The sequence below is a fragment of the Quercus suber genome, unplaced genomic scaffold (assembly GCF_002906115.3).
Source record: "Quercus suber isolate HL8 unplaced genomic scaffold, Cork oak 2.0 scaffold_340, whole genome shotgun sequence".
NCBI lineage: Eukaryota > Viridiplantae > Streptophyta > Magnoliopsida > Fagales > Fagaceae > Quercus > Quercus suber.
The window spans coordinates 668,812-810,281 of record NW_027069792.1 but is presented as its reverse complement, the minus strand read 5'-3'; the positions used below and the strand labels follow the sequence as shown (position 1 = coordinate 810,281).

The following is a 141,470-nucleotide window of genomic DNA, read 5'->3' as shown; positions in this document are numbered from 1 at the left end:
CACGCGAGTTGAGCGCGTATACGGCACGATAAGAACGACGACGTTTTCGTGATCTAGTTTTGGCTTTTGCAGCTTGTTAGTCAGTGCCAATGACAATGTACGTTTTTTTTGTTGTGTGTGTGTGTGTGTGTGTGTATGTGTGTGTGTGTGTTTGACTGTTTGTGTACTTTCATGGGATCGTAGGATGCACATTCAGGGATTTGTCCCCTGCTTTGTTTTGTCCCCCCCACCTCTGATTATTTTTCTGTTTAGTCTTTTTAGAAATTTTTTTAATTTTAATATATCAACATGGAAAAGAAACAATTTTTTTCTTCAAATCTTATTTTTTTTTTCAAATAATAAATTAATGATAGCTTTTTTTGCTAATAATTAATACTATGACAGATAGTTTTTGTCAGTGCCAATGACAATATGTCGATTTTGTTTTATTGTTAAACTTGTTATTCAGAAGTATAGTGGAACCAAAATCAACTGCAAACACAGATTGGACGGAAAATCAAGAGAGGTGTTTGGCTGTGTTATTTAAACAACAGTTTTCGTTGTTTAAACAATACAACATATATTTCTACAACACTTTTTCACCTATACGTATTTTCACAACATAAACAATGTTATTAGAACAACATTACCAAACATACCCTAAAGTGTGACAACTCAATACAATTAATTTATAAAGATGGGTTATCAAGGTCAACCTTTTCAAGCCTTATTGGTTTCGTTTAGCCTAGCTGGATTACGAGAGGTTAAAAGAAAGAAATTTCTAAATTTGTTCTTCCTCAAGTTAGTCTGAGGATCATTGGTTCATATAATTTCCAAGTCTTTGTTACAAAGTTTGTGGTTACACCAAGTATGTTTTTCTCTAAATTTCTTTGCCCCCCCAATTTGGAGTAGTCACATTTTCTTATATAGATACTTGAAGTGCATCTCAACCCTCCACTTGTACATCACTAATCTTCATTTGGATGTTTGTCCCATCAGGACTTTGTTGGAGGTGATTAGACGTGTTGCAAGCTGTGAGAGTACTGTTCATGAGTCATTTTGCCTTTAATGTAGCCAGCTGAATTGTTGCAGTGCATTGAATGTGGAGATGATAGACACCTTACTTGGAAACTCCCCATCTTCTTGTACATCTCTACTTCTTTCCTCGGTCTTCAATCATCTGGCCCAAGTGGCTTATATACAATCTTCCAAAGAGTGCTCACTTCTAGGGCTTCTCGGATGGGCCACTTCTTCGGTTTCAATATCTGGGCTTTTGTTGACGTGATGGGCCGAAGTTGATGAGAAGTCAAGCCCACCTTCTCCTCGAGTCTGCTTGCCTAGTGATGTTTTTTCCTCAGACCTTATCCTCCTATAAGAAGTATTTTACTTTGTGGTTTGTTAATATTTAAAAGGTTTTAATTTTTTTTTTCCCCAATTCAATCTTCGTTTTCCATTATAGCAGTTTAACTTCTTTTGGCACTTTGACTTCTTTTGATTTAAATCGTTCCCCCACTTGCTTTCGATGAATTTAACTTTTACACATCTGATAGAATAATTAGGTACTTAAAAAGCTCTAGAGATGCTCATTTTTATCACAAATTCATGAAAAAACAATCTTTCAATGAGCCAAAGTTCATGCTTCTATTAATGTGCAAAAGAATGAGTTTTAATTTGGTTGGCACTCAAGATTTGACAATTTTTAATTATTGAATTTGTTTTATTACCACGTGCTGAGCTTTGATTAGTGTGTTATTGGATCTAGGTTTGGTTTTGGGGTCAAGTCTACTACTCATACCAATAAGGGAATCAATGATGATTATGGTGCATTCGTTGTCATGCCAAATCAATATGATAGCACACACATGCGCGTGATCACACATAAAGTAATAATTTGCATTAAATTATTATAAACATGAGAAGGCAAAAGTTTGGTGAAGAGAAAGAAAAAGGGAATTTGGGTTGTGCTACTCTTCCTGGCCTTCTATAAATGCGTTGGGTAGTGCAATTCATGGAATATTGGACCAATTTCTGTCAAAAATGGAAGTTTGTCTAATCTATTTTGGTTTGGTCTGTTTTTGTATGACAAATGACTTCTTCTGGAGTTGCTAAATTTGTGGGTTCATGCCAATCAACATTTGGAATTAAGGTTATAACTATAGGTTTTCATTTTAGCATGTATATGAGCCTTCCATATGTGTTAAGCTTTTCTACACAATAAACCCATCATGAACTCACGACTCGTAAGCATTCCAAGCACATTTGCATGGTCACATATAGAGCTCAAAACAAGTGTGGAAAAATATACGATTTTATGCCTTGAGGCCGTGACTCCAACACTTTTCCCTATGGGTTTTTATGTGAGCTTGAACAAGATGATGAAATTAATTTTGGACTTAAGCCAAATAATAGCTTCATGAAGAACAAGCTTTGATTTTGGGATTTTGTATTCATATTGCCTCGTTTTTCATCTAGCATGTGGCATTGCTTTGTTAGAATTATAGTTAAGTGATTAAATTTACAATTTTCTAACAGCTTAAGTTTTGGAGAGGATCGGTAATTTAATATAGTATCAAAGCAAGAAATTCTGAGTTTGATCCCTATTTATACTTTACTTCTCATTTAAAATGTTAAAAATCACATGTGTTGGGCCCCACCTATTAAGGGGAAGTTTAGGCCCACATGTGAGGGGGAATGTTAGAATTATGGTTAAGTGATTAAATTCATCATTTCCTAACAGTTAAAGCTTTTAGGAGAATCGATAATTTAACATGCTCTGGTATTGGTTATCTATGTATTCATATATTTTCGTGCTTGATCAATTTTTTTTCCCAATATTCCACTTGTTCATGGTATTGGGAGACAAAACTCATTTGGTCTAGTCTTAATTGTTTGGCCTTTGGTAATTTTCGAGCATGAATATGTGAAGTGTATTTTCGTTGTGCTTGAAGAATTGGACATAAAAAACAAAAAGTAGTGATAGTTATAGTTGGGTTTGAACATGATTTCAATTAAAATTGTAAATTGTGTTTTCTTGTTTTATAATTTTAATTGAAATCATGTTTTGAAAACATGATTTCACAAGAAGTGTATACGGGAATGTGCAATAAGGAGTGTGTAATAAGATTTAGTCAAAAAATAAATTTGAATAATATGTTATCACATTTTTTATATATAAATAGAATTGATAGTTTTTATCAAGTTATTAGAAATTACATCCAAAACAATGAACAATTCAATCTACAAGGGGGTTTCCTCTCTCTCTCTCTCTCTCTCTCTCTCTCTCTCTCTCTCTCTCTCTCTCTCTCTCTCTCTTGTATAATCTATTGCTAATGCATCAGCAATTTAATAACAGTCATTCCTAATAAACAACAAATAGGTTCTATCTGTTTGCATTTAACATCATCTAATATTTGACCAACCTCAACTAGGCTAAGTAACAAATACTACATAGTTGACATTAGCAAATAAGAATATCCTTTAACCAAGTAATCCTAATTCTTGTGTAAGCACGGGAACTTTTTGTGCAACCAAGGTTTTTATACCATCATGATCTCCACCCTTCTAATTTTGTTCACTCAAAGTTGCTCCAACACTGCCTAAAGAATCATGCACTAGGGCTCCAAGTATGACTTCACAAATCCCCCAAAGATTACACCATCAAAATTTCACTTTGTAACATTTTATTGGAAATCATCTTCCACTTAATTGTCTCACTAAACAGAGTAGATTCAACATGGTCTTGAATTTCAATGAACCCATAGCATAAATTTTTGCTTTATACATTAAACATGATGGCTCCAACCTTGCTTTGCCCAAATGTGTGATTTCAACCAGGGACAGACCCAGGATTTCAAGCTAGACGGGGCCAGAGTATAAGGGGGAAAAAAAAAACTTGAAATAGGCATCCATATAGAATTAACAAATTATAAATACAGAAAATCATTGTTTCTTAATACATTAAGATGCAATCATCTACTAATAAAGATGAAAACAACAACAACAATAATAATTGTAAGGATTAGGGCCCAAAATTATATATTGGGCCTTGGGCCTTATCCGAGAACTAGGAAACGTCCAAGGAGGGGGAAGTAATTGTAAGGGATTCCAATTTTTAAAGTCTCATAAGTAAGAAACGAATGGGTGGTGGTCCTCCGTCCGAGGAGGAACTCCTCCTCGGACATGATGAATATAGTTCAAATATGTATTCCAAATGATCAAGGTAACTTTCTAGAAGGCTCCAGCGACAAGGATATGCATCATACATATATAGGAGCGATGGGAACTTAGAAATATTTAAGGAAAAGTTGTTGCCTCCGCATTAAATGTATTGTAGCTACTTTTCTGGCCGCATTTATGTGGAGAAGATCCCTAAACAGTGCGGTCTTGGCCACCATGACTCACAGAAAGCCAAAGAGGGTGACTGATGGGACAGACACTCAAGTAAAGGTTCAGATGATCAACAAGTGTATGATTAGGATGGTTCAAAGGGAGCTATATAATGTAAGAGACTCTCCACAAAAATGGGGGAGAAGAAGAGAAAAAGAATACTGTAACAATCATAGTTGTGCTTGTAATCAGTTCTATTGATTTATGCCAAGATTCACCTCCTCTAATAGGGAATTTATTCAGTTCTTTGTGCCTTGTTCTTGCTTGATCATTTTTTAAACTCATATTAGCCGTTGTTAAATTCATTAGGACCTAGTTCTTTAACTCACTCTCTACAAACTTATTGTATTGGGCTTACTAGGCCAACATCTTACACGTCTTGGGCTTTGGTCTCAAATCATGTCCCTATAATTAGTGTCGTCTGTGGGAAGAACTTGTGTAATAATGAGTGCAACGCTTAACTATGGTAAGATCAGGTCCACACCAGGCAGAGTCGTTGGGATCCTAGCATGACGATCCTCTTGTCAACCTTGAGTAGAGAGGTGACCGTGAGAGAAGTGTGCATACTACACATACTGATAGGAGTTAACCTTTATTGCATGGGGAGGATTGCTAAATAGGACATACTTCTAGGGGTTTTTGACATTAAGTACAAGCCTCACACCTCTGTTAAGGGCCATGTCCTTGCTGATCTAGTGGCCGAATTCATCGAGCCTTCATTAGAAGAAGTGGCAGCAATACAGCACATGGGTGGAAAATCGATTGGCACAATCACCCTGCAGGGACATTTAACCTAAAAAGATATTATTTTTAATGAATGATTCCTTTGTCGATATGTTCATTTGTTATATAAAGGCATTGCACTTCCCTTTATTCATTCTTTATAAGTGTTTATAACGAACCATAAGTCATACCTGAAGTCTTCGGGCCAGATGCTATGGGGAAATTAACACACTATGACATCTTTATAAGTGGTTAAACAGAACCATAGTCATGCTTGAAGTCCTCGGACTAGATGCTATAGGGAAATTAACATTCTATGACATCTTTATAAGTGGTTAAACAGAACCATAGTCATGCCTGAAGTTCTCGGACCAGATGCTATGGGAAAATTAACAAACTATGAGATCTTTATAAGTGGTTAAACAGAATCATAGTCATGCCTGAAGTTCTCGGACCAGATGCTATGGGAAAATTAACAAATTATGACATCTTTATAAGTGATTAAACAGAACTATAGTCATGCCTAAAGTCCTCATACCAGATGCTATGGGGAAATTAACATTCTATGATATCTTTATAAGTGGTTAAACAGAACCATAGTCATGCCTGAAGTTCTCGGACCAGATGCTATGGGAAAATTAACAAACTATGGCATCTTTACAAGTGGTTAAACAGAACCATAGTCATGCTTGAAGTTCTCGGACCAGATGCTATGGAAAAATTGACATTCTATGACATCTTTATAAGTGGTTAAACAGAACCATAGTCATGCCTGAAGTTCTCGGATCAGATGCTATGGGAAAATTAACAAACTATGACATCTTTATAAGTAGTTAAACAGAACCATAGTCATGCCTGAAGTTCTCGGACCAGATGCTATGGGGAAATTAACAAACTATGACATCTTTATAAGTGGTTAAACAGAACCATAGTCATGCCTGAAGTTCTCGGACCAGATGCTATGGGGAAATTAACAAACTATGACATCTTTATAAGTGGTTAAACAGAACCATAGTCATGCCTGAAATCCTCGGACCAGATGTTATGGGAAAATTAACACACTATGACATTTTTATAAGTGATTAACAGAACCATAGTCATGCTTGAAATCCTTGGACCAGATGCTATGGGAAAATTAATACACTTTGACATCTTTTATAAGTGTTCAAATTGAATCATAGTCATGCCTGAAGTCCTCAGACCAGATACTGTGGGAAAATTAACACACTGGCATTTTTAGAGATGTTTAAATAGAACCTTAAACTGTGTATGCCTCTTCGGACCACATAACTGGGTAGAATCAACACTCCATGACATCTTTTACAAGTGTTTAAATTGAGTCATAGTCATGCCTGAAGTCTTCGGACCAGATGCTGTGGGGAAGTTAACGCATAATGATATCTTGTACAAGTGTTTAAATCAAGCCATAGTCATGCCTAAAGTCCTTGGACTAGATGTTGTGGGGAAGTTAACACACAATGACATCTTTTATAAGTGTTTGAAACGAACCATAGTCATGCTTGAAGTCCTTGGACCAGATGCTGTGTTGCTGTGGTGAAATTAACATTCTATGATTTCATTTGTTTTTCATTAAGTGTCAAAACAGATTCTAGGTTATAACCAGCTTCTTGGATTTCTAACTCTGTGTAAGTTATAGTCTTTGATTGTTCATTCCAATTCATAGTACAAATGTGTGTTAGACCTCTTTTTTCTTTTACTGATACTTAACCAAATTGTTAAGAAGTATTAGCAGTTCAAAGCAATAGTGATAAACTTCAAAGCATACTAAATGAAAATACCGGGGATAAAAGGAAGAAAAACATCTTCATTAAACAGAAAGGGGAATACATTATGTTTGATGGCAGATCGCCGTTACAAAAAGTATATATACAAAGGAAAAATTTCAAGAAAACACCCTACATCTAAGCTTCGTCTAGGGGAGGGTCTTTCTTAGGATCAGTAGCCTCGGAATGGACACCATCAACTTTGGACTTAGCTGCCGCATCCTTGGCCTGGGCAACCACATCCTTGATTGTAAGGGAGTCCTCGAAGGGCTTGTCCTTCATTGGGGACTGAGCCTCCTTACCTATCTCAGCCCCTTCAGGAATGAAAGCTTGGGTGGGAGGGAGTTGCTCGAGAGGAGGGTCCGCATCTGGAATTTCTCGGATGTCTGCTGGGAAGAAAATGTTCTAGACCCTCCTTAGCTCGGAGTTTGCAGGAACTCCCGCCCGGTCCATTGCTACTCCCCAGGATTCGATGCAGTAGTCCCTGCACACTACGGCCATGTCCTCTGCTAGCCGGGTCTCCGTATCCTTCACCCTACGCTCATAGGATGCCGTCACCGTGGCCTCAGCGGCTTCCCTAGCCACCCGGGCTGCGTCTTTAACTTTTTGCAGCTCGGCCTTAAGATCCAAAACAACTTGCTTTTCTGTGGCTAGGTTTATCTCGGTTATGTGCAGTTGCTGGCGCTGATCCTTGGCTTGCCTCTCCGCGATTTTTTAAACCCGCCAAGGCACTCAAGTGAGCCTTGTCCGCTTCTTTCAGCTTCTCAAACAACTCAACTTACTCCTGCCTTAGAGCTCCTAGCTGCTTCTTAACCTCTAGCTAGGAGTGGGCCTCAGCCTTAACTTTGTCCTAAGCTTTCCTAACCCACTCCTCAGCTACATAAATTTGCTGAGTGATCTATATGAAAATAGCAAAGGGGTCATAAATGATGCACACATACACAAATAGACGAATACCGACTGACTTAACATGGCAAGGTCTCTCTTCAATGACATGAAAAGGTTAAGCTGCCTGATACGCCTGAGACCTTCCATGTCTTTAGGAAGGAGGAGGGGCTGCTTTAGGGCATCGATGAGGATGCCAGTGTGCCCTCTTTGAGACTCCCAGATTGTAGCGTCCCAAGAAATGGGAGCACCCTTCACCTCTAGCCGTGGGGCCTAGGAGCACTACCCTCGACGCACTTCATTCTCCCCCCAGCTTTCTATGGATTGAGCCCTCTTGTCCTGGGGATCCTTGGCTTTCTTCTGTTGCTTGGCACCTTTTGGACGTGCCACTCGTCCTCTTCCAGATCCTCTATTGGCCTTTTCTTCTTTAAGTTCGGATTGGCCTTCAGTCCGAGGTTAGTAGGGAGTTGAGGGGCAGGAGGATGAAGGTTGGGAGTAACCTGGGTCTTAGGAACTTCTTTTGAAGTTAACCCCCCTTTGTAATTATTAGCAAAATAATGGTAAAGAAAAAACCAAATCCCATAATTTTTTTTTTTTTTTTTTCATTTAGTTTCTTAATTGTAAATTTCTTACATCAATCCTCACATTCGAGAATATTTTCAAATATATTTACAAAAATACTATCATCCATATATAAAGTAACCATGTCTGGAATCCGTCCAGGAATAACAATATCCGCCAAGCAACCGTTAGAACACTCGAATAATGAAGCAGGGCTCAACTCCTTGTCTTTACTGCATTCATCAGTATCATCCTCTTTTTTCCCTTGATGGAAAAGCTTTAAAATTTGAGAACCCCAAGTACGAACTTTTCTTTTAATAACTTTTCCAGCCTTGGATTTGGTTCTTGGGTTTCGGATTATTTTGCTAGCAAAAGCATCAGTTAGAGATTGGAGGCTGTTGTTTCTTTTGTACATTCTTTTTGGTTGTCTTACTCGACCAAGAGTATTTTTCATGACCATAAATTACTTTTATGTGTATTAATTTCAACCGATATTGAGGTTTTAGAATGAAGATAACAAATTATGAGTGATCATATTATATACAAGGTGAGTAATCCTTTACCAACTAGAACTAGGAACTATCTTCTAAAAAAAGACTAGGAACTATTTTTTTTTTTTTTGAATTTATTTGATACGTGTAAATAAAGATGGCAAAAATATCATTTTGGTCCTTACATTTTGAGGTCACAGTCAATTTGGTCCATACATTTTAGTAGCAGTCAATTTAGTCCCTATTATTTTTAAGTTTGAGTCAATTTAGTCCTTACCGTTAACTTACTAACGAAAAATACCTACGTGGCAAATGGTTTGTTCTATTGGCGCACACGTGACTAATATAATAATATATTTAAATATTTAAAAAGCCACCTAAGCATTTTAATTTCTTAAAAAATCCATGTAAAAAATAAACGAAAAGATTAATTGAAAGAAAAAAAATATTATTTTTTATAACAATCCTCAATTTCTTTTATTTTCTTTTCTATTCTTAAAAACTTTTCTTAGCTTCCAAACACTATTCCCAGCAACTCAACAATCTAAAACTAAACAAAGTGCAAAGTAAAGTAAGGTAATGCAAATGCGAAGTGCAGGCAAAGCGTTTATCAAGACGCAGGCTTGTTAAGGAAAGGTGCTGAAAACAAAAGAGATGGTTTGGTTCAGCCTTTATTTTGTGTCCTATATATATGGGTAACTCACAAAACAAAAAAAGGATCCGAAAAAATCTATATATCAGTTGGCCATGTTTGATTGGACAGTGTTTTTTTACATTTTTGAATTACTCAAATGTTGCTGCCGATGGTAAGGGCCAATGAAGGGTTACCTGCTTTTTCACGGTAAGCCTGCCTTTTGGTTTTTGCCGTTTTACTTTACTTTTTACCTCACCGTCTGTTCTGTGGTGCGATTTTTTTATGGGTTAAATAATTTGTTTAGTTTTAGATTGTTGAGTTGCTAGGAATAGTGTTTGGAAGCTCAGAAAAGTTTTTAAGAATAGAAAAGAAAATAAAAGAAATTGAGGATTGTTATAAAAAATAATATATTTTTTTCTTTCAATTAATCTTTTCGTTTTTTTTTTGTTTGACATGGATTTTTTTAAAATTAAAATGCTTAGGTGGCTTTTTAAATATTTAAATATATAATTATATATTATTATATTGTCCATGTGTGCGCCAACAAGACAAACCATTTGCCACGTAGGCAATTTCTGTTAGTAAGTTAACAGTAGGAACCAAATTGACTCCAACTTAAAAATAACAGGGGTCAAATTGACTGTTACTAAAATATAAGGATCAAATTAATCGTGACCTCAAAATATATGGACTAAAATGGTGTTTTCACCGATAAAGATTGGCTATCCTATTTCTAAATAAAATCGGATATAAAAAATTGCTTAATAAAAAGAAGAATGGGCTTTAAACAAGCCCATCGAATGGGCTCTTCCGGCCCATGATCAGCTCTAGCCCAGTTGACCTCAACAGCCAGAGTCTTCTCCTAGAATTTGCTAACAAAATCCATTCCCTTCTCTTTCAGTTTCAGATAATCCAGTACCTTCTAGGAAAGCAGTTAATAAAGCCGTTAATCGTTGAAAATCAGAGAACTCCTAATAAGGTACAAAACCCACTTGTTTTTTTGTTTATGGTGTTGCTTCAGAAACACGAAAATTAGTTTTCAATTTCAAAAGCATATATACATGGTTCGTTTTGTTTTGTTGGTTGTGCAGGTGAGGCAGTGAGCTAGAGTGAATTTTTCAACAGGGATACAATAATGGGTTCCTCTGTGATATCACCAGAGGATGTGTTGGAGTCTTTGATGAACGATGGTACTATTGACGCTATCAGGCTCAAGATAATCAATCAGCTCAAAGCTAATGTGAGTGGATTAGTACCCAATTTTCAATTTTTTCTAATGGGGCTGAATTATTATATGTAAATAAAAAGTATTGTGTTTTCTGTTTTGATTATGGTGTTATAGTTCATGGGTTTTTCAAATTTACAATTTTTATTTTATTTTAATTTTAATGTTTTTCAATTATTTTGGGTGAAGGAAGTATGATTTTTGTGGTATGACTGAATGAGTTTTATTTTGATTACTGATTTTGTTCGTGGGGTTGAACTGCATTGCTGTATTTTATGTGTATTGTTGGTGATGTAGTGGTTTGTTAACTGTTGTGGGTGATAGTGTCAAGGAGTGCTTGTACACAAGGGTGATAGTGTCAAGCGTGTTATTTTGATTATTGATTTTTTTGTGTCCTAATATTTCAAGAATTGTTGTGTCGTTGTGTCCCATGTCATATTTTGTCCATGCTTCTTGGACTAAAAGTTGATTGATTGGATAGGTGTAGCCAATGAGAATTGGTTGGGATTTAAGGGTTTGTCGAGTTGAGTTTGAGATTGGTTTATTTGATTTGCTGGAAAAGTGTGTTTTCTTGTGAATTATGCGGTGGGTTAAATTTAGGACATTGGTAAAAGGATATAATGAGTTTAATAAAGTAAGAGGGTGTTCTGACTTCTGAGTTACGTTTTTTGGCTGCTTTGTGTTAGTGATGTTTTAAAATGCTGGAGGGCAAAATGTTAAGGTTTTGGTTTGGAGATTTGGCTATAAAGGGTAGCAGGTTTCAAGGTGAAAAGTGTCTAATGGGGTTCTTAATCTTTTGTTTCTTGTTCTTTGTTTAATAGTGGCATGATTGGGAGTTTGTAATGGACTATGGTTTTTTCATATTCGGTTTCTGTTTTTGGGTATTGAATGTACTTTAAGGAGAATGAATAGGTTAGCTTGGACAGTTAGAAAAGCTAAAAGGAATTAGGACTTTGGTTTGGTTTGTTTGGCCTTGCTTTGGACCACTCCTAAGTGGCATTTTATTTTTGAACAGAAACTGGGCACACGCAATTGGTTGTATGGAATTGATCAAATCCAACTTTGACCTCATAGAGTGCTCTCTATTAATAAAGAGAATTGGATCTCTTTTCCACTCTTGTTTATGAAGTTGTGGTGATATTATTCCCAAGGTTAAAAATAAAAATACTTTTCAGTGATTTGTGGGATAAGGGTAAAGAAATTAGATGATGGTTAGTTTGCAGATATGCTTATCTCTGTGATTTGCATTGAAGGAGAGGAATAGGCAGACATTTAACTAGTTGGGGTCTTGTTCCTATATTGATGGATATCATTCTTAGATCTCTATTTTTATGCATGGATTTTGTGAAGGGCGTTATTGGTATTTCCTTCCCAGGTGATTCGGATCAACTTCTTTCTGGTTATTTAGAGGTGATGATATTTTATGACAAATAAAGTAGTGATGTACTGCTCATAATTTATGTAAGCACTAGTGTGAGAGAATCCTTCAACAAACTAAACCAGTATGTGACGGACCTTCTCATAGTTTCTTATGTCTCCATCAGCTTGCAGTCTACTCTCTGATTTTGACATTATCTGTCTATAAAGTCAGCAAGAAATTTATCCCCATAGAAATTGATTTCTCATATGTCAATCTTTAAGAAATTGATTTGTCACTTGTCATTATTGGCGTAGTAAGCTTGGCAGAAGAATTGCAGCGAAGTAACTTTAACACTGCATGTGTGGCAATGGCACTTTTTATTTTTATTTTAGGGGTCTTATCTAAAAGAGGAATATTTTCTCCTCAGCCGAACAAAATTTTACCTTCTGAAAGTGGCCACAATACCCTTGAATCCTTCTCCTTCTTCACGGTGGATGCTTTCTTCTATTGCATATTTTCAGCTGATTTTCATTCTCTTTGGAATAGGATAAAGAATCATTCTAGGATCAAGTGACTTAAATGAGTATCTATTTGAACTCTTAATTCCATGACATGTTTAATAGTCACGTTGCTTGTTTAGATAACTTAAAACTCATGTGATTAAAATACACGAAGATGGTCATCTGAACTGTCACGTAATGACCTCAGCCTGGTTTGGAGGAAAGATTTATCATAGATCAAATTTGATTTGTTTGTTAACTTTTATGCAGAACCCCTGTGCTTGAGAGGGCCTCTAAATCAGTTTGGGAGTTAATGTTGGACAATAATGGGCTGGGGAAGGAAATCAGTGAAACTGTTGAAAAAGTCTTTTGTCGATTAAGTGGTAGTGAGCCTCCTTTATTTCCTTCTTTGAGCATTGAAGGCCAAGCAGAGAAAGAGCAGGAAGATTTGAACTCTTCATCAAAGAAAAGAAGTTTCAGCAAGATGAGTGTGGATGGAGGAGCAGATGAAGTTGTAGATTTGTCGAGCAATTACCCAGCCATGCCTGAGGATCGTAATTCAGTGCCATCTTCCAGTGGACAAACGTGAAGACATGATTCCCTGTGTTAGATGAGTTCTTTCCTGACTGTTATCAATAATTTCTTCACGGGGTTTGAGCAGATAATATTAGGAGCTTTGTAAGAATGTTATTTTTTCGTAGTTAATCTCGTGTAACCTTCTTGTATGTACAATTCTAGATTATTCTGTATACTAGTAACAAAAAATTTAATTTTTTTGAGGACAAAAATGATGCTCTTTTCCTGTTTTTTTCTCTTGTATACACCTGTTTTGACTTGACCAGAACCTCATACAAAATTTTTGAACCTTTGTTCATGGATAGAAGTTCTTTTTAAGTATTATTATGGTATAGTAGATTGTTATTGCGGATCAAAGCTTAGTTGAATAGATTTCTTTCTTCTCCTACTCTTTATTTTATTATTTTTATTTTTTAATTTTTTGAGAATTCAGTTGAATAGGTTGATTTTACAGATAAAAGTGATCTGAACTGTAGTCCAGCAGAAGCTTTTAGCCTTTTACATCATCAAAAAAAGTATCTATGACCTGAAGAATTTAAAGTAAGGATAACAGAAGTAGGAATTTTGATTTAGAAGTTATTATGTATTCTAACACTGATGTATAACTTAGAAGTTACAGTGGAATACAGTCACCAATGTGGAAAGGGACAACAAAAAACTGTAGGATGCAAGGAAAAGAGAAAAAGAGAGAGATCAAACTAGAATTTTGAACTTCTGTTTTAAATATAAGATTGATGTTAAATTGAATCTGCTCATCATTTTTATCAAACAAGGGTTGTTTGAAGTTGGTAAAATTATGATCCTAGGGTGTTGTATTACTTCTGTGCGGTGTCATTCTAAAGGTAAAATAAATGAAGATTTCCGGGACTAGTAGAATTAGAGAGGAATTCTTTTACTATAGTTCAATTCTTAGAATACATATTAGGTACTCTTTTAACAAACTTCGAAGTTATTGTCATCCACGAAACAATGATTTCTACCTATGTGCACATGCTGCTGTTATAGATAACAAAGTTTGTCATCCACGAAACAATGATTTCTACTTATGTGCAGATGCTGCTGTTATAGATAATAAAGTTTGTCATCCACGAAACAATGATTTCTACCTATGTGCAGATGCTGCTGTTGTAGATAACAAAGTTTGTCATCCATGAAACAATGATTTCTACCTATGTGCATATGCTGCTGTGATAGATAACAAAGTTTGTCATCCACGAAACAATGATTTCTACCTATGTGCATATGCTGCTGTTATAGATAGAAGTTATTGTGGTCTTTATCCCCTCCTCTCACTCTCTCTCTCTCTCTCTCTCTTTCCCACCCTTTATGTGATGATGCGCTTCAACTTATTAGAGAAGAAGCCTTGAGGGAAAAAATGGTGTTTTGGCATGTGATTCGTTAATTGGTAGCAGAGATAGGCAGAGGACACACATGTGCATAGCTTGACAATGCCTGAAAAGTGCAAGGTTTTAATTGACAAAATCAGAAATCTGAGATTAAGGGTGTGTTTGGATACCGCTTATTTTGTTGAAAACCGAAAACATTATAGAAAAATAAATTTTAAATGTGTAAATAATGTCGTGGGATCCATTTTTAATGAAAGTTTTGTTGAAAAAAGAGGTTTGTGTCTCCCGTGAACAGTGTATGGGACCCATTGGAAAGCACTTTGCTTGTTGAAATGCGCTTCTCAAAAAAAAAAAAAAAAGGAACGCAAAACACAGACATTAGGGATTAAAAGCTGTATCCAAACGGGTACTAAATTTGACAAAGAGGTAAAAACCCTTTTTATTTATTTATTTATTTATTTATTTTAAAATCCCCCTCCCCAAAATAAGCCTACTTTTTCTTTAGCATGAATTGTTAGGGATGGTGGTTCATATTTCGAATGAGAATGTAAACCGACACCGTTAGGCATTGGCTTATAAGCCATATTTTTTGTTTTTAGCTTTTATGTATAGTTTTTTAAAACCTCACTTTTTTTCACTTGCTTTCACATTTTCAAAGTACAAGTATACTTTAATACACTTTTAGCTCAACAAAACGTTAAGTGTCCATTTGACAAAAATTATTTTTCTTACTTGTTTTCACTTTTTCAAAGGGCAAATATACTTTAGTACACTTTTAGCAAAAAAAATTCAGCAAAACACTAGGATGTAAGTATATATATTGGGGATTTTAACCGGGTTAGTGTTTTTACTAAGGAAGTATATGCATGTTATAGAGGCAAAGTATGGGAACATTTGGGGTGGTTGGTGTACGAAAAAGGTGACAAGTCCTTATGGGGTCAACCTGTGGAGATACATTAGAAGTGGCTGGTTGAACTTCTCTAATTTCCTTGTTTATGATGTGGGGGATGGTACTAGAGTAAAATTTTGGAAGCATGTATGGTGCGGGGATTGTACTCTCCAAGAGGCTTTTCCAGAGCTTTATTGTCTTAATAGGTCAAAGGATTCCTCGGTGGCAGAAGTTATGGGTTGGTCTGCTGAGAGATTTCACTGGAATGTGCAATTTCGTCGTCCACCACAAGATTGGGAAGAAGAAGCCTTTGATCGGTTTATGGGGTTGGTCTATTCTTAGACAGTACGGGGTTCTGGCCCAGTTAAGGTTTGTTGGAAGCCTGCAAGGAACAGAGGTTTTGAGGTTAGAGGATATTATAGCTCCTTCTATCCTCCTACTCCTGTTTCATTCCCATGGAAAATGATATGGCAATCGAAGGTTCCTCCTAGGGTGGCTTTCTTTTCTTGGTCTGCTGCCTTAGGTAACATCTTAACAATAGACAATCTTTGTAAAAGACGTGTGATAGTACTTGATTGGTGCTATATGTGTAAGAGATGTGGGGAGTCGGTAGATCATCTTCTACTTCATTGCCCCATAGCTTGGGAGTTGTGGTCTTTGGTTTTCTGCTTGTTTGGTATCCAATGGGTTATGCCTCATCATGTTCTTGAGTTGTTTGAGGCTTGGCAAGGAAAGTTTGCGCGCATCGTCACATGGATGTTTGGAAATTAGTGCCTCATTGCTTGATTTGGTGCATTTGGCGTGAAAGAAATGCTAGAAGCTTTGAGGGTGTGAACGTTCTTTGCTAGAGATTAAGTCTTTTTCTTCACACTCTTTTGATGGAGTGTGGTCTTTTCCCATTTTTCTTGTTCTTCCTTTTCTATCTTTCTTGACCGTTGTTCTTTTGTTTCTTGATTTGTGCCCCCATAGTACATCCCCAATGTACTCGGTTTGATAATTTTTCTATTATTAATAATATTCTTACGTTATTTATCAAAAAAAAAAAAATCAAGGTATTGAAACAAGAAGAAACACCATATATTGTCAGTGTTTATAACAGATGCTTCCACCAAAAGCAAAGAAACAATAATCTGTCATAAACTCTTCTTTTCAGATGTTAGAGGATTACAGTACATCTGATAAACTCATTGTGGTATATTCTAATGGACCATAAAAGTACACTACATTTCAAGTATGCACAATAATACATACCATTGATAAAAAGGACCATTGTTATCTTCTTTGCAACATAATTTGAATCAGAGATGAAACCATTCATCTTGAAAACTGAACTTGATGGATTATTGTCTGAAGTTTCTATTTTGATAAGAGTTCGAGCAACTGACACCCCATAAACCGATCGAATAGCATCAAGCCTTGATGATGTACCAACTGTGTGAAGGTCTGCTCCAGAAGCTCCATGCTGATTTAGTAGAGGTTAAAAAGCTTTACTACGGTGCAAAAGGATTTCCAATCATGTAACATTAAAACCTAAAAGAGTGATACATATGATGTTAAAAACTCAATATTTATATATTAAAATCTTACCATTCTTTTCATGTGTAAGGCTAGTGGAGAATCAGTGGAACACCTTCTAAATCACTGGACGGTAGCAAGAACTATTAGGTCAATTGTGTGGGTGTTATTTGGAGTGACATGGGTTATGCCAAAGACTCGTGCAAATGCTAAGCTGTTGGAGAGAAATTTTTAGAGTGAATGAAATTATAAAACTTGGAATGTGGTTCCTTTTTGCATCTTGTGGATAATTGGGGGTCTTTTAATGGAATTGAACGGTCAATCCACATGATCAAACAGTCATTTGGATGATTTTTTTTTTTTTTTTATAAGTAAAAATTTTATTGATATCAAAAAAGGGGAACACCCTAGTACACAAGGAGCGTACAAGAGGCCAAACAATCAAGAACAAAAATTACAAGCATCTAAGAAATCAAGAAAAGATAAAAATGATTGGTTCCGCAAAGCAGCCAACCAATCCATTAAAGTTCTAAAGAAAAATAGTTTCAAGTCTGATATGGCTCTCTCCTTATCTTCAAAGCACTGACTATTTCTCTCCCTCCAAAGGCACCACAATAAGCAATGAGGAACCGTCAACCATATATACCCATTTTCATGACGGCCAAATCTGCCTTGCCAACATGTTAGAAGCCCCACTACAGATTGCAGCATAACCCAACTCACTCCAAACAAACCGAACACCATAACCCACATATCCATTGCAACCAGACAATGAAGAAAAAGATGATCAACTATTCACCATTACACTTGCACATATAGCACCAATCCAGTATCCAAACCTTCCTTTTTCGTAAATTGTCAATCGTTAAGCATTTCCCTAAAGCAACAGTCCAAACAAAGAAAGCTACTCGAGAAGGAATCTTCTGCTTCCAAATGCTTTTCCAAGGAAAGCAATAGTCATTAAAGCCCACTAAAAGATTGTAATAATCCTTAACCATGAAGCCCTTCTCTCTATCAAATTTCCAGCACATCTTATCCTCACCAAACCCTCTCACCGAAGCACCATATATGATATCCATGAAACCAGCTAGTGCCTCTAGTTCCCGAGCACGCACACCCGTAAAGAAACTTACATCCCAAAACAAGGTTCCATTATCAAACTTCATAATCTCAGCCACACTATCATCCTGATCTCGGCAAAATCTAAACAATTCAAGATAGCTGACTACAAGAGATGTTTTACCACACCAACGGTCTTGCCAAAATTTCACCCTAAACCCATCCCCAATATCATGTAGAATGTGGCAAAAAAAAAGAAGGCTATCCCCGACTAATATTTTTCCACAAGCCAACTCCATATGAACCATTAGTAGGCCTAGTACACCAACTACCCCATCCATAGCCATATTTCACCGCTATCACTTGCCTCTAAAGAGCAGCCCTCTCCGTCCCAAATCTCCATAATCACTTCCCAAGCAAAGATTCATTAAAAAGTCTAACCTTCCTTGTCCCCAAACCACTCAAAGCAATGGGAGTACAAACAGTAGCCCATTTAACCAAATGGAATTTTGGTTCATCACCAATGCCACCCCATAAGAAATTCTTTTGAAGTTTCTCAATTCAGTTAGCCACAGAAGCAGGAATAGGAAATAAAGATAAAAAAATAAGTTGGTAAATTAGATAAAGTGCTTTTAATTAAGTGACTCTACCTCCCTTGGATAAGTACAAACATTTCCATCCTGCTAATCTCCGTTCTATCTTCTCCAGAATTGGATTCCACATTGTCTTATCCTTGAATTTAGCTCCCAAAGGAAGGCCTAAATATTTCATTGGAAGAGTACCTTGTTTACAACTAAGGACATTCAACAATAAGTCAAGATTATGCACCATACCAAAAGGAACCAACTCTGACTTGCCCGAATTTATCTTTAGACCAGAAACCGTGTCAAACCAAATGAGAATCATATGGAGAAACAAAACTTGATCCAAATCAGCATCACAAAAAATTAAAGTGTCGTCCACAAAGAGAAGTGACACCGCCAAAGATCTTCCCTCTAAATGACCTACACCAAAGCCTGACATGCGACCATCATGGACAGCTTCATCCAGCATTCTCCCAAAGGCTTCCATAACCAAGATAAACAGCAAAGGGGACAATGTGTCACCTTGTTTCAACCCCTTGGAGCTCTCAAAAAACCCACAAGGAGAGCCATTTATCAGAATAGAGAAGCGAACTGTAGATATACAAAAGAAAATCCATAGCCTCCATTTAGCAGAGAACCCACTCCGTTCTAGTAACTACATAAGAAATCCCCAATTGACTTGATCAAAAGCCATCTCAACATCTAGTTTGCAAAGTATCCCTAGCAAGCCAGTTTTCACTCTACTATCAAGGCATTCATTAGCAATAAGCACAAGGTCAAGAATCTACCTGTTCCTGACAAAAGCATTTTGTGAAGAAGAAATTATATCTTCCTTGACCGTGCCAAGTCTAGTAGCTAAGACCTTAGCAATGATTTTATAAACCACCCCCCCCCCCCCCAACAAGACTAATGGGGTGAAAATCCTTGACTTCAATTGCTAAAATTTTTTTAGTGATGAGAGTGATGAACATTGCATTCAAACTTTTCTCAAACTGACCTTTAGCAAAAAAATGATAAAAAACAGCCATAAGATCAGTTTTGAGAATACTCCAACACACTTGGAAGAAAGCCATTGGAAACCCATCCGGTCCAAGCGATTTATCACTATTAAAATTCTGTATGACATCAAAAACTTCTACCTCCTCAAAAAGTCAATCTAGCCAATTAGCATTATCATCGGATATCCTTGGAAATACCAAGACTTCTGGAAATATTTGAACAACCTGCTACTCAAAGTATAAATTCATAAAGAAATGAGTAATATAATCAGCAATCATACCTTGATCGAAATACAAGATTCCATCAACCATAAGGCTCTCAATACCATTATTTCTTCTATTGGAATAAGCCATTCTATGAAAAAATTTGGTATTTGCGTCCCCCTCCCTCAAGTGTAGCACCCTAGACTTTGCCTCCAACTAATCTCTTCTAAAAGAGTGAGCTTTTCAATCTCAGTACGGAGATTAACTTGTTCTAACTTTTCCTTAGCTATTAAAGGCTGAGTCTCCTCTCTAACATCCAAATCATTCAATTTGTTCCAGAGTTGCTGTTACTTAAAAGTGACATTGCCAAACTCCGCTTCGTTCCATTTTTTTAGATCCAACTTCAAAGCTACCAACTTCTTAGCTAGTATAAAACTAGGATTTCCTTGGAACAAATAGGATGCCCACTAGGCTTTCACTTTATCAACGAAATTCTTCACCTTCGACCACATATTTTCAAAACGAAAAGGAGTTCTACCTCTCTGATGACTCCCCCACTCCAACAGAATTGGGTAGTGGTCTGAAAGTACCCTAGACAGCCTTCTTTGTGCAAATAGAGTGAAGTGATCCACCAAGAGCAGAGAGAAAAGAAACCTATCTAATCTAGAGGCAGAGGAAGTATTGGACCAAGTATAAAGGCCTCCTTCCATAGGTATATCCATCAGCCCATGAAAAGAGATAAAATTTGAAAATCCATACATAGCCCGAGTACAAGTTGTAGCCCCTAATCTTTTCGATGGGAAGCGGATTATAATAAAGTCACCTCCTAGACACCATGGCACATCCCACCAACTAATCAGTCTTGTCAGCTCCTCCCACATTTTACTACGCCTCTTGTTCAAATTTGGCCCATATAAACTTGTAAAAGCCCACTCAAATTGATCGCCTACATTTTTAAATTTGCATGAAACAGAAAAACGCCCTACTGCTTCCTCCACCTTTTCCGTTGCCCTTCAATCCCACGTCAAGACAATACCTCTAGAAGCACCTTCTGAACCCCAGTACAACCAATCTACATATGGACAACTCCATATACTTCTTACAATTCCTCTAGTAATCCATTCAAGTTTAGTCTCCTGCAACATACAATATCAGGCCTCCATGCACGCAACAAATTACGAATCTGAAGCCTTTTCTCGACCTCATTCAATCCTCTTAACATTTCAGGAAAGCATCTTCAGGTTCATTTAGGAACAAAAAGAGCCCGCTCCCTATTAATACCACTGTGCTTAGTTGAAGTAGAACCATAATTAATCTCATTTGGATGATTATCCCACATCATTTGGATGATTATCCCACATCATTTGGATGATTATCCCACTTTGTTTGATGTGGTGCATTTGGAGGGAAAGGAATAGCATAAGTTTTGAAGATACCGAGCATTCTATGCCTAATCTCAAATTATTCTTTTTTCCGTACCTTATTGGACTAGCTGACTGCCTTGAGGAATTTGTCTTTCCTTTCTATTGTTGATTTATTAGATTAATGCAATTTTTGTAATTGATTGTTTCACCCTAGTGTATTTCTTGTATACTTGGGTGACTCCTTTTTCTGATATATATATATATATATATTTTTTGTTACTCATAAAAAAAATAAAAAATAAAATAAAATAAAATAAAATTGATCAAACAATCATTACTATGATGGTTGGCAAGGAAATGTTCCCTCATGGTCAGTGGTAAAATTTGTAAGATCTAGAATGTATTATGTTAGTTAACATCATTTTATTTATAAATAAATAAATTATCTAATTTATTGTCTGATATTTTTTATGCTGCTTATGCTTTGTGGGTAGAGGTGTTTTAGACATATGAGATTCATTAGGTCATGCCAGGGTCTGTTGCACCTTTATCATTTGGATGGAGAAATTGGTTTGGGAAGCACAGCTCATATGTTTGGAATCTGGTGTCAGCTTGTTTGATGAGGATTGTTTGGAATCGGAGAGCTCTTTGGATCAATCAATACCATTACTTGTTTGCACTCTTTTTCATTGGCCCCAAGTTTGGGGTTTAACATATTGTTCTTCTATTTTAGAGTACCAAGTTTCTCTTAGATTTTCCATTTGATATTTTTGTAATTTTTATGACTCTTTGTATTCAACATCAAGAACACAAAGCATTTTTCATTAACAATAAAATTACACTACTTATCAAAAAAATAACAATAATAATTATCTAAGTGCAAAGCTAAAATATTTTAAAAGATGCATTAGGATCCTAAACAAGATCAAGAGATCAACTACAGTCTCAATCCTACTACAATTTTATGATCCATAATACAAAATCAAATTGGAACCATATGGACACTGGTTCAAAAAATTGGACGATAGAATTTTAGGTTTATGACAAAATAAAATTGGATCCATAACAAATTAAAGATTAATCAACTCTTGGGATAATAGACAGCCCTCTCCCTAGTCCCTTCTCTCCATTTCCTTTCATCTTTCTTTTCTTTGCTCCATCTTTATATTTAAATAGCCAAATAGAATATTCTTTAATATACATTTTTTTGAAAAACATTCAGCAACATTTTTGTTTTCATAACTCTTTTTGATTGATTTTTGTATTGTTGTATTGTTTGTGGATAATTGATGCAGCCAGCAACTATGATTTAAATTTCATGCTTAAAATGGCTCTTCAATATTTCTGGGTAGTTTACTATTTACTTTTGATTTAGGGGTCTGTTATGTTATTAAGTCTTTTATTTTAGGCTAAAATGCAAAATGCACCCTCTAAGTTGACTAAAATTCATTTCAATCTTCTAACTTTACTTTTTGTTCAATTGAGTTCTCTAAATTTTTAACAAAATTGGACAAAAGGACTAAATTGACTAAATTTGAAACTTGAAGGACTCAATTGAACAAAAGTAAAGTTAGAGGACTAAAATGATTTTTTTTTTTTGGATAAGTAGACTAAAAACTTAGAGAGTGCAATTTGCATTTTAGCCTTTATTTTAAGTTTGTGCTGAATTTAAGTCAGTTGACAAGTCTGATCTGACTTTTGACTAGTAAGTATTTATTGAGTTAGTTGTCTCTAGAGAATCTTGAAACTAGTAGGTATTTATTAGGAGAATATAGAACTATAAAAACCAGGTCTACAGCTAATGTAAGGCAGTCTATTGCTGATTAAGAATACTATGTCCCATTTAGGGCTCGTGTCATTTCAACCTCTTTTATCTTCTCATAATCTGCTTTAGATTGATTCCAGCAACCCTTGGCTGCATCCATGGTTATGTAGAAGCTCAAGAATTTGAGCCTAGGAAAATTGGAGTTGAGTTACTATATTTCCTAGTTTCGGTAGGAAGAGTAAGAGCCTCCATTTTTTAGCTACATACCCAAAATCTACAGGTGGAATGCAATCTTGTGTGTTTAAATTGTTAGTTTTAGACTTGTTATGTACATATATACATATACATGCGTGTGGGTGTGGGTGTGCGTGTGCGTGTGCGTGTGCATACTTGAACTTTAACAGCCTTTTTAAGAAATTAAATAATTATGTATTTTAACAATTTCATAAAACGACAAATTTCATTAGTCAATCAACTGACCTTTCGTAATGAGAAATTCACACTGATGTGATGAATGGAAAACCGCTTTAGCAAGTCTTCAATGTTTGAAAAATCATTAGAAGAATTTTGTAGTGTCTTCCTCCGAGCAGTCATGTTGTAAAATAGATTCTCAACCTGACAACACAGATAGGAATCAAAACTTGTGGAGGAGGAAAAAAAAAAAAGGAATTGCTAGTTTATTGCATGAGGACATTGAAAAAATTACAAATAACTAATGAACTTTTCAATCGGTCCTAGTTAGCAAATGAAGTTGAATTTCATCTGATGTAATTATATAATCACAAAGTAATATAATAAGTATCTAATATATTCAGGATAGTTCAATAAATACCAAACTCATGAATAATAGTATGTGTAACACAAAGTTTCTGCAAATAATTCCAAGAATGACTACTTATTTTCTGGAGCTTTATTCCCATTTCATATTAACTTTTCAACTTTAAATTACCGAGGCTCAGGGAAACCTCCATTCAAATGTATGCTTCATACCATTATCTGAGTTCCTTTTACGGCAGCACACGGCTTTGGCTCATGCTCCATGACACCATCCCTATAAGATACCCTGAACAATATAATCAAAAATTGAAATTAATTCATACTCCAGCCAGTTGCTAACAAGCTCAGAAGAAAAGAAAAAAACATAGTCTATGAATGATATTTTTTTTGGGAGGAATATTACACTTTTTCCACCCAACCGAAAAGTCTGTTTTGGTGTTAATTCTGACATAATTTAGCATTGAAAGTGAAAGACCAATTTTTCCATCTCTCCAATCTCAAAAGCAAAAGCAATAGATGGAGAGAGGTAAATTGATATTTCAATACTAAATTACTAGTCAAACTTAACATCAAAACAAACTCCAAATCCAAGCGACATTGAAACAAAGTTATAACTTTCGGGGTTTTTGCATAATTTGGCATTGATAATTATTTTCATTATTAATCACAACCCAAAAATAAAGCAAACTTGTATTGGGTAAAATTCTCATTCTCATTTAGTAGTAATACCTGTAACCATGGAGCTGACCTTTGGTAATGGTGGAGACAGTAACATGAGCGACGTAAGTCATACTAGCCAAAGCCTCTCCTCTGAAACCCATTGATTTTATCGATTGTAAATCCTCGAATGTAGAAAGCTTTGACGTCGTGTGCCTTTCGCATAGGATCGCCAAGTCATCGTATCGGATTCCGTGGCCGTCGTCGGAGACTTGGATAAGTTTGAGGCCACCGTCCTTGACGACGACGTTTATGGAGGAGGAGTGGGCGTCGAGGCTGTTCTCCACCAGTTCCTTCACGGCCGATACTGGCCGCTGAATCACCTCTCCCGCCGCGATTCGGTTCACCACCGACTCCTCCAGGCGGTGGATTTTCGGAGGCTCTTTTGGCACTTCAGCCTCAGCCTCAGTGTCGCAATGGGTTTCGAATTCCATCGATGATGCGATGCTACTTCAGACTGAGAGACTACACCAGACCAGAGTGATTCCTCGATAGCCGATGCTTTCTTAACCATTATTTATTGTTTCATCATGGCCGTTCCTTTTTTTTTTTTTTTTAGTTTGGATTTGAGTTTGATTTTTTTTTTCTTTTTTTTCCCGCAAAAATGAGGGAAGATTGAACCAAAATATTAAAATTTTCTTTTTTTGTTTTTGGTAGAATAAAAATTTTCTTTATGTCGTGTGCCCTGTGTTTGGTGATGTAACATACAAATGTAATTCACTATCTAACTTCGCCACTTTTCATTTCAATACTGTTTGACTCTTGTCGTTTCTTTTTTTTCTTTTTTCTTTTTTTTTCTTTTTTTTTTTTATGGTAGAGAACTTGAAATTTTTCATTAAACAGAAAAAAAAATTACATCATGATAAAGAGCTTGTTCTAAGAAACAATGATTCGCTTCCATCCACACCATAAAGTCAACAATACTAATAGCATGTTTTGCCAATAAATGGGCAAGTTTACTTCATTTTCTACATACATGAGAAAACAACACTTTCCTAACATTATAAGTAGAGCTTTGAATCCTATAAATTATAGGCATCACCGAAACTGATGGAAGCAATAAACCTTGAAGGGCACGAACCACATTGAGAGAATCACCTTCCAAAATGAATTCTTGTAATCCCACCTCTTTGGCAAACTGCAAACCGGATTCAAATGCTTTGGCTTCCACCTCTAAAGGACCTAAAGCAGCATGGATTTTTTTGCTCAAAGCTACCACTACCAAACCATTAGCATCACAAATTATCGCACCCACCCCAAATTCTTTCCTTGCTTTGAAAACAGCCCAATACACATTCACTTTATACAACTGATTAGAGGGAGGCACCCAACACTGTTGGACCACGAGTTCAATCAGCCATGGTATTGTAGCAGCAGTTGCTTCCTGAAATTCCAGCAGCCATACAGAAGCATCACGACACAACTCAAGTTCACCAAGTCATTTTCCACCATTATGAATTTCATTTCGGTTGCCCCACATCTTCAAAGCAATCATTCCCATCAAAGCAGCTGCACTTTCATCACAACGATCAAGCATTATTGTTAGGAACCTAGAGGTTCCTAATGGGGATGGGTATGAATTATAGGGAACTTTATGGAAGTTGTAGGGAAATTGACTTAATTCGAGGTAGTCACCCTTTATAGAGAAATAGAGAGATTAAAAGAGAGAGAGAGAGAGAGATGCACTAATACACTAACAAATTGGTTTATTCTTCATTGATTTCTCATATTAGATTACAATCATGTATTTATAAGAGACTAGCTCTAATCTCATTGACCCACATGGCCTTATCCTATTGGTTCTATTATTCTCTATATGCATTAACAATTCCAACATGTGCTAAATGTGATTAACATGCTTGGAATTGTACCTAACTAACTAACTACTTAACTAACTAAATCTCAATACAACAATTATTATCCATATGCTTATAGCATTCCTAACATTTCCCTCCCCTTGAAAACACCTTGCCTACAAAGTGTTGCTTGAAATGACACATTCATGAGAGATGACCTACAATAGAACCAATACTCTAATGACATTTTGTAGGCATAGGACATCGTAAATTGACAGTTACAAAGATATTGGCCATACATTACCTTCATAGCCACATTAGGTTCCCCAAAAGCATCATGGTTAATATGGATGACACCAAATGCACTAAAAATATGGTATAGAAGCTTCTCATCCACGTTAAGGTCAAGGACTCCACTGTAATGTTTGCACCAACGTGTAAGCTCCCTTTGTTTTTCTTGATTGTTAATCACCAATGTTGGCAAGATGGTAACCTTGCCATGAGATCCCTGCCCAATATCACCTACGCCTTCAATGGGTAAATTAAGTGATTTCATGTGATCCCACCAAGTGGTCCAAACCCATGACCAATTGATCTCATTGGCAGCCACACCATATAATAGTTTCTTTGGTTCCTTATTAGAACATTCCAACTTTTTCGAAACCAACCAAAAGCACTTACAATCTCTAAAGCAAGCTAGGTAATCTGCTTGTACATGAGCATTTGTCCCCACTTTGACAAGAATGTTCAAGTTCAATTGTGTCTTATCCTCTATAAGGTAAATGTCGTGGTGCAAAGAATTGAATGAAGGGCACGATTGCAATGCTCATATCTGCCTCTTCCGTAGAACTCAAAGATTGCTGCACATTCTTTTTCTCTCCAACTGGCACGGCTAAAAGTTCATCTACGCCTTTGAAGTCGCTAGGAACTATTGGAGTTTGAGGTGTGCTGTGAACTTGAACCTGAACCGCAATAGGACCCTTGCATGGACCATTAAAACTTACTAATTCCTTTAAATCAAGAAACTCTTCAAGATCAGCCACATCTTCACTGTCATTTGCATCTTCACTGTCAAGGGTAGTTTTTGTTGATTCAACAACCTGAAACTTTTCACTTGTTCCTTTAAGAAACTGTAACTCTTCTTCAGACATATTCTCAAGATCCTTCTACACTCTTGAAAGTTCTTCCTTCATGGCCATGTTAGATTCAGCCAAGGCCTTCATCTTCTTTGAAATATCATTGGCTTCTTCTAAGGCTTTGTTCAACATTTCCTGTAATTCTTTCAAAAGTTTTCTTTGATCACAATTGCCCGTCTCCGGATCAACGGCTCTGATACCATTTGTTAGGAACCTAGAGGTTCCTAATGGGGATGGGTATGAATTGTAGGGAACTTGATGGAAGTTGTAGGAAAATTGATTTAATTCGAGGTAGTCACCCTCCACAGAGAAATAAAGAGATTAATAGAGAGAGAGAGAGAGAGAGAGAGAGAGAGAGAGAGAGAGAGAGAGAGAGAGAGAGAGTGATGCACTAATGCTCTAACAAATTGGTTTATTCTTCATTCCTTTCTCATATTGGATTACAATCATGTATTTATAGGAGACTAGCTCTAATCTCATTGGCCCATATGGCCTTATCCTATTGGTTCTATTATTCCCCATGTGCATTAATAATTCCAACATGTTCTAAATGTGATTAACATACTTGGAATTGTACCTAACTAACTAACTACCTAACTAACTAAATCTCAATACAACAATTATTATCCATATGCTTATAGCATTCCTAACAATTATCATCTTCCACACTAACTCCATAAAGCTGCCAAAGTGAACTGTAGAATCCGGATTAAAAATCCCTGAACAACTCCACACCCTTTTAGCTCTCAAACATGACCAAAATAAATGGCCTGAAGTTTCGGGCTCTAGCAAACATTCCTCACAAAGATCTTCAAATAAAACCTTTCATCACTTGAGATTCACTTTGGTTAGAAGAATATCCCTGCAAACACGCCCTAAAAAATGTCTTACTTTATGAGGAGTTGGTAACCGCCACAATTTCTTCCAAAAACAGTGCAAGTTACTGTCATCCGAAGAAGATGCACCAACAGAATCACCAGAGCAATCCAAAGCAAGTTTATAGGCACTCTGAACAGTAAACAAGCCATTAGAGGTCCCTGTCCAAATTAGCTTATCAGGGGGAAGAGAAGTACTAAGTGGAATGCTTCTAATTTCCTCCACCTCAAACGGCAGGAAAAATTGCTGCAATAAACGGATGTTCTAGCACTTATTATCTGAATCAATGAGCTCAGAAACTCGAAGATCCGCTGGGGAATTCAGCCTTAGGGAAACAACTCTATAGGTTGAGGAGCTTGGTAACCATTTATCCTTCCATGCCTTCATATTGAAACCATTACCTATCTGCCATCTCAGACCATGTTGCACAAGCTTTTGGACTACCATAAGACTTCGCCAAACAGATGACGGATTATTACCAAGTGAAGCTTCAACAAAATCACAATTAGGAAAATATCTTACTTTGAAAACATGATAAACAAGAGAATTATGTCCCATTTGCAATCTCCAACCTTGCTTAGCTAGTAAAGCCAAATTGAAAGGTTTCAGCTGTTTAAAACCCATTCCCCCATTTACCTTAGGCTTGCAAAGTTTATCCCAACTCATCCAATTCAGTTTTCTTTCATCTTGTTTTTGACCCTACCAAATTTACGAATCATACTCGTCAATTCCTCACAAAGAGTATCAGGAAGTTTGAAACAACTCATAGTATAAGTTGGAATTGCTTGTGCCACCACCTTAATCAAAATTTCCTTGCCTACTTTAGAAAGCAATTTTTTCTTCCACCCAGCTAGCTTCTTTACAAGTTTTTCTTTTATGTCATTTAAAGTATTTCGCTTTTTTCTTCCAACCAGCGAAGGGAGACCAAGATATTTCTCATGTTGCCTAATGACTTGAGCTCCGAATCTTCGTTTAATTTCCTATTGAACTGATTGATCAGTATTAGAGCTAAGGAAAAGAGAAGTCTTCGCTCTATTTAATTGTTGGCCAGAAGCTCTCTCATAAACCTGAAGAATCCTTTGTAGTGAGTCACATTCTTCCAAGGATGCTCTACAAAAAATGAGGCTGTCGTTTGTGAAAAATAAATGAGATAATTTGGGCCCACCCCTACAAACAGAAATACCCTCTAACCGACCATCACCGACCCCTTTCTTGATCAAAGCAAAAAGGCCCTCAGCACATAATAGAAAAAGATAAAAGGATAATGATCTCCCTGCTTTAATCCCCTTGAAGGAATTATATGCCCATGTGGTCTCCCATTAATCCGAATAGAGTAAGTAACTGTAAAGATGCATGTCAACAATAACTTTCTCCACCTACTCTCAAATCCCAATTTCTCCATAATTTTATCAAGGCAACCCTACTCCACCCTATCATAGGCTTTACTCATATCCAATTTAAGTGTCATCTCCCCTTTTTTGCCTCCCTTTTTCATATTGATATGGTGCATAGTTTCAAAAGCCACCAAAACATTGTCAGTAATTAATCTTCCATGCACAAAGGCGCTTTGAGTGTCACTGATAATAAATGGTAAAATTTTTTTCAATCTGTTTGCAATCACCTTTGCAGCTAGCTTATAAACAACATTATACAAGCTAATTGGGCAATAATCAATAACTCTTTCAGGCTCTTTAATTTTAGGGACTAAAACAATATGAGTTTCATTAAAGTTTGGAGGTACAATTTCAAAATTAAGAAAATCAAGTACTGTTTTAGTAACAACATTACCAATTAAAGGCCAAAAATGTTGAAAGAAAAGAGGAGGCATACCATCTAGACCAGGCGCTTTCAGTAGATACATCTGCTTCAAGGCTGTCTTCACTTCAACTTCTTTGAAAATCCCTAAGAAGCATTTAGTTCATAACACTGGTGACTTTAGGCTCCACGGCATCAAGTAACTCCATAAAGTCCATTGGGTTTGAAGATGAAAATAATGCTAAATAATAATCAACAATTATACCCTCTACAATGCCAATATCCTCCTACCAAGTACCACCCGAATCCTCCATACCATCTATCATATTATTTTGAAATCAGGCAGAAGCTTTAGAGTCTAAGTACCTGGTATTTTTATCTCCCTCTTGAAACCAGTTAATTCTAGATCTTTGAAACCACATGGCATTGTCCTTTTCCAACCAACAATTCAATTCAACTCTTGTTTTCTGAATATTAGCAATGATAGAAGGAGAAGTGGGTTGTTACTCCAACCATTCAAGAGCTTTTTGCAATCGTGCAATTCTACTGCCCCACATGCCCAAAGTCATTCTTATTCCAATCATCTAAACTCACACGGCATGACTCCAAACATGAGTTTAAAGGAAAAATCAAACCCCTCATTAATCCCTCCTCCCAAGCTCTTTGAACAACCTTTTCACATTTTTCATTTTTTAACCACATTATTGATTCAAATTTAAATGGTCTATGATACTTGTGCTTCTTTTGTCTTCTAACAAAATGCAAAGCTAGCGGACAATGATAAAAAACTAAAGAGGAAAGGTGATAAAGTTTTGCTGCAAGAAACTTAACCATCCAATCACATGTAGCCAATCCAACCTCTCACGAATTTGTGAACCATCAAATTTCTGATATAACCAAGTAAACCGAGGACCAATGAAGCCAAGATCCTTAAGTCCACACACATCAATAACTTCCTTAAAACGTGCCATTTGACTTGCAGGTCTAGAAGCATCTCCTTCCTTTTCAGAAAAACCCACCAATTCGTTAAAATCACTAATAACATCATCTAGATGTTTCCGGGTTACCATAAAAACAGGTAAGATGCCACCACCATCAACACCCCCATCAACAAACGCATCAATGTGGGAAGATGAGTAATTTTGAATGTGTACTATTACCTCATTTCTCCAAAATAAAGCTAAGCCACCACTAGCTCCATCACTAGGCATAAACAATCCATTTTTAAATTCACATTGATTACGAACATATTCCATCTAGCCTCTATTAGATTTAGTTTCTATAAGGAAAACTAATTTGGGAACTTGTGCCTTAATAATCTTTTTTAAGGCATTAACTGTCTGTTGGTTCTCAAGCCCCCGGCAGTTCTGGCTTAAAAGACTCATTGGACCCGGCGGGGCTGTTCAACAGCCTCCACCAATTCCAATTGTGAAGTCAAGATATCACCTTGCTCATTTGATTCTTTCTGTAATTTACGTTTCTTCTCTTTCTTAGTATCCACAACCATAGCCTTATATGTACCAAAGAAATTTCGTTTTGTACCTTAGCTGTTGAAACTACTGGTCTGCAAATTGTCCACCCCAACCCTACTGCTTAATCTAGTCCACCTTCCTTTTTTAACTCCACTCATTTTTACACGTTCCAGTTTGACTCCAGTAGCATGAATTCCCATCTGCTCTGTTCCTTTATGTTTACTTTTATCTCCTATTGCCTTATCACTGTCAACCCAACCTAGTTTAAAGGTTGCCTCAAAAGCCTGTATCGCATCATTATTTAATTTTTGCTCCCTTTGCTCCATCACAACCACAATCTGATTAGGATATGTATGACAATCCTTTTCATCATAAGAATGTTGAATGGATAGAGTTTTAGAAGAAGATGGACTCTGAGGATTAATCTTAATCTCAATGTGTTGTGAACCCATTATAACATTGGAAGCCTCAGTCCCACGCGACCCCAAACTTTGCAATGCAGTCAAATTCTCTTTGCTCTCGTGACACAGTCCTTGCCATTTAATGAAGTGGAAGACACGCAAGCCACATTAATGACGTTGGCAACAATTGGCAGTTTATTCTCATTCAATGTAACAAGCTATTCCTTATTTGTAGGTCCCTTCAAAATCGGATTAATTGGCTTCAAGAGTTCAAATCTTCTGTCCCACTTTTCCTGCTCCACTTTATACTTCACCAATAAATACTTGCCACGTGTTCACCTAATTAATTAGGTGAACACGTGGCAAGTATTTATTAGTGGAGCATAGAGTGGAGCAGAAAAAGTGGAACAGAAGATTTGGATTCATTCCTCAAAACACTCCAACTTTTAAGCCCTCTGTTAACATTTCGTCCATAATCCATATATGTTGTAAAGTGTTAACCATATTTAATTTTTATTTAATTACTTATTTCTTCAATTTAAAAAAAAAAAAAAAAAAACCACCCACGTCATCACTCCCTCACGTTTGAAGAACACGAGATAAAAAAGTGGGGTTCAATATGTTTTGACAATTGAAAAAAGTGGGGTTCTATTTCCATTGATCATGGAAACATTCCATTCATAAACAATTTTCAGTTGCACCAATCATTTCAAAACAACTTCTGGAAAATATTTTATGCTGAAACAAATAGTGTCAAGGATATAAATGAGTTTGGAAAAATCACACTAAGCTTAACAGCAAACATATAAGAAAACAAGTTAAGGATACAAAGGAGGATAAAAATGTAGATAGAATTGCTGAAGCCGGATGACTTTGTATTCAAAAGATGAAGTTGCTCAGAATTCTCTCTATGCAACATACATTTTAAACTGCAGATGAGTGCTTCAAAAATCTTAGAAACAAAAATCCAACTTAGTCTAAAACAAGATCAGAGACAAACCAAACACAAAAATAACCTTAAAAACATGAAATCCACTTTTCTAAAATAACTGAAACAAATAACCCAAAAAAAGAAAAAGAAAAAAAGATCCTCTTATTTTGAACAAGATCTGTAGATGAGTGTAGATCTGTACAAGTTTTTAGTTCTTCCTCTCCTTCTAATTATCAGATCCCTTTCTCTCCTAAAACCCTTTGATAGGGATAAAATTAAAGTCCATTTGTCCAAGGTAGTCGTCCATGACCTGACCACATCCAAAAAGCTTTGAGAGGAGAGAAACCCAACAACGACATCGTGTGCATGAATAGTATCCGTCCATGGATAACAAGACCATCCAATCTCAGAATAGTCGTCCATGACATAAGGGCATGGACGACCAGACGACACATAGAAAATTTTAAGAGAAACTTTCCAAAAGGTTCCACATAATCGGACCATGTTGAACTACTCCTAAAATGTGGAGAGGATATCTCATAATTCACTCCACGTACCCCATTTTCTCCATTAACCACACACACTACCCATGATGGTGGTGGATCCGAACAAGTAGACCCACTCCTAACTCTCTATAAAAAGAGCAAGTCTCATTCACCCAAGGTAAGTTCAACTATTCACAGTTTTCCATCCTTGTGCTCTAAAGAGAAACTGAATTAATCGTCAAAGGGTCCTTGGCTGGATTACATTGGTCACCCTTGATAGTCTTTTCTTTCCTTTCAAGTCTTAAAGCCATCACTGTAGTCTGAAGTATTCCAGCCTTCAATCTAATTTTTTAGGATCATCACCCTTCAATCTTAAGCCCCTCTACTTCTCTCTATGGGTTTCTTCTTTTTTCTTTTTCTTTTTTTGGGTTTATTTCGTGTTCTTCAAAAGTGGGGAAGAACAACGTGGGTGGGGTAATTTTAATTTCTAGGTTTTTTATTTTTTATTTTTTATTATTAACGTATTTATTTATTTATTTAAGAAATAAGTAATTAAATATGATTAACAGTAAATATGGACAGAATGTTAACAGATGATTGAATTGAAAAAGATTGAAACTTAGAGGATTGAAATGATAAAATGCAAACTTACAGGACTGAAATGAAAAATTGTGGAACTTAGAGGATGAGTTTTGCATTTTGGCCTAAATGAAATAAAATGAGGTCATTGGATTTACCCTCCCTTTTGAGAGAGGGGGGGGGGGGTGTTGATATTTCCTCTGTTCTTGCTTTGGAAGCTTAAATAATTCATTCATTAAATGGAAAGACACCTAAATTAGGCCATGATTAAAAGGTTTATGAAAATCATAGGTGGTGAGTTGTTATTGGTTCTAATTTGAATCCATAACTTACATTATTTTTTTGCCCACTTATAACAACCAATAACAACTTACCACGAAAGATTTGTTGTGAAAATGTTGTGAATATAGTATTTCTCTATAATCTTTCCTTAAACCCTAAAACTCCTAAACCTTAAACCCTAAAAGAAAAGAAACCCTTAAACCTTTAAACCCTCAACCCTAACCCAAAAATCCTAAAGCCAAACCACCCCCCCCCCAAAAAAAACCCTAAACCCTAAACCCTTAACTCTAAACCTTAAACCCTTAACCCAAAACCCTAAAACCATAAAACCGTAAAACTCTAAACCCTAACCATCCTAACCTCGAGTAGGTAAAGTGTCAAATCTTAAATTATAGGCAAGAAACTTAAATTTCGGCCAAATAATAGATGGGTAAATTGTAACTAGCCCTTCTGTTAATGTTTATCCAAAATAAATATATTTTTAGTGCTTAACAATTAGCATGTTTGGAATTCCTCGAAATAATCCTATCTTATCATTCGAGTATTTGAGGTTTGCCCGGTACATAGCCACCGTAGGTAAGGATTCTATTCTTTACGTACCATTGCATCTTCCTCTTGTTTTGTTACTTTGATTCTTGCTTTGTTATGATGATTTGCTATGGGTATGCCGAAATTCTCATGTTGGTTGAATGGGTTGGTTTTTATTTATTTAATTATTTATGTGATTTTGACAAATTTCTTGCCATTCTTCTTAAGATTAACAGCGGGACTATGGGTTTGATGAGTTTTGGAATCATGTCCATGATGCCGAAATTTGCATATAGGTCTCTAAATTTTGATTTTGTTTACGAGATCATGATTTTGATAGCGTGAACGAGAAAACAAATTTTAAATTGATTCTTTTTAGTTAAATTTTTTTTATTTTTTTAAAATTGATGAATTAAGATAATTTTTTTTTTTATTTAGATCAAAATGTTGGTGGGACATTTTTAATGTCAATTAATTTTTATTATTATTATTTTAGTCACATAAACTTTAAGTGTACCTTCTATGCAATCCATTAATAACATAAGCAAGGGCGTAGCTACGTGTAAGTGGCCCCCCCAAAATTTTGAAATTTTTTAAATATATATATATATATATAATTATTTTATATTTGATTTAGTCCAATGATGCTCTTAAAAAAAAAAAAATTTTGGTCTAATAATTATAGAGACATAACATTATTTTTCACAATTCTATTTTTTTATTGTAAAATATGCTCTTATATCTGTTAAATATTTGATAAAGTTTGGCACTAAACATATTTGAATCTATATCTTTTTCAACTAGTTATGTGGCAATTAACAAGTCATTGACTCATTAAAAAAATAATGTCACTAAAACTATACATGAAATGTCTTTTTAGTTACTACATAATAGGTTAGAGTAAGATAGCATCAAATATGTTTGAAGTTTAACTTATTCCTTCAAGTTTTGGATCATTTATGTTTTTAAAAATTTCATTAGTTCAATTGAAAGATTTTTTACTTTAGTATAAAATTTGATAATTTGTATCGAAAATGAAATTTTTTAAGAATTTCACTATATAAAAATAGTAAAAATGAATTTTATTTTATGAAAGATCGTCACCAAACATAATTTTAATTAAAATTACTAAGCTCTTTTTGTTTTTGTTTGGTGTGTGTATATATAACTTATCAAATAAAAAAGTGTATTTATATAATAAAAAAACGTGTGTATAAGTGTATGTGGGGATTGTCTTAATAAATACATTAGAGTTGCAACTTGGCCCTCCAAACGAAAATTCCTGACTCCACCCCTGAACATAAGCATTACTGTGATGACTGTAAGGGTTAATTGACTACATAATGTAGTTTCACAAAAGCCACTAAGTGGTAATCTATGTATTTTGGGTTGTAATATACCTATAGATCTAATCAATGCAAGTTTAGTTGCTTTATGAGATTGATAAGATTTTAAGATTAGCCAAGTCTATAGATTCAAATGGTTGAGTTTTAGGTCTTGACACGCGCACACACACGAGCACGAAGACAGACTATTGATATAATAGTGATAAGAAGTTTCGTGCCGCTGTGTTGCTTGTGCTATTGTGTTGCTTAATTGTGTCAATTGTTATTCACTTATAGTTAGTGAATAGGGTAATATTACGATAATGCCTTTATGACGGATCTCAAGCAGTAACAGCATGATGACACTTTGTTAAACCTTCCAATTCTCCCTAAATCCCCCAAGATTCTTGAATTCAGCTAATCCCTTCCAAGATTCTGAATAACAGAAATCTTTTATCAACTACGATGCCAATTTATAGTCTGTATTGGCATCATATTTATTGTTGTTAAGGCAAAATTTAACAACAATAAATTGGCATGTGGAGCTTAAATTGGAATGTTAAAATTAAAAAATTTACTTTGTCATAGGTATACAAAACCATAAGGTTTTTATTTTATTGGATTTTCCGACTTTCAATATTTCTTTCCCCAAGAGACAACGCAACTAAATTGGTTGCTTCATATCCAAACCTAAGCAAAAAACATCAGAGAGAGATCCCCCCTCCCCCCCCACCCCCCCCCCCCCCCCCCCCCCCCCCCAAAAAAAAAAAAAAGATCATTCAATAATTGGTGACAACAGCATGATGATACTCTCAGGTTTTTTTTCCTTGTACTTCAAAGTTGGTAAGCGTAGCTACTGATGTCATTCCATGACAGGCAGCACTTGATCTTCTTATGTTGAGGTATGTGGAATTTTGGTTCTTTAGGTACAGTTGGATGCTTCATTGACCTTAAACAAATGAAACAACAATGTGAGTAATTTATAATTGCCAGGAAGAAGGAATTTCATGACCTGAAAACTTTTAGCACATTCAACCAGAAAGTTTGTTATTAGCGGTCTGACCTAATCAATGAATAAAATACAAATTAACTCCAATATAATGGCTATAATATGATAGATAAATTATGTTGCACGATGGTCCTGGGTGAGCAGAATTCAATAGACTTGGAAGGGCTAGTCTGTTCAGAAACAGTGTTCTTTCATTCTGGACTTCAGACCAACTACCATTACAAGCTATAATTGACTCCAGTTGCATACAAAAACTGAAATGGGTCATAACCTATCATAACAAACATATTGTTGGTTAAGCTTCTATATTGTATGAACCTGCAACTCATGTTATAATAGGGTACTACATGTATTAATAAGGATATGACTTTTCAAAGTGTATAACTACTGTATATTACCAAACATAAAAACAAGCTAGAATGAAATCCTGTTTTTAAACCAGATACAACTTTTACCTTCTGGGAATGAAAGGCCTGTCAAAATAGGGCATAGGTTGTGCTTTTGGAACGAGTTCCTTTCTCAACCTTCTTATTTTTCCTCTTCTGCCAACTGCAAGAGTAATATACCAACATACACAACTTAGATGAAACAGATACTACTTTGTGACATTAGCTACAAAATCATCCTCTTCATCTAGCATACCTTCTGCTGTCTCTCTCTTTCCATCTTGTATTGATCAATCAGGCTCATCTTCTCTGCTACCTAGATATGCACACACACGCACACATACAAATGGAAAGTTAATTCGATTTTGAAGTCTCTTGATAAATCTGTAAGATTTTAAAAAGACTTTATGTTTGCCCACATTTAAGTAATAAATGAAAACTCATGTCTTAAGAATTTTATTTGTGAAAAACATTATGGTGAATAACAATTTTTAGGTAACTCTCAATTGGTATAACCCCTTTGGGTCAATAAACACCTTAAAGTTACAAGTTTTAAACTCCTTGATAGAAGGAGGGTTATGGAACAAATCTTAATTTAAAAGGGTCCCTAGTCTAGCCTATATATATATATAGCATATCTCCATCAACAGGAAATATGTGAGGTAAAAGGACATAAACTAAAAGACACCTTTTATAGATACACAATCATAAAGTAAGTCTTATTTTTCTCTAAACGCTTAAACAACTATGGCTGAAAATATGTTCGTTATTTATTTTCTTCCGCTGCTCTCTAAATTTTATCTTACAAAATCAAGTTCAGTATATTCAGGACAACAAGAACACTCACAAATACAAGTTAACCACCATAAGAAATGGCATTTTTTTATGACAATTNAGGGGGGGGGGGGGGGGGGGGGGGGGGGGGGGGGTGAAGGTTCATTGCAGTGCATTCTAATGAATTAAAGGAAGGCATAGTCCATTGGAATAATTAGAAAAGCACCTGATGGTCAAACTCAGCACGTTCTACTGCTCGTACATCACTGTGAAGCTTTAGGTCTATAGGCCTTGTAATCTCCTTCACTGGAGGTTTGATCAAGCACTGAGAAAACAAGCACCAAAGATGCAAATAAAGTCACTAAGCACAAACAACCAATACTTAATTTCTGAAACTCCCTGGACTGAAAATATGCTAAAAAGGGCATTAACCTATAAAGTAATTTTCCAATTAACATAGCAATAAAGTACATGAACTATAATGAGAGCACTTAAAGTTAAAAGCAAACTCAAAAATCAAAATGTTTCATTTTTGTTTTTTCATGTGATTTAAAACGTTGGTTTGAAAGCTACTTTCAGTCTTTATAATGCAAAATTTAAAATTAAGAAGTCCAAGATAACCTATTAACTTGTTCCGAAAATGGCCTCACCTCTGGTTCATCTGTTGTCCATGGGAGACCTTGTGCTAATGGAATCCGCTGCCTCTCCTCCTCTACCACTATTTCTTGTAATTTTTTCATAAATTCTTCCTCCTTATGTCTTCCCCTTTGCTACAACGAGATTCAATAACGAAAGTTAAAAGGTAGATCTAATGCAAGTTAAGGTGCAGTGTTCATAATCAATTGACTTTCATTATACTCACCTCTGTCCGTAGCTTGAACGGTTTTTGGCTGGTAACTTTGAGCTGCTTCTTCTTCCATCTCCTTCCACCCATTGTAGTATAAGATTCAGAGCTCTGAAACACAAAAACGAACATAAGAATAAGAGTCGACTAGTTAATGAAACATTTACCTTCATCTCCAATAGTACTTAACATAGTTACTAAATCTTACATTTCTTCGGCTCCTTCGACCCCCGTTAGAAGTCCTGCTTGAAATACTTAAACAAAAAAGATACAAAAGCAAACCGAATCAAATAATTTGAAAAGTATCAAAACTAATGCTAACTAGAATAAATCAAGCTATTGCTACCCACCTTCCCTGGCTACTATCCCATGAAGATGAGACCGAAATCCTTGAATCCAGACCAAGATTCTCCGATGTCAAGAACAACTCTGATGGACTGAAAGAAGAAGAAGAAACCTGTGTCTCCGGAACCTTAGGAACCTGCAATCCCGGTAAAGCCCATTTCATTGCCTTCTTTTCGTTCTCTTCTGCTTCCTTCTCATCATTGGAATCCTTTGAACTGGGTATTGAAAGAAGCTTCTCAAAGGCCTTCACCAAATGCTGCACTCTCCCAGACCCAGATTCAGGCACACTACTCCTTGCCTCTTCCAACAACTTGTCCCTCCTTCTCTTAATCGTTGAACTACCTATTTGACTATCTCTATCTGAGGACTCATTTACCGCAGATCTATCACTTTCCTCCGCCTTCCCTTCATACTTGATATCATCATTAATTTTCTGGTCTTGTAGCATCAAACCCTTCTCTATTTCCTCTTCAAGTTCACATTCAGCTCTATCGTAACCCTTCAACTGATCGGATTTCCTGGCCTCTTCGCTTCGATTCTTGAAAAACTCTTCCTGGGACGCCCTCAAATTCTCATAGGCCACACACAAACACTTCTTGACATTACCATTACCACCGCCAACCATTTCTTTGCACTTGCACTCAACCCTCGACCCCAAATTCTCTTTCTTTAGATTCTTCTTCGCCACCACAAACTTTCGATCACGGATCTTATTCCGGGGTGAGTACGCTGGCATCGGATTAGGGTTCTTTGAAACCGATTTCTGCGCCTTTGCGGATTTGATTACTGGGGAACTCGTGGGTTTTAGAACAGGGCTTGAATGAGAGATATTGGGGTTCAAATTCTCAGAAGGCTTATGATTTTCTTGAATCTTGGACCGAGACCCACGTGGGTCTTTCACTGGGGTCACGGCTCCGGCGTTCTTGCCGATCAAATCCATCGGAAAATGCCGTAAAAGAACTGGGTTTTGGGTATTCTAATCCTTTAATGTGAAAAAGCGTAAGAGAGATAGAGAGAGGAGGAGGGGCTTTGTGTGCGTGATCTTTTGAAATTGATGAAAACAATGAATGATGGTATAGAGGATTTGAATTACATTTAGATGACAGGGACGCTCTCGTAACGGCTAGTTTTTATTTTGGTAGGGTTTGGGTGTGGATTAGGATTTGAATTTTGGTATGGGTTTTGACCGTTGGATACGGTGATTAGGATGGTCCGATTGCTGTGGTTATTGGATCCGATTAACAACGGTTTTTGCTAGGCTTGTTGCCGAATTTCTTTCTTCTTTTATTTTTTATTTTTTATTTTTTATTATTTTTATTTTTATACAATTTCACAACATATCCCGAGGTTTGGGTTAATACCAACCAGTTTCAAGACATTTCAAAATTAGCTAATATGGTTCTTAAAGACAACTTAATCCCAAATTCTTTAGCCTCAGTTACTTATTTTTCTTTTTCTCTCTCAAACGCCTCTCTCTCTCTCTCTCTCTCTCTCAAATCTTTCTTCTCTCTCTCTCTCTCCAACCTAACCCACTTTCTTCTCTCTGACTCGCCCTTTTTATGTCACTTTCTTCTCTTAAGCAACTAGTTTGGATTTGCGATGGTGGGTTCCGATCGGAGTGGATTTGTAGTGGGGTGGTTGAGGGTTCCAATGTGGTGGTGGGTTTGTTATGGGTTTTTTGGATTTTGTTGTTGTGGGTTTGGCTAGGTTTTGTGGTCGATGATGGTGGTGGGTTCTAATATGGGGTGGGTTTGTAGTGAAGTGGTGGTGGTGGGTTTGCTATGGGTTTTTTAGATTTGGGTGGTAAAATTGGGTTTTAAGTTGGATGTGGCTGTAGTTGTGGCTGATTTGAGAGAGAGAGAGAGAGAGAGAGAGAGAGAGAGAGAGAGAGAGAGAGAGGAATGGGTGAAGAGAGAAGAGAGAAGAGGAACGTAAAAGGAAAGAATCACAAAAAGAAGAGAGAAAAACTATCATATAAATTGGTCAATTTTAAAATGTTTTAGACCTTGTTGACATTAACTCAAGCTTCAGGGTATGTAAGTGGAATTTACCTCTTTTCTCCTTTTAATTAAGCCTGCAATTATTTCACTAGAAAGTAGTATCTAATATCATATACATTATTTATTATAAGTGATTATCTCTCTTTGAGTGGTCTACCTTCCTATTAATTATTTTATTTTTTTTAGAAAAAAGATCTTGAAATTTCATTAAAAAATTCAGCGATAGTTAGCTAGAAGAACATGATCAAGGTGTGGAGGAACATCCTCCATCCACACAAAAAAAACTACTAACGTGTCTTACATGTTTAGCTAGGTTATGAGTTACAAAATTCTCTGATCTACGAGTGTGAGAAAAAGTAACACTATGAAAGGCATCTAAAGATTGTTTTGCCGAGGTGATCAAATGACCAAAAGAGGAGAGGGATTCATCTTTGCTTCATAAAATTGTGATAACCACCTTTGAATCTCGCTCTATAATAGAGGGTAGATTAAGATCAATAGCAAAGGAAATTGCTTTGGCAATAGCCATTTCTTCAACGTCATCTAAAGAAGAAGGCAGCCTGACTTTTTCCATTAGAGATGCTATCACCACCCCCAGATGGTTGCGGACTACAACACCCAATCTAACTTCACCTAAATACAAAAACACCGCACCATCAAAATTTATTTTGAGAGACAAAGGAGGTGGGGGAATCCAATGAACCCGAATGACCATCAGTAAAATGTTTTTCTAACGAAGAACCAAATGACCATTCATCTCAGATGTACTTCACCAATTGACCATTCAAATCCAGTGAACTTGACGTCATCTAACCATCTCTCTCTAACCTCAGATCAGCCACAACCACTCAAATCAGCTACACAACAGCCACAACCCAATTTTACTACTGATACCAAAACTTAGCCAAATCCACAACAGCAAAATCCAAATCCTTCAACACATAGAAAACTCACTATCACATCAGAACCCAAAACCACCCCCACTGTAAATCCACCCTATTTTGGAACCCACCACCACCGGCCAAACCCACATCAATAAAACCCAAATCCAAAAGATCCACAACAAACCAATCACCACATTGGAACCCACAACCATTGTATATCCACCTCAAATTGGAACCCACAACCACCTCCATTGTAAATCCATCCTCAATCGAACCCATCACCACCTCCGGCCACAAAGCCCAAATAAAAAATAAATAAATAAATAAAAACTCAAAAACCCACAACAAACCATCACACATTGAAATCCACCACCACAAAAAAAAAAAAAAAAAAAAAAAAAAAAAAAAAAAAAAAGAAGAAGAAGAAGAAGAAAGAAATCCACCACTGGCAACCTACAACCACCACAAACAACCACCTACAACCATGACCCACAGCCAACCCAGACCACTGGCACCTTGGGTCCCACTTGATGATTCCTTCTCTTCGAGCTTCCTCCTCCCACAGTAATATTGAGATAAAAGAAAGTTTCAAAAAAAAAAATGTAATATTTAGATTAAAAAGAAAAAGAAATTTTCATTTTGAGTATGGTATCCCTTAATTCCCACCCCCAATTCGGGGGTGACCACAACACCAAGAGGTGGCTATGTATTCCTTTTACTTTCATTATAAAATAACTAAGTTTAAAGTCAAAAAAAAAAAAAAAAAAAAATTGACACATTGTCATACCATAATTCGTTCAATATAAACTATAACTAAAAAAATTGGACAAATGATTTGTATTTGTGAAAATGGGACAGACCATTATATATATATATATATATATTGTACAGCTGCAAACTCATAAACTTTCCTAGTATGCTATTACTAGAAAGTTGAGAGGCGATGTTGGACCCTTGGGGAACAAAGGCAACTTCACATTGTGTCTATGGTGGTCATAGGAACACCTTGACTTAAACAAAAAAAATTATTACATATAAATTTTAAAAAATTTTATAATTTTTTTATCCTTAAAAAAAAATTTGTGACCACCCTAAATTTTTTTAGGCCTAACTTAGTTAAACTTTAGACAAAGTATGGCAACAAACTTGATAATAGTCTTGTAGACTAAGATTACAACTTCACTCAAATTTTTTTTATTGGACGTGAATTTTGACATATCTATTATTGAATTATATTTTTTTTCTTATATTCTTTATACTTGCAAAATTTCAAAAAGATTAAAAATCAATAATTATGCCATCAATCAAATATTTAAATTTTGAGTTTTTGTAGTCTAAAATTATACATAAAAAATAAGTTTGTGAATCGAATAGTAAAAGCGCGTTTGGTTTGTCATTTTAAACATTAGTGTTTAGTGTTTAAACACTGAACACTAGTGTCCAAAAAAAAAAAAAAAAACGCATTTGGTATGCCATTTCTGTTCAGGGGTTGTTTGGAAAACATTGCTAAAAAATCAATGTTCAAAATGATGGTTTTGAAATCACCTCCAGCCTGTTTTTAAACAACAAATACTAGTGTTCAGTGGCAATTGTGTAATTGTCTTGAACACTGTATGGCCCACTTGGTCAGACATCAAAAGTTGTATTGTCTCCTCTCTTCCTCTGCCGAATCCATCTGCACCTGATGAATCCATCAAAAGCTTTATTCAAAAATGTTTATTTCGGTCAAAGTGTCCTACTATCCCTGAAGATGAGACCGAAATCCTTGAATCCAGACCAAGATTCTCCGATGTCAAGAACAACTCTGATGGACTGAAAGAAGAAGAAGAAACCTGTGTCTCCGGAACCTTAGGAACCTGCAATCCCGGTAAAGCCCATTTCATTGCCTTCTTTTCGTTCTCTTCTGCTTCCTTCTCATCATTGGAATCCTTTGAACTGGGTATTGAAAGAAGCTTCTCAAAGGCCTTCACCAAATGCTGCACTCTCCCAGACCCAGATTCAGGCACACTACTCCTTGCCTCTTCCAACAACTTGTCCCTCCTTCTCTTAATCGTTGAACTACCTATTTGACTATCTCTATCTGAGGACTCATTTACCGCAGATCTATCACTTTCCTCCGCCTTCCCTTCATACTTGATATCATCATTAATTTTCTGGTCTTGTAGCATCAAACCCTTCTCTATTTCCTCTTCAAGTTCACATTCAGCTCTATCGTAACCCTTCAACTGATCGGATTTCCTGGCCTCTTCGCTTCGATTCTTGAAAAACTCTTCCTGGGACGCCCTCAAATTCTCATAGGCCACACACAAACACTTCTTGACATTACCATTACCACCGCCAACCATTTCTTTGCACTTGCACTCAACCCTCGACCCCAAATTCTCTTTCTTTAGATTCTTCTTCGCCACCACAAACTTTCGATCACGGATCTTATTCCGGGGTGAGTACGCTGGCATCGGATTAGGGTTCTTTGAAACCGATTTCTGCGCCTTTGCGGATTTGATTACTGGGGAACTCGTGGGTTTTAGAACAGGGCTTGAATGAGAGATATTGGGTTCAAATTCTCAGAAGGCTTATGATTTTCTTGAATCTTGGACCGAGACCCACGTGGGTCTTTCACTGGGGTCACGGCTCCGGCGTTCTTGCCGATCAAATCCATCGGAAAATGCCGTAAAAGAACTGGGTTTTGGGTATTCTAATCCTTTAATGTGAAAAAGCGTAAGAGAGATAGAGAGAGGAGGAGGGGCTTTGTGTGCGTGATCTTTTGAAATTGATGAAAACAATGAATGATGGTATAGAGGATTTGAATTACATTTAGATGACAGGGACGCTCTCGTAACGGCTAGTTTTTATTTTGGTAGGGTTTGGGTGTGGATTAGGATTTGAATTTTGGTATGGGTTTTGACCGTTGGATACGGTGATTAGGATGGTCCGATTGCTGTGGTTATTGGATCCGATTAACAACGGTTTTTGCTAGGCTTGTTGCCGAATTTCTTTCTTCTTTTATTTTTTATTTTTATTTTTTATTATTTTTATTTTTATACAATTTCACAACATATCCCGAGGTTTGGGTTAATACCAACCAGTTTCAAGACATTTCAAAATTAGCTAATATGGTTCTTAAAGACAACTTAATCCCAAATTCTTTAGCCTCAGTTACTTATTTTTCTTTTTCTCTCTCAAACGCCTCTCTCTCTCTCTCTCTCTCTCTCAAATCTTTCTTCTCTCTCTCTCTCTCCAACCTAACCCACTTTCTTCTCTCTGACTCGCCCTTTTTATGTCACTTTCTTCTCTTAAGCAACTAGTTTGGATTTGCGATGGTGGGTTCCGATCGGAGTGGATTTGTAGTGGGGTGGTTGAGGGTTCCAATGTGGTGGTGGGTTTGTTATGGGTTTTTGATTTTGTTGTTGTGGGTTTGGCTAGGTTTGTGGTCGATGATGGTGGTGGGTTCTAATATGGGGTGGGTTTGTAGTGAAGTGGTGGTGGTGGGTTTGCTATGGGTTTTTTAGATTTGGGTGGTAAAATTGGGTTTTAAGTTGGATGTGGCTGTAGTTGTGGCTGATTTGAGGTGAGAGAGAGAGAGAGAGAGAGAGAGAGAGAGAGAGAGAGAGAGAGAGGAATGGGTGAAGAGAGAAGAGAGAAGAGGAACGTAAAAGGAAAGAATCACAAAAAGAAGAGAGAAAAACTATCATATAAATTGGTCAATTTTAAAATGTTTTAGACCTTGTTGACATTAACTCAAGCTTCAGGGTATGTAAGTGGAATTTACCTCTTTTCTCCTTTTAATTAAGCCTGCAATTATTTCACTAGAAAGTAGTATCTAATATCATATACATTATTTATTATAAGTGATTATCTCTCTTTGAGTGGTCTACCTTCCTATTAATTATTTTATTTTTTTTAGAAAAAAGATCTTGAAATTTCATTAAAAAATTCAGCCATAGTTAGCTAGAAGAACATGATCAAGGTGTGGAGGAACATCCTCCATCCACACAAAAAAAACTACTAACGTGTCTTACATGTTTAGCTAGGTTATGAGTTACAAAATTCTCTGATCTACGAGTGTGAGAAAAAGTAACACTATGAAAGGCATCTAAAGATTGTTTTGCCGAGGTGATCAAATGACCAAAAGAGGAGAGGGATTCATCTTTGCTTCATAAAATTGTGATAACCACCTTTGAATCTCGCTCTATAATAGAGGGTAGATTAAGATCAATAGCAAAGGAAATTGCTTTGGCAATAGCCATTTCTTCAACGTCATCTAAAGAAGAAGGCAGCCTGACTTTTTCCATTAGAGATGCTATCACCACCCCCAGATGGTTGCGGACTACAACACCCAATCTAACTTCACCTAAATACAAAAACACCGCACCATCAAAATTTATTTTGAGAGACAAAGGAGGTGGGGAATCCAATGAACCCGAATGACCATCAGTAAAATGTTTTTCTAACGAAGAACCAAATGACCATTCATCTCAGATGTACTTCACCAATTGACCATTCAAATCCAGTGAACTTGACGTCATCTAACCATCTCTCTCTAACCTCAGATCAGCCACAACCACTCAAATCAGCTACACAACAGCCACAACCCAATTTTACTACTGATACCAAAACTTAGCCAAATCCACAACAGCAAAATCCAAATCCTTCAACACATAGAAAACTCACTATCACATCAGAACCCAAAACCACCCCCACTGTAAATCCACCCTATTTTGGAACCCACCACCACCGGCCAAACCCACATCAATAAAACCCAAATCCAAAAGATCCACAACAAACCAATCACCACATTGGAACCCACAACCATTGTATATCCACCTCAAATTGGAACCCACAACCACCTCCATTGTAAATCCATCCTCAATCGAACCCATCACCACCTCCGGCCACAAAGCCCAAATAAAAAATAAATAAATAAATAAAAACTCAAAAACCCACAACAAACCATCACACATTGAAATCCACCACCACAAAAAAAAAAAAAAAAAAAAAAAAAAAAAAAAAGAAGAAGAAGAAGAAGAAGAAAGAAATCCACCACTGGCAACCTACAACCACCACAAACAACCACCTACAACCATGACCCACAGCCAACCCAGACCACTGGCACCTTGGGTCCCACTTGATGATTCCTTCTCTTCGAGCTTCCTCCTCCCACAGTAATATTGAGATAAAAAGAAAGTTTCAAAAAAAAAAATGTAATATTTAGATTAAAAAGAAAAAGAAATTTTCATTTTGAGTATGGTATCCCTTAATTCCCACCCCCAATTCGGGGGTGACCACAACACCAAGAGGTGGCTATGTATTCCTTTTACTTTCATTATAAAATAACTAAGTTTAAAGTCAAAAAAAAAAAAAAAAAAAAATTGACACATTGTCATACCATAATTCGTTCAATATAAACTATAACTAAAAAAATTGGACAAATGATTTGTATTTGTGAAAATGGGACAGACCATTATATATATATATATATATATATTGTACAGCTGCAAACTCATAAACTTTCCTAGTATGCTATTACTAGAAAGTTGAGAGGCGATGTTGGACCCTTGGGGAACAAAGGCAACTTCACATTGTGTCTATGGTGGTCATAGGAACACCTTGACTTAAACAAAAAAAATTATTACATATAAATTTTAAAAATTTTATAATTTTTTTATCCTTAAAAAAAAATTTGTGACCACCCTAAATTTTTTTAGGCCTAACTTAGTTAAACTTTAGACAAAGTATGGCAACAAACTTGATAATAGTCTTGTAGACTAAGATTACAACTTCACTCAAATTTTTTTATTGGACGTGAATTTTGACATATCTATTATTGAATTATATTTTTTTCTTATATTCTTTATACTTGCAAAATTTCAAAAAGATTAAAAATCAATAATTATGCCATCAATCAAATATTTAAATTTTGAGTTTTTGTAGTCTAAAATTATACATAAAAAATAAGTTTGTGAATCGAATAGTAAAAGCGCGTTTGGTTTGTCATTTTAAACGTTAGTGTTTAGTGTTTAACACTGAACACTAGTGTCCAAAAAAAAAAAAAAAAACGCATTTGGTATGCCATTTCTGTTCAGGGGTTGTTTGGAAAACATTGCTAAAAAATCAATGTTCAAAATGATGGTTTTGAAATCACCTCCAGCCTGTTTTTAAACAACAAATACTAGTGTTCAGTGGCAATTGTGTAATTGTCTTGAACACTGTATGGCCCACTTGGTCAGACATCAAAAGTTGTATTGTCTCCTCTCTTCCTCTGCCGAATCCATCTGCACCTGATGAATCCATCAAAAGCTTTATTCAAAAATGTTTATTTCGGTCAAAGTGTCAGCTTTTTTTCAAATCAAACACACACATACCAAACACATTTTTAAGTTTTTTGAACACTGAAACATGTTATTTAAACCATGATACCAAACACATTTTTTTTTTATTAACACTAAAAATATTTTTTTCAACAACACTTTTTAAACCACAGTTCTCACATCTTTTTAAACAACAATTTTTGAACTCCATGACCAAACGGGCTATAAATAACATTAAGAAATTTGACATGTGTTTAAAGAATACAAAAAAATGCAATTCAATGGTTAGATTTTCGAAATATGTAGCTATGTTAATTGTTTAGTGGGAGACTACAACTAAGTTTGTAGCTAAATTTTATCTTTAAACTTTAGTTCCCTTAAAAATATATTAGGTCTTTACAAACAAAAAGAAAATGTTCAAGAAAATTTTATTTAACTAAAATTTTGAAAGACATCTAGCTTGTAGCATTGATAATGAACTATCATACAATAATTTCAAAATAAGAAAATTCGTAAAAAGAAATTGTAAGACTATTTATTTATTTTTTTGTCAATATATAAAATTATCTTTTTATTAAATTTTGTATAATTTAAGTTTTTTTTTTTTTTTTTTATAATGATGCTCCTAAAAAAATTCCTGAAGCCACCGAGGAATTACTTCATAGTTCATATTTCAAACCTTTTGTTATCATTTAATCCATCAATCTAGTAGTTTAACATTTTATTGCTTAAATTATGGGCACTAGTATAAGTAATCATCAACGGGACCTTTCATGCAGCTTCATTCTTTCAACCTTTTTAAATCTTTAAAATGTGTCTTCCTTATGATTTAGCTTCGAANAAAAATGTTTATTTCGGTCAAAGTGTCAGCTTTTTTTCAAATCAAACACACACATACCAAACACATTTTTAAGTTTTTTGAACACTGAAACATGTTATTTAAACCATGATACCAAACACATTTTTTTGTTTTATTAACACTAAAAATATTTTTTTCAACAACACTTTTTAAACCACAGTTCTCACATCTTTTTAAACAACAATTTTTGAACTCCATGACCAAACGGGCTATAAATAACATTAAGAAATTTGACATGTGTTTAAAGAATACAAAAAAATGCAATTCAATGGTTAGATTTTCGAAATATGTAGCTATGTTAATTGTTTAGTGGGAGACTACAACTAAGTTTGTAGCTAAATTTTATCTTTAAACTTTAGTTCCCTTAAAAATATATTAGGTCTTTACAAACAAAAAGAAAATGTTCAAGAAAATTTTATTTAACTAAAATTTTGAAAGACATCTAGCTTGTAGCATTGATAATGAACTATCATACAATAATTTCAAAATAAGAAATTCGTAAAAAGAAATTGTAAGACTATTTATTTATTTTTTTGTCAATATATAAAATTATCTTTTTATTAAATTTTGTATAATTTAAGTTTTTTTTTTTTTTTTTTATAATGATGCTCCTAAAAAAATTCCTGAAGCCACCGAGGAATTACTTCATAGTTCATATTTCAAACCTTTTGTTATCATTTAATCCATCAATCTAGTAGTTTAACATTTTATTGCTTAAATTATGGGCACTAGTATAAGTAATCATCAACGGGACCTTTCATGCAGCTTCATTCTTTCAACCTTTTTAAATCTTTCAATACTCCTCCTTTTCTGACTCCTGAAGCAAGTTTATCCTTAGTTTTGAAGTTTTCCCTTCGTACTTTAACAAATAAGGCACAATTATAGCGTCTGGTGATGACCTTAATGCACATGAAAATCACTGCTCGTACTTTGACTTGAATAATTCTAGGCTTCTAGCAGTCCTTTTTATCATTAAGAAACATGGGAAAACAAAGACCTACCAACTAAACTATCAATTTATTTGCTGTTTAGGGCATGAGTTTGAATTAGTTTATTAGAACATTAACATTGGGGTGTAGAACTTCTCAAATTGCTATTTTACATCTTCATATGCTTAAAATTTGGTTTAACCGGGTTGCTATTGCTAAATATTTTTAGCAACAGTGAACAGTGGGTTCTAGCATTCACATTTGAGGATGTAAAAAAAGACCTATTTTACATCATTAAATACTATTTTATTTATTTTACTAACTCATTTAACAATCTCAGTTCTTATTTTACACACAACCCAATAAAATAAGAATTGAGAAGGTTGAAAATGAAATTTGCAAGTTCTGTCCTACACTCCTACGACAATGTCCAATGGTAAATTGTGGCACTTATTACACATCAAATTTTTTTATTCCTACCATTTGATTTTTTTTTAATAAGTGAATTTTGATACAAGGTAAGGAAAAAAGGATATTCAAACTAATAATCTATGCTTAAAAAAAATCATAATTTATGCTTCATTGAGTTGTGGTTAAAAATTGACACCGAGAATCAAGTATTGTGTACATCATTCAATCCAGATTAGCATAGATTAATACACTCTAAAAAAATGATTAAGGGTACGTTTGGTACATTGAATGGGAATTACGACATGAATTGTAATTTTTATAACTAGGAATAAAATGTGTTGTAATGTAATGACTAAACCTATTCATAAGTTTGGTTGTGAGTTATAACATTAGAATAAAACTTAAGATTTATTTTAGAAAATATCTTACTCATACAATTATATCTCTTTAAAAATTGTTATTTTTTAAATTTAAGAGAGATATATGTTATTTTTTATGATTTTTTTTTATTTTTATAGTTGTTAGATGCATATGGAAAGTTTGTTTATTTGGAAATATATTAAGTTTTGAAATTATTGTACTTACAAAGGAATAGCTAATACAACTCTTTTATAGAGGAATAATTATCTCTCATTTTGAAGAATAACTATTCATAAGAAAGTACTATTCCTTGTAATAAAAACATAACTAAACTAAAGAATAGTTAAACTATAAGAATAACTATTACATTAATACTAGTCATACCTCACTTCTTGACCACTACCAAATAAATAATAATAATTCAAGATAGTGCAAAATAAGAATTTCATAATCCTAGGCTTAGAATTAGAATACCACAAGGAGCTTAGAAGAATCTTAGAACAAACGGTTTCCATTTAGCACAACTAGTAGAGTATTTTGTTGTGAAATAAAAAACTTCACCAGTAGCAAACATTATAGGTTAAAATTCTCTATAAAAAAAAATCTTAGCACAATAATGTCTAATTAAACTGAGAAAAGGTTTGATTATATAACTTATAATAATATCAAACACATTAAAATTTTAATTCTTTTTAAGAGTCAAATACAGTAGTATTAAGTCCACTAGTGAGTAAGTCTAATCTCACAAAGAAGTAATTAATATATACTTTTGGGGGAGTCTTTTGGCTGAATATTGCTAAATTCGGAGTTTATTTGTGTTATAGGCACTGTTCCAAGTTATTTAGAGAATTGAGGAAAGAGAGTGAATTTCGGCAACACATTCAACAAAAGTATGAGAGAAAGGAAAAAAGTGGGAGAGAGAAAATTTTGAATTTCGATAATCACATTATTGAAATTCCTGCTGCCCAAACCTGCTGACCGAAGACCAATTGTGGCAATGCCATTGTCGAAATAGGGAAAAAAAATTTGCAGCAATTGTGGTAATGCCATTGCCGAAAATGGGATGAAATAAATAAATAAATAAAATAATGGTTGCTGAAATCTGCAGAGGAATTTAAAAAAAAATGCTACGTCCACAATATTTTTACAACATTTTCACAACAAATCATTGATGATTAGTTATTATTAGTTCAAATTTGAATTTAACACTGAGATTACTTTTTTAATCCAACAATAATAACCTGCCGCTTAAAATTTGTTGTAAAAATTGTGTGCACATATCAATTCTTTAAAAAAAAAAAAAAAAAAAGTGGAATGGATTTGTGGCACAATGGCATTTTTTTTTTTTTTTTTTTTTTTTAAATTTTTAGAAATGATATGTGCACACAATTTTTACAATATTTTTATAACAAATTTTAAGTGGTAGGTTGTTATTGTTGGATTAAAAAAGTAATTTCAGTGTTAAATTCAAGTTTGAACTGATAATAACTAATCACCTATGATTTGTTATGAAAATGTTGTAAAAATATTGTGGACGTAGCATTTTTTTTAATTCTTCCCCAGATTTTAGCAACCATTATTTTATTTATTTCCTCCAATTTTTGCCACAATTGCCACAAATTTTTTTTCTCTATTTCAGTAATAGCATTGCCACAATTAGTTTTCGGCAAGTTTGGGCAGCAGGAATTTCGGTAATGTGATTACCGAAATTCAAAATTTTCTCTCTCCCACTTTTTCTCTTTCTCTCTAATACTTTTGTTGAATTTTGGCAATACTGTTATTGAAATTCGCTCTCTTTCCTTAATTTCTTAAATAACTTGAAACAATGCCTATAACGCAAATAAACTCCAAATTTAGCAAAATTCAGCCAAAAGACTCCTTTTTTAGGAGACCATCCTGGAAACTCACGAATGATGGCTTTACAGAGCATTGCTTTGCAGAGCAAGCGCGTAGAATCAGAGAATCACAATGCTAATGCCAATTGCCAAGTAGTTGCTGCTTGACTTTTCCACGGCGCATGGGCACTTTTGTAATTTCGTTTTGATTTCACATTTTTAATCCTCTTTTTTCTTTTCTTTTCTTTTTTTTTTTATTTTTATTTTTTTATTAATAAAGAATTGATATGGAGTATATTTTTGGATAGTTCGAAAATACACACACGCATATATAGCCAATTGAAGCTAGCTACAAAGCATTAGTATTGAGGCTTGTAAAAGCCTCAAAATGGTATTTTACAATCCACAAATACTAAAATGATTCTTTGTCCGGTTTTTATATCTAAACAATTTACAATATTGCTACAATAGGCTCTTATATATGCAACTTACTGTAGTAGCCTGTATTTATTTATTTTTATTCTGTTTTATACTTTTATTCGTTCAGCCTCTTTTCTTATCATTTTGTCTCCCTCTTTCACGGACTTTGGGTTTTATTGGGTTTTAGGTTATATTATTTTATTACGTAGATATATTATTTTAATATATTATATAATAAAATAAAAATTAGAATGTTTGGTGTATTGTAAAATAGTATGATATAATAGATAAAGTAACTTTTGAAATAATAAAATTAAATATTTTGTAAAAAGAAGATGTGAATCCTCTAAGCACTAATTACAAGATTCTTGACAATAAAAAGGTACCAACTTAGACTTTATTAAAAAATAAGTTAGTTACCATCGTGCGATGGGTAAGGCTGGAGTTCAAGTTTTTAAGAGAGAGTTTTACACACACTTATACACTTAGATTATACTAGAGTATAAATTATATCTTGTATTAAAAAAAAAAAAAAGTTAGTTATTATATGCCTTCTTAAAAAAAAAAAAAACTGTTGTTAGACTTGGACCCACTTATTACACAAAATTAATTGATGCCTAGTGGAAATTAATTGTATGATTCATATATACGAAAGAAAACGTGTTGGGAGTCCCACGCTAACAGCAAGCTGTAGTGGGTCCTTGGTTGGGGGCTGGCCTGTCCTTTTTGGCAGAGAAGGGCAGTGGCAGATTCGGACATGGGTTGGTTGCGTATATAAAGAGCTCCCTCCCACCCCGCTTTTCCTCATTCACAAAATAATAATAAAAAATCTACAGGGCTTTGAGAAACTACTACTACTTCAGAAGGTAAGTAAACCTCGACCCTCTATTTCAAATTTCTGATTCCAATTCTAAAAACATTACCTTAATTTTTGAAAACCCCCCTTCCCTAAAAACACGTTTATGTAAGTTTTTTGTTTGTGATCTGAAATGGGCTTTATCTTTCATTTCTGTGCTCATCAGATCTATTGCCATTTTCGCTTTCCGTATTTGATTTTAAGATTTCTCAGGATTGTTTTGTGATTGATACTTAACATTGAGTATATAAATCGAGCTAATTGGTTATGGATCTGGTGCAATTTTGTAACTATTAATTCAATGTTGTTAAGTTGTTATATTAATGGTCTTGATCCGTCACCTGCATTTCTATTCTATTTCTAAGCAGAAAATTGATGTTGATCCTGTATTTGGGTCAGATCCGATTTGGCTTACCTTTCATCATTATTATATTCCTGCATTGTTGGTCAAGTTAGAACACGTTATTTCACTGTCATGAGCTGTTTATTCTCTTTGCTTCAGTCGGCCCGAAAAATCCAGTTTTCAGCTTTAAGATTCTAGCAAATTCTGCGTCTGCAAGGTTTTATTCATTTTTAACCACTTTTAAGCACAGTGTCCCCTTTCCTCTCTATCAATCTTGTTATGAGATCATGTAAAAATCACATGTTTGGAAAACCAAAATTCATAACAATAATAGGGTGGCTAAATTTTTCCACTGGCCACCAATCTACCGCAACCCTACATTTTTCATTTTTTTTTTTACCAGGCTTGGAACCATTTTTGAACAAAAGATATGGCATTTTCCTCCATTCCTTTCATATTTCAGTCTTTGGTGAACATGGGGGTGTGATCTTATCCTCTAGCGGTGGGTGAATTCTAAAAGATTATTTCTTAGTTGTGTTTTGTCCAGTAGGTTGATTGCAATTGGGTCGTCTGGATATGAGTTTTCCTGTTTCTGATATTCATGAACCTAATCTTGTTCAGGGGTTAAAGTTGAAAAGGAAAATGGTGAAGGTCTGTTGCATTGGTGCTGGATATGTTGGGGGCCCAACAATGGCTATTATTGCACTCAAGTGCCCATCTATCGAAGTGGCTGTTGTGGATATCTCCGTATCTCGGATCACAGCCTGGAACAGCGACCAGCTCCCCATCTATGAGCCAGGACTTGATGGTGTTGTGAAGCAATGCCGGGGCAAGAACCTATTCTTCAGCACCGACGTGGAGAAACATGTCTCAGAGGCTGATATAGTTTTTGTCTCTGTCAACACCCCAACCAAAACTCGGGGTCTTGGGGCAGGCAAGGCTGCAGATCTGACATATTGGGAGAGTGCAGCTCGCATGATCGCTGACGTGTCAAAGTCTAACAAAATTGTTGTTGAGAAATCTACAGTCCCTGTCAAAACTGCTGAGGCAATTGAAAAAATTCTGACCCACAACAGCAAGGGAATCCAATTCCAAATTCTCTCAAACCCAGAATTCCTTGCCGAGGGAACTGCAATTGAAGATCTTCTTAAACCAGACCGAGTCCTAATAGGAGGCCGGGAAACCCCAGAAGGCCAAAAGGCCATCCAAGCATTGAAGGATGTCTATGCTCAATGGGTCCCTGAAGAACGTATACTAACCACCAATCTCTGGTCTGCAGAACTCTCAAAGCTTGCTGCCAATGCTTTCTTGGCCCAGAGAATATCCTCTGTTAATGCAATGTCTGCCCTCTGCGAGGCTACTGGGGCAAATATTACACAAGTATCATATGCTGTTGGTAAGGACTCAAGGATTGGACCCAAGTTCCTCAATGCTAGTGTTGGTTTTGGTGGATCCTGCTTCCAGAAGGATATTTTGAATCTTGTTTACATCTGTGAGTGTAATGGCCTTCCTGAGGTGGCTGAGTACTGGAAACAAGTCATCAAGATCAATGATTACCAAAAGAACCGCTTTGTGAACCGTGTTGTTGCCTCCATGTTTAACACAGTTTCAAATAAGAAGATCGCTGTTTTGGGATTTGCTTTTAAGAAAGATACTGGTGACACAAGAGAGACCCCAGCCATTGATGTGTGCAAGGGGCTATTGGGAGACAAGGCCCAGCTGAGCATATATGATCCACAGGTCACTGAAGACCAGATTCAGAGGGACCTTACAATGGACAAGTTTACTTGGGATCATCCTATTCACCTCCAGCCAATGAGCCCCTCCACTGTGAAGCAAGTGAGAGTGGTTTGGGAAGCTTATGAGGCAACAAAGGATGCCCATGGTATCTGCATTCTGACTGAGTGGGATGAGTTCAAGACACTTGATTACAAGAGGATATATGATAACATGCAGAAGCCAGCTTTTGTATTTGATGGCAGGAATGTCGTTGATGTGGAAAAGCTGCGTGAGATTGGTTTTATTGTGTACTCAATTGGTAAGCCCCTGGATCCATGGCTAAAAGACATGCCTGCTGTGGCATAGAAGAAATGCATTGGAGTGGCTTATGCCGGGAGCCAAGGAATTATAGTTGGGAGACAATCCGTTTGATTCTTTACAATTTTTTAATGATTTCCACTGTTTCTTACTTTCGCACGGCAGTAAGAGTATTTGTATAATTCTGGTGAAAGTAAGAGCCTCTACGTCTTGCCTTACATTGTATTCCAAGTTGAACTTCATTGATCATTTATTTTGTTTGATCTGCTATTATAATTAGAATGTTTTTGAAAGCATTTATCTTAAATGCATATCAGGGGTGAGTTTAAACTTATTACTTTTTTGGTTCATCTTTTCTCTTCGGAAACTGATGGATTTGACAGGCTTGTATTTCTTAAGTTTTCATGAGGAAGGGGAATGCATTTATGAGACTAGTAGCATAACAGAAGATGTTAGAGTTTGCCTTTGGTGACTGCAAATTCTTGACCTCGACAGCCCATGTTGAACCAGATGAGAAGTTTATTTATTTAGCAAGACCAACCTACTTTGATTTTCTTTCAAGTTTCAACTATCTGAGCCACCAGAACTTGGCTCGAAGTTACTAGGATATGGCGCTGGATCTCACTTTTCTAATTTTTTGTTTCCTACTTCTCTCTGGCATAAAATTTCAATGTTTTGTGTGGTAAAAGAACCGTTTACGATACCAACAATAAATTACATAACACAAATACAGTATGTAAAGTTGTAAACCCAACTTTTATTATGTTGCATTATGATTTTTCATTCCAACATCAAACTTATATTATGATATAAGATAGAATCTGCAATTTATTTATTTTTTGTTATTTATTAATTTTGATTTTTAATTTTAATTTTCTGAATTTTAGTTTTACGATTTTTATTTGCTTGATTTTAGGTTTTTTTAGGTCAATTTAGATTCTTATTATGGTGAGGTATTAATTAGAATTTATTTTAGAATATATTTTCAAAATGTTAGCTTTACGGAACCTTCAAATAGGTTTCTAAATCTGTAATTTTTTTTTTCTTCGAACAATTCATATTCAGTTTAATAAAAAAAAAAAAATTGTCTCTATTTTGGGTGGATTTTAGACTCTCTCTCCTTATGAATTCGAGAAACCCTTGTGAATTTGAGGTTATTTTCTTGAAGTAGATGTGTTCTACTACTTGGGACTTCCGCCCGCATCATATTAGATTTTATGGAACTAGAATGTAGTACTTTTCTTTTCATATTTTCCTTTTTTCTCTTTTGAAATAGAATGATATTTCAAGAACAAGGAATGCAAAAGTGTGTATATACACCACGTCACATATAGCACATATAACATGTTTAAGTCCAATCAAGAGATTCTTTCTAGCTAAATGTTAACGGTTTTTTTTAGAGTGACAAATGTTAACGGTTATTTATAAAGTTTTGTATATTCAAAATTTATAAAAATTTAATTGATTGCGGGTTTCTTTCTCTCTCTCTTTGTTTATTTTAACATTCAACACAAATATTGAAAGGAAAAAGTTTGGCTCCAAACTGATTTGAAACTATCTTGCTCTAACATATGATGTGACGATTGAAGAAACCATTTATGTATAATTTTACTCATGTAACTTTTTAATGAGTCATGTGATTTGTTTAAATAATATACATGAATAGTCTTGTAAATTGTCAAGTGAGTATAAGGTGAGTAGTCAACAACTTGTTGCTAGCACTCTTCTTCAATATCATGTTTAGAACTATGGAAGAGGCACCCTCTTTTGTCCACGCCCAACTTTTGTGGGATGCATACAATTGTTAGCAATTTTTCCCAAATTCTGTGGCATTAATACAATTTCACCATATCTTATTGAACTTCCTTTCACATTTGTTTAACTAGCATATCACTCTCTCTCTCTCTCTCTCTCTCTCTATAAAATACAAAACCACCCTTGAGATTTGTGCTAATGTCAAGTGTTACCAAGACTTTTGAAAAATATCCAATTTGCACCCTAAGCAATAGTGACACTTGACACCTTTTGAAAGTTTCAAGTTTTTTTAAATCCTTTGTTTCCTTCCAATTAGTGGCGGAGCCAAGAATTTTGGGTTGAGGGGGCCAAATTATGGTATTCATAAATCAGTCTAGATAAATTCAAAACTTATACATACACAATTAGATTAACAAGAACTCATTGTCTTCCTAATTTTTGTTTCTAATGAACATAATATTTCTAACTCTAGTATACACAAATTGTCTATTTTACTCTAAACATGTATGGAAAAGAATCCAAAAAGAAAAATAATTAAATTTTAAACATAATGGAGCAAGAGCCTTGTAACTTAATTGGTTGGCATCTCATGGTGTTTTCAATGGAAACATCAAGGATTTAAATCCCCTAGTTATATGCATGTGAGAGTATTTGAGTAACAACTGATAAATAAATAGTAGCCAAAGATGGAGAAGGCAACAAGAAGAGTGAGGGGATTATCAAACAATATTAAATGACGTTTGTGCTTAGGAAGCAAATTAAATGCTTTTGAAAAGTTTTGATACTATCTGACTTAGTCTAAATTTTATGGGTAGTTTTTGTATTTTACCATTTCTTTGTTATACAAGACACAAATCTCTCATGAAAAAAGAGGGTGGGGTAATGATGGAAGCAAGGTGAGGTGTGATCTAATCATGGGTATTCGTATTTCTTCCTAGTTCCATCTCCTCTTCAGGGTAGGAGCAAGACAGGTCGAGCCAAGTTTAAATGTAATTCGTTATTCTTAATTATGTGGTTTTGTAGTAATAAGATAAACATGAGAAAGAAAATGGAGGGCGACAGTGAGAAGGTTGATTGAGAAAAAGATATTTCTGTTTAGAAGATAGTAATATATATGTGTGTGTGTGTTTTTAATGTTTGAAAATGGTAATAAATGCTGAGACACACACTTGGAAGGTTGATTTGGTAAAACAAGTATTCATACCCCAGGAAGCAAGCATTATCCTTGGCATCTCAGCGAGCAACTAGGATATTGCAAATAATCAAGTTTGGCTCCCCATACCTCAATGTTGACGTGGGTGGCTTGAATTGCCACTGAAGCCCAAGCCCATTGCTTGTAAGTCGGTCAAGGATGACCAAATACAACTAGAAATGTAACTCCTAGTGTTGCCGACCTATGACATATATATATATATATATATATTAGGTTTGAGATGAAGGGCAATATAGAGAGGGAATTTGACAATTCCTAAAAAAAACCTAGCAGTAGCCACATAAGAAGAAGAATAGTGTTTTCTTGTCTTGTGGGTGAGAGAGAGTTAGGGTGTATTGAGATTTGGGTTTCTTGAGAGTGTTCTTGTGCACTATTGTATCTTCTTATTTTTTATAGTAAAATTTCTCCGTCGTCTCCGTGGAGGTAGACAGTTTGCCGAACCAAGTAAATTCTTGTGTTCTTTGTGAGTGCTTGTTATTTAATTTTCACTTACTTATTGCTATTGACTTGAGTTATAGGGTGCTATTTACACAACAAGTGGTATCAGAGCTAGGTTAGGATTCAATCCTTTGAACACAGTAAAGATGTCAAGCATAAAGTATGATATAGAGAAGTTTTGTGGTAAGAGAAATTTTTCTCTTTGGCAAAAGTGGATGAAAGATCTTCTAATTCAACAAGGAGTTCATAAGGCCTTGCTTGGGAAGGAGAAGAAATCGGAAACAACGAAGGATGTAGAATGGGTAGAGATGGATGCGAAAGCAGCTAGCGCTATTCTTCTCAACCTAGGTGATGAGGTCATTCACAACATCCTATAAACAAAGACCGCAAAGGAGGTTTGGGAAAAATTAGAAAGTCTTTATATGAGAAAGAATCTGACGAACAAGTTGTACGTGAAGAAGCAACTATATAGTTTGCATATGAAGGAGGGTTATGATCTGTTGGAGCATCTCAACACATTTAATATGTTGAACACCCAACTGTCAAGTTTTGGGGTGAATTATAAGGACGAAAATAAAGCGTTACTCTTATTAGCGTCGCTTCCTACTTCTTTTGATCATCTAGTGACTACGTTGATGTACGAGAAAGAGACTATAGTACTCGAGGAGGTGACTAGTGCTCTCTTGTCACATATAAAGATGAAGCAAGATGGTGATGGTTCTCAGGCTGATGGACTTATTGTAAAGTTTGAGTCAAGCAATAGAGGCAGAAGCAGGTCAAGAGGATGAAACTCCAACAGGAACATATCACAGTCTAAATCACGTGCAAAGAAAGATGTAGAGTGCTTTTATTGTCACAAGAAAGAGCACTACAAGAATCAGTGTAAAGAGTTAAAAGAGCATTTAGAGGAGAAGAAGAATGAAAAGAAGCCCATAGAATCAGCTAGAGTTGTTGAAGAAATATCAGATGACAGTAAAGTTGGTGCAGATTTACTTTCAGTTTCATCAAGTAACAATGTTTTATTGGAATCTTGAGCTTTAGTTCAGCATGCTCATATCATATGACTCCAAAGAAAGATTGATTTGACACGTATAAGCCTTACAACAGTGGTATGGTCTAAATGGGTAATGATGCTACATGCCCGGTTATTAGGATTGGTACCATGAAGATCAAGATGTTTGATGGAGTTGTGAGAGTTCTTAGTAATGTCAGACATGTTCCAGATCTTAGAAAGAATTTAATTTCTTTAGGAATATTGGATGATTTGGGCTATTCATACTCATCAAAGGGTGGAATCATGAAGATTACCAAAGGTACTTTGATGGTGATGAAGGGACAGAAAGTAAGCAAGCTTTACAGATTGATTGGGAACACAGTTGTAGGAAGAGTTGCAGTCACCACTCCGGTAGAGTCCAGCATTGACGACATAAAATTATGGCATATGCGACTTGGCTATATTGGTGAACATGGTATGTTAGAGTTACACAAGAGAAATTTATTGAAAGGGGTGAAGACATGTAAGCTAGACTTATGCAAGTATTGTGTGTATGAGAAGCAGCATAGAGTCAGTTTTAAGACAGGCTCTCATACAAGTAAGGGTGTTCTTAACTACATTCATTCAAATGTTTGGGGCCCAATATCAGTTTCTTCTCATAGTGGTGCTCAGTACTTTGTTAGTTTCATTGATGACTACTCTAGAAGGGTATGAATTTATTTTATGAAGCATAAGTCTGATGTGTTTAGCATATTTAAAAAGTGAAAAATAAGTTGAGAATCAGACTGGTAGAAAAATAAAATACCTTAGAACAGATAATGAACTAGAGTATAGAGATAAAGAATTCATAAGATTTTGTGAATTAGAAGGGATTACTCGCACTTCATAGTTAAAGGAACTCCACAGCAGAATGGGGTTGCAGAGAGAATGAATAGAATCTTAGCAGAAAGAGCCAGATGCATGAGATTGAATGCAGGGTTGCCTAACGTGTTCTGGGTAGAAACAATTAACACAGCAAGTTTCATTATTAATAGATCTCCATCATCAGCCATTGATTTCAAGATTCTAGAAGAGGTTTGGTCAGGTAGATCAGTTGATTATTCGAGTCTAAAAATCTTTGGTTGTCTAGCTCATGTGCATGTGTAAAGTGGAGAGTGTTCTAAATTGGATTCGAAGTCAAGAAAATGCGTATTTCTTGGTTTTGAAAAATGTGTTAAAGGTTATAGGCTTTGGGATCCAATCTCAAAGAAAACGGTGACTAGCAGAGATGTCATATTTGATGAAACTTTTATGTTGAAAGAGAATGAAGCAGAGACATGTGATGATAGTCCACAGGAGAAATTAACTGTTGAGGTGGAGTTTGACGAGAATAGTTCATCCAGTGATAAGGGTGATGCTGAGATTGATCCACAGCAGCAACAAGAAAAGCCTTATTCAATTGCTAAAGGTAGAGAGAAGCGGGTTCACAAAGCATATGGCTTTGAAGACATGGTTAGTTTTGCTCTCGTAACCAGTGGTGGAGATCCATTCACTTTCAAGGAGGCTACAAATAGGAAAGACAATGATAAATGGCTTGTAGCAATGTTAGAAGAGATGGAGTCACTACAGAAGAATAAGACTTGGGAATTAGTGAAATTGCCTAAGGGAAAGAAGGCTATTGGTTGCAAGTGGATATTCTGCAAGAAAGAAGCATTGTCAGAAAAGGAAGGTAAAAAATTCAAGGCACGGTTAGTGGCTAAGGGTTACTCACAGAGAGAAGGAATTGATTATAATGAGATTTTTTCACCAGTTGTGAAGCACACCTCAATTCAAGTAATCCTAGGATTTGTGACAATGTATGACATGGAGTTAGAGCAGCTAGATATGAAGACCGCATTCTTCCATGGAGATTTAGAAGAAGAGATTTACATGTAACAGCCTGAAGGCTTCAAAGAACCTAGCAAGGAAGATAATGTTTGTTTGTTGAAAAGATCATTATATGGCTTGAAGTAGTCTCCCAGGTAATGGTACAAACGGTTTGATTCATTCATGGTCACACATGGGTACATGCGCTGTGAGTATGACTGTTGTGTTTATTTTAGAGTACTTGCTGATGGCTCTTATATATTTCTTGCTCTATATGTTGATGACATGTTAGTAGCTATAAAGAGTAAGCAAGAAATTATGAAGTTAAAGTCTTTGTCGAGTAGTTAATTTGACATGAAGGATCTTGGAGCTGCCAAGAAGATCCTTGGGATAGAAATTCACCAAGATAGAGGGGTTGGTAAATTATGATTATCTCAGAAAGGATATCTTAAGAAGGTGTTAGAGAGGTTTAGTATGCTTGATGCAAAACTTATTAGTACATCGCTTTCTGCCCATTTTAAATTATCCTCACAGTTGTGTCCAAGTTCAGATGAGGAGTCAGAGTATATGTCTAAAGTGCCATATGCGAATGCAGTTAAGTGTCTCATGTATTTGATGGTGTGCACTAGCCCTGATATTTCTCATGCAATCAGTGTGGTTAGTAGGTATATGGCAGATCCAGGTAAAAAGCATTGGAATGCAGTAAAATGGATCTTTAGATATCTTACAGGCACTCGTGATTTCAGTATCCTATTTGATCAGAGAGTTAGTACAAAAACTGTGGGTTATGTGGATTCCAACTATGCAGGGGACCTTGATTCTAGAAAGTCCATGATAGGCTATGTGTTTAGGTTTGCTGGTGGCCCAATTTGCTGGAAGTCTGCACTACAAGATGTAGTTGCTTTATCCACTACAGAAGTAGAATATATGGTGATGACAGAGGCAGGAAAAGAAGTCGTTTGGCTTAGTGGACTGGCTATGCAGGGGACCTTGATTCTAGAAAGTCCATGATAGGCTATGTGTTTAGGTTTGCTGGTGGCCCAATTTGCTGGAAGTCTGCACTACAAGATGTAGTTGCTTTATCCACTACAGAAGTAGAATATATGGTGATTACAGAGGCAGGAAAAGAAGCCGTTTAGCTTAGTAGACTGGTTAATGAGCTTGGTTTCAAGCAGGATAGCATGGTGCTACATTGTGATAGTTAGAATGCAATTCATTTGGCGAAGAATCAGGTATATCGTGCAAGAACAAAGCATATTGTTGGCAGTATCACAAGATTAGAGAATGGGTTTCGTCTGGTGATATTTCTTTGTCAAAGATTCTCACTAGTGAGAATGCCTCTGATATGTTAATAAAGCCAGTTCCAACAGACAAGTTCAAGCACTGCTTGGACTTGATTGATGTTTGCAGCTTGTGAGCCCTTAAGGGCTAAGGTGGAGGCAATGGAGGAGTTTGCTCGTGTAGCTTGATCAATTCAAGCCAAGGTGGAAATTTGTTGACGTGGCTGGTTTGAATTGCCACTGAAGCCCAAGCCCATTGCTTGTAAGTCGGTCAAGGATGACCGAATACAACTACGAATGTAACTCCTAGTGTTGCTGACCTATGACATATATATATATATATATATATTAGGTTTGAGATGAAAGGCAATATAGAGAGGGAATTTGACAATTCCTAAAAAAAACCTAGCAGTAGCCGCATAAGAAGAAGAATAGTGTTTTCTTGTCTTATGGGTGAGAGAGAGTTAGGGTGTATTGGGATTTGGGTTTCTTAAGAGTGTTCTTGTGTATTATTGTATCTTCCTATTTTTTATAGTGAAATTTCTTCGTCGTCTCTGCGGAGGTAGGCAGTTTGCCAAACCACGTAAATTCTTGTGTTCTTTGTGAGTGCTTGTTATTTAATTTTCGCTTATTTACTATTATTGATTTGAGTCCTGAGGTGCTATCTGCACAACACTCAAGGTACCTTCTTAACTCGCAGTGCCTATAAACTTCTTGCTGGTGCTAACAAACAGTTGCTACCCTCTTGCTCAAGTCCAGGTCGAAACCACTTGATGTGGAATAGCATTTGGAATTTACAAGTTCCCCACAAAGTAAAACACATGATTTGGCAAGCTACACATAATGCTCTCCCTACTCTCTATAATCTTTGGCAAAGAAATGCTGTTAGCTCAATTCTTTATTCCAGTTGCAAGTTTGCAAGTGAAGACATAGTGCATGTCCTATGGAGTTGTGCTTCCCTCATTCCCATTTAGGAGACTAATGAAGTGGTAGCAAAATTACTCAGGTATAAGTATTTTTTGTTTGTTGATTTGTGGGAGATGCTCTTGAAGATGAGGGACAGGTTGGATGTTAATCTCATGGCCGTGATTTTCTGGTTTATTTGATCTAGAAGAAATTCAGCACGAGTGGGCAAGTATGCCATTGAGGTACAACAGGTCCGAAAGAGAGCAATGGCTTACCTTCATGACTTTCAGCAAGTGCAAGGTAGGAAAATTCAGTGATCGCTGACTAGTGAAAGAGCTATTCGTTGGATCCCTCCTCTATATCCCCTATACAAAGTTAACTTTGATGGGGCCACATTCAATAAGTTATGTATTGCTTGGTTGGGTGCTGTTGTGCGTGATCATAGAAGGAGTGTTATTGGAGCCATGACAGAAAGAATCTAGCTTCCATCTTCTCCAGCAGTGGTTGTAGCATTGGCATGTAGGAGGGCTCTATTTTTTGCAAAGGAATTAAGCATTTTTGAAGTTTTTGTTGAGGGTGATGCTGAGGTTATTATCAAGGCTATTCTAGTTGGTGACACAGTGAATCCTGAAAATGGTCATGTGATTAATGACATTTTGATTGTAGCTGATGAATTTTGATGTTGTAGTTTTTCTCATATAAAACGCATAGGCAATTCGGTTGCCCCTTTTTTTGTCAAGAAATCCGTTTCTCGCAATGAGCTACAAGTTGGATTGAATCCTCTCCAGATGATATAGCTCTCCTATTAACTTAAGACTTGTAACCTTTTAAGTTATTATGAATTAAAGCTTGGCCTCTAGTTATGGATTCTCAAAAAAGAAAAAAGAAAAAAAAAAAGATAATAAAATATGTAAAAAAAAAAAAAAATTGTTTTCACCTTCAAATGAAAATGAAATAAACAATTTTCAAATGACAAACCAACAACGGCCTTTTGGCGTTTGCAAAGCTAAAAATAACATGCAGGCGCCAAAAAGGCTCTTAACTTTGTTCCACGTGGCAAAAAAAATGCAACTTTTCCTGCTCTATCCCTGAGTACCCAGTATCCCAAAGTGTCTAAATCCTGTAATTGTGAAAAGATTCGTGTTTGTTTTTGTAAATTCATGTTCTCATTTTCAGAACATCGTCGGATCACCGAACTCAACGATAAATTTGTCCCGACCATGAGCTCTCAAACTTTTTTATTATTTTTTTCATTCTCAAAAAAAAAAAAAAAAAAAAACTTTTTTTATTTTTTTTGGGTTCCAAATTTCTTTTTTATTATTTTTTTCATTCTCAAAAAAAAAAAAAAAAAAAAAACTTTTTTTATTTTTTTTGGGTTCCAAATTTTCGATCCAAAATCTCTGTTATTCCTTCGGATCCCTCAATTGAACCTTAAAATCGAGTCTTTCTGTTTTCGATTCACTCTCTTATCTACGGATTGATCCCAGTTTTACACCTCGCCGTGCCCTAATTTTGACTCTAGGGTTTGGGATTTTTCACAATTACGGGTAAATTTTTTGATTTCATCGTTAGGTTTTGTTCGATCTATAAATCTCAGTTGCTGAAGATCCAAAATTCATCTTGTGAAAAGTTGAGCATTTCTTTGGATTTCTCAAAAAGTTTCATTTTTAATTATTTGTATGAACTCTGTATTTCTTATATTTCGATTTCTCGTAAACCAGTGTTAAACTAGGATCTAGTAGGGTTTTTGGGGCTTTTGAAGATTTGGGGGTTCTATAAGCTTCCTTCATTGTTCACGTTTCGTCGGTTGTTTTTTCAACATTTTTGCAAGTTACACCAGCTCCTGTAGCTCAGGTATAAAATTATGCTTTCTTTAGTTGATGATACTATTTTCATATGTGTTTTCTTATGAAGTTGAACTTTTTAGTCTATAGGAAGGAGTTTATGTGAGGCTTAAATTTTGTGGGATACATAATCGTTCTTGCAATTATGGTTTGAATATGACACATTATCATTGGAATGCTATTTAAGCTAGAGCTCATTAGCCAAGTTACAAAGTATGGAAAAGGATATTTAGAGTCAAGGAATGAAAAATTGTAAACCACAAACCCTTGCATGAATCTGAAAAATTATCCTGTTTTTAATTATGTATTTTAGCTTACGTTGGGCTAAGTAATATTGTTAGTGGGTATTAGGATTAGCTGGTTGATAGAAACGATGATGCAAGTACATTGTGAAATTTGATTTTGTAAAATATTTGTTACTCCAAATTGAATATCAGATCTTGCTGTCTTTTAAGTTAATTCTTTTGCCTATGGTTCTTGGAGTTGGACCAAAGTGCATTCACTTCCCCAATAGGTATGGGGTAGAGGGTGAGGTCACATGTTCAATCCCATTTAGGTATGGTAGTCGTGATATACCTATAAAATAATAGAAAATGTTTCTTCTCTTTTAAAGTATAACTAACTCTGACTTGCAGGGCGAAATGATACACAAACGGCCCCTTGTTGGCGAGGATTCATATGTGGTTGCTTCTAAGAAACCAAGACAACTAGAACATTCTAGTCAGTGTGCTTGTACTATTAACATTGTCCCTTCCAACAATGCTCCGGAGAAGCCTCAAACTTCAGGTAGGATAGTGTTGCTATTTTCATATAACATTGCTTGAGATAATTGGTAAGAAAAGTGATATATCTTGTGTCATCCTACTAGTTGTCTTGCTATAAATAAGATTTTTATTTTTTTTGTTTTTTGCATAGAATGACTTGGCCAAAACATTGACACAGAGATTGGCAATATTGGATGGAATTTCAAATTAGGTTTATGGACATAACTTGGGCTGTTCACCATTTTCCTTCTCACCTTCCAGAAATTTGATTTGACTTATTTAGAATGGAAGCAAACTGCAATCTTTTTTTTTTTTTTTTCCCCATGTACATCTTTTTCAGTCAAACAACAGGGATGTGACTTTGAATGCTTTTTTCAGCTGATTGGTTTAAAAAATTCATTAAAAATCATATAAACTGACCATGAACTTGCTCTGAGCCTGTTACAATGATTTTCATGTCACTTGCATGTTTTTAAATTAGTCACATTAGGACTAGTGCTATCATATCTTTAGATTTCCAATTCAATTTTATACCTGACCTAATTCCCATATGACGATGGTGAAGGCAAGGACAGTTTTATTAAATGTCAAGATGAAGGAAGGCTTGTAAATGACGCAATCACTGAAATCTCAAATGAGACCACGGTATTAGAAACCGGTGCTTCCAGCAGCATTTCCCAATTTTTGTGGGTAAATGGAAGTATCATTGGAGCTGATGTTATGTCAGAGGCAGCAGCTCATTTATCATTGTTTCCAGAAATTTTTGAAGCTGAACACCAACTAAAATCTTTATATCAGTCTGATGAGATCTATTCATCCCTTTTCGATTGTCCTACACGAAAGCTTGTTTCTGTTGGACCAGAGCATCAAGCTTTCGTTCCAGAATGGGGCCTACAGGGTCTTAAGAACTCTTCAGACCATCTGGATAACTCGGATCCTCTGCTTGGCCTTGTACACAAATCAGGTGGAGGCCTCCTGATTGATGATGCTAGTGAGGAGATACTGATGGGTACTCGTGTCATTCCAATGCCTGACCTTGAAGCATCTGCAAATTCTTGCTACAGAAACAGGGGAACCAGAAGTGACTGTAGGTGCCTTGATGAGGGTTCCGTCAGATGTGTGAGACAACATGTAATGGAAGCAAGAGAGAAAATAAGGGAAAATCTTGGGCAGGAAATATTTGAAGAGTTGGGTTTCTGTGAGATGGGAGAAGAGGTTGCAAAGAAATGGACTGAAGAGGAAGAACAAGCCTTCCAAGATGTTGTTCTTTCTAACCCTGCATCATTGGGGAAGAACTTTTGGGACCATCTCTTGGCAGTTTTCCCTTCTCGAACAAAGAATGACATTGTGAGCTATTATTTCAATGTCTTTATGCTTCGGAAACGTGCTGAGCAGAATAGACTTGATCCGCTAAACATTGATAGTGACAATGACGAGTGGCAAAAAAGTGAACTTGGACTGGCAGATGAAGATGAAGACTCTGTGGTAGAGTCTCCACTTGATCAAGATGCCACTGCAAATCATCAGGAAGATCATGTAGAGGATTGCCTTGATGATATTGAGGTTGAGGAGGAGATAGATGCTTGTAACAATGGTGCTAACATCATTATTCATAGGGTTGGAACTGATGAAGATGATGGGGGAGATATAGATGATATTTCAGGAACACATGTTAGTACTTTCTACGGTGACTGTCATGTTGATATTGATTTAGAGCTTTGTGGTAAAATTCACGGCAGTAATGGTGAGGATTATGATATTCAAGATGACTCCTGCACATCATATGAGTGTCAGCGTGACAGGGTTGATAGCTGTGGTACACTTGATGGGGAGACTAATGCAAGAGAGCCCGGTGGAGAAATGAAACACTCAATGATACATCTTGTCGAATGTCAAGATGTTTAATGCATCCCAGGATATTTTTATGAAGCATTCCAGGATATGTTTATGAGCCTTGCGATGGTGAAGCTTGGATAATAACAGACAGGGTGGGGAAATTTTTACCAATTTGCGGTTTGATTGAATTGCTTCATACGAGTAAAGTGGTTTCATGTTCAGAGTCTTGCGTCAAGGATGGCAAGGCCAACTATCAGCTACAGCTGATTTGTTTCCTCCAGTTCTCTTGGTCCTCTTACGAGTGTAAGTAATCTTTGGGGCATCGATCATTCCAGGCCTTTCAGATGGCAGATGATATTAACAAGATTTGCATGGTTGTAGATTATCTGCCTTTTAAGGACGCTGGTTAACATAGTTTTCCTTGTGAGATCTTTTACACATTGGAAGATGTGAAGCATATAAAGTATTTTCTCAAAAGGTAGTTGGTCTCCATGAGTGTGTCAAAGTAAGACTCATGGAATTTTGCCTTTTGAGTTTGTGGGTTGCTAAACCCTTGTCTGCAAAACACAAATCGTGTTTCCCCTTTTCAGGATCAGCTTGGGATGGGCATATCTAGTTTTGAAGATTCCATTTCAGAAGACGAAGGCTTTCAACCAACATCCCCTCCACCCGCCCAAAAAAAAAAAAAAAGGATTCCTGTCGAATTGAGGTGTAGTTTGCTATGGAAACTTTTACTATTAATGTTTTTATTATTATTATTATTATTATTATTTATTTGTTAGTAATTGTGCCTCTTCGTATTTGCCTTTTGTATTTATGTTTGTTTGAGGCGTTGAGCGGTGTTAAACCAAAGTGGATGTGGGCTCAGACCTTAATTCTTTGCCTAATAAATATGAGCTATTTAATCAGATGATATGCTAGCGCCTAGTGCTCTTAGTATTCTGAATAATTCCATTAATAAAAGTAGCAGCACTATCGGATCTTGCTTCATTGGTTTTCATATTGACAATTTTTTAATTTATTTTATGAACTAAAAAAATGGGTAGTAGGCTACCTGAATTAGTGTCTTCCACCAATGGTGGCAAGTTGAGAGCTAAAATGTATAATGTATGCTGAAAAGTTGTACTATGTAACATCCCCATGACCAAAGATTTAATTATGAACCTAAACATTTGCATTAACCCGTGCGAAAGTTCTTATCTATTTTAGCATAGGTATCTATTTTTTCTAATTTACATACTAATTTTTTAAAATATCTTACATCAAATTATTTATTCTACATAACATTTTATTAAAATATCAAAATTTCTAATTGTTTTTCTTTCTTTATACACAACCACCATCTACTCTATTTACTCTGTTTTTATTCTCGAGATAAGTAAAGAAAGAATATAAAACTTAATAATAGTGCCAATATAAATTTACATAGTTATTATAAAAATCATGTATTTTTACACAACTCTGTATGACTCGATATGGGTGAATTTAAGGCTTTGTTGGCTAATCTGCGGTCACTTTTCTTTTATATAGAGCACTGGAACGTGTGCTCTAAATGGCTGGTCTTGAACTTGGCAGAACGCACATTGGTAGGCCGGGGTGTAGCTTCCGACCCAACCCTCTAGGCTAGCCCAATAGGACATGGTCTTGTTGGGCCTGGCCCTTTCTAGGCCCTAGGCTTGTGGAATTTACACCTTCCATTTGGTCAGTATTTTAAGGCAAAGGTTCCTCTGCCTAGCTGCCATCACTAAAGATTATTTAGGGGAGAGAGAAAGAGAGAGACAAGGGGTGGTAAACCCAATAAAATGTGGGAAAATTATCAGATGTTCTAAAGGTATTGATTTAGAAAATATTATTTTTTTTTAACAGTTTTTTATATTTCTCATAAAAGTTTTATTATAATTTTTCAAAAATAATTAATTAACAAATGCCCTAAATATACACATTAATTGGACTCATAAAATATAGAAATTTTCATGTTCCATGGCATAAATGGAAAAAGAACTGTACAACTTAAGTGAAATGGTTTGTCATATTTGTATGTGTAGTCACTACACAATCACCTTCAGTTAAAATGCCATCTTTTGTGCATTATGCCTGTTTAGATGGTTACCAATCTTTTGTCTCTTCAACCTGACAATCAATAAACATTCTTCCCACTTAGCACGGTAGCCACACCAATATTTTATAATCAATGCATATAGATTAAATACACAAAAAGGAAGTCCAAAACTTGCATTTCCCAAAATACAGTTCTATTCTACTGTTCAAATATTTGAAACAAAAAAATTGAGATACGAAAATAGGTTATTCTTAGAAGAATCAATGACAATATTTCTGCTTTATTTTGACTAATAAAGTGGAAGCAAGCTGCAATGCAAAGGAAAGAATATTACTAAACTGTCAAAAAAAAGGGAGGACAAATTCTATGGACTATCAAGGTTCCAAAAGAGAATTAATGAACAACTATGTAGATTTATCAGAAACAAAAAGAGATATAAAGGTTGTACAAAAAGTTCCAATCTAAGCTATAAGCAACAAAGCATAGGAAAGCTTCACCTATACATGGGTCATACCAAATCAGCAACGATAACTAGAAAGTTAATTGTGGCCATGGATGGGAATATCTTTTCTCAGTTAGGAATTAGACCCCCCATTAGCTCATGCTTCTGATCATTTTCAACCCACGATGGCTTAAACCCAACACCAACATTAGTATCTTCCTCAAGAATAATTGGGAGATCAATACCAACTATATTAAGGATATCAGAAATCTCTTCCTTTATTACTACGGTCTCTTCAGATATGACGTCAGAATTTTTGATTAAATGAGCTCTCTTGTGACCACCCAAAGCTTGACCTGATGCAAAAACCTTAAAGCAGATATGGCACTTGTGCTCTTTTCTCTCCTTGAGCTCATAACTTGTCAGAGACACTCTACTTATCTTCTGCTCCTCAGAGTTCTCCCTACATTCAAGATTAACAACCTCGAAATTAGCCTCAGTTTCAGGAACAATATTACTCTGGCTGCTCGTTTTGCAGTTCCAAATTTCCAATACAGGGCAATTTTCAGTTCTGTGTATTGACTGGTGGCCTCCAAGTGCCTGGTATGAGTGGAAATTCTTGTTGCAGGTCTTGCACTTGTATTCACTATTCTCCCAAGAATGATTTGATTTACTTAGGATTGCAGAATCATCAGAAGTACATATCTTCTTGCAAGACTTTTCCCTCAGGTGAGAACCACAAGCAGCAAGCTTGGCTTTCTTGTTCAAACCAAAATTCATGGATCCTGAATTGGCTGAATCCAAACCATAGTCTTCTGTAAAACCCTCTTCTAATTCTACTTCAGTGGGCTTGTTTTTCATCTCATTACGGATATCCTTCTCTGTCTTATCATTGTATGATGCTAATCCAAACACATCCTCCATTTTAGGCATTTTACATTCACCATCCCTATAAAACTTTTCAAGTGGAACTTCCAGTTCAATCTTTTCATCATCACTTCCAAACCCAAAATCATTTTCAGTGGAGACAATCTTAGAATCTGAAACATAAGAACCAAACTCCTCCACCCTTGGTTTCTTCATCTTTAAAGACTCATTGAATTCACAAGCAAAAATTCCACCCCCATTATCATTGACAGTTCGCTTATTTTGTTCCAATGATTTAACCTCGTAAGTGACAGAATCATTATCTGAGAACTCAGTGACCAAATTAAATCCACCCCAATTGCCTATACCCCTTGACAGCATCATCAAGCAGATAGCTACCTCTTCTACTTCTTGCTCAATATCAGTATAGGATACGGATTCATTCAAACTAGAAACAAAAGAATTAGGAGTAGTCTTGTACCTCATTCTGTTTGATCTCTTTCTCCGCACCAATCCCTGGATCTCACTGTTGGATTGATTCTCCATTTCTGTCTTACGGCTTGAACTAGTCCATGATTCATCACAGACCATAACTTTTTCAGAATGACTTTTCCTGTGCCTGTGGGTAGTGAGAGCTTTCAATGACCCAAACCCTTTGCCACATTCTTCACAGTAAATTCCACTTCTCTCTCTCCCAGAGTGATGCCTCATATGACCAAACAGAGCTCTTAAAGACTCGAACCCTTTGGCACACACTTTACAGACAATTTCTTGCCCTGAAGTATTATGGTTAGAGCCTGAAAACTTCGAAGACATCTTGGGTTTTTCTCTTAGGCCATACCTAGTATGCCTACCAATACCATTTTCAAAATCCATGTTGCTCTTGCTCACCTTTTTCTGTCCTTTGGTTGGATTGTGGTTCTTATGGCTATGACCTCTCATGTGACCTCCCAAGACTCTTCCATTCATAAAACTCTTGTTGCAGAGCTTGCACACATGCCTCTGTTCTTGGTCTTGGCCCATGATATTATCAACCAAGCCAATGTAACTGGACAAAGAAACCCAAACAAAAGCTAAAAACTTTTCCAAGAAAACTCACATTCTAAAAAAAAAAACAAAAGAAAGTTCAACAAACAAAGGATTACGCAACATCTAGATGAGAAAAGACCAAGGTTAACAAGAAGATCATGAGGGTTCTTGTTTTTTTGATGTGTTTGGGAGATATACCTTCAAGGTCCTTATGGGAAAAGAACAAAGATCTGAGCCTCCTGAAAAATCTTTCCTTTTGAAGTCTCTCTCTCTTGGGAGCAAGAAATATGTAGACAAAGTGTCGAAATGAAAAGGGATCCTTGGTTGTTTGGCAGTAATGGGTGCGAATTTGGACAAAGAAAAGTATAAAAGAGAGAGTAGAGAGGATCTCTTTTCCTCTCTAAAACTTTGTTCTCTCTATTTAGAAGGATAAATCTTGCATGGAAAGCAAACTAGCAAAGCAACAATCTTCGGTGGTGTTCCGATACTACACGCTCATCCTGACTCGGGCATTTCAGCAATTATCAGAAAAAAAAAAAAATGTTGATTTACTGCTGTTGGTGATTGTTCATTTTTTGCTACATATTGGTGAGCTGTGGTTAACATGTTATTCTCATGTGCAAAATGCATCTCACTTATGGTTGCTCTGCCACTTCGTTTATTATTGAAGGATTTTGCTATGTGTGGTAAGGAAACACAATTATTTTCATTTTTGGAAAAACTTTTTCCAAGACAACTTTTTCAATTTTCGAAAAAATATTTTCAAAAATAAATAGTTTAATGTGTGTAAAGACGCACATTAACTGGACCTTTTATTAAATGTGGAGACAATTTTTAGCGTTAAGAACACAACATTTTGTCCTTAGGAACTAGCAAGGCAATTGGGTGGGATGGGTTCAAATTTTGGATACCTCATTCCCACCCTATCCTCTTTTTGGGGTGGGAAAAACTCGCGTTAGACAAGAATGGAACAAGTTCGGTTTGGGTTAGGTTTAATAACCTTAAAAATTATGTTTTATATTTTTCTAGAAAATAATATATTTTATTTGATTTATATATATTAAATCATGCATTATATAGACATAATACAGTTATATCCTATCATTTTTAAGTCTTGCAAGGAACTAATTCCCAATATATATTCTTCCTTCTATAACGCCAACATATTTGTTTACCAAGTTCATTGGATTTAAAAAAAAAGAAAAAAAAAAAAGAAACAACTTCATCATAAGTTATATATATAATATTTACAATCAGAAAAATAGGAAACACTAATGTGGCGTTTGGTACAATGTAATGTTTTAAGATTCCTAAGAATGTTTAAAGATTCCCATGTTTGTTACCAAATCACGTTAGAGAATTAGATGCCAGGGGAATCTGGATTCCTCCCTTAAACCCTTCTTAGTAGGAATGTGGATTCCCTTTAAAAAAGGTGAAAATTCATATTCCTAAGCATAAAGGAAATTGTATTTTTTATAAATTGACAATTTTAACCTTTTTTCCCTATCATTTAAGCAATTAAGATAAAATATAAAATAAATAATCAATATCTTTTCCTTTGTCTTTATCTTTTCCTGCCAAAATAACATAAATAGGAGAGACAACTCTGTTGATATATTTTTTAACAAAATTTTATTTAGGTTTTACGTGTGAAAAGAAAAAAAAGTTTGAAGGGGACTCTCCATTTTTGCCAGGTATTCACTTTTGCTGTTGTGTGTGTGTTGCTGAACAAATTATTAATGGATTTATTTTCATAAAAAATAAATAATTTTAATGAATTTGTCATAATTAATAGTTTATATTTGGTTTTTCATTATTTATTTAGAGGAAGATTTTTTTTTTTTAAATGACTTGATAGTTTATATTCAAATCTAAGGATAGAATGGGAAAAATAAATTATTCATTTAAGATTCTTTAGAATAAACCAAACATTATCATCTCACATTCCTAAGAATTTTAAGAGATTTCCAATGAAACCAAACATAGGAATAATGACATTCTTAGGACTGTAATTCCTAGGAATCACATTCCTAAGAATCTGGATGCCAGGAGTAATGTGAATTCCCCCCACCTAAACATTTTTGTTAGAAATGTACTAGTTGAGCAATGAGGCTCATGGCCCATCATAATAGTATAATATTATCGAAACAACAATTAAACCAAATTGTGATTCATAGAAAATTATGACACTAAATCAAAAAAAAAAAAGTTTAATCCTATTATTTAAAATTTACAAATTGGTAAATTTGAGAGTATTTCTAAACAGGAGAAACCGCTTAAATAATAGTATAAATAATACTATTAAACGTGTTTACCAAAGATACAATTGGAGATTATAATAATTAAAAAAAAAAAAAAAAAAAAGAAGAAGATACATTTGGAAAAACATTTTTTGTGTTTCGCTTTTTTTTTTTTTTTTTGGATTTGAAATTAACACTCCGTTTGTTTTGATGTAAAATATTTGCAAGAAAATATTTTTATTTTACAGTGTTTGGTAGTGTACATGAAAATACCATGTAAAATATTTTCCAGTATTTGGCACAACGTAAGATGAAAAAAAAAGAAAAACTACTAAAAAATTAAAACAATTTTTTTTATTAACTTCCAAAAAATACATATAGACAGACGAGAATGTTCTTTACTTAATTTTAAACAAACTTTCTGCCTGAATCTATAAAAGTTTTTGCTCACTTTACAACAAACAAATTCCTTTACTTTCTATAGTGAAGCTGACGTTAATTTCTTATTCAAAAAGCCGGGCAAGTAGCAATATGGGATTAGATTGTCTTCATAAAGCTGGGCAAGTGCTTTGCTGTGTAACACAAGAATAAGTATACATTCATCCATCATCCCACATACAATAAGATGCTGAAAAATCCCACAATATGTTTTATTTTCTACACCGAGCTGAAATGATAATCAGCAGTTGGAACAAATAAATCACTAACTGAAAATAAATCACTTAACTGTTGCTCAAAAATAATACAACAATATGAACTACATCTGGTTTGTAAGAATTTCTTTAATATCTTCTCACTTGACACACCCATCTGCTACAAGAATTGAAGTAACTTCCTGCAGCCAGAATCAAGCATCACTAGTGTTACTATAAACATTAAATTGGAGTACCAAAATTAAAGCTTTGATATTACTGACTGCAAATAATGTTATGCAGCATATACCAGCAACGCTGACAATTTAGATGAACGGTAAGATGAAGGTGATAATATGCAGTAATCAGTAGGCATCTACACTGAAACCAGTGTCACGTGGCATGCATGCTAACAATTAATGATGTATAGAAGCATTGAGCACATCATGCTCTTTCATACGCTGATGCATTCCTGCACCAATGCCACCACAAAGACATACATAGAACAAAAAGAATAGGTGAGCAACAGTAGGGCCACAAGCAAAGAATTATGGTATGACTGTTACAAGAAATAGCCTAGATTTTGACTGGTCCAAACAGCAGAAAGAAAATTCATGTAGTTGACGCAAATTGCTGGTATTTAAGGCTTTCCCTAGCTAATTTTTTTGTGAGGAGGGGTGGAATCTGAAAATTTTCCATAAATCTTACTAAGCTAATAACAAACTAAAGATTGTTGGAAACAATACCTATCTCCATAACAGAACATTAGCTTAACAATTATTGTTGTCACATTTANTCACACAAATATCATAATGCCACACATAAATAAAACCCCAAAAACAAAACCCAGATCTGAAAATCATAAATCCTAACTCATATCAAACAACCAATGTCAAAATCATCAAAGAAATAAATAAATCTCACACAACCAAATCAACACCAAAAAACTCATATGAAAAATGAGAAGAAATCAAACATGTGTAAAAATTATGATTCATCAAAAATAAAACCTGAAACTTTGAGGTGTTTTTCCAGCAAGGAGTAGAAATCGAAACTAAGAAAAACCAGAGAAAGGATAGAGATGAAGAAAAATGAAAAGAAAAGGAGAAATCTAATCTAAAAAGACAGAAAAGAACCTGGGTTTCGCCGGTGATGAGAAGCTCCGGCGGAAGGTGGAGCTTGCTGATGGTGCCTCAAACCTTGGAGCCGGTGATGGGTGGGAGAGAGGGACCGGAGGTGGCTGGGTTTTTGGAGAGAAATCTGAGAGGGAGAGTTAAGCGTGAAAGCGATGTCGCGGAAGCATAAAGAGAAGCACACACGATGCTCTCTTGATGAAACAGAAACTAAACTGTTCAGAAACTAAACTGTTAGTTCCTGGGTAGTAAACTCAATTCATGAGGGGTTCCTTAATTCACAAGGTGATAGGTCTGGAATCTACCAGAGAACACAAAAGATACAAGTCTGAATTTTTATTGATAATAAACTATGAAAAACGTTTACAGACCTAAGGGCCTATTTAAGGGCTCCTTAAAACTTGACTGACAAGAAAATATAATCTAAAATAACTCCTAATTGATACCTAATCATAACAAGAACCAAATTTGACCTAAAAAGCATTAAATGCACTTAAAAACAAGGAAATAAATCATCTAAACCAAAATAACGTTTTTTTACATAAAAATACCAAAAATAATAAATTACAATAATTAAATAGTAAATTGTGTCCTACATCGGACCCCTCCACTTGAAACAAACTCGTCCTCGAGTTCATCTTTAAATCTGGAATCTACCATGCCAAGAGAACAAATATGTTGAATACTTCATCTTCTTTGTCTTCTTGCCAAACTTGAAAGTCATTAATTGGGCAACTTGAACTTCTTCTCCCTTGATCTTCATGTAATTGACAATATTCACCAAATAAGAGTCAATGATCAAATCAAATCTTTCCACCCCAATAAAATCAATAAACTTTGTTTCGGTGTCTTCCAATAAAATAATAGGAGTTTGAATGTTGCAATCATCTAACTTGATTTCATCGAGATCGTTGACAACTTCCTCTATAATTTCTTCTTTAATGGTCTCTACTATCTCAACCTCAAGATCTTTCTCTATAATGGGGTCCTCATTAATCTCCTCCACAATCTTGATTTTAGGTTCTTCTTCTATAACAAGGTCTTCATTAATTTCCTCAGAAATATCTATATTTTCTTCTTTGACTTCTCCATATTCTTCAAGAACAATATTTTCTTTAACATATAATTCTTCCTTTAATAGTGGAATATTTGGCTCTTCAAAATAATTCAAGTATGAACTTCTTGGCCAATAATAATCTTGTATTGTATACGACAAGATTTCTTCACAATCCAAAGGATAAAATTTGATAGCAAGCATCTTTTTCATCCTTGGCCATGATCGAATTTTGTCTTTACCTTGTCGGATTCTATCAATTGTACTCGTTCCCACCAACATAAGGCATACTTACTAAGTTTATACAAAGCAAGTCCAACTTTTCTCTCATAACAAATATTCTCATAGTCAAATAAATCCTCTAGATCAAGTAACCAATCAAGGAAATCTTCTTTTAAAAAATAACCATTAAAACTTGCAATTCTCTTATAAGGTCTATATGAAATTTGCTTACTAATAGGTTGCCCGTGAGTTATGTCTCCGCTGCAGTTATCCCTATTGTTTCCATTCTTCAACGGCACCATCCTAGCATAGATATTTGTGAGTGCTTGTTGTACGTCACGTAATACTCGCTAAGTTATTCGTCGTTGTTGTGGTGGTGGTTACCGTCTCGTCGGTTAGCAATCAGACCAGGGTAAGTCAAGGCTCTGATACCAACTGATGTCTCGGAAGCCTAAAAGAAGCACACACGATGCTCTCTTGATGAAACAGAAACTAAACTGTTAGTTCCTGGGTAGTAAACCTCGAATCCACGAGGGGTTCCTTGAATCCACAAGGTGATAGGTCTGGAATCCACCAGAGAACACAAAAGACACAAGTCTGAATTTTTATTGATAATAAACTATGAAAAACGTTTACAGACCTAAGGGCCTATTTAATGGCTCCTTAAAACTTGACTGACAAGAAAATATAATCTAAAATAACTCCTAATTGATACCTAACCATAACAAGAACCAAATTTGATTTAAAAAGCATTAAATGCACCTAAAAAACAAGGAAATAAATCATCTAAACTAAAAATAATGTTTTTTTACATAAAAATACCAAAAATAATAAATTACAATAATTAAATAGTAAATTGTGTCCTACATCAGAAAGTGACCGTGGGAGGAAGGGAGTGATAAGTGTCGGGTTGTGAGGGAGGGAAAAAAATGTAAAATGTTTTGAGCGTAAAATATTTTACATAAATTTACTTAGGTTGATAGTTGTCGAAAATATTTTATTTTTGGCTAAATATTTTATTATAAAATAAATATTTTAAAATTGATAAATATATTTTTTAAAAATATTTTATATCAAAGTAAAAGTGCGTAATTTTTTTTGAATATAGATATAATAATCTGAAGGAGGATTAAAAAAACAAACCTTAAACTTAAGTCCTATTTAGAATTAGGATCCAAAGTAGTTTATGAAATTATACCCAAAAAAAAAAAGAGCATAAAAAAAATTCCACAATATTTTTACAAAATTCTTCTCTAAGTTGTGGTAGGACCTGCATGATCTTATTTTATATTATCATTATTACTTATGGTGGATTTCTGAAAGGAATACAAGTTTTACTATATAAAAATTTTAAATTAATGTGACAATTAATGTAATTGGTGGCTTCAACTATCTTAGAACTGAATATAATTACCTCTTTATGATTTGTAACATGCCTCTTTATGATTGGTGACATTCAGTTTGTAAGAAGTAAAATAGTTGTACTTGCAACACTGTTCTTTGTGATATATATTTTTTTTAATACTTTTGATAACTATATATATATATATATATTTTTTTTTGAGAAATTTTTAATAACTACTTAAGTAGTCAAAATGTTACCACTGTACACCATTGATGTCATGGTTACTCCACAAGTATAAGTGTTTATGGGGTATTGGGGCAAGAGCTAATTTCTAAGAAAGAGTTCTATACACATATATACTTAAATTATGTTATACTAGAATTTCTATCTTGTTTTAAAAAAAAAAATAGTCAAAATGTTATGAGATATTATTGGGTGCAGCAAAAAAAAAAAAAAAAAAAATTGTGAGTCAAGAAGCTTAGAGAACTCTGCTATAATATACTCTTAGAGTAGTATTTTTATTTTGTTAAAAAAAAAAAAAAGTCAAAATATTGTGATATATTATTGAAAAAATAAAAAAACACACTTGTGAGTCAAGAAACTTTCTCCGAGGTTTCATAGAACTCTACTATATCCATAATATACTTGTTTGTCAAGCAAAGACTTGACGGCACAAACCAAAACCAGAGAAAAGACCCCTCATCAAAATCAAAGAAAAACCATGAATCCCTTGAAACAAATCTCCCTCAACAACATCAAATCCCTGAGCCTTGTCGAACCCCTCAAACTCATCAACCCCTCCAAACCGAAAGCATCAATAACTCAACAAGTCCGCAACTTGGGCACTAGCCGCCGCGACCCTCACAAGATCAAGCCCCACGCAACTTGCTGGGCATCCACTTCGTCCCTCAAAAACGAGCCTACGTAGTGGAACGCTTCGGTAAGTTCATACAGATTCTTCAGCCAGGACTCAACTTCTTGATCCCTCTCATTGACAAAATTGCCTATGCTCATTCTCTCAAAGAGCAAGCCATTCCCATCTCTGACCAGACCGCCACCACCGTGGATAATGTCCCCATCGTCATTGACGGCATGCTTTACATCAAGATCATCGACCCTTTGCGAGCCTCATATGAGATAGAAAATCCTATATTTGCCGTGACACAGCTCGCACAGACCACCATGCGCAGCGAGCTCGGGAAGATCACGCTTGATAAGACCTTTGAAGAGCGTGACAGGTTGAATAAGAACATATTGGGGGCTATTAACAACCATCCTTTGAAAACTCACTGGGGCTTGGAGTGTCTTCGTTACGAGATCAAAGATGTTACCCCTCCTAATGGGGTTAAGGTGGCCATGCAGTTGCAAGCTGAGGCTGAGCGCAGAAAGCGCGCACAGATTCTGGAAGCTGAGGGGTATTACTACTCTAGACTCTCATATATTACTAATAAGATCTTTCTATCTAGAAAATTTTGTGATTCTTTGAAAATAAATTTTTGCTCATTTATTAAAAAGATGAAAAAAAAATTTCATTTAAAGACTTTATTTTTTCAGAAAATTTGGTGTCTTTATGAGTGTCAGAAAATTGTGAATTTAATTATTTAATCAATATTGTAACAGGTTAAGGGAGTCGAGTACGAATGTGGCACATGGGAAGAGGAGTGCGGTGATACTGGAGTCAGAAGGGGCAAAGATAAACCGGGTTAACAGGGCAAGGGGAGAAGCGGAGGCAATACTTGCAGCCGCCAATGCGACAGCAAAGGGGATTCTTGAGGTGTCGAAGGCAATTATGGGGAAGTGTGGGGTTGAGGCGTCGAGCTTGAGAATTGCAGAGCAGTATATCGAGGCGTACAGCCAGATTGCCAAGGAAAGTACCACCACCTTGGTTCCAAGCAAGGTTGGGGATCCGGCAGCCATGGTGGCTCAGGCTCTCACTATTTACAAGAGTTTGAATGGGAGCACTGGTTCTAAAATAATGACTGCAGCTCAGTAAAGATATGAGAATGCAGAGGTCTGTCGACTGTAATTGGCGCAGGGGACATGATTTAGTACTAGTAGAATTATCTAGGATTCTAATATATATATATATATATATACTCTCCATCTTCTCTAGGAAATCTCATTCAGAATGATGCTGCAGATCAGGAACTAATGCTTTTTATCGGATTTGTTTGATCTCATTTATCAACTTTACTCTCCAATATTATATGCTCATATTACTGTCCTATAAAAGGAAACATGCCATTTCATTATGAGAGATTGCATTAATTAAGTTTGATTAGTTCACTACCTAGTATCTGATACAAGCTCTGAGAGAAGCTTTTGGAAAGGTACGTGATTCTGGACATCTATTGTTCGCGGGCAGAAGTAAATTAGAGTAATAAGCCATGCCAGACAAATTGCAAACATGGATCATGCAATGGCTTAAAAGAAACATTTCATTTGCAAATTCAGTTAATTCTTTCTTATAAACGACCAGTTATTATGATTATCATGATTCTTTGATGCATATATCTCCAAAGTGAAACCTACTAGTAATTATTAATTGGACTTCCTTGGAAGCTGAGTGCACATACAACTTGAAGCTTATAGAATGGCTGAGTAATCAGTAAGTTCTGATTATGTTTGAAGGATATAACAGTGTCCTGTAAACATCTTTTACCTGGATGGCTTTAAAAATGACGTTGTCTGCCTGTATAACTAATCAGTAAGATTCTAAGTAGTTAGCATGCATATACGCACATCTGTATATTGCTTTAGTGGAGAGCTTTCATCATCTGAATCTTATCTGTTTCATCCATCATTAACAGTACCAACTCATGTAGCATAAGTCAGATTATGTTCACTGCATTATCCTGAGTTCTGACTAATAACTACAAACATCTATTGGTTTTAAACTTTTAATAGTAAGGCGCACCCACCAAACGTCTAGCGATGCATCATTTTTGTTTAAAGAAAAAACTTAGAGACAAATAGACTGGAAACTAGATCTATCACGAAACCAATGAGAAATCATGATAATTGAGTCAACAATGCTTGCATATCATATAAATGGTAATGTCTTCTAGTTCATCATTTTATCTGTCTGTAGACTATGCACGCATGCATGGTAGTGGTAGAAGTGAGTGAAGAAAGAAAAAATAAATGTGGACATGCAATTAACTGCGACAGCAAGCTTTTATCCTCTAGGCAATGCAGGTTTTTACCAGCACAAACCTAAGAACAAATATCTACATTTGTGAATTTGTATGTGCTTCCTAACAACTAATAGCTGAATTAAACTGTCTCACCTAAAAGATTTCTTCTTTAGACTGCTTAACATACACATGAACTTACTAAGCTAATTCTCCATGTTGATAAGAAGTAACCAAACCTAGATTTACTGAGACTTATCATTCGGAATAAAAAAAAAAAAAAAAAAAAAAAGTCAAACCTCACACGAACAGATCCGGGATTTTCTCCAGTATCTTTGTACTCAATATTTGTCATGGCCTCAATGTCATCCTCTTCCTGATATTCAGGCCTCACACATCGAACAGGCACTGTGACAGAGTACACAGTACCCAGGTCTGCATCCGTGGAGACACTGAAGTGGACATTATTATGTGAGTCTATCTCCACAAAATCAGATAGGGCTCCCACAATATTGCTGGCAGTCTTCCTTTTTGCCTTATCGCTAACAGCGCATCGACCTGAGAAGAGGATCATCTTCAAGCGTTGCTTGGCTATTCTTGCATTAGAGTTCCTTCTTGTTGTTGCTGAAGGGAAAAGTATCTTCCATGCTAGGTTTAAAAGTTCAATAAAACTCATAAGGATCAATGGCACTCATTTTTAGACTTCTAGAACCAATGACCCTCACTTGAAACCTGAGGGACTAAAAGCGCTCACTTACTAAACTTCAAGAATCAACCTTATATTTTGATCAAATGGCATTGCTTGCAATAGCAAGTAGTATTAGTGACAGCATCTCAATGTTGCTTGTGTTGGCGGTGGTGATGAATCAACCACCTTAATGTGTTAACAGTAAACTATCATGAAAACATTGATAAGGACATCAACGACCTTAAGTAAAGATGGGAAGGGTATAAGATGCGAGAACAGATCATAAAAAAAGTTCAATATCCAAACCCTCCTTTCTATGAGTCTTGACTCACATTCTTCCCATGAACCAATTTTCAGGATAAACAATCTGATTTCATAAATTGGCATTAACCAAACATTCAGTGAACTAATATGTAATCAGAAGACCCATATGTGAGTATCAAGGGAATAAAATTTAAGTAATCTCAAAGAAGCTAGCCATGTTGGTTTCTAACAAGAAGTTTTTGAAAACTAAATATAATTTTAAAAGAAAATAATAAAATAAAATCTGCCTACTCTATTTCAACCCGAAATTATATAAATACTTACTTATAGCCCCAATGACATCAACCAAACATTAAAAAACAAACAAAACACTTTTTGCGAACCCGGTATATTTCACTGACTTGTTCCTTTTATACTTAGATTTTTCACACGCAAGAAGCAAACTCTGAGGTAAAACAAGAAGTAAAGATTTTACAGCTGAATGAACACATCACATGTGGAGGAAATGAATAAAACCTTGGATGGTGGAAGGGAGGCTTGATAGGAGACGAGCCCAATATTGCAAAGACCCTCAGCGCCCCAGCAACTGCCATTTCGGTTTTATTCCTTTGATTTTGAGTTTTCTCAAATGCTAGAGCTGAGCCTGAAATTATGCTACCATAATGTTGATGAAGAGGGAATAGAAAGAAGGTCAAGGGTATCTGTATCATGGTGAATTTGAAATTGGACTGAGGGTACTCTGGACTTAAGGAAATTTGTGGCAACAACTAGACCTGATCCATGGTTTTACTCTTATAGATTGTAAAATAAAATTCAGCAGCATAGTTCGTTATTGAGGCGACAACTCCGACTTTACAACTTTCGTACTCAGCGCAACATAAAACTATGTAGAGCAATTTGCTCCGGAATTCATATACAGGAAGTGTCATTAGGTGAAGGTGTCAACAATTACATTATGAAGAATCTCCTATAAACAATTTGGAGTGCATGCAATTAATACTATATGATATGGAGCATAAAACAATTGAAGAGCAAAAACCAAGTTTTAGTTCCAAACTTTTTGGGTCAATATGAATTTTCAACAAGCTAATAAGGATGAGTCACATATACTCAGGAGGGACATCCTCAAGAAAGTCCCTTAATAAGGATCAGTCAAGTACGCCTTTAATTCTCATTAGTTGTGCACAAGCCAAAATGGTAATTAAATAAGATAATTTATTCTCATATTCCATCATATGCTGAATATCAATTCAGAGAAAATGTAACACTTCACAGCTCATGTATTCATTTTCCAAGCGAAACCTTGCAATTGTTTTGAGCATGATGGCCAAATACAAAAGCTATGTAAAATGGAATGGACAGAAGAATCGAATGGGGTAGGTGTATTTGAAGGAGAACCATTTGTGGCTGGAGTGGGCGAGGTTTCAACATACACAGCAGCTCTTATTCCATGATAGGCATAGCAGTAGCCTCCACTGGATAGGAAGTAATATGGCCTTGCCTCTGTGAGTTGTAACACATCCCGACCAACCCTTGTAATGTTGTTAATGAAGCCTCGCTCATTTGCACTTCTCATAACTTATCTTCTTCACCTCCAGAACACTATATATATAGTAGTACTTGTCAAATACGAAATCTTGTAATGAAACATAGTTCAGAAATAAACCCGAAGTCAGGTTGACAGCTAAATAGAATTTACTCTATCAGTAAAATCTAATAATTATATCGGATTGAAAAATATATATATATATATATATATATCTGTAATGCATTCTTTGCAGTTGGTAATGCTTCAACATTACCGGGAATTCAAAAACTAGAGTGATGAGTGAATAACTCCAACCCACAGATTTAGTGCAAATCAATTTTCTCTTTTATGGGAAACTGCATAAGATAGTCTGCCATTCCTATCTCAGCCACCATGACAAGAACAGCTTAGGTCCGCTGAAGAGGCTCTTTTACAAGTGTTTTATATTGACTTTGTTCTAAAACTACCAAATATGGAGTGGAAAATGTTTGTTTGGTACATACAACATTTATAACTTCACAAGTTATATCCATATACGGAGTATTTTTTTTTTTTTTTTTTGATATCCACATTTAAAATTTGAAATAAGTGATGCATACAGGCTAACAAATCAATGTCCATAGAACCCATCAAAATACGCTCTAAAAGTCCCAAATAGACCGTTGTTTTTTTGGGGGAGGGGGGCTTAGACTCTTAAGCACAAGTTGTAGCATTTTTAGGTGGATTATATATATATATATATATATATTATTTTTAATTTGATAGTTAGGGGTGGAGGGATTTGAACTGCTAGATATCTCTGTTAAAAATACTAAGAGAAGCTAATTGAGCTACATAGCTCTTGACATATCTCCACATATTCAAAGTTTTACATACAACCACCAGTGAAAAAACATTATTGACTTGCCAAATTAGTCATATGATTCATTAAATAATAAATATACGTAGTCTTATAAATCGCCACGTAATAAATTATAAGGGTATGTAATTTTAGTTACGTGACTCATTAAATAACAAATATGAATAATCTTATAAATCGCCACATAATGGATTGAAGGAAATTCTTCTAAACTAGTTTGGAGCAAAACTTTATTCATACCGAGATTCAAATAGAAACAACGGCCCACACCAACAGGAAAAAAAAAAAAAAAAATCATAATCACAAAGTAAGAAAATTAGCTAGAGAAGGAAGCATGAATGGTGGAGAGAGTTCAAACCCTTCAGGGATGAAAAGATTATGTAAGAAAACTTGGAAAGCACAAGTCCCAAATAAGGTTATGGAGAGTGTGTCAAAATATTATTCCAACGTAGATGAACCTTTTTCACCAGGTGCGGAGCTATATGTTAGGGTGGGGGGGCAAAATTTAGGAAAATTTCTTTTTACTATATAGAAATATTTGATATTTTAATAATTAGCCCCCAAAAATGGGACTTGGCACCCCAAATATTTGTTTCAGCCTAATAATGTTTTTTAACAAATTGTCCAATTTGTCTAGTAGTTATAGAGAACATATTGTTTCTCAAATTCATTTTTTATGGTAAAATATGTTCTCGTATCTCTTAAAGTTTTGGATCATTCATGTATTTGAACACTTCTTTAATTCAATTGAAATTTTTTTACTCACAATGGTAGGCAATTTAGTAACTTCTATTGTAAATAAAAATTGTAAGGATATTTTCTATGGAAGATGGTGAAAGATTAATTTAATTCTATGAAACATTTAATTTTAAGGATTTTATTATGAAAGATACTAATTTTTGTGTATGTGTATAGATGCATATGTTTGTGTATGTGCATGAAAGTTTGTATAGACTAATAAATTAGTAACACAAATCGCCCCTCAAACAAAAATTTCTGGCTTCGCCCCTGTTTTTCACAGTAAAGTCATCGAGGATCACACATGTGGCTCTGGGCCCGAAACTGTTATGCATGTATTGTGTGAATGCAAAAAGGTATGGAGCTGTAGCAAGCTGTGTCATGTGATTGAAGGGCAAGGAGAGTTTATAGACATCCTTAAGAAAATTGTGATGAATCCCAGTATTGATTCCAACTCGATTGATGATTGCCTGGAGTGTATGGAAAAATAGAAATGAGGTGCGACATGGGAATGGGGGAAGGAAACAAACACCTGCAGAGATGTGTATGAAAGCAATAAGTCTGTTAATGGGATATCAAGCCGCCCAGGAGAGTACTCTAGAGTCTAGACAGTAGAGAGAGTCGACCTTTAGAAAACTGTAACTGGGTTCCACCTCCACCTGAATGGTAAACCTTACAAATTGATATATCATAAGGTTCATAACCAACGCTTAAAATTCTAGTGTGTTTATAAAAAATAAATATATATGATAATTTATTCAATGAAATATAAATTTTTTAAATAGCATTGAAATATAATAAGATAAGTATGACAACATTAAGAAGTATGAAGCATGGTATTAATACTACTAGTCGTAGACCCACACGATGTGTGAGAATAAATAATTAAAATGATAAAAGAATAAAACTACAACCTTATGCGATGCGTAATGTTGTAGCCTTAGGCTACAACTAATTTTGTAGCTAAAATTTATTCTTCTTTTTGTAAGTTTTCTTTTAAGTTTGGCTCAAAAAATTTTTTTTCTTCATATTTGGGTTGAAAAGTATGAAATTTTATTATATTTGGGCTAAACTCTTTAGTTTTGAGTTAAAAAATACAAATAAAATAATAAAATAGACATTGGAAATTAGAAATATGAGCCTTAAAAATGCAATAAAAATGATAAATATTCAAAAGTCTTATTTGGTCCACATTAGTTATATTGGTCCATTTTGTCCTCTTCAGTCCAATTTGGTCATATTCGGTCCATTCAAACATTAGATGATTGCAACATTCAAACTCCTATTATTTTATTGGGAGACATCGAAACAAAGTTTATTGATTTTATTGGGGTGGAAAGATTTGATTTGATTATTGACTCTTATTTGGTGAATATTGTCAATTACATGAAGATCAAGGGAGAAGAAGTTCAAGTTGCCCAATTAATGACTTTCAAGTTTGGCAAGAAGACAAAGAAGATGAAGTATTCAACATATTTGTTCTCTTGGCATGGGAGATTCCAGATTTCAAAGATGAACTCGAGGACGAGTTTGTTTCAAGTGGAGGGGTCTGATGTAGGACACAATTTACTATTTAATTATTGTAATTTATTATTTTTAGTATTTTTATGTAAAAAAACGTTATTTTAGGTTTAGATGATTTNCCAATTTGGTCATATTCGGTCCATTCAGTTCTATTTAGTCCATTCTGTCTACTAAAGTTTTATTCAGTCCAATTCGGCCCATTTGGTCTTATTCAGTCCATGTCGGTCCATTTGGTCTACATTGATCTTATTCGGTCTATGTTGATCCTGTTTTGTCTACATTGGTGAGGTGATATGCGCAATATCCTGCCTGAGTCAAGGGAGCTGGCCTTTGACTAGAATTCACTAACACGGTGAGAGTCCTAGAAATCTGCTGCCACCCCAACCCAACCCAAACCCACCTTGAAGTATTTGTTGGGTACAGCCCGTCAAAAGGAGTAGAAGGACCCAATTATCATACCGCATGTGCAATTCTACAATTAGCCTCAAAACTGTTTTAATTTGAATAGCCCTATTCAAATGAACTTAAACATAGGGAGGGCACCATTGGTGATTGGCTCAATTTTAGTGACCAAAAAATGCAAAAGTAAGAATTTAAAGAAAACTAAGATCGCTCTTATCCAAAAAATGAAAACTAAGATTGTTGGTCAGATGAGCGAGTTGAATTTATATTCTATCTCTATTTTTCTTTTTCTTTTTCTTTTTAGATACATGCATTGAGATTCATTTGAAAAATATATTCTATCTCTATCTTTCTTTTATTAGATGCATGCATTGAGATTCATTTGAGAGGGTTTCAACTATAGTATCTGTATCTGCTCTTATAGGTGAGAACTAAACCTCGATTTCTTATTCAAGCATAAAAACTTTATCAATTGAGCTAACTAAAACTCACAAAATTTGTCTAATCTATAATACTATTTAAGGGGCCTTCTGTTTGGATTTTTCATTTTTTTAGTTCAAAAATACCCCTAAACTCCTATGTTTATATAGAGACAAAACTAAAACAATTCGATAAAAATACAACTCTAACTCCCACTAAAACATTGTCTAAAAAATAGAGTCACTCTCTTATTGATTTTTAAATTGTTTTATCCACTTATAAATTAAATTTTCAAAATAAAAATTAAATAAAAAAATAAAGATAATTTTTGTTTTTGCAATAAAAAAGGATCACCAAACCCAAAGTTTTCATAAATAATGCTTAGTACAAGTCTTGGTAATAACGAATAAAAAGGATTTTATAATAAAGCATCAATATCAGTTCACATTTTCTCATAAAGATTAACGAGTGTCATTAGTAGAATATGTGTACATGAGCACATGATGAAAGTGACATAACAAGTACATATAGCAGCACATGGTTAAAGCTTGCTTCATATAAATAAAGAAAAGAAAAAGAAAAAGTCAGAAGCAGGTCCGCATTTTACGCAGCTGAATTCTCCAATAAATAAAATCTCAAACAATAAAACCATATCATATCTTAGTGTTGCACTTGCAGATTGCAGTCCAGTCAACATCTTTGAAACTCAAACGTCATTTACTCACTCACTCACACTACCTTCCCCCAATTTCAGGTCAGCTACCAATCCATCCCATCCCATGAAGAAAACCAACACACATCATAAATTAAAATTACCCCACAAGAAAAGAAAAAAAAAAAAAAGGTGGATTACAACTCGATTCCTTTCCTTTCTACAAATTGGGTTAAGGAATGTCTCAAGTATAATTGAATGCCCTCATTAAAATGCTGAATTTTTGAAGATCAACAATGCTACCAGTGCCAGAGGAATGCATCCCACACTGCACCAATGGCCAAAACCATTGGCAAAACAATCATGCCTCTTGAAGTCAAAGTAGAGAGCTGCTTTTTTCATCCAATGGGGTTGATGTGGGAGGAGGTGGTAGGTTTTCCACATGTATTGCTAGCTTCATGCCACCATAGCAGAACCCCTTGCCACTAATGAAATAGTAATTTCGCGTCACATTCAGTGGAACCACATCCCTTCCAGCTCCAGTAGTCCAATTGTGAAGAAAATTATCAGAATTGCATGACTCATAGTCCGTCTTGTTCACCTCTAGCACGTTCATCTGGTTCCTATCATACACAAAAACTGGGGAAAACAACAATGAGTTAATCAGCAGCTTAAATATTAACCTTTAAATTAAGTAAATAACAGTGATATTACACGGCTGTGCTTAAATATTAGAAAGAAATCACAAAAACATTCTCCAAACAAGCAAACCAAGTATTTAAGAGAAATAATATATGAAATGTTTAAAATTTAACAATTCAAATTATGAGCATTAAATCTAAACATTCTCTGTTGACATTAGCTAGGGTTAGCATCATCAGCAGATTACAAGAAGTGCTTCTTTTATATGTTCTTAATGAACTTGGCATTGCCCTATCATAAGCATGAATGAGTGATACTGACTCCCACCTGATGCTAATCTATACTTTCTGCAAGGTAATCACACTTCACCTACAAACTCCTCCTTTTAGAGCTTTACAAAATTACAATTGAGATAAACTCTCAATTGAAATAGTTTGCTTGTGCCAAATGTCTAAAATAGATAGGAGGGTCTAACTCAGCTGAGAACATAATGACTAATAGAATGTAGAAACAACATTATGTATGTGGTATGGTATTGATGTAGAGTCCAATCAAATATGTTCACTAATTTATGATCTTCCAGTGATTAATAAACTACAATAGCTTTGTTCCCTTAGCAAAGATCAGGTCAGTGGGATGCACAGATTGTCCCAAAAACTTAAAAGTGGCTAAGAATCTGATCAGTAATGAGTATCTCAAGCTATCCAACAACACTCCCCTTGTACAAACGAAGAACATTGTTTGAAGAGTTCAAAAATCATGTCAGAGAACCTCATCATCTGAGATGCTTAAGTTATAGGAAATCTGGCCAAACAATATGCATATCAAGCCAACAATGACCAACAAGGTTGAAGGTCTTGAAATGTCATCATGCAAAATTGAGGCTCAAGTTGGCACTGTATGTTAGACTCAATCCTACACAGCAAAACTTTATATAAAAGAAGCAAGATAGTTCAAGTTGAAGGCAACAGTGAAAGATATGTCTAGATCAAGAAAGAAGAGATTTTTACCATTATTTATCAATAAAGCTAGCTAACTACAGCGCAAATGAATTAAGACAAGCACTTTATACTTGGCACAAACAGAAGCCCAAGAAAGTTCAAGAAAGTAGCAAATCTGCATAAAGTAATCCTAAACTAAAGAACAACTAAATCCTTAAATCTGAGCCAGCCCGGACAGTCATGACAAACAATGAAGAAATCAAAAATCAAAATACTACTTCAATCACCAGTTGCTGGAAAAGCAAAGCAAAATAGTTTTTTTTTTTTTTTTGGGTCAGCAAACAAAAGACTCAACCCAACAAAGCTGAGCAGTAGTGTCAGGGAAATTTTTTTGATTTCTCAGGTCTGCTGTCTGCATTAACCACTTTTTTTTTTCTTTTATGTTTTTTTCCTCTTTCATTTCTTGCATCTTCAAGCAGGCAAAGTGGGCCATAAGTGCAAGTTTCACAAATTAACAACAACAATTGAAAGATCTGAGATAACCTGATATGTGCAAACGGTTTTTACACAAAAAGATAAGCATTTCAACAAAATCAGTGGAAAGAACTCTCCAGTCTCCATAAAGCAGAAATTTTATCTTAAGACAGAAGGCAAAATAAGTAGCAAAAACAAGGAAAAAGCACATAATCTCCACAACCCAATTTAGATCTATCTCATTTGAGCTGCAACTTGAAACTAAACCTGACTAAAACGTGAAAGAACATGAATTTTGCTATGAACTACTTATAGAGAAAGGTGTACTACAAGTACAGAGTAGATCTTTGAGCTTCAGAACATGCATACACACACACATTGAGAGAGAGAGAGCGCTTACAGAGCCAGTCACCATTGTAGAAGTGCTTGTCCTGAGCCCAAACAGTGTAATTGAAATTAGTGGACCAACCCATATTCCCTCCTACAGTCCAGCGAGTAGCCAACACTCCGGGCACCATTACCACCACAAAAGCACACATTATTGCCACCACCACGCTCAAACACCCAGACCCACTTCTTCTTCTCACTACCTCCATTCTCTCTCTCTCCAAAGAAGCTCTGTTTTTGGTTTGGCTTGTTTCAGTGTTTGCCTGTTGTCAAGTAGTAACTTTTTCGCTTGCTACCAACTAGCATTGGTTATTTATCTTTAAAATCTATACCTTTAATTAATAGTATTTTTTTATTTATTCATTAGGAAAAGCTTAGCTTAACAAGCTTTAGTAAGGTCCATTAATTAAGGCTGACTGTTGCGTGTTATACTGTTATTATATAGGGAATTCTACATTCAGACAAACTTCACCATGTGCGTGGCAATGGGAATATGGGATACCTTTTACTATTGGTTTGATTTTTTTTTTTTTTTTACATTAAAAATTCTTCTTTTTCTTTGGACTTTTACACCTTCTCTTTAATTTAATATTATTTTATTTATTATCAGAATAACTACAAATTTATTTTTTAAATTCCACTTAGAAAAATAGGTGTCAATATCTGTACTGAGTGTAATCCTTCACCTGAGGCAGAGGTACTAATTTAAATTGGAGATAGACATTTGCATTGTGTTGTTTTTGTTTGTCTTTTTAGATAACAATTTGTATTGTATTGTTACTTGTTTGTAATTGTAGGCGTATCATAATGGCATTGGTACCTAAGCGAATATTGTAGGGGTTTTATGAAATTTTTATAAAAAAATTACACGGAAATTTACAATCTGATTGGCGTAGATTGTGGTCCAATAAGTTTGTCTCTTAATTTGATACAAACTCATGCCTATGGAAACCCTACCCCCATTGGTCGTTATGATTGTGGTGGAGGTGGACACAGCACACACCATTAAAAGCTCAAACGGTTATTCTCCTTTCCTTTATTAGGCAGTTATTTCACTGTATATCACCCCCTCATTGTGGGCCACCTACCGCACATGCGACCCCCCCCCCCCCAATGCCCCATTTATTTTTTAAAATATTTTCAAATCTAAATTTCCTTGTTTTTAGGTGCATTTAATGTTTTTTAGGTCAAATTTGATTCCTGTTATGGTTAGGTATCAATTAGGAGTTAATTTAGGTTATATTTTCTTGTCAGTCAAGCTTAAAGGAGCCCTTAAATAGGCCCTTAAGTCTGTAAACGTTTTTCATAGTTTATTATCAATAAAAATTCAGACTTGTGTCTATTGTATTCTCTGGTGGATTCCAGACCTATCACCTTGTGGATTCAAGGAACCCCTCGTGGACTCGAGGTTTACTACCTAGGAACTAACAGTTTAGTTTCTGTTCCATCAAGAGAGCATCGTGTGTGCTCTTCTTCAGGCTTCCGCGACATCATCCACCTGAATGGTAAACCTTACAAATTGATATATCATAAGGTTCATAACCAACGCTTAAAATTCTAGTGTGTTTATAAAAAATAAATATATATGATAATTTATTCATTGAAATATAAATTTTTTAAATAGCATTGAAATATAATAAGATAAGTATGACAACATTAAGAAGTATGAAGCATGGTATTATTATACTACTAGTCGCAGACCCACACAATGTGTGAGAATAAATAATTAAAATGATAAAAGAATAAAACTACAACCTTATGCGATGCGTAATGTTGTAGCCTTAGGCTACAACCAATTTTGTAGCTAAAGTTTATTCTTCTTTTTGTAAGTTTTCTTTTAAGTTTGGCTCAAAAAAAAAAAAATTTCTTCATATTTGGGTTGAAAAGTATGAAATTTTATTATATTTGGGCTAAACTCTTTAGTTTTGAGTTAAAAAATACAAATAAAATAATAAAATAGACATTAGAAATTAGAAATATGAGCCTTAAAAATGCAATAAAAATGATAAATATTCAAAAGTCTTATTTGGTCCACATTAGTTATATTGGTCCATTTTGTCCTCTTCAGTCCAATTTGGTCATATTCGGTCCATTCAATTCTGTTTAGTCCATTCTGTCTACTAAAGTTTTATTCAGTCCAATTCGGCCCATTTAGTCTTATTCAGTCCACGTCGGTCCATTTGGTCTATATTGATCTTATTCGGTCTATGTTGATCCTGTTTTGTCTACATTGGTGAGGTGATATGCGCAATATCCTGCCTGAGTCAAGGGAGCTGGCCTTTGACTAGAATTCACTAACACGGTGAGAGTCCTAGAAATCTGCTGCCACCCCAACCCAACCCAAACCCACCTTGAAGTATTTGTTGGGTACAGCCCGTCAAAAGGAGTAGAAGGACCCAATTATCATACCGCATGTGCAATTCTACAATTAGCCTCAAAACTGGTTTAATTTGAATAGCTCTATTCAAATGAACTTAAACATAGGGAGGGCACCATTGGTGATTGGCTCAATTTTAGTGACCAAAAAATGCAAAAGTAAGAATTTAAAGAAAACTAAGATCGCTCTTATCCAAAAAATGAAAACTAAGATTGTTGGTCAGATGAGCGAGTTGAATTTATATTCTATCTCTATTTTTCTTTTTCTTTTTCTTTTTAGATACATGCATTGAGATTCATTTGAAAAATATATTCTATCTCTATCTTTCTTTTTATTAGATGCATGCATTGAGATTCATTTGAGAGGGTTTCAATCTATAGTATCTGCTCTTATAGGTGAGAACTAAACCTCAGATTTCTTATTCAAGCATAAAAAACTTTATCAATTGAGCTAACTAAAACTCACAAAATTTGTCTAATCTATAATACTATTTAAGGGGCCTTCTGTTTGAATTTCTCATTTTTTTAGTTCAAAAATACCCCTAAACTCCTATGTTTATATAGAGACAAAACTAAAGTACAATTCGATAAAAATACAACTCTAACTCCCACTAAAACATTGTCTAAAAAATAGAGTCACTCTCTTATTGATTTTTAAATTGTTTTATCCACTTATAAATTAAATTTTCAAAATAAAAATTAAATAAAAAAATAAAGATAATTTTTGTTTTTGCAATAAAAAAGGATCACCAAACCCAAAGTTTTCATAAATAATGCTTAGTACAAGTCTTGGTAATAGACGAATAAAAAGGATTTTATATAAAGCATCAATATCAGTTCACATTTTCTCATAAAGATTAACGAGTGTCATCAGTAGAATATGTGTACATGAGCACATGATGAAAGTGACATAACAAGTACATATAGCAGCACATGGTTACAGCTTGCTTCATATAAATAAAGAAAAGAAAAAGAAAAAGTCAGAAGCAGGTCCGCATTTTACGCAGCTGAATTCTCCAATAAATAAAATCTCAAACAATAAAACCATATCATATCTTAGTGTTGCACTTGCAGATTGCAGTCCAGTCAACATCTTTGAAACTCAAACGTCATGTACTCACTCACTCACACTACCTTCCCCCAATTTCAGGTCAGCTACCAATCCATCCCATCCCATGAAGAAAACCAACACACATCATAAATTAAAATTATCCCACAAGAAAAGAAAAAAAAAAAGGTGGATTACAACTCGATTCCTTTCCTTTCTACAAATTGGTTTAAGGAATGTCTCAAGTATAATTGAATGCCCTCATTAAAATGCTGAATTTTTGAAGATCAACAATGCTACCAGTGCCAGAGGAATGCATCCCACACTGCACCAATGGCCAAAACCATTGGCAAAACAATCATGCCTCTTGAAGTCAAAGTAGAAGAGCTGCTTTTTTCATCCAATGGGGTTGATGTGGGAGGAGGTGGTAGGTTTTCCACATGTATTGCTAGCTTCATGCCACCATAGCAGAACCCCTTGCCACTAATGAAATAGTAATTTCGCGTCACATTCAGTGGAACCACATCCCTTCCAGCTCCAGTAGTCCAATTGTGAAGAAAATTATCAGAATTGCATGACTCATAGTCCGTCTTGTTCACCTCTAGCACGTTCATCTGGTTCCTATCATACACAAAAACTGGGGAAAACAACAATGAGTTAATCAGCAGCTTAAATATTAACCTTTAAATTAAGTAAATAACAGTGATATTACACGGCTGTGCTTAAATATTAGAAAGAAATCACAAAAACATTCTCCAAACAAGCAAACCAAGTATTTAAGAGAAATAATATATGAAATGTTTAAAATTTAACAATTCAAATTATGAGCATTAAATCTAAACATTCTCTGTTGACATTAGCTAGGGTTAGCATCATCAGCAGATTACAAGAAGTGCTTCTTTTATATGTTCTCAATGAACTTGGCATTGCCCTATCATACATAAGCATGAATGAGTGATACTGACTCCCACCTGATGCTAATCTATACTTTCTGCAAGGTAATCACACTTCACCTACAAACTCCTCCTTTTAGAGCTTTACAAAATTACAATTGAGATAAACTCTCAATTGAAATAGTTTGCTTGTGCCAAATGTCATAAAATAGATAGGAGGGTCTAACTCAGCTGAGAACATAATGACTAATAGAATGTAGAAACAACATTATGTATGTGGTATGGTATTGATGTAGAGTCCAATCAAATATGTTCACTAATTTATGATCTTCCAGTGATTAATAAACTACAATAGCTTTGTTCCCTTAGCAAAGATCAGGTTCAGTGGGATGCACAGATTGTCCCAAAAACTTAAAAGTGGCTAAGAATCTGATCAGTAATGAGTATCTCAAGCTATCCAACTAACACTCCCCTTGTACAAACGAAGAACATTGTTTGAGTTCAAAAATCATGTCAGAGAACCTCATCATCTGAGATGCTTAAGTTATAGGAAATCTGGCCAAACAATATGCATATCAAGCCAACAATGACCAACAAGGTTGAAGGTCTTGAAATGTCATCATGCAAAATTGAGGCTCAAGTTGGCACTGTATGTTAGACTCAATCCTACACAGCAAAACTTTATATAAAAGAAGCAAGATAGTTCAAGTTGAAGGCAACAGTGAAAGATATGTCTAGATCAAGAAAGAAGAGATTTTTACCATTATTTATCAATAAAGCTAGCTAACTACAGCGCAAATGAATTAAGACAGGCACTTTATACTTGGCACAAACAGAAGCCCAAGAAAGTTCAAGAAAGTAGCAAATCTGCATAAAGTAATCCTAAACTAAAGAACAACTAAATCCTTAAATCTGAGCCAGCCCGGACAGTCATGACAAACAATGAAGAAATCAAAATTCAAAATACTACTTCAATCACCAGTTGCTGGAAAAGCAAAGCAAAATAGTTTTTTTTTTTTTTTTTGGGTCAGCAAACAAAAGACTCAACCCAACAAAGCTGAGCAGTAGTGTCAGGGAAATTTTTTTGATTTCTCAGGTCTGCTGTCTGCATTAACCACTTTTTTTTTTCTTTTATGTTTTCCTCTTTCCATTTTCTTGCATCTTCAAGCAGGTAAAGTGGGCCATAAGTGCAAGTTTCACAAATTAACAACAACAATTGAAAGATCTGAGATAACCTGATATGTGCAAACGGTTTTTACACAAAAAGATAAGCATTTCAACAAAATCAGTGGAAAGAACTCTCCAGTCTCCATAAAGCAGAAATTTTATCTTAAGACAGAAGGCAAAATAAGTAGCAAAAACAAGGAAAAAGCACATAATCTCCACAACCCAATTTAGATCTATCTCATTTGAGCTGCAACTTGAAACTAAACCTGACTAAAACGTGAAAGAACATGAATTTTGCTATGAACTACTTATAGAGAAAGGTGTACTACAAGTACAGAGTAGATCTTTGAGCTTCAGAACATGCATACACACACACATTGAGAGAGAGAGAGCGCTTACAGAGCCAGTCACCATTGTAGAAGTGCTTGTCCTGAGCCCAAACAGTGTAATTGAAATTAGTGGACCAACCCATATTCCCTCCTACAGTCCAGCGAGTAGCCAACACTCCGGGCACCATTACCACCACAAAAGCACACATTATTGCCACCACCACGCTCAAACACCCAGACCCACTTCTTCTTCTCACTACCTCCATTCTCTCTCTCTCCAAAGAAGCTCTGTTTTGGGTTTGGCTTGTTTCAGTGTTTGCCTGTTGTCAAGTAGTAACTTTTTTCGCTTGCTACCAACTAGCATTGGTTATTTATCTTTAAAAATCTATACCTTTAATTAATAGTATTTTATTTATTTATTCATTAGGAAAAAAGCTTAGCTTAACAAGCTTTGGTGAAGGTCCATTAATTAAGGCTGACTGTTGCGTGTTATACTGTTATTATATAGGGAATTCTACATTCAGACAAACTTCACCATGTGCGTGGCAATGGGAATATGGGATACCTTTTACTATTGGTTTGATTTTTTTTTTTTTTTTTTTACATTAAAAATTCTTCTTTTTCTTTGGACTTTTACGGTTTTACCTTCTCTTTAATTTAATATTATTTTATTTATCATCAGAATAACTACAAATTTATTTTTTAAATTCCACTTAGAAAAATAGGTGTCAATATCTGTACTGAGTGTAATCCTTCACCTGAGGCAGAGGTACTAATTTAAATTGGAGATAGACATTTGCATTGTGTTGTTTTTGTTTGTCTTTTTAGATAACAATTTGTATTGTATTGTTACTTGTTTGTAATTGTAGGCGTATCATAATGGCTTTGGTACCTAAGCGAATATTGTAGGAGTTTTATGAAATTTTTATATTAAAAAATTACACGGAAATTTACAATCTGATTGGCGTAGATTGTGGTCCAATAAGTTTGTCTCTTAATTTGATACAAACTCATGCCTATGGAAACCCTACCCCCATTGGTCGTTATGATTGTGGTGGAGGTGGACACAGCACACACCATTAAAAGCTCAAACGGTTATCTCTCCTTTCGCCCTTTATTAGGCAGTTGATTTCACTGTATATCCAACCCCCTCATTGTGGGCCACCTACCGCACATGCGACTTCCCCCCCCCCCCAATGCCCCATTTATTTTGAAATAAAATATTTTCAAATCTAAAATTTGTTACTTGCTAATATAAATAACTTAATCCAATTTTGTTCAGCTTGTAAATTTAATTTCTATGACAGTTGATTCTTAAGATCTCATGGGATCATTTATTCAACAACTTGGGACCACCCTCAAAGAATTTCTTTCTATAATACTAAAGAAATAATCAAGCTCTAAAAGAACCATGGACACTCTTGTTCTCACGATAATAGTAATAATAAATTAATCATCTTGGGTGTTTTTCATCCTCAACTAAACTCATTCCAACTTATTCAAGAAAATCAGGCTAATATGGATGTTGCAACCTGCCTAATTGAGATTCTTTCCTTCTTTTAGGATTGCCATGAACTTCCTTCCCTCACTTTCAGTTTTTCTAAGGTTTCCTCAATGAGAGTGAAGGAAATAGTTAAAGGGGGCTTGGAGGTATGACTTGTGTCTCGACTCAACGGATGGTGACTTGAAGTACGAGGGACGAGCAAAGACTCAAGACAGATAAATAGATATGACAGACAAGGGGATGGATTGGATTCTGTTTATTGGCCTACTTGATAGCTATAATTTATCACAATTAAACCCTATCATTGTCTTCCATACACCCCTTTACTCGAAACGTTGCCATTTAAACAAAGACTTGCCTCTTAACTTCAAATAATTGTGTTTCTTGATGGACAAAAAATACAAACTACTTTTATTTATTTATTTATTTATATATATACAAGGAATACCAATCTGTATATAATAATTAATTTATCACGATTATGTTCTCTTGCGAAACATTTGTCTTTTTGTTGATCACTCTTTACTGCACCACATAGCTAAATAAATTACTATCATGTTTACATTTAAAAACTCCCAAAAAAAATATGCCTTTTCGTTTGGTGGTTTATGCAAAACATTTTGATTTTCTTAGTACCATTGCTGTTCATTTGTTTGTATTAATTTAGAGACACAATGTTCTGTCTCTTGGGTAGTAGTTACAAAATATAAACAACTCACTTCTTTCTTATCTCTTTCTTTCTCTATACTCTTTGCTCTTTCTCTCTCCTTCTCTCTAAGATCTATTTCCTGTGGACAACTTTCAATCAATTTCTCCAAATTAGTGTTTCTCTATTTGCTGAACAATATTAGAATGAGGACTTCTCTTGCCAAGTTCCAATCTTAGAAGCCTAATCCTTAATTCACTCCCGTTGCAACATGTGTCTTACTAAAACAAACAATTCAATCTCATTCAGCTCAAAACAACATGTTTCTTAGATAAAATACATCTTTTGGTAAACAGATATATCTCTTCCCAAAAGACATGAAAAAGTTTATAAATATTGGGACTCATCATTCATTTAGTACGTAAGTTAAATTATCTCTTTGTCATTGCCTTACCCTAGACGAGTTTTTCTACTGTTATAAACCTCAACATATTGCAACCTCAAAGGGATTTTACAATTTTGTTGTTCGCAAGCTGTCGTTAAAATTAGTGTCTGACATTCCTGATTCCAATCGCGATAGGAAAAGTAGGTATTTTTTTGTTTAGGGCTTGAATTGGGTGTGTAGGCCTGACGAGTGGGACAACATAGGGGAGGAATATGACAACACGTGGGGTATTTTGGATGAATCTGGTGAGTTGTTTGTCGTTGTTTGATTCGTCGGTACTCACTTCTTTATATTGATTCTATGTGCTTTCTATTTCAGCCCAGGTGCGCCTTATGATTAACGAAGAAGAAGAAGACTTCTTACAGAACATCCTCGCTATCCCTCTTGGGGAAAGGAATTGGAAGAAGTTGGTCACGCTTGACAACTTGCACGTGTTTTGTGGTAGACTAATCCCAACAGACAAAGCAAGAAGATTGGACGCCTAAGCCCATTTGCGTAAGTTTACTTTCACTCGTCCTTTATCTATCTTGGTTCGTCCTTGCCAAATTGGTTCGTTGGTACCGACCTGACCTGTTGGTTGGTTTTGTCATTTTAGAGATGGACTTAAGGAAGAAAAGGGCCTATGAGGTAAAAAAGGTGGCAGCCTTTTAGCTTAAGTCCAGCGGTTCGTCTATCCCTTCGGCCAAGGTAAGGCAGAAGAGGAGGAACTCGGGTGACAAAGAGCACCCATTGAAAAGGATGATGGATCCTCCGATGGGTGCTAGCGTAGGTCCCTCGTAGAAGACCCCCGACCCCCCTCGCCATGACGTGGGTAAAAAGGCCTAATGACTTCCCAAGGCCTTGTTGCTCCTTCAACCGTCAACTCCGAAATTGTTGCCCCCACACTTATCCCCTTGCTTGTGAGGAACAAGCAGTATGCCGTCACAATGGTCCAGTCCCTTGTTAGGGATGTGGACCTCGATGAATGCTCTGAGCATGAGATGGAGCCTTTGGGGGATGTTGGCCTCTTCCACCTAACGAGGGTAAGCCCCTTGTCTCACACATTTTCTTCTCTTTTATCTATACTGTGTGATTAACCGTCCTTCTCTTTCTCAGGCTTTAGTGAGGATCCAGGCCCTGCAGTTTAGGAGAGTTACTTAGGAGGTGGTGGTTAGGCGCCTAAGGACCCATCTAGCTGCTGATAGCAAAAAGATAAAGGAATATAAGGAGGCCATTTGTCTCCTTAATGGTGAGGTCAATGATCAAAAGCCATGGTGACCCAACTAGAGGGTGATGCTCATCGGGTGAAGGAGCTAGCCAAGACCAGTGCCAACTTGAGGACCAAACTAGCCGCTCTCCTTGAGCAAGTCAACAAGACCAAAGTTGACACCGTGGAGGAGTTCAAAGATTCCCAACCTTATTTTGACGAGTTAGGGGACCAGTATGGGGAAGGCTTCAAGGAATTTCGCAAGCAGGCCATCCTTATTTTCCATGGTTAGGACTTTTCTTAAGTTTAGATTGACACTACGATCCCAATGACTTTTGGAGGAGGAGATATGATTGTAGAGATAGATGACAAGGAAGACGATAAACAAGTGGAGGTGGAGAAAGCTATTCTGGCTGGAGGTGTGATCGACAGGCAGACTGCCACGGAAGGCCCCACAGTCCCTGAGGCTCCTCCAACTTAATTATTTTGATCCCTTTTTTTCTTTTTCTTTTTTATGTTTAAAATAATTTTGAAAAAAATTTTGGTGCCTTGTTTTGGCATAAGTGACAATTTATGCCTCCATCAGGTTTGACAAAGTTTTATTTATATATCTTGTTTTTTGCACATATTGTTTATGCATGAATGTGTGATCAATGCATGATGTATCGACTTTATTGAGTATTTAATATACCCATCTACTATATATGCTTAGCTCAATTGCATGTTGCATCTGTCGGTCTTTAAGCGACCTTATATACAATATATCCATTGACTTAGATCCATACCTTAGGAAGGATCTAGAAATTTATGGACTAGGAACCTGTCAGTGTCCTTAGTCATTGGTTCATCCTCCACGTAGGAGTTAGGATATGAGCGACCAGGCATCTGTCGGTGTCCTTCGTCGTTGTTCCACTTTATCGTAGGATTTAGAATTTTTATAAGTGACTAGGCACCCGTCGGTGTCCATAGTTGTTGGTCCACCCTATATGTAGGATTTAGAATATATGGGTGACCAGACACCTGTTGGTGTCCATAGTTGTTGGTCCACCCCACAGGTAGGATTTAGAATATATGGGTGACCAGGCACCCGTTGGTGTCCTAGTCCGTCCGTCCACCTGGTAGGTAGGACTTTGAATTTTTTTTAAATGACTAGGCACTTGTTGGTGACTGTAGTCGTCGGTCTACCCCATAGGTGAGATTTAGAATTTTTTGAATGAGTAGGCACCCATCGATGTCCTCGGTCATTGGTCTACCCTGTAGTTAGGACTTATAAGTTTTTTAACTTTTCTAGATAATTCTTCAAGAATAGTTCCTCTTATTGAAAATATATGAAAACTGTAGATAGATTGCCCGACGGGCCTTTGGAGTTTACTCAACAAAATTTAAACAACTGTAAAAACATAACAGAACTTTAAAGGAGAAGTGATAACATAGTTTGTAGTTTGCGCACTACTGGTAGTATTTCCTCAGGTGCTCGATGTTCCAAAGGCGACAGAGCCTTTGTTCGTTGAGCGTTTCTAGGTGGTAGGTATCCTTTTTATATCAATCAACGATTTTGTAGGGTCCTTCCCAATTGGGGCCTAACTTGCCCTACATAGGATCTTTAGTAGCTGTCGTCACCTTCTTTAAGACGAGGTCCCTGACCTCAAAGTATCTGGGCCTAACCTTGGTGTTGTAATGCTTGGCCATAAGGCCTTAGTAGCGTGCCATTCGTTATTCAATTGTCACCCTAATTTCATTCAGAAGGTCTAATTATAGGTGTATTCCTTCTTCATTCTTCCCTCCATCATACTGGGCTATCCTAGAACTTGTTAACCCAACTTCTACTAGAAAGACAGCTTCACTCCCAAATGTAAGGTAGAAGGGTGTCTCACTTGTAGGTGTTCGAGTCGACATCTTGTATGCCCATAAAACGCTTGGTAGCTCATCTGGCCATACCCCCTTTACCTCCTCAAACCAAGTCTTGATTATTCTGAGCAAGGATCGATTTGTAACCTCAACCTATCCATTGGCCTATGGGCGGGCAGGTGAAGAGTAGTGGTTTTTGATCCCTAGTTGCTGGCATAAGTCTTTGAATGCGTCGTTGTCAAATTGCTTTCCATTGTCAAAGACAAAGACTTTAAGGGTTTTGAAGCGACAAATGATGTTCTTCCACACGAAGCTTCAGACGTTCTTCTTAGTGATTGTGGCTAAAGGTTCTACTTCGACCCATTTAGTGAAGTAGTTGATTCCAATGACGAGGAACTTGAGCTACAGTATTGCCATAAGGAAGGATCCCATAATGTTAAGTCTCCACTGGGCGAAGGGCCATAGGGCATTCATCAGAGTGAGTTGTTATAATAGTTGCCTTATGATGTTTTTGAAGCGTTAGCATCTAACACATGCTTTTACATAGGACTGGGTATCCTTCTACATGGTGGGCTAATAGCACCTTGCATGTATGAGCTTGTGAACCAGTGATCATGCTCTCGAGTGGTTTCTACGTACCCCTTCGTGGACTTTTCTCATGACATAGTCTTCTTCATTGGGAACTAGACACTTTAGGTACGGTTGGGAGAAACCCATTTTATAAAGGATGTCTCTTATTAATACAAAGCACGATGCCTACACCCTTAGCCTTCGGGAAGTGTTGCGATCTTCTAAAAGTGTCCCGCCTTTAAGGTAGGAGAAGATTGGAGTCATCCAATTAGCTCCTATTGGGATTATCAGTACATCTACTTCATTAATGGCAGGCTAATACTGGATGAAGGATGATACTTGACTATCGACGATTATATGTTCTACAGATGTCGCTTTGGCTAGATGGTTAGTATGTTCATTCTCTTCTCTTGGGACTTGTACAAATTTCGTTGCGAAATTTAGATTCATCTATTTCTTAACCAAATGCAAGTACTTCTTCATCTATTCCCCATTAGCCTCATAGTTTCTGTTGACATGCTCGACAATGACTTGAGAGTCACTGTGTATGACTACTAATGAGGCCCTTATTGATTTGGCCAAGTTGGGGCCCGTTAGGACTGCTTCATACTTAGCTATATTATTAGTCGTCAAGAATTGAAGGCGGATCACGCATTCTATCATGTCCCTTTTTGAGGATTGTAGGTCAACTCCAATCCCTTCGATAGGTCTGTTAGGTGATCCACCCGTCCTGACCAACCATAGGGTCACCCCCTAGCCTTCATCCTCATTCGTTGTGAATTCGATGACAAAGTCAGCCAGGGCTTGGGCTTTAAGCGTAGTCCTCGGTCGATATTGTAAGTCAAACTCACTTAGCTCTATTGCCCATAGGACCAATTGTTCGGTTGCCTCTAGTTTGTTCATTGCTTTGCGCAAGAGTTTGTTGGTCTAGACCACTATGGTGTATGCTTGGAAATACGGCCTAAGCTTGCGGGCGAATGTAATTAGAGCGAAAGCCAACTTCTCCATAGGGGGATACCTCCCTTTTGCTCCCTTAAGCGCTCAACTGGTGTAGTATACAAGTAACTGTACGTGGTTCTCTTCTTAAATAAGAGCTGAGCTGATGGCCATGGGGTATACGTTAGGTAGAGGGAAAGCTCTTCATTAGGTTTGGATGGATTGAGCGAAGTGGGGACGTAAGGTATACCTTTAGCTCCTTGAAGGCTCTTTGTCATTCGTCTGTCCGTTCGAAGGCCTTCTAAAGTGTCTTGAAGAGTGGCAGGCATTTGTCAGTCACTTGAGAGACGAACCTATTGAAGGCCGTGACCCTTCCGGTCAAACTCTGCACTTCCTTGACATTCTTTAAGGCCTCCATTTTCAACATGGCCTTAATTTTTTCTGGGTTGGCCTTGACGCCCCGCTAGGACACCATGAAACCCAAAAACTTTCCTAATGACACCCCGAACACACACTTATTGGAATTCAGCTTTATGTTATAGAGACATAGGATCTCGAATGTCTCCCGAAGGTCGTCAAGATGGTGATCTTCCCTCTTACTCTTTACCAACATGTTGTCTACGTACACTTCAACATTTTGCCTAATCTGCTGGACGAACATTTTGTTCACAAGCCTTTGATACGTCGCTCCCGCATTCTTCAACCCAAACGGCATGACCTTGTAGCAAAAAAACCCTTGACTTATGACAAACGAAGTCTTCTATTGATCGAATTTGTCTAACTTGATTTGATTGTAGCTAGAGAGAGTGTCCATAAAGCTTAGTAGCTGGTGTCTAGCCGTCAAGTCTACGAGGAAGTCAATCCGTGAGAATAGGTAACTATCTTTTGGGCAGGCATTGTTTAGTTTGATGAAGTCCACACACATTCTTTACTTGTCATTTGCTTTTTGACCATTACTATGTTGGCTAACCATTCGAGGTAGTAGACCTCTCTGATGAAGCCTGCTTCCAGTAGATTGTGAACCTTTTTAGTTATGGCTTTGAACCTTTCTTGGGTGAAGACCCTCTCCTTATGCCAAATTGGGGGGGGGGGGGGGGGTGGGGGGGGGGGGGAGGATGGAGAGACGTTAATCTGATGAACTACAGTACTGGGATCAATCCTTGGCATGTCCTCATGGTTCCAAGCAAAAACATCCAGATTGTTTCTCAAGAAGAGGGTGAGTTCTTTGCGGACCAAAAGGCTGGATTGCATGCCAATGTGGGTGGTCCGGTTTGTATGCTCGTCATCAAGAGAAACGTCTTCCAAGGCTTCCGTTGGCTCCACCATCACCCATCACTCTTCGATGTTTAGAGTTTATAAGTGATCATCTATTTCTAGCATGGCTATATAGCACTCGCGAGGAGCCATCTAATCTTCGTATGCCTCCCTACTCCATACTTGGTTAAGAATTTTACCAACAAGTAGTAAGTAGATGTCGTTGCTCTTCACGTGTTAAGTGTAGGTCACCCAGTGATAGTGTTGTAGGCTGAGGAGTAGTCGACAACTAAGAAGGCGATCTCTTTGGTGAGTTGTTGAGGATATGTGCCAATGGTCATTGGCAAGGTAGTGGATCTGACGGGAAAGGCTTTGGTATCATTGAATCCTATAAGCGGATTGTTCGATAGTATAATTCGCTCTTTGTCAATTTTCAAGATAGTAGAGGATATCATTTGAGATTCCATTATCCACTAAGACCCACTGGGTATTGAAGTCAGCTATCGATAGGTTGATGACTAGAGCATCGTCATGGTGGTGGTGGAGTCGTCAAGCATCTTCATCAGAAAAGCTAATAGTTGGGTTATCAACCCTTGTTAACTTGGGCAAACGACTGGTGATTTGGACACTCTGCACCATCCGTAAGTAGGTCTTCCTCACCTTTCTAGAGGAACCAGCTAATGTGCTTCCCCTTATAATCACCCTTATTTCTCCGAGTGGAGCTCTTGTTTGTTCCTTGGTCTATCAGTTGGGCTCTAGATCCCTTGGTGGATTTTCTCTACCTCTCTCTTGCCCGATGAACCGCTTTAGCTTCCCTAACTTGATGAAGGCCTCTATCTGCTACTTTAAATCATAACATTCAGAAGTGTCGTGCTTGTGGTCTCGATAAAAGTGGCAATACTTGTTCCTCGATCTTTTGTTAAGGTCTCCCTTCAACTTGTCCTGCCACGTTAGTGCTGCGTCATCCCTTATCTGTATGAAGACTTGATCGAGTGGAGTGCTTAGCGGGGTGAAATTGGTCATCCTACTAGGTGGAGGTTTCGACCTTCTATCATCCCTTCGTTCGTTCGTTTGTTCATTCAGGCAATCTTTCTTCCTCTATCTTGACGGGGATCTTCTTGCCTTTCTTTCTTCTTTGGTTTACCCCCTTGGGCTATCATAGCGTCTTTAGTGCTCATGTATCTTGTAGCTTGGTACAACATATCTGCTATAGTTTTTGGATCCTTCTTGTAGATAGAAAATAGAAAATCCCTGGACTAGAGTCCATTGGTGAAAGTTGTAGCCAAGACCTTGTTGTCGACTTCGTCAATCAAAAGGGCTTCTTTGTTGAATCAAGTTACATACAACCTTAAGCTCTCTTCCTCCCATTGCTTGGTGTTTAATAAGCTCGCAGAGGACCTCTTGTACCTCTGCATGCCAATAAAGTGTGAGACAAAATGTCCACCCAACTCCTTAAAGGTCAAGATGATGTTGGGTGTTATCTTACTGAACCATACCCTAGTCGGTCCCTTAAGTGTGATGGGGAAGGCCCTGCACATGATTTCATTTGGGACCCCTTATAGGTGTATGAGGGTCTTGAATAATTCTAGATGGTCAAGTGGGTCCTTCGATCCATCATACGCCTCTCCCTGTGGCATCCAAAACTTGGTTGGAAAGGGAAAAGAGGCGACCTGCGCTATGAAGGGTAAGTCAGTCCGATGGACTAGCTCGTCTAGGTTGATGGATACTCATCCCCTTATGGCGTTCATCATCATGTCTATCTTCTCCTTCATCATCTACATGTCCTGCGCCATGTAGATCGCGCCGATTTCTAGCTCGGACGGACGATCAGTGTCTTGTTGATCTCGTCTACTTGCGGCATTACTTTCTTTCCGATCTTCCTCTCCTGTCATCCCTTCGTTGGGGGGGTGGCTGTTGTTGCGCTCACTATTGCCCCTTTCATCATGTTGATCGTTGGGACATTGCTCATTCCTTTTGTTCAGTTGTTGCTCCAACTACTAGTTGCGTTGGGTGAGATGCTAAACCACAGTGGCGAGGGTTTGTACTTATCTTTCCAATGCATTGGAGGGATTCCTAATCTCCTGGTTAATGGTAGCCATTGATCGCGTTTGGACCACGTAACTCTTTGTCTTAGAAGCGGTGATATGGCTAAGCACTTGTTCCCACAGACGACACCAATTGATGATATACAAAAATCGTCAGTGAGCTGATCGTCCACAAACACTCTAATGGGGGTACCTAAATAACAAAAAGGTAAAGAACCTACAGAGAGCACCAATGGGATGCCGACCAAAGACCCTCCAAAGGTTAAGTCAGTGATAGAAGAATCTTCAAGAACTTAAGGATGCAAGAGCTAGGATAATTTCACATACCTCGAGGAAGTGAGTGCTCGATTTTTATATAGTGGTGTAGAGCTGACTGAGATCCCTTGAATATAGGGGCTTTCCTTGTAAAGAAGATTGCGGAGTTAAGGCTCCAAGATCCTAAGGCTTTTCTTCCCATATTAGGAAGATATGAATGTGTAATAGGGTCTTAGGGCGTGGTACACAAGTTATTTCCATGTAGGGATTCATGAGTGGACAACATGTAAGAGCTTCGTGGGACCTAATGTGTTCCATTGTTGGTATGCATAACCGTCCGTCTGGTTTATGCTAGCCATATGTTGGTATGCATAACCGTCCTCCGGGCATGCTATTCATCCATCAAGCACCCTCAACCCCTATGTCATGCTACACTCCCAAGCTATACTTTGGTCTTTATGTGCGCGCCAACTATTGAGACCAATCGTGTGGTGCCCGACAGGTCTTTTATGAAGTGGTTGGTTGTTGGGGAAGGTTGTATCGTTGGGTTTTTGCAGAGGTGGAATGAGGTATCCACCAACGAGTCATTAGGTGAGGTATTTCCATCCCGATGGGTTGAAGAGTTAGATGATTTTTATGTTGAAAATTTTCCTTATCACTTCTTAATAATAACAGAAAATAGAAATAACATAAACTTCAACTAATAATTCTCCATTGACTTCTCCCATAACTGTTGAAATTCTAAAATTAGAAGAAAAGAGTCTTCCAATCCAAATGCTTCGCAAATGTCGCAAAGACAACTACATCAAACTTATTACTAATTATATACATGCTGGAATTTTATAAATGTTGTGATGTTAATACCTATTATTGTAATATACCTAATGTAATAGTAGACAACAAACATATAACAGATTCCACATATTTGAACATGACTAACCCATCAAAATAATGTCATGCACTGCGCAAGTTAGCGACTAGTTACTTCTAAATTAAGAAAACTCAAGTAACCAATTCACAGAAGAATTTGAATAAATTCCAGCTGCACCCATTTTGGAAATTTATATCATTTGAAATAAAAATTCACATCACCCTATCTGCTTGTTTTACATCACAAATTCACTATTAATGCATCTTAGAGCCTCTTACATACAATAATTACAAAGACAATCACCGAAAACCACTATCAGTAAAGAGTTTCTGATTCTCCATCTCATCATATATGGTAGACGATACTAAAAAAAATATATATCATAAATAGTGGGAGAAAGTGACTGGAACACCATTCAATCCAATCTTCTAAGCAGGTACTCAACTTGAACTTCCTTTGTCAATGGCATGATCCAGCCCCCATATAGATCAGCAACCAAGCTTGGCTCTATTTTGTAAACCGGTTCAGCTTCATCTCCTTCTACACTCATTGTCACCTCTTGGGCATAAGTTTTCGCCTTCATTTCTACTCTCTTTCTAATTGCCTCTTCAACTTCTGGGTATGTCAGCATATCCATCAGTGTTTGACTGTCCTGCAAAATCCAACACAACGGCCCCAAAAAAATAAAAATAAAAACAAAAGAAACTATAAGTGAAAGATTCAGAAATGCAAATCACACCCAAAAAATTGCACAGGAGAAGTAAAGTAGGAATGCATCTAAGAAAGGTTATGTACCTGTGCCCTAATGGCAGCTTCATATGCATCTGGAGAGGCTTGAAATTTTGCCTCCGCTACATATTTACCATAATGGATTCTCTTTGATAGAGCCTGCAATCATAACAAGTATGCCTCAATGCACAGTGTGAGAGAGAGAGAGATCTTGTTCCCCTTCTTTTGACAAGAGTACTGTTCATAGGGATGCAATAATGCCACAAATTGCTGTGTTTGAAAACTGCATTAATAGATATGCTTTGGAGTTTACCTACAGTTAATATACTATGAACATAACATTTACACAACATAGTGCAAACAATTAGATATGTCAAGAGAGAATCTTTTATGCATTTAGTCAATACATATTAAAATTTTAGTCAAAATATAGTTAAGGAGTGTGAAAAATGAGTTGGTTGGGCTTATCCACCATCATCGTAAAAAAGTGTCCATAATTAATTCACCCACACACCAGATGTATGAAAATTGCATATTTTTCAAACTTATATATTGCTGTAAATGAGACAAGGGAGGTAGATAACATGTTAATATATAGAGATTTATTTATTTCTTTACATAAAATGGAATTGCCAGGACCAATACATGATTTTCTTTTATCTTCAAAAGTGCAAGGAATGAATATGTGGAGGATGCTTAAGGAAGAAAGCTTTCACCAGATAGTGGATGCAATACCTCAAACACATCATGTGGTTACTAAACCCGGAATACAATATATGTTATGATCCTAGTGTCCCACATGTATTAAGTATAAGTTTAATCATGTGTTTATCTCCCCTTGCAAGCCGGTTTTCAAGAGTGAGTTCTATCCACGGGTTCTTAACATTTGATATCAGAGCCAACCACCAATAATTAATAGGTGAGTGGAGCCACCAAAAGAGAAAGGGCTACCATCGGGTCAGTGTCGCTAGAGTAAGCCATTGTGGTGGTATGTTATGATCTTAATGTACCACATAGATTAAGTATAAGCTTAACCATGTGTTTATAAGCTTTTCAAGAGTGAGTTCTACCCATGGATTCCTAACAGTATACTATGATTACATATATTTTCACACTAAAGCTTGTATATGGTAGGCCACTACTATGAAGTGGATAAAGAGAGAAATCATATGAGAACATCATGGAACACGAGTTGCATGCCAATGACAGACATCATAAAAATGTACTCTCTCTTTGATGTTCTGAATCCCGAGAAGTTAAGTTTTAGTTCCTATACTAACTTTACATCTCTTGCACCATACAAATAGGCATAATTGCCAAGAAACAAACTCCTAATCCCACAATGCAGTTTTTATAAGCACAACCAAAAGGAGTCGCTTCACATAAGGGACTCCATTATTAATAATAAGGCCAGAATTATACCAAAAAAGGATAAGCTTTCTTTACTTTTTGAATCCAAACCAGATTAAAACAGCCAACACCAATGTCATCTCACTTACTTGGGTTACAGGAAACTCATCCAAGGCAGGCAAGATGGATCCCACTGTAAGAAATGAGGACTTTTGAATTTTGCCAAGATGAATTATTATGTTAAAGAATAAAGATCTTACACTTAGTATTTCCAACAGAGATTTGAAATTTTTTACTTCCTAATGAATCTACCAAAATAAACAAATTGACCCTAGTCTAACGGCTCAAGCATTTGGCAAAAGAAAAAACTCACTATTGACAGCAGGTACAGGTCTATGTATAACAATGTATAGCAGGCTACCATTTAAGGTGGCTAATAATATAGTAACTTTTTAAGAAGAATCTTAACCAGCATCAGCACTGGCAAGTCTTGTTCCGGAGGTTGGCCTACATGGATTAAAAGTATAAGTCTTCTACATTTGAGATTATGTTATGGCAGGCTTTATCCTCATATCAAAGCTCTCTGAAATAATGCCATATTTTTATGGGTTCATGTGTGAGAAGAGGGGCTTATCTTGAATTTTAGCCAACAGTAGGTGGTGCTAAGGGACCTATCCTGGTAGTTCTGCATTCAGACCAAAAAATGCCCTAAACTCAGGAAGGTCTAAGGAACTGCATTTACTGTTTTGCATTTGACCCCACCTTAACTGCCAAATGCTTTTCACTCGGAAAATCTCAATGTTGCTCAAATAAGGGAAAAGCTCTCATTAGATGCTCTATTAGGGAGATTTGACTTGTGCTGCTTGATTTACCCGTGGTAGTCAAACAGTCACAATTTCTTCCATGAACAAAAGTAATACAAAGTATACAAGTGCACAAAGAATAGAGAGAGAGAGAGAGAGAGAAAGAGAGAGAGAGAGAGAGAGAGAGAAGCAAAGTTGAGATACAAGGGGAACATTTACCAAAAGATGCAAGATGCATAAGATAATTAATTCAGGGGACCATAAAGACAGAGTAAGTCCCTGAGTTGCACTTATTATAGTAGAATTCATACTATTATACTCATCCAAATTAAATTTGAAGTTTGTTAATACATGTATAAATTGATCAAAATGAATACCTGCAAGCACATTGTGTCACAAACAGCAGTTGATCCACAATTGCCATCATCCCCTTCCTCGACTAATCTTGAGATAAGATCTCTAAAATACATGTCCCAGACTTTCTTATTTATATTAATTGAGTCAGCAAAAGGATGTAGCACCTGTTTGCAAGTTTGGAACCGGATCAAAATGGCAGAGAATAAGGGGAAATGAAAAAACAACTAGCAATTATGTTAATAAAAATCTAACTGCACAGAGAGAAAGAGAGAGAGAGAGTCAGGAATGTTCTCAGGGTTATCCTTTAAGAAAAATTTCATTAATTATAACTAACAAAAGAGAAGACTTATCTTTACATCAATTTTGCAACCTAAATATACTTTGAACTCAACTAGTGTGAAATTTATAGAAGGATTGTTGACTTTTCATGAAGCAAGCAAATGAACATTATTGAATTTCCCCTTCTTCCCCCTTCCAGATTATTATTCATTTTTTACTCTTTAATACTATTCTTACCTGTGGGTATTGCAAAGGTGGCAACAATGGGTCTGGGAGGTCATCAGGGAAAAAAGGATGCTCATCAGGGCTCTTGTATCTACCCACCTAATGTGCAATGAGAAGTTAATCAAATTGCCTTCAAAAACCCAACCTTCATTTCAACTATTCCTTTTTTTTCCAGAGGTTTAACATACCTGAGCATGAAGCTTTTCAGTTTCTTTGACTATGTATTCAACCAAAGAGCCATGGAACCCATCCATGGAGAAAGCATCAGGGTCGTATGTATCCGCATTATAACAATATTGAGCTCTCTCCAAAAGGCTAAATATAATGCTATCCTCTTGTCGAATTAAGGAATTTCTTATACCCTCTAGTGTCAAGTTATCACTCACATCCACCCGTTTCTTTATTGCCAATGATCTACATAAAAAGAAACCACCAAAAATGAGAAACAAGATGCCCAAATCCATCCACAGGACACTGAAACTGTATTCTATAATATTTTCATTCTCGCAAGAATTTTACATGTATGTACAACGATTGCAGGAAGACATGCTAGCACAACAACAAAGTGGACTGTTACCAATAATTTGATGCAAGAAACCAATAGCTATCTGGTTGATCAAGAAGTCCTACAAAAGAACCATGGATGCATTGATATATTTAAGCAACTAGTTTCGGAAAATCTTAAACCAATCAAGGGGGACAAATGAAGCTGCGTTTTGCATACATTTTGGTATTAGCATTGTTTATATATATATATATATATATATTTTAATGAGTGAAATGGAAGTACAAGAAGTACTATATAAAATGAGGAGCACCTGTTGCAGAGAAGAGGTTGAATCGCCTAACTCTACTTACTTAGAAACATGGTTACAAACAAATAAATCAAGAAAACAAACCATAAAACAAGCATAAAATATAAGTTTAACTACTAACTGTTGCAATTAAGAATAAGCCTTTGAAATCTTGTCCAAGTTGATTTTGTTCCTCAAATTTAAAAAGTTGGAATTTAAAAAAATAAAAATTAAAAAGTACCACTTCCATCTTCCCATCTAACTGTTTTTTTTTTTTAATAAAATCCCATCTAACTGTTTTTTTTTTTCTTTTTGAGAAAGAGAATCCCATCTAACTGTTGTTAAAGAAAATGCATATGTGGGATAAAATAAGGTTTAGGCTAAATGGACAGACCGACAAAATTGAAACTTTTCGAGGACAAAAATGCAACTTTCTAAATTTGAAGAGGAAAGTCAAACTTGAACTTAATTGCAAGCATTTCAGCCTAGATTTATGAAGCTCATTGGGATGCAAAACTGATCAGATCATCGACCATAATGTTTAAATGTTAATATGAATGCTTATGCAAGTAGAACCACACACAAAAATACAAGTGAAATCATAAGGCAAAGACAACCAACAATGACGACAACAAGTGCCATAAACTGTGTAAAACCAAAGATAAAAAGCTATAATTATTTATTTATTTATTTATTAATAATCAAAACAAGCTGGATTCCGAAAATGAACAAAATTAGAGAAAACGGTTGGTGTTCTCGTACCCAGCGGAAGTTGCAGCAGCTTGTACAGATTGAATGCCTCTTTTGGACAAGCTTGAACCTCGGAAGCTGAAAGAGAGATTCTGCCTGGTCTGGTGGACAAAAGGGGAAATGGGTCTCGAAAATCTGGAAGTATGAGAAGGAGCTGTAATGGCAGGAGAGGCAACTCCTAACAGCTTGGCCTCCATTGAAAAGAAGGAGAGAGCTTAAATGGCAAGGAACAACGAAAAGAGAAACCCGTTAAAACCCAAGACAAAGACAAAGGACGTTATGTTGTTTGGGCCTGTTTTAGTTTTAGTGCTTTGGGGTTGGGTGAGAGACAGTGAGAGAGGACAAAGGGGTAGTAGGTGTGTTGGGTGAATGGAGAGAGTTGGCAATCTACGCTACACCTAAACGCAACGTGACACTTTTGAGTTTGACACATTATTCTCCTCCGTTGCGTTTGTGCAATGTTTGACACTGTTACTTTTGGTTTGTAAACTAAAAATCGTGAGGAATATCCCCCAACCCCACCTATCCCACCCACCAAACCAATCATCCTAATAGTCAAGAACCAACTAATTAACTTTGGTTTTCCTTCCCTTTCTTCTGGAAAAAAAAAATTATTTTTTAAAGATTCAAGCTCAAAATGCAAGTTGGAGACGAATTAATATTATAAACTGCAATTTTTGCGATGTTTGACAAGGAAGCAGGGAAATTAATTAAACTACTTGCTACGCAATCTCCTATATGGAAGAAAATATTATAAGGGTGGAAATAGTTTTTTTGTCTAATTTCTTTTTTTGATAATCAGTTTATTTGTCTAATTATATCAATTCAATTACCTTAGATTATGAGTCTTTTGGCTGCATATTATATAAAATGAAGTTTATTTGTGATAGAGGCACTATTTCAAACTTATTTGAGAAAATGAGGAGAGATACGGATTTCAGAAATGTCATTACCGGAAATTCTGAAAAAAAAGTAAGAGAGAGGAGAGAGACATAATGTGACAGAGAGAATTTTTTTTTTTTTTTTTTTACCCACCCACCCACCAAACCAATCATCCTAATAGTCAAGAACCAACTAATTAACTTTGGTTTTCCTTCCCTTTCTTCAGGAAAAAAAAATTATTTTTTAAAGATTCAAGATCAAAATGCAAGTTGGAGACGTATTAATATTATAAAGTGCAGTTTTTGCGATGTTTGACAAGGAAGCAGGGAAATTAATTAAACTACTTGCTACGCAATCTCCTATATGGAAGAAAATATTATAAGGGTGGAAATAGTTTTTTTGTCTAATTTCTTTTTTTGATAATCAGTTTATTTGTCTAATTATATCAATTCAATTACCTTAGATTATGAGTCTTTTGGCTGCATATCATATAAAATGAAGTTTATTTGTGATATAGGCACTATTTCAAACTTATTTGAGAAAATGAGGAGAGATACGAATTTAGGTAATGCCATTACCGGAAATTTTGAGAAAAAGTAAGAGAGAGGAGAGAGACATAATGTGACAGAGAGATTTTTTTTTTTTTTGAATTGTGGCAATACCATTGCTGAACAGTAAAAAAAGAGAATTTGAAATTTTGAACCTCTCAAATTGGGTGAGTTAAGAGCATCTCCAACGGTTTGGGTATCCGGCTCTAGTAGCTAAAATTTGGAGAATGAGGTGCACTGTGGATACTCCGACAGCTTCGGCAAACATGAATTTTTTTTTTTTTTTGGCTAATGAACAGTAGCCCATCAAGTCTGATGGGCTACTGTTCATTCTTCAAATACATTTTTTCTATTATAATAATGATGTGTTGAGTAAAAAAATGTTGGAATATGTGTAGTTGTTAAAAAAAGAATAAATAATGAATAAAGAAATAATATTTAAATGAGATAGAGAATGTGATAGAGAGTCTGTTGGAAAGTGTATTTGAAAAGTGTGTAGACAAAAGCTAAATGTCACTGTTCATTAGCCAAACAGTACAAAAATTTGGCTAGTTTGCTGGAGATGCTCTAAGTATAGGAACAACTACTTGGCTACGCTAAGTTTTGTTGTTTGTAATGAAAGCTAATAAAATTTACTCCAAATATTGATAGTAGCTACAATTTCTTCCTTTAAGATTTGTAGCTTTTAAAAAAATTGGATGTGGCTGCATATATCAATAAAATAAATAATTTTTTTAATTTTTATTAAAATTAATATATTTATAGTTCTATTGTAAAATTTTATTGTAATTAGTCTTCTCTTAAAATAGAAGATAAAATTTTCTATAAATTTGAAATTATTTGTTTGTTTAGCAATCATGCAATGTACTTGAAGTATTGATTATATTATCTTCTTTTTTTCTAACTTGTGTAATATTTTTGAAAATCATTTAAATTTTAGTGAATATTTTTTAAATTAAGGTTATTAACATTTACAAACTTATTATATTTTTTGTATTTAGTTAATATTAAATATGGATTTAACCTCTAAGCTTCAAACATATCTGTTTTTTGTCATAATTATCCTTTAAATAATTAAAAAAGAAATTTGTTGAAATATTTAACTCATCTAAGAATAAATAATTTTAGCTTCCAATACTGAAAATAAAGTGTGGTGTATTGTACAGCCACATCCAATTTTTTTAAAAGCTACAAATCTTAGAAAAGTAATTGTAGCTACTATCAACATTTGGAGTAAATATTATTAGCTTTCATTACAAACAACAAAGCTTAGTGAATCTAAGTGGTTGATGCTTAACTTAACTCATCCAATCTGAGAGGTTCTATTCTTGTCAAAAACCAATCACAACCAATTTTTACCAAATATTCTCTCCTCCCTCCACTAATTCTCTCTCCTTGTGGGCCCCAAAATTTTCTAAATTTCTACTGAAATTCCAAGTTCTTCTTTTTACTGTTCCTCTCATATTTCGGCAATTGAATTGACACAATTGCAAATTTTTTCTCTCTCCTAATTTCGGCAATGGTATTGGCACAATTCAATATTTTTTTCTCTCAACACATCATGTCTCTCTCCTCTCTCTTCAAAACTTTTTTCTCAAAATTTCAGCAATGGTATTGCCACAATTTTTTTTTTCTCTCTGACACATCATGTCTCTCTCCTCTCTCTTACAAACTTTTTTCTCAAAATTTCAATAATGGCATTACCAAAATTCACATCTTTCCTCAGTTTCCCAAATAAGTTTGAACTATGCCCATATCAGTATATCACAAATAAACATCATTTTATACAATATTCAGCCAAAAGACTCTTAGAATGAAGATGGTGGCCATATTAAGCATCAAGCGTACACTTGGAAAAATATGTATCTTCCCAATGAAGATTACTGCATACGATTTCCACATTCACAAACAAAGCTTTACAATAACTAGTCATTGAAATTAAAGCAAACAAACTCTAAATGATTGGCTTAATGGTTCATAAAGTTTCATGATATCTATGAGGTCATAGGTTCAAAAACTTAAGCCAATATGTTGCAATTACCCCCAAATAATTCCTCTCTACAATAACCTAGTATGTGTGAAACACCATTTTGCATTTTACAAGTAACAACCATTATGGCTACAAACAAAAGATGACTTACAAACAAAAGAGAGGGACGAAGAATGAAAATAAAGAACCCAAGGAAATAATTTAGCTTGAAGTGAAGAAGTAAGCAAACGTTCATATACACAAATCATATTATGCATTTTACACTATAGATAGTCTTTAATTTCCTCAATATGAAAATACCTTGATATGTTTATTATACCTTGATATGAAAATACATTGATATATATATGTGTGTGTGTGTGTGTGTGTGGGGTGGGGGGGGGGGGGGGGGGGGGGATGGGGGGGGGAGGGGGGGGGGGAGGAAGCCCGAAGAGAAAGAACCATCAACGGGACCCACCCAAGGTATAATTGGGCTCGACTATTCATCGAATCAGGCCCAGCTTAATCAGAACAACCAAAACGCTAGATGGATCAGGGAAATCGAGAATGGTAATTCGCCTGAGGAAGCCAAGAAGCAGATACTCTTGGGGAGATGGGAGATAAGGTATAAAGGCTAGGGGTTTGGAAGCCGAGAAGGATTATTGTGACTTGCGAATAAGAGTAGGAGGAAACTTCTAGAGAAAGCATCTATCACCTCCACATTCAAGGCATTGCACCAACTTACCCTGCCACATTAATGGCAAAATGACCCTTGAACAGTGCCTTCACAGCTTGTAATCTACTCTACCACCACTGGCAAGGCAATGATGGGACAAGTATCCAAAGAAAGATCGATAGCCCTCCAAGTGGAAGGCTGGGATGCAATTCAAATGGCCATAAATAGGAAGGAAGGTCATACTTGATGAGGGTCGGAAAAAGTTCAAAAAGAGAAGTAGTGATAGAGAGAGAAAGAGAACTGTGTAAAACCGAGAAGTGTATTTCTCAAGAAACAATTGCTCCTTGGCCAACCCGAGGAAGGAAATTGTTGAGGTACAAATTTTTGAGCCTTGATTTTATTAACCCACTCGCAAAAATACCCACATGAGCCCACACATTATTCCAAACCCACATAAATATTCTCATATACATATTACCCAAATATTCTCTATACTATTGGCCCTTCACAAATACTCCATACACAAGCCCATAAATTGCCTTGGGCATTCTCACAAATATTACATATTATATCCCACATATTACCCAACTAGAATTTTTCACAAAAATACTCATCATGTTACTAGGAAAATTGGGTCACAAAACTATGCTATCCTCACAAAAAAATCCCAAACTCATTTACCTTGTGGGCAAAACCCAAAAAGGCCCAACAATATCATTTACTAAGCCCGTTACTACACGGCAACATTTACTAAACTTGTTGCTATACAGCACCTTTAAACCTGTTGCCCGTTGCTACACAACACCATTTACTAAGCCCGTTGCTACATGGTACCTTAAAGCCCGTTGCTACATGGCACCTTTAAAACTCGTTGCTACACGGCACCATTTACTAAGCACGTTGCTACACGGCAATATTTTACAAAATCTCAAAATCATTTTTTTACAAAGCCCAAATATTAGCCCAAATACAAATTTGGCACTATTTTCACAAAGCCCAAATATTAATTTGGCAACTATCTTTACAAAGCCCAAATACTAATTTGGCGTTATTTTCACAAAGTCCAAATATTAATTTGGTAACTATTTTTACAAAGCCCAAATACTAATTTGGCGCTATTTTCGCAAAGCCCAAATATTAATTTGGCAACTATCTTTACAAAACTCAAATACTAATTTGGCGCTATTTTCACAAAGCCCAAATATTAATTTGGCAACTATCTTTACAAAGCCCAAATACTAATTTGGCACTATTTTCACAAAATCCAGATATTTGGCAACTATCTTTACAAAGCCCAAATACTAATTTGGCGCTATTTTTACAAAGCCCAAATGCCAACTTGGCAACTATCTTTACACTATCTCATAAAACCCAAATATTATTTTGGCAACTATCTTATAAAGCCTAAATGCTAATTTGACACTTATTTTCCAAAACCCAAAATGCTATTTTGGCAAAAACAATTACTTTATGCTCAAAGCCCAAACATTAATATTTGGCACCATTATTAATTTTACAACTATTTCATAAAGCCAAAATACTATTTTGGCACACATTTACAAAGTCAAAGTATTATTTTGACACCTATTTTACATATGCTAAAATCCCACTCATGGGAAATATAAATTATTTATCTCTCAAAAAAAATTGCTTTCACAAAATTTATAGGAACTATGTCTATTCTTTCCATAATCAACTAACTACAAAGCCTATGAATATCACCCATGGAAAAACTACTCACTTTGTAGGGTTAACCAAGCCCAAGCCCAAGCAAGCTTATCTACAAAGCCCAGCTGGGTTAGGCTAGCCTACACACAAATATCAGTAATTGGAAAACACGTGAACTGGTCAGCCAAATTTCAGCAACAATTGAACAGTTGGAGCCCCTTCCCATAAAGTCCCAACTTGTCCAATCAGATTAGAAAACAGACACGTGTCCACCAGGGGATGAATCCTTTCTCCACAAGCTGAAATCTCATCATTTCTCAAGTGACATAAAGCTGAAGGTGATGTGATAGAAAGCTGGGAAAGTTTCAGCTAGTTGTCACTTCTTTCTCCTTCAATTCATTCAGTCAAGAACCCAAAGCTGCCATGACCAGGGCAATGAAGCTCTTGAAACGACATAAAATCAGCTCATTTTCATACTAAAAATGTGTATTCTCTGGTTCATGGACCAAGCACATGAACCCCAAATGGGGAAACTTAGGAAAATGTGGTTTGGAGGGTACCAAGGGGATCCCAGCAGAGTTCCCAGCAAGGGCTCTAAGGTTGACACTTGGCTTGGGGTGACACAAATTGCCCTAGGGAGCTCTGATTCTAGTTGTAGCATAACCAAGATCATTAGCCTAAAGCATGCTCTAATCCCATCAACCAAGGCTAATGAGCATTCAATGCTAAGCTAGAAACCCAGCTATTACTACCTAAAACAGCAAGAACCTTCTAAAAGTTAAGCTTACTACTCTTAGCTAAAAATCCTAAGAATGATTCTCTAAGGATTTTCTAAAGATTGAGAAAGATTATTAAAGATTATTTGCTAATTACCCCCTAAAACCCAACTATAAATGGGATTCTCCAGTAATGCTTCAACAACTAACTCACTAAGCTACACACCAAGATTTTTCCGTAACCTCTCTACAAAAAGCCTTCTCTAAGCTCTAAAAAGTCACTGAGTTCTTAGTTTTAAGCTTAGAAACGAAGTTTCCTAGCTCCTGACTTGAAAACACTCCTCATAGCTCTACTCAAAGATATTCAACTACCCCCAGCAAAAAGTCCCAGCAGTCATACTATACACTCCCACTCATTATTCATACTACTCTCCAATGACTCTCATTACTCATACTATCTGAAATATCCCTCATTACTCACTATATTCATGAGCATGTCTTGGCACCATAATGATCTTGCTAGCTGGGATCTCTCTCTCTCCCTTCATCTCACACTAAGTTTTCTCTATTATATGTTATTATGGAACCTATGATATTTACTTATTCATTTACTATTAATGGCTATGATGTAACTGTTACTATAGAGTTTTACCCTCATATTGTTGTACTAGAAGCCTCTTCTCCAGAGCTAACAGATGATGAGTCTTAATTTGTGAAGTAGCTAACAACTGAAAGTTTATTCTGTTTTTATTATTTTACCATTGAGCCGTTCTCTGCAGAACACTTTACCGCTAGGCCGTTTTCTGCAAAAATACTTTACCACTAGGCTATTTTTTGCAGAAATGCTTTACCGTTGGGTTATTTATTACAATATGTTTTTTGATCATGCTGATGTGTCTGCTGTAGGGATTATTCATGGTCATTCTTGTCAGCCTCAACCTAAGCACAAGGCATAAAATATAGTGAATTTTTTGGACCTTCACTGATAGCCTTTAGGCCGTGCACCAAGCCCATCGTTGAGTTTTGATTTAGACCTCTAACCCATTATAAATCTTATTTGTCGGAAGGAAAATTTTTTCGCCCCTGACAGAAATAAAATAAGAATCTCTTTTTTCCTAATTCATTTATATCAAGTCTTATCATTCTTGCCAACCCCATTTCTTTCATTATTAAGCCGTAGTCCTTAGGAAACAACGAGTTGGTCTTAATTACCCATCTCTACAAATTAATTGTATTTGACTCCTATCCTAGCCCATTCTTAGTAGGTTGGGCTTGGTTTTAAGATTCTCCCCCTACAATAAATATATATATAAAAGTTTATAAGTAAAATTGTGCAATGCATTGCCTTGGACTAGTATATTATAATTTTTTGTTGGCGAAACTACATTATTAGTCCCTAAAGTTTACTTGCTGAGTGCAATTAGTCCCTAAAGTTTCAAGTGAGCATTTTTAGTCCTTAAAGTTTAAATATTAAGCATTATTGGTCCCTCTGTTAAGTTATGTTAGTTTGTTGTCTATGTGTAACGGAATCATGATGTGGCAAATTTTTTAATGACATGACAACTTAGTTGTAGGTGTAATCAAAATCTTAGTCCTATTTTTAAAAATAATAATAATAAATCACCCTATTGCTAGCTATCTACACCACCCTCTCCTAAATGCCACTATTCTTACCACACCAAAAACGTTCAAACTTATGACCACATTGTTCATAAGTCATAACAAACAAAAAAGTCTTGCCATTGGGGTATATGATTTAGATCTAGTATCTCATCGTCGCCATCATTGTTAACAAGACCTTTGGTGAGAATCTTGGAAGGAAGAGTTGGTCCTCATTGGGTTGAAGTCAGGAGATAGTTTAGGAGTGGACTCGGATCCACGGCGAAGGAAGAAAAAAACCTATACTATCACACCCAATGCAAAATTTCAATCAAAGGCACTATCTTTGTGGCTTACAAATCAAATTGACCAAAAATGAAAAGTAATTGACACAAAGATTAGTAAGGTACAACAATGACAGTCATAACCATAAGCCCATAACTTTTCTTCAAGCTTACTTTTCTATTTTTCCAACTAAGTAATTTCAAAACTCAAGAAAAATAGTTGATTGATCTAAAGGCTCTAGACCTATATAGTGTGGCCCATGTATGGGCGATGTGGTCTTGGGTTGCTAGCAAGTCTTTATCGTTTGTTATAATCCATGGTCTTGGGTTGTCAGATCTTTTGCTAGTGTGTTGAGAAATGCAGGAGTATGGGAGGGATGATGCTAGTGATGGTTACTATGGTCATGAATATATATATATATATATATCTATATATATATATATATATATTAATTTGAAAATGACTAGAATTAATTAGACCTAAAAACTAAGTTGCCACAACATTATAAAATTGACACATCATTATTCCATTAGACACATAAACAACAAATTAACAAATCTTAATGGAGGGACCAATAATGCTCACTTTTAAAACTTTAGAGACTAAAAACGCTTATTTGAAACTTTAGGGACTAGTAGTATTTAGTAGGTAAATTTTAGAGACCAACAATGTATTTTCGTCTTTTTGTTTTAATAAAAAAACTTATCATACATAGTAGCAAAATCTGATCTTAATTCAGTTGTTTTAGATACATCTCCTTCGGTGTCTCACAAATCATGATTATTTAGATTTATTGCTGCTTGGGTTAGAGATGAATCATGTGAGGAGCTGATATTGAATGCCTAGAGAATTCCCCATGAAGGAAGTCCCACTTTCTCGCTACGTAGGAAAATCCAAAAATCCACACATCTACTCTCAAGATGGAATAAGGAATGTTTTAGACATTGCAGTCTAAAAATTACTCAAATCCTGTCAAAAATTGATGAAATTCAAAAACTTGAGCCAAGCCTAGAGAATCTAATTCTTGAAGAAAATCTTCAAAGAGAATTGGATGAATGGTTCATAGAGATGAAACTTTAAAACGGTAGAAATCCAAGGAGATTTGATTAGCGGAAGGGGACCAAAACACGAGGTTTTTCCATCTGTCTATGGTCATTCGTAGTCAGAAGAATTATATTGAAACCATTAAAAATGAGCAGCGAGTGTGGCTAAGCAACCAAAAAGATATTGAACACTTCTTCACTAGCCAATACAAAAAAGCTATTTTCTCAGCATGAATTAGATTTTCCAAAGAATTTGGATGACCTTTTCTAGCACTGTATTTCAGACGAGGAAAATCATGACATTAGTGCCATCCCTTCAGCTGAAGAGATTCACTAGGTTCTTTTTCACATGAATCCCACAAATTCCCCTGGATCGGATGGAATGCCAACTTTGGTTTTCAGACAATATTGGCATATTGTTGGGTAAGAGGTTGAGTGCTATTCAAATTTTATCTATTATTTATTATTTATTTATTTATTTATTTTTTTCAGTCAAGTTCTCTTTTTAGAGAAGTAAATCACTCCCACATTGTTTTGATTCCAAAAAACAAAGAACCATCTTCTTTCAACCATTTCAAGCCTATTAGTCTTTGCAATACAGTATATACCTTTGCTTAGTAAAATAATTGACAAAGATTAATCTGCCTCTATTCTAGGTCAATGGATTGCAGAAAATTCAATTTTAGTGCAAGAGCTTCTTCACTATTTTAAGAAGAGTAAAAGGAAAATTGGTCTTGTGGGAATAAAAGTGGATTTGTAGAAGGCTTTTGACAAAGTCTGTTGGAAGTTTCTGTCAACTGTGCTAAAAAACCTTGGTTTTTGCCAAACTTTTATCAATTGGGTGGAGGTATGTGTATTTACAGTGTCTTATTCCATTATTATAAATGGCTCTGTTACTAATAAAGTTTTTCCTAAGCGTGGCCTAAGATAAGGAGATTCCCTTTCTCCTTAGCTATTTATTATTTGTCAAGAAGTTTTATCCAGATTAATAAATAGAGCAATGGATGCTGGCAGGATTAAGGGAGTGAAGATCAGTAGAGGAATTTCCGCTATTTCACATCTCATGTATGCCGATGATGTTGTTTTATTTTGGAAAGCCTTTGTGAGGGAGGTGACAACTATGATAGATTTCTTAGAAAAATATTGCGAGTGGTTAGAGCAATCGATTTACAAGGATAAGTCCGGATTCATAACTTCAAAATCCACTCATAGAGAAACTGAGAGGCAGTTCGCTAATCTTGAATATGAGGAAAATGCCTCAAGATTCTAAATATTTGGGAAATCCAATGTTCCTCACCAAAAGGAGAACTCGGGATTTTAAATTTGTTAAAAATAAGCTGAAAGGTAAACTTGCTAGTTGGAAGAACAAGCATCTATCTTGGGTAGCAAGGAGCACTTTAATTAGATCTGTTGCTCAATCCTCTCCTTTGTATTCTATGTTAATTTTTGAATTACCAAGGAAAATATATGAATACCTTGATGCTACAACAAGTAGATTTTGGTGGAAACAAGAGGTGGAAGAATCTAGATACTTAGCTCTGCGGAGCTGGGATAGTCTTTGCCAACCTAAGAAACACGGAGGGTTGGGTTTTCGAAGATCTAAGGATGTGAACTTTGCAATGCTCAAAAAATTGGGCTGGATTATTTTAACAGATCATAATAAACTTTGCTCTCGAGTTCTAAGAAGCAAATATAAAGTGAGGCGGGATTGGCTTCGTTAACCACCAAAGCAAAATGCTTCACTAGTTTGGTTAGGCATCGAAAAGGCCAAGCTAGGCTTAAAGAAGGGTGCCTATTTTATTGTGGGTAATGGGCAAAATATCAGTGTGTGGGAAGACCCTTGGATTCAAGGTTTCAACCCAAAACCAAGGGATGAGACACAACAACTGGACTTCCTTAGGGTGGCTGATCTCTTTGACAAAATAGGGAGGGTGTGGGATGTTCAAAAACTACATGCCACTTTTGATGATGCATTGATAGAAGCTATTTTGAAGATTCCTATTACAATGTTCCAAAAGGAAGACAAACTTGTGTGCGTGCTTGATAGAAAAGGTGTCTATTCTATGAGATCTACTTATGGTGCTAATCAGAGCATCCATTTTGATGATACCAATAAAAATATTTGGATAGGAATTTGGAAAGCAAAAATTCATGAACGATTGAAAATTTTCCTATGGAGGATTGCAAATAACACTTTTCAAACAAAGTTCAGACTGGCTCCATTTTTGTAAGGAAGTGACACCTTTTGCCTTTTCTGTGAAGCTAAAGAAGAATCTATCCTACGTCTTTTTTCTATGTGTTCTTTGGCAAGAGTTTTGTGGTTTGAAAATTGCTGGGGTGTTCACATAGACAGCATACCACTTAATTCCCCAAAAGACCTTGTGTCTTTCATTATTAAGCCCCCATCCCAAGAGATACAGTAGGTATGGGAGAAAGATTTCATTTTAAAGGCGACACTAGTGCTAGAATCACTATGGAAAATCAGAAATGAATAAAAATTTCAACAAAAAGTCTTGTTGTAAGTGAAGTTCAAAACTCTTTGATTAAAAGATTCAGAGAGTTTAAGAGAGACGAGAAACAAAGCTCACACCACCTTCCTCCAAAGCCCAGCAAGAAATGGAGCAAACCCCCTATGGGTACCATAAAAATAAACTATGATGCAGCTGTGTCCCCACACAATGTAGCTCTAGCCATTATTGCTCGTGACCACAATGGAGATCTAGTTTGGGTAGAAACGAATATCATCCCTAGTTGCTCTTCATTGGTGGCTAAAGCTCAGCTATAAGATTGGGTGTGCAAGTTGCTAGCAGAGAGAATTGGAGTAGAGTTGTGTTAGAGAGTGACTTGGAGGAATGCATCCTTCATTTATCTCATCCAATGGAGACGCCGGCGAGGTCTATTGAAGGGCTTATACAAGACATTTGCTCTATATGTATTTATTCCTCTATTTGTTTTCTTTGGGTCAAAAGTGAGCCTAATGCTACCGCTCATTCTCTTGCCAAATGGGCATTCTTTTGTAATTTTGCAGGCCCTGTTTCTTTTGCTGTTTATCCCCTTTCTGTCTTGAATGTTTTGAAAGGGGATTGTTTTGTATAGTTTTCTGTTGTTTTCAATAAAATCTTTCTTTGAAGCAAAAAAAAAAAAAAAAAAAAAAAAACCTTATCATACACAATGTGCTTTGTCACCAAACTTGGAGTGAATTTTGTTATATTATTTTTGCAATCTATTTTATTATTTAAACTTAATTATATTTTTGTGGGGTGAAACCTTCGAGGTGGGCCTCGAAAGTCTTCGACGTGCACATTTAATTTGTTGGGAACAAGAAGATTAGCTTACAATGGGAGAACTAAAGAAATAAACCAAGAAACCAAGAAATGGAAAGGAATGCAGAAGTAGATTAATGTGGTAGCGTAGAACTTTATTATTTGAGGTAATAGTAATACAACTCCATGAAATGATACAAAATTCCACTCAACTTGCTCTTACAATACTCTCTTAATCTCTCAATTTCTGAACCCCCATCTAGATGGGGTAAACCCTATTTTATAGTGGTTGAGCTCTCCTTCCATAGTAGGTTGTGATAATGGTGGTAAGGGATACTTGTCTCATCGGGTTTCTTCTCCCTCATTTTGGAGATTTGAGAGGGTTTTTGGGTCTATGACACTATTTAGGCCAGTCACTCAGAAATAAATACAGCTCAAGGTGGGGTCACCTAATTAATGCAAAGGTGATTGTTGCCCATTCTAGATGTTACCATTCCTAGGTCGTTGGCGCTCCTCAAGATGGTTGTGGCTTTTAGACTTCTTCTTAGTAAAGAATCTTGTGTTTTTCTTTAGCTGAGGAGGAAGATGTGGTTGTGTGGATTGGGCCCCTGAAGGGAATTCCTTGGAATGGGCCCTTGGTCCCATTGGTTGAATCAGGCTTCCAGGACTTCTTCATTTCTTTCTTGGGCCCTCGGCTCTCAGCTATTACTAGATGAAGATTACATTACCCTTCCGCAATATTATTATAAAATTTAGTAAACCTATATTTTTTAATTAATCCGTAAATTGCACATATATAATACTAGTTATTTACTAAATTTGGGAGGCTAGGCTAGTAAATTTATTAATTCATAGGGGGAGGTTAGTGCAATTTATTAAAAAATTGATTTAAAATATTATTATTTTATTTATTTTTGTTGAATGAATCACTGCAAAAAAAAAAAAAAATCATTCAAATACAATAATTGAGATGCAAGAGACTTAGACTGGTTGACACTTTTTGGGTATTTCCAATTGAAACTTTCTGTGTTCAAATCCTTTACTCTAGTTAGTTCAATTAGTAAAGTATTTATTTGTCAAACAAGAGGTCTATGGTTTAAACCCATGGTTTTAAAAACTTGACCAGATCGACCAGACCTACCGGTTTGACCGATTCAATTGAGAACTGGGCACCGGTTCGGTCTAGTAAAAATGCCCAAAACCAGTAAAAAGCCTGGTTAAACCGGGAACCAGAGGCAAAAACGGTTTTGCCCTCGGTCCAGTTTTTAAAATCATGTTTAAACTTCACCTATACCAAAAAATTAATTGGTGTCTTGCCTTGATGATAAAGAGCAATTGTTAAGAAGCGAATGCAATAGATTAAAATGTTATCATATCTTTGAAAAAAAAAAAAACCATTGAATAATAAAATATATATACAATTGGGATTATTAATATTATTATTAAGTTTTAACATGAAATACAATTGAGATTTGAGAGCCTACACAGCAGTACAATATACTCGTACACACAAAAGAGGAAGCGGGAATAATATTTATTCTCATAAAAAAAAAAGGAATAATATTTATTAATTAAACTTTTTTTTTTTTTTTTTTAATTGTAAGTAAGATTCCCCGCCAGAAATAACAGAAGCCGCCACATTCTCAAGCGTTTTTATGATTTTATCTATCTTTTCAAACTTAATGTAAAACTTAAAAAGTCTAAAACTGAGCTATCTGTGAGCTCCAAAATGCAAATTTCCATGCCAATCCGAACCCCATCATTGGTTTCAAGACGAAGACTTTTGGAAGAGAAGCTCATAGGCCTCCACAAGTGGACCAACCTCAAACAAGTTAAGCAAGTCCACGCCCAGATTCTCAAAGCCAATCTCCTCCAGGACCTCTCTGTAGCACCCAAGCTCATAGCTGCTTTTTCTTTATGCCACGAAATCGTGTTGGCAGTCAATGTTTTCAATCAAATCCAACAACCCAATGTGCATTTGTACAATACTTTGATCAGAGCCCATGTTCGCAACTCTCAGCCTTCACAGGCCTTTGCAACTTTCTTTGAAATGCAGAGTAATGGGGTTTATCCTGATAATTTCACATACCCATTTCTTCTTAAAGCCTGTTCTGGCCACTCTTTGTATCCTATGGTCCAAATGATTCATACCCATATTGAAAAGTTTGGTTTTTGTTCGGATATTTTTGTGCCCAATTCGCTTATTGACAGCTATTCCAAGTGCGGATCCTTTGGGGTTAATGCGGCAAGGAAGTTGTTTATGGTGATGGGAGAGAGAGATGTTGTCTCTTGGAATTCTATGATTAGTGGTTTGGTGAAAGCCGGCGAGTTGGGGGAGGCTCGCCACTTGTTTGACGAAATGCCAGAAAGGGATACTGTTAGTTGGAATACAATATTGGATGGATATGTGAAGGCTGGAGAAATGAACAAGGCATTTGAATTGTTTGAGAAGATGCCTGACAGGAATGTTGTGTCTTGGTCAACTGTGGTTTCGGGTTATTGTAAAGCAGGGGATATGGATATGGCAAGAATGTTGTTTGATAAGATGCCTGTCAAGAACATAGTTCCTTGGACTATAATTATATCTGGGTATGCTGAAAAGGGGATGACAAAGGAGGCAATTAGCTTGTACAATAAAATGGAGGAGGTTGGGTTGAGGCCTGATGATGGGGCTGTCATTAGTATTTTGGCTGCTTGTGCCGAGTCTGGTTTGCTTGGATTGGGTGAGAAAGTTCATGCCTCTATTAAGAGAACTAAATTTAAGTGTAGGACTTCAGTGTCAAATGCATTAGTTGATATGTATGCAAAGTGTGCTTGCTTAGACAAGGCATTTAGTGTCTTTGATGGTATGGCTAGGAGAGATGTAGTATCTTGGAATGCCATGCTCCAAGGGTTAGCCATGCATGGGCATGGTGAGAAGGCACTTCAGCTTTTTTCTAGAATGAATGAAGAAGGTTTTGCGCCAGATAAAGTTACCTTCATTAGTGTCTTATGTGCTTGTAGCCATGCTGGCTTTGTTGAGGAAGGCCTTCAATACTTCTACACAATGGAGAGAGACTATGGGATTATTCCTGAAGTTGAGCATTATGGTTGTGTGATTGACCTATTAGGTCGTGGGGGGCGTCTTAACGAAGCTTTTAGGCTTGTGCAAAGCATGCCAATGGAATCAAATGCCATTATTTGGGGAACCCTTTTGGGAGCATGCCGAATGCATAATGCAGTGGATCTTGCTGGGGAGGTTGTGGATCATTTGGTTAAATTAGAACCATCAGATGTAGGGAATTTTTCCATGTTGTCAAATATTTATGCTGCAGCTGGAGATTGGGACAGTGTTTCCAATGTAAGGCTGCGAATGAGAAGAATCGGAATCCAAAAACCATCAGGGTCTAGTTCTATAGAGGTTGATGAGGAGTTGCATGAATTCACAGTATTTGATAAATCACACCCTAAATCAGATAAAATATATGAGATGATTGACAGATTGGTACAGGACCTTAAGCAGGTAGGATATGTGCCAAAAGCATATCAATAGAAGTGCAGATAATGGTTCAGGTACCCAACACGTTGCTAATCTATCACTTATATTGCTAGCATATTTTTAGTTAAAGGGACGGGCATTTTTGTGAATCCTCATTTTGTGGAACATTTTCAGGAAAAAGTCCACAAGAATGCTTCTATTTTTTTGCTGGATGTGTTTCAGCATGAATTGACTGTACTAATAGAAGAAGGATGGTCTGGTTTATTTTTTATATATGTATACAAAAATGTTTAAAAATTGTAAGCTTTTACTGATTATGCAAGTTTCTTTTAGTTTCTGTTAAAGTGATCCTTATTGTCTCTCCATAAAGTTGGAAGAATTATCTTATCTTTTTGTTCATTGTAATTTATTTTTTCTTATTTCTATGCTTTTAGTTTTTTCTGCTTTCATATGTGTCAAGACACATGCTGCACTAGTTGAAAAGAAATCCAGAAAAGCTGCATCAGTTGTAGAATTGTAGAACTTTCCAGAAATGACATGTAGCTTATTATTAGAGAAGTAAACTGTATGTAGTTTAGTATAAGGCTAAGAGGTTCAGTTAGTTACACTAATAGTCCACGTGTTCCTAATCTATTGGACACTGAGAATTCTGTTATTGCAGAGGATTTGGCGCCTAATCTGTTATGGCTAGTTAGATAAGGACGATTGTATAAAAGCACCAATGATTGTAATCTATTGAATGTAATACACTCGTTTTACTCTTTTTCTGTTTTCTTCTCTAGAATATTCTCTCTAGAAATCTATAGAAACTCTGTTTTCTTTCATGGTATCAGAGCCACCATTAATGGCGTCCTCTGCTAGTTCATCATCTTCTGCAACAATAGGATCAAGCACGAGTTCTTCAATCACTCATGGTGTTAATCCATCCTTACTGCTCTTGTTAAATATGGCAAGTATGGTTATTGTGAAGCTTGATTACAACAACTATATGGTGTGAAGGCATTAAATCGAAGTGATTTTGGTAGCCTATTCAATGATCAATTTCATTGATGATGATGATCATGCACTAGATCCTTTCCTTAAGGATAGTTCAAGAAACTTTACAACTGAAGCTAATCTAGAATTCTTTCAATGGAAGAGCCGTGAACAGACCTTGTTTACTTTTCTCAATTCAACACTCTCAATCTTGACTCTCACTGTAGGCCAGAAATTTGGAAAAGGAGTTTGGAAAGTGCTTGAGAAAAGGTTTGCTTCTGTTTCACAATCTCATATTCTCAGTCTGAGAAATGAGCTATTGAGTCTCAAGAAAGGCTCAGAATCCATGGATCCTTTCTTCCAAAGAATTAAAGAAATCAGAGACAAGCTTGGAGCTGTAGCAATCTGTGTTGATGAAGAAGAGCTAATTCATCTAGCTCTAGAAGCTTTACCATCAGAGTATGATGCATTCTGATCTGCAATCAGAACTAGAAATGATATACTCACACTTGAAGAATTGAATACACTCAATCAAGAAGAGGTTAGATCTTAGGGATTCTACTTCCTTGGCTATGGCAGTCAATCACTTTAATCAAGGTTTTAATAGAGGCAGAGGCAGAGGCAAGAATGGTAACAATAGAGGTCGTGGTAATGGTAGAGGCGGTAATTCTTCACAATTCCACAATAATCAACTCTCAGGTGGTGGTCAATTTCACAATAGCATTGGCCAAGTTAGTGACAATCAATTTACTCACTTTCCACAGTCCAAGTCATCTTCCTCTTCTCAATCACAAGGACAGAGAGTTGCTTGTCAGATATGTGGTAAGAATGGACATTCTGCTTTGGACTGCTACCATCGCACAAATTTTGCTTACCAAGAAAGACATACTCTAGCCAAGCTTGCTTCTATGGCTGCTAGGTCTATGGCTGTAACAGCAAGTGCTGATCAGAATTCTAATTGGCTAACTGACACTGAGGCTTCTGATCATATCACACCAGACCTATCTCAGCTTTCACTTACTCAACAACTTACAGCTGGTGAGTCTGTAACAGTTGGCAATGGGCAAGAATTTCCAGTGACACATATTGTAAATGGTAAGCTACTCACTCCTTCTCACAATTTCTGTCTAAAAAACATACTTAGGGTTTCTCAAATTGCTTCCAACTTGTTATATGTGCATAAGCTATGCCTCCAAAATAATGCATTTTGTTACTTTGATGCTTATCAGTTCTCAATTCAGGATTTGCCTATGGGGAAGGTCCTTTACAAAGGGCTGAGTAAGGATGGAGTCTATCCTATTCCTCCCTTTGCTTCTCTGCCTTCTTCATCTCCTTCTAATGTCAGTCCCAGTGGCTTTGTTGCTGTGTCATCTCAGAATTTGCTTTGGCACAATAGGCTTGGACACCCTTGTGCAAAGGTCTTACATTCTGCTATGTCAGATACTCTGTCTGTTAAGCTTTCTAATATTAGTGACATCTGTTCTAAATGTACTTCTTGTATAAGTGCTAAAATGCACAAGCTTCCTTTTCCCAAACATGTGTCAAGTTCTGATTATCCTTTTCAATTGGTACATTCTGATGTATGGGGCCCTGCTCCTGTGATTTCTGTACTTGAACACAGATTTTATGTGATTTTTGTTGATGACTTTACTCATTTTACTTGGTTGTTTTTGTTAAAACATAAGTTTGATGTGTTCAAGGTGTTCTTACATTTCAAGGTCTTTGGTTGAAACTTAGTTTAATGCCAAAATCAAGACCTTAAGGTCAGATGGAGGTGGTGGATTTGTTAATAACAATTTCAAGTCTTTTTGTTTGGAGCATGGGATTCAACATCAGCTTTCTTGTCCATATTCTCCTCAGCAAAATGGTATTGCTGAGAGGAAACATAGGCAAATTGTAGAGAGTGGCTTATCTATGCTTCACCACTCTAATCTTCCTCTCTCATATTGGTCCTATGCATTTAGTAATGCTGTTTACCTTATTAATAGAGTTCCCGCTTCTGTTTTGAATTTTATCTCTCCATGGGAAAAGTTGTACAATCACAAACCTTCTTTTACTGCCTTGAAAACATTTGGCTGTGCCTGTTATCCTCTTTTGAAGCCTTACAATTCTCATAAATTTGATTCTAAATCCAGGTAATGTATTTTTCTTGGTTACCCTCCTCAATCAAAGGGTTATATCTGCTTGGATGTCTTGTCAACCAAGATTTACATTTCTTGTCATTGTGTGTTTGATGAGTCTATCTATCCTCATTATCCTGTTCCTAGTTCTAGGCCGCCTGCTTCCACTTCTTCTTATCCTTCTCTTTCCTTTGATGTATGGCTATCCACCTTACTTCCTTGCTCATCTCTTCCTGTTTCTAGTCCTACCGTCCCTATTGATACTCAGACTGTTTCTTCTACCTCTGTACCTCCTCATCCCACTGATCTTCTTCCTATCCAGTCTGTTTCTGCTCCTAGTACTACTGTTAGTCCTATTGCTTCTGTTACTGATTCTATCTTTACTTCCACTGCTCATACTCGAGCTTGTTCCTTATTCTACTGTCACTCCTAGTCCATCCACAAATACACATCCCATGCTTACCAGGTCCAAGAATGGTATTTTCAAGCCTAGGGCCTATGCTGTTCAAACTGATTATAGTTGTACTGAACCTCCCTCTTATTCTGTGGCTTCTAAGTTTCCTAATTGGGTTGAGGCAATGGATTCTAAGTTTGAGAGTTTGCAACGGCATCTAACTTGGTCTTTGGTTCCTTTACCTCCTAATAAGAATTTTGTGGGATGCAAGTGGGTGTACAAGGTTAAGAGAAATAGTGATGGTAGTACTACTAGATTTAAAGTTAGGCTTGTTGCCAAGGGGTATTTGTAGCAATATGATTTGGACTATGCTGAAACTTTTAGTTCTGTGGTCAAGCCTACTACTGTGAGATTGATTCTAGCTTTGACAGTGGATTTTGGGTGGTCCTTAAGGCAATTAGATGTTTCAAATGCCTTTCTTCATGGGGTTTTGCATGAGGAAGTCTACATGAGTCAGCCACTTGGGTATAGGGATCATGCTAGACCTCATCATGTTTGCTTGTTGCACAAAGCAATTTATGGTCTTAAGCAAGCTCCTAGGGCATGGTTTGACAGCTTTACCTCTTAGTTGTTTCACTTGGGTTTCCATGCTTCCTGTGCAGATAGCAACTTGTTCATTCTCATTCATTCAACTCATGTAGTTTACTTACTTCTTTATGTGGATGATATTATCATTCCGGGAACCATGCTGCATTTGTTGCTGAGATTATCAAGCAACTTGGGGTTTCTTTTGCTCTCAAGGATTTAGGTCCTTTGCATTACTTCTTGGGTTTGCAGATTGAATACACTAATGGTGGACTGTTTGTGCATCAATCTAAGTATGCCAAAGATTTATTGTCTAGGTTTCATGTGCTAGATAGTAAACCTTGTTCTAATCCTTGTGCCTCTAACCATTATCATGGTCCATCTGCCAGTCCTATTCTATCTGATCCCACTGCCTACAGAAGTCTTGTAGGGGCTTTGCAATACTTAACTTTTACCAGACCAAACTTGTCTTATGCAGTTCAACAGGCATGCTAGTTCATGAGTAAACCATCTCAGCATCATCTCATAGCTGCTAAGAGGATTTTGAGGTATTTAAGGGGTACTCTTCACTTGGGCATTCATTTTAAGCCTGGTCCTCTTGCTCTTTCTGCATACTGTGATGCTGACTGGGCTGGTGATCCCATTGACAGAAGGTCTATTACTAGCATGGTTGTGTTTTTAGGCAATTCCCCTATCACCTAGTCTGCCAAGAAGCAGTCAGTTGTCTCTAGATCTTCAACAGAAGCTGAGGATAGATCTCTAGCTCTTACCACTGCAGAGTTGCATCGGTTGAGGATGCTTCTTAAAAGACTTGGGGGTTTACTTGTTTCATCCTCCAATTTTGTGGTGTGACAATGTTTCTGCTCTTGCCTTAGCTTCTAATCCTATTTTCCATGCCAGAACTAAACATATAGAAGTTGATTATCATTTTGTTAGGGAGAAGGTTCTTAATCGAGATATGCTTATCAAATACATTTCCACGTTGGATCAATTGGCAGATCTCTTTACTATGAGCTTACATTCTCCTCGGTTTCATGCTCTTTCTTTCAAACTCATGGGCCATTTTCCCCTTCATTTGAGGGGGGATGTCAAGATACATGCTGCACTAGTTGAAAAGAAATCCAAAAAAGCATCAGTTGTAGAATTGTAGAACTTTCCAGAAGCAACATGTAGCTTATTATTAGAGATGTAAACTGTTTGTAGTTTTTTTTTGGTAAACTGTTTGTAGTTTAGTATAAGGCTAAGAGGTTCAGTTAGTTACACTAATAGTCCATGTGTTCCTAATCTATTGGACACTGAGAATTCTGCTATTGTGGAGGATTTGGCGCCTAATCTGTTATGGTTAGTTAGATAAGGATGATTGTATAAAAGCACCAATTGTAATCTATTGAATGTAATACACTCATTTTACTCTTTCTGTTTTCTTCTCTAGAATATTCTCTCTAGAAATCTATAGAAACTCTGTTTTCTTTCAATATACTAATTTTTGACTCGCTAATAGGAGAATATTGTTCTATCAAATAATTATTTGAATATACCACGTTTGTTTAGAAATAAATTAAATTCCAAAGCAATTTGCCCATTTTAAACATGTATTGTCAAAAAGGCAATCACGGTAAGTATTTACAACTTTGGGAAATCATTCGCTTTTTGCTTATACAAACTCTAGTTTGAAACAACTGAATGCAAAGCACTTCCAATTTATCAGTGCCTCTTCCTCTAAGACAATGTCAGTAAGTTCTTTGAATTGCTAAAGCAGCTCATTATATAATTCCTGCCTTCTGTCCATATTCCAAATGTTAGGCTTTGGATGGAGAGCACCAGTTTGCAAATTTGGTATGAGGATATTCCACAACTCACAAGCATGTACATAATACGAAAACACTAGGAGAAAAAGACAATTGCAGGGGGACCTTTTAGGAAGACACAAAAAGGAGATTGAGAAGCTCTCCATTGCAAGCTATATTTGTAATTTTTACTGACTTGACCCTTCGAAGAAAAGAAGCGAATGGAGTTGTTCAACTGGAACTAGTAAGAGTAGTTTATAGATGCACTTTGGCTTGAAAGTCACGTTCACTTGACATTCTTCAAGATTCTAACAAGTAAATGCAATTAATCATGCAGGACGATGTTACTTTTTTTTTTTTTTTTTTGATGGAAACGACGATGTTACTTTTATTTGGCCGTGGAACTAAAAATTTCCGCTAAGCTTCTAGAATCATTCTCACAATGCAGTATTTTTTTTTTTTGACACAGCTGTTTTGCTGCTTGAGTTTGAGTTTTTTGATATTATAAGATGTCCTTGAGACATTACTCAATTAGTTAAAATTAGGAACTGCATTGTCTGGTGCTAGTTTATCCATGAAAATTAATGAACTTGTGTCAGACAATGCTGCATCGTCTGGTGCTAGTTTAGCATTTAATTGAGCAAATATTGTCTTGACACTTTCACTTATAGTTTCTGTTGGTTTAATATCTCTTGCATTAGCATAGAACATTATGACTCCTTGTTAAATGTCTCATTTCCTGTGTAACTTCTTCCCTTAAAATTTGGAAAATTTGCACAGAACGGTTCAAGTTGAAAGGTAGAGAAACGAGATAAGGAAGCAGAAAAGTTAATTGTTAGGAGGAAATGAGCTCACATGGGTGCACCCTATCTGATCCGAGTTCTGTAGTATTTTTTTTTAAAATTTTTTTTTTTAAATTTTGAGACAAAGTTCTTGGGTATTCTTAGTATTTTTAAGATACCCGGATATGAATTTGGATTTCAAAATGGCAAGAAGTTTGGATTTCTAAATTATACTAATTACTTCCCACACTTTCTTTACAAGGAAGGACAAGACAGGTTTGAAGTTCATAAAGATAATTGGTGACAATTTATCTATATCTATATATATCTAAAAGTTAAAGCTTAACATTTATTGTTGTTACGTTTCAGTTGAACCACATCATCGCCATGTCTCAAAGTTTTTATTTTCCTTTTTTTTTTGGGGGTTCCATTTCATATATTCTCTTTAATCAATCCCATTCTCTCTCTCAACTCATCATCTTCCCATCAAACAAACGGCTAATGTTTATACTATTAAAGACTTTCATATTGAATCCAAATTCCCTTAAATTCAGCAATCGATCATTCTCTCTCTTTGACTTATCATCTCCTTATCAAAAAAACGGCTTCTTTCCCCCATCAAAACATTCAATTGCCTCCGTTTGGATTTAAAACCCACTGATTTAATTTTTTTATATATAGGTTTTGAATTACTTACTTTCCACCTCATCAGTCACCAAATTACAATTTACAACTAGAATTGGAAGGTCCATTTGAGGTCAATTTTTCTTTTTCTCCCCTTGAACTTCTTCCTTTTTTGCGGCAATTTTTAATGATTTGTACTGGATTTTCTTTTCTAGGATTGTAAATACCATGTTTCTTTTTTCTTTTTTCCAATTTTCAATTGATAGTCTATCTTTTTGTATTCATGTTTACAATTTTTCCTTACATTATTATGTTTTACCCATTAAAATCCTTAGTGTCTAAAGAATTGGAATGCGTTTTATTGATTTAGTACATGATCATTTGCCTCCCATTTGTTTATTTTATTTTCTAAATAGCTTTGTAATTTTAAATTAAATACTACATAAATTCTTGCTACTTTTCTTTTAATCTCATATAAATCTATGCTAATTTTTAACTTCTTAGGATAACTTGGAATAGGAAACAAAATATTATGATTGATAGGTATGGACCATATGTTGTTCCTCTTTTTATTTGTATTTGGGATTATAACTTAGTTCAATATGGTTATTTTCATTAATTTTTTTGACAAATTACGATGTAAAGGTTCGAATTGGATTTTTCTTTTCCAGGGTTGTAAATACCATGTTTCTTTTTTTCTTTTTTCTTTTTTCAATTGATATTCTATTTCTTTGTATTCATATTTACAATTTTTTTTTTTACATAATTTTGTTTTACCCATTAAAATTGTTTGTGTTTAAAGAATTGGAATGCTTTTTATTGATTTAGTACATGATCATTTGCCTCTCATTTGTTTATTTTATTTTCTGAAGAGCTTTGTAATTTTTTAAATTAAATACTACATAAATCCTTGCTAATTTTCTTTTAATCTCATCTAAATCGATGCTAATTTATAACTTCTTAGGACACCTTGGAAGAGGAAACAAAATATTATGATTGATAGGTATTGACCGTATGATGTTCCTCTTTTTCTTTGTATTTGGGTACCATTAATCTTCTCAAAAAAAAAAAAAAAAAATTCTTACAATTTATAACTATTGCATCCATTTTATGACTGTGGACATGCATGCAATATTGCTTTATGTTTCCATGGTAATACTAATGTCCATTACTTTGAAATCAAAAAATTCTCTCAATTGAAGCATATACCTCGACATGATCTCATTCTTAGGAAATCCTGCAACTTAATTCAAATCATGCTAACCAATATGTGTGTATATATATATATATATATATAAAATAAATAAAATGATTTTGTATAGTCCAACATGAATTAAATCAAATTACCTTAGTAATTAGCTTAATTAAGCTTATCTAATTCTCAAGAAAAAAAAAAACCTTAAATTTATATCTTATATCTTATTGTTCAATTTGGTTATGATATGTTGCACTTCAATCTATCGTACTCCTTAAATATTCAAAAATATAATAGAAATAATATAAGAAATATAATAGATACATACAACAGGAAATCAACTAGGCATTTCTTTTGTACTACAAATTTCACTATTATAATTCTTAAATAATATGTACTTAAATATTCACTATTAGCTCTTTTAGAAATACAATCAATTTTTTTTGCCTTCCTATATATTTCTTCTATCTAATTGAAAAAAAACAATCCATAAAATTCTCATTTATGAAGGAAATAATTTTCTCCGATAACAATTTTTGGGAAAAAAATAATGAATATGGAAAGTTTTAAATTTTTCATAAACCTATATGGTAGCCCAAAAGTTCTCTATTCAGACTTACTATTATGTTACTACATTGGATTTCACGAGTTTTTTTTTTTTTTTTTTTTTCAAATACACACACACACACACCACTAACTATGCAACTTACCAGTTATAAATACATATTTCAATTACCAAAATATACAAAGTCTCTTCCTCTTCCCCAACCTTTCACCTCCCTCAACGCTCATGTATCGTATATACATTTTTCCTTTCCCCTACACACACACGCACACACGCGTGCACACACACACACACACACACACACACACACACACACACACACATATATATATATATATTATATTTATATATGTTCTCTTTTAATCTCTCTGTTAATTTTCACTAAAATTTAGAAATTTTGTTTGGCTTCATTTTACTTAGTTCTTTTTCATGATCATTGGTTTATATGTTGTGAGTTGGGTTAAAGTTGCAGAACACCATGAATATTTTAGAAAGCAAGAGTATTATAATACAAAAACAAATATGGACATATATAAACAATTATACCGTGATTATGATTGCTTTCCTAACTACACATTTTTATTTTTTGGAGAAATTATCAACTACACATTTAGCTT

At 35.7% G+C, this 141,470-nt stretch overlaps 11 protein-coding genes and 1 long non-coding RNA gene across 13 annotated transcripts; 4 read left to right on the top strand and 8 right to left on the bottom strand.

Moving 5' to 3' along the window:
- Positions 1 to 16,458: 16,458 nt before the first annotated feature.
- LOC112041116 (DNA mismatch repair protein MLH1) lies at positions 16,459 to 24,966 on the bottom strand. Its single transcript, XM_065759743.1, has 4 exons — positions 24,335 to 24,966; positions 23,819 to 23,891; positions 23,309 to 23,443; positions 16,459 to 16,801 (listed from the first exon to the last, which is right to left on the bottom strand). Exons 1-4 carry the CDS (start codon positions 24,754 to 24,756, stop codon positions 16,496 to 16,498), a joined length of 936 nt encoding a protein of 311 aa, XP_065615815.1. The 5' UTR covers positions 24,757 to 24,966; the 3' UTR covers positions 16,459 to 16,495.
- Positions 24,967 to 36,658: 11,692 nt separating this feature from the next.
- Positions 36,659 to 40,447, bottom strand: LOC112041114 (microtubule-destabilizing protein 60). The gene is given in 9 exon segments (XM_065759752.1): positions 36,659 to 36,837; positions 37,353 to 37,431; positions 37,434 to 37,446; positions 37,540 to 37,599; positions 38,284 to 38,382; positions 38,708 to 38,827; positions 38,920 to 39,012; positions 39,110 to 39,143; positions 39,252 to 40,447. Coding segments are annotated over 9 exon segments (1,548 nt in total). The 5' UTR covers positions 40,187 to 40,447; the 3' UTR covers positions 36,659 to 36,722.
- Positions 40,448 to 43,836: 3,389 nt separating this feature from the next.
- Positions 43,837 to 44,586, bottom strand: LOC136061684 (microtubule-destabilizing protein 60-like). Its single transcript, XM_065759766.1, has one exon. The coding sequence runs from the start codon at positions 44,584 to 44,586 to the stop codon at positions 43,837 to 43,839; it is 750 nt and encodes a 249-aa protein (XP_065615838.1).
- A 9,398-nt stretch (positions 44,587 to 53,984) lies between these two features.
- On the top strand, positions 53,985 to 56,822 carry LOC112041113 (UDP-glucose 6-dehydrogenase 1). Of its 2 annotated transcripts, none has more exons than XM_024074012.2 (2): positions 53,985 to 54,118; positions 55,073 to 56,822. In XM_024074012.2, exon 2 carries the CDS (start codon positions 55,094 to 55,096, stop codon positions 56,534 to 56,536), a length of 1,443 nt encoding a protein of 480 aa, XP_023929780.1. In that variant the 5' UTR covers positions 53,985 to 54,118; positions 55,073 to 55,093; the 3' UTR covers positions 56,537 to 56,822. The 2 variants fall into 2 exon arrangements, with proteins under 2 accessions (XP_023929780.1, XP_065615812.1); XM_065759740.1 differs by lacking the exon at positions 53,985 to 54,118 and adding an exon at positions 54,145 to 54,953.
- Positions 56,823 to 66,246: 9,424 nt separating this feature from the next.
- Positions 66,247 to 70,271, top strand: LOC112041117 (uncharacterized). Its single transcript, XM_065759739.1, has 3 exons — positions 66,247 to 66,773; positions 67,399 to 67,549; positions 68,093 to 70,271. The coding sequence occupies exons 2-3, from the start codon at positions 67,405 to 67,407 to the stop codon at positions 69,430 to 69,432; spliced, it is 1,485 nt and encodes a 494-aa protein (XP_065615811.1). The 5' UTR covers positions 66,247 to 66,773; positions 67,399 to 67,404; the 3' UTR covers positions 69,433 to 70,271.
- Positions 70,272 to 71,718: 1,447 nt separating this feature from the next.
- On the bottom strand, positions 71,719 to 74,311 carry LOC112041111 (uncharacterized). Its single transcript, XM_065759713.1, has 2 exons — positions 73,959 to 74,311; positions 71,719 to 73,779 (listed from the first exon to the last, which is right to left on the bottom strand). Exon 2 carries the CDS (start codon positions 73,752 to 73,754, stop codon positions 71,994 to 71,996), a length of 1,761 nt encoding a protein of 586 aa, XP_065615785.1. The 5' UTR covers positions 73,755 to 73,779; positions 73,959 to 74,311; the 3' UTR covers positions 71,719 to 71,993.
- A 2,257-nt stretch (positions 74,312 to 76,568) lies between these two features.
- Positions 76,569 to 78,012, bottom strand: LOC136061676 (uncharacterized). The gene is made up of 2 exons (XR_010623521.1): positions 77,769 to 78,012; positions 76,569 to 76,835 (listed from the first exon to the last, which is right to left on the bottom strand). It is a non-coding gene; the product is annotated as an uncharacterized LOC136061676 (long non-coding RNA).
- Positions 78,013 to 80,636: 2,624 nt separating this feature from the next.
- On the top strand, positions 80,637 to 82,591 carry LOC112009092 (uncharacterized). The gene is made up of 3 exons (XM_065759765.1): positions 80,637 to 80,678; positions 81,236 to 81,801; positions 82,007 to 82,591. The coding sequence occupies exons 1-3, from the start codon at positions 80,637 to 80,639 to the stop codon at positions 82,377 to 82,379; spliced, it is 981 nt and encodes a 326-aa protein (XP_065615837.1). The 3' UTR covers positions 82,380 to 82,591.
- A 7,953-nt stretch (positions 82,592 to 90,544) lies between these two features.
- On the bottom strand, positions 90,545 to 93,294 carry LOC136061675 (early nodulin-like protein 17). Its single transcript, XM_065759738.1, has 2 exons — positions 93,053 to 93,294; positions 90,545 to 91,234 (listed from the first exon to the last, which is right to left on the bottom strand). The coding sequence occupies exons 1-2, from the start codon at positions 93,246 to 93,248 to the stop codon at positions 90,972 to 90,974; spliced, it is 459 nt and encodes a 152-aa protein (XP_065615810.1). The 5' UTR covers positions 93,249 to 93,294; the 3' UTR covers positions 90,545 to 90,971.
- Positions 93,295 to 96,412: 3,118 nt separating this feature from the next.
- Positions 96,413 to 99,246, bottom strand: LOC111990586 (early nodulin-like protein 17). Its single transcript, XM_065759737.1, has 2 exons — positions 98,923 to 99,246; positions 96,413 to 97,100 (listed from the first exon to the last, which is right to left on the bottom strand). The coding sequence occupies exons 1-2, from the start codon at positions 99,116 to 99,118 to the stop codon at positions 96,760 to 96,762; spliced, it is 537 nt and encodes a 178-aa protein (XP_065615809.1). The 5' UTR covers positions 99,119 to 99,246; the 3' UTR covers positions 96,413 to 96,759.
- An 11,321-nt stretch (positions 99,247 to 110,567) lies between these two features.
- On the bottom strand, positions 110,568 to 116,078 carry LOC112009090 (chorismate mutase 1, chloroplastic). Its single transcript, XM_024041438.2, has 6 exons — positions 115,712 to 116,078; positions 114,344 to 114,569; positions 114,168 to 114,254; positions 113,672 to 113,815; positions 111,208 to 111,300; positions 110,568 to 111,064 (listed from the first exon to the last, which is right to left on the bottom strand). The coding sequence occupies exons 1-6, from the start codon at positions 115,894 to 115,896 to the stop codon at positions 110,828 to 110,830; spliced, it is 972 nt and encodes a 323-aa protein (XP_023897206.1). The 5' UTR covers positions 115,897 to 116,078; the 3' UTR covers positions 110,568 to 110,827.
- A 13,911-nt stretch (positions 116,079 to 129,989) lies between these two features.
- On the top strand, positions 129,990 to 134,460 carry LOC112009087 (pentatricopeptide repeat-containing protein At3g29230-like). Its single transcript, XM_065759753.1, has 3 exons — positions 129,990 to 131,900; positions 132,660 to 133,896; positions 134,031 to 134,460. Exon 1 carries the CDS (start codon positions 130,078 to 130,080, stop codon positions 131,878 to 131,880), a length of 1,803 nt encoding a protein of 600 aa, XP_065615825.1. The 5' UTR covers positions 129,990 to 130,077; the 3' UTR covers positions 131,881 to 131,900; positions 132,660 to 133,896; positions 134,031 to 134,460.
- The last annotated feature ends 7,010 nt before the right edge of the window (positions 134,461 to 141,470 follow it).

What these genes read in the sequence shown, in the direction of transcription:
- LOC112041116 (XM_065759743.1), bottom strand. Translation starts at nt 24,756, where the DNA reads ATGGAATTCGAAACCCATTGCGACACTGAGGCTGAGGCTGAAGTGCCA. An exon ending in GGTCAGCTCCATGGTTACAG is followed by an intron (nt 23,892 to 24,334) that starts GTATTACTACTA and finishes TATATTGTTCAG; the next exon opens with GGTATCTTATAGGGATGGTG. An exon ending in TAAAAGGAACTCAGATAATG is followed by an intron (nt 23,444 to 23,818) that starts GTATGAAGCATA and finishes CTGTGTTGTCAG; the next exon opens with GTTGAGAATCTATTTTACAA.
- LOC136061684 (XM_065759766.1), bottom strand. Translation starts at nt 44,586, where the DNA reads ATGCCAGCGTACTCACCCCGGAATAAGATCCGTGATCGAAAGTTTGTG.
- LOC112041113 (XM_024074012.2), top strand. Translation starts at nt 55,094, where the DNA reads ATGGTGAAGGTCTGTTGCATTGGTGCTGGATATGTTGGGGGCCCAACA.
- LOC112041117 (XM_065759739.1), top strand. Translation starts at nt 67,405, where the DNA reads ATGATACACAAACGGCCCCTTGTTGGCGAGGATTCATATGTGGTTGCT. An exon ending in GGAGAAGCCTCAAACTTCAG is followed by an intron (nt 67,550 to 68,092) that starts GTAGGATAGTGT and finishes ACGATGGTGAAG; the next exon opens with GCAAGGACAGTTTTATTAAA.
- LOC112041111 (XM_065759713.1), bottom strand. Translation starts at nt 73,754, where the DNA reads ATGGGCCAAGACCAAGAACAGAGGCATGTGTGCAAGCTCTGCAACAAG.
- LOC112009092 (XM_065759765.1), top strand. Translation starts at nt 80,637, where the DNA reads ATGTTACCACTGTACACCATTGATGTCATGGTTACTCCACAA. An exon ending in ATGTCATGGTTACTCCACAA is followed by an intron (nt 80,679 to 81,235) that starts GTATAAGTGTTT and finishes CTTGGGCACTAG; the next exon opens with CCGCCGCGACCCTCACAAGA. An exon ending in CAGATTCTGGAAGCTGAGGG is followed by an intron (nt 81,802 to 82,006) that starts GTATTACTACTC and finishes ATATTGTAACAG; the next exon opens with GTTAAGGGAGTCGAGTACGA.
- LOC136061675 (XM_065759738.1), bottom strand. Translation starts at nt 93,248, where the DNA reads ATGGAGGTAGTGAGAAGAAGAAGTGGGTCTGGGTGTTTGAGCGTGGTG. An exon ending in CTACAATGGTGACTGGCTCT is followed by an intron (nt 91,235 to 93,052) that starts GTAAGCGCTCTC and finishes TGTTTTCCCCAG; the next exon opens with TTTTTGTGTATGATAGGAAC.
- LOC111990586 (XM_065759737.1), bottom strand. Translation starts at nt 99,118, where the DNA reads ATGGAGGTAGTGAGAAGAAGAAGTGGGTCTGGGTGTTTGAGCGTGGTG. An exon ending in CTACAATGGTGACTGGCTCT is followed by an intron (nt 97,101 to 98,922) that starts GTAAGCGCTCTC and finishes TGTTTTCCCCAG; the next exon opens with TTTTTGTGTATGATAGGAAC.
- LOC112009090 (XM_024041438.2), bottom strand. Translation starts at nt 115,896, where the DNA reads ATGGAGGCCAAGCTGTTAGGAGTTGCCTCTCCTGCCATTACAGCTCCT. An exon ending in GTGACACAATGTGCTTGCAG is followed by an intron (nt 111,301 to 113,671) that starts GTATTCATTTTG and finishes TTATGATTGCAG; the next exon opens with GCTCTATCAAAGAGAATCCA. An exon ending in AAGCTGCCATTAGGGCACAG is followed by an intron (nt 111,065 to 111,207) that starts GTACATAACCTT and finishes TGGATTTTGCAG; the next exon opens with GACAGTCAAACACTGATGGA.
- LOC112009087 (XM_065759753.1), top strand. Translation starts at nt 130,078, where the DNA reads ATGCAAATTTCCATGCCAATCCGAACCCCATCATTGGTTTCAAGACGA.